Source organism: Adiantum capillus-veneris, chromosome 2 (genome assembly GCF_014529385.1).
Source record: "Adiantum capillus-veneris isolate H3 chromosome 2, ASM1452938v2, whole genome shotgun sequence".
Lineage (NCBI taxonomy): Eukaryota > Viridiplantae > Streptophyta > Polypodiopsida > Polypodiales > Pteridaceae > Adiantum > Adiantum capillus-veneris.
In genome coordinates, this window is record NC_140932.1 from 36,121,800 (window position 1) to 36,265,978 (window position 144,179).

The 144,179-nt window shown below is 42.8% G+C and overlaps 2 protein-coding genes across 2 annotated transcripts; one reads left to right on the forward strand and one right to left on the reverse strand.

Annotated features, from left to right (window-relative positions):
• Nucleotides 1-25,426: 25,426 nt before the first annotated feature.
• LOC147462628 (NADP-dependent glyceraldehyde-3-phosphate dehydrogenase-like) lies at nucleotides 25,427-86,970 on the reverse strand. The gene is made up of 11 exons (XM_086526862.1): nucleotides 86,915-86,970; nucleotides 80,113-80,287; nucleotides 27,708-27,901; nucleotides 27,367-27,495; nucleotides 27,171-27,290; nucleotides 26,956-27,092; nucleotides 26,686-26,841; nucleotides 26,269-26,479; nucleotides 26,029-26,196; nucleotides 25,833-25,949; nucleotides 25,427-25,704 (listed from the first exon to the last, which is right to left on the reverse strand). Exons 2-11 carry the CDS (start codon nucleotides 80,255-80,257, stop codon nucleotides 25,591-25,593), a joined length of 1,491 nt encoding a protein of 496 aa, XP_086382988.1. The 5' UTR covers nucleotides 80,258-80,287; nucleotides 86,915-86,970; the 3' UTR covers nucleotides 25,427-25,590.
• On the forward strand, nucleotides 51,996-53,896 carry LOC147462629 (uncharacterized). Its single transcript, XM_086526852.1, has one exon. The coding sequence runs from the start codon at nucleotides 51,996-51,998 to the stop codon at nucleotides 53,772-53,774; it is 1,779 nt and encodes a 592-aa protein (XP_086382978.1). The 3' UTR covers nucleotides 53,775-53,896.
• Nucleotides 86,971-144,179: the final 57,209 nt, after the last annotated feature.

Sequence of the window (144,179 nt, forward strand, 5' to 3'; positions counted from 1 at the left end):
TCCAGATTCTTAGACCAATCAATGAAATGGCCTATCAACTCAAGTTTCCCAGTCATTGGCTTATACACAATGCTTTCCATGTGAGCCTACTAAAGCCTTACAAAGGCGAGCCACCTCAAGAATCAACTATTGAAGATCCATCGGAGATTGAGGACCAAGAAGAGGTGCTGCAGCATGAGTCCATTCTCCAACATGAAGACAAGGTGTTAAGAGGTAGTAAGACTATCTGATGGTATCTTATTAAGTTTAAGAATTATCCTTTTGAAGATGCTAGATGGATGCAAGGCATATAATTGAAGGAGAACCTAAACCTTGTCAATGCTTACAATGCTTTCCTAAAGTAAGCAAATGTACAAATGTTTAAAATGAACAAAGCTTTTGTTTTATAAGACTCTCTTTTTCTTTATTGTGAAAAAATGTTAAGTAGTATGCATGCTTAGAATCAAGTTTGTGGGGACGACGTCTTCCAAAGACCAAGTAGACCTTGACACTCTACTATTGAAGATTGATAGGACTAATGCGCAGACATGCTTGCGGCAGCCTTAGGTTCTCAAGCGCCAAATGGATTAGTCATCCATTCTAGAACGATGTTGTAGCGTGAAATATGGATCCTCTACCCGCTAGAAAAAGGACTAATGAATAGGCTTTATCTTCTCTACCCTATAGTCGAGGACGACTATGATTTCAAGATAGAGGTAATGTCATAATAACTAATATCTAATTCTCCTTAATGATTTTCTCATGTTAAACTGATAATCTAATATGGGGAAGTACCACGGCAAAAAAAACTAGAATATCGGTTAAGTTGGCAGGCTGGCCACAGTAGGGATCCAAAGGGGGGCCATCTACAAAAGAGCAATGTGCAACAATGGGCTTCAAAGACCCTAAGTTTTATCCCATTAAAACTTCCAAAATGCTAAGGTTCTAATTTTCAATGTAAAGTCCAATGGTCAAACTTTAGGGATATTGGATGCTTTGTAAGTGTACAAAAAAGCCTCTCTAGATCCCTATATAGGAGAAGACGAGTCCTTTTAGTAGGGGATGAGAGAGAAACACACACACACACACTCATGCAAGCCCCTTTACACAAAGGACATAGTGGACACTGTAAAGAAAGAGGATGCAAGAGAGCTACACAAGACAAGCACAAAGCACACAGAGATGGAAAGCTTCTTCTTCTTCGTACAGAAAAGAGAGTACAAAATGACTAAGTGCTAAAGCTGAAAAGTAGCACATATGTACATGCGGTCACTAAGTGTGAACACGCTAGAAGCGTACTAGGCTGTCACTATAAGTGTAGTCTAGCTGTAGAATCACTGGTAGAGATCCTTCGTGTCGGTCACCTACCGCGCCAGTGAGTAAATGTCGTAAGCGGCCAAGACCCGTAGTGGATGCCAGCTCAAGATGTAGAGCTCGACATCTCAACACTCCCTCTCAAGCTCTGCATGTCGCAGAGTCCAAGCATAGTCCGGAAACGTCGAAGCTTCTCAGCTCCGAGGGCCTTGGTAAAGATATCCGCTATCTACTCCTCTGTGCTGACGTAGACCAAGTCGATGTCGCCCGCCAACACTCGCTCTCAAACGTAGTGGTAATGGACCTCTATGTGCTTGGTCCTGGCATGGAACACTGGGTTCCTAGCCAACTGCATGCTGCTGAGGTTGTCACAATGGATGACAATCTGTTGGTCCACCTGCACTCCCAAGTCCTCAAGTAATGTGCGTAGCCAAGCTACCTCGCACGTTGCAACTGCTGCACCTCTGTACTCGGCCTCTGTGCTCGATAAAGAAATCGTAGGCTGCTTTTTGCTGCTCCAAGTAACAGCAGCACCCCCAAAAGAGAACATGAAGCCACTCGTAGATCTCCTATCAACAATGCTACCTGCCCAATCTGCATCTGTATACCCATACAATGCTAATGGCGCATCTGCTGCATAGAACAATGCGTAGTCAAGAGTCCCTTGCACATACCGAAGTGTGCGTCGTACTCCATCCAAATGTGGCTTCCTCGGAATCTGCATGAACTGACTCTCCAAGCCTACTGTGTAGCTCAAGTCTGGCCTCGTGATAGTCAAGAAGATTAGACTACCCACAATCTTCCTGTACATTTTGACATCCTCAACAACATCACCCTTCTCTGCACTCAACTTTGCATTCACATCCAAGGGAATAGAAATTGGCTTACAATCAGCCATACCATACTTTGACAACATGTCCAAAGCATACTGTCTTTGTGACAGCCATACACCCTCTGGAGTCGTGATCACCTCAATGCCAAGAAAGTAGCGCAACTCGCCCAAATCTTTCATTTCAAACTCCTGTTTGAGAATACCCTTCACATGGTCAATCTCTATAGCATTGTCACCCACAATAATAAGGTCACCCACAATAATAAGGTCATCTACATATATGGTAATGACCACAATCCCCACATCACTCTCACGTACATAGAGTGAATGATCAGCATGAGCTTTCCTAAAACCAATACTGACAAGATACTTGGCAATCCTGTCATACCATGCTCTAGAGCCCTGCTTCAAACCATACAAAGCTTTGAGAAGCCTACATACATAATCTGGGTAACTTGGATCGACATAACCTGGTGGCTGATCCATATACACTTCCTCTTGCAACTCACCATTCAAGAAGGCATTCTTTACATCCATTTGATGCATAATCCATCCTCTAGATGCAGCCACTGCTATGACAGCTCTCACAGTCGTCATCTTTGCCACTGGATCAAAGGTCTCCTCATAGTCTATGCCATACGTCTATGCATAACCCTTTGCGACCAGCCTTGCCTTGTGACGCTCAATGCTACCATCAGCCTTATACTTAGTTTTATACGCCCATTTATAGCCAATAGCTTTCTTGCCACTTGGCAATGGTACCAACTCCCATGTCTCGTTTGCTTCCAATGGAGCCATCTCTTCATTCATTGCATCATCCCAATGCACATTTCCAACTGAATCCTCAAAACATGTGGGCTCCACATCCTGTATCACCTTAGCCATGTAGGCTTGGTGATGCGGTAGATACCCATCATAAGTCAATTTCTGAACTGGATTTCTGACTCTGTTAGATCTGCGCGGTCCTGGGTCACTCCTTTGCCCTCTGTTGGAATTAGGGTTGCAGAGAAACACACACAGCTTGGAGAAGACGAAGGAAGCTCAAGGCACACAATAGAGAGTGTGTTACTTAGTGTGCAATGGAAAGATAGATAGCCCTAGAGTGATGGGCGTATATACAATGCACGAGGGAAAAAACCTCCTAAAGAGGGAAAAAATGCCCCGGCAGTCCTAGTGTGTTCACACACATCACTACCACATGTATATGGTAACAAATCCCTCCTGGAGTGATGCGGTGAACGAGAGCTGGCACATGAGTAAAGGGAAGTGCCATGCCCTGAGGACAGGATCGGTCCACAAAGGGGAGTAAGCCCAAAGCTTTGCGGAAAACTTCAAGCTTCTCACGAGACAATGCCTTTGTGAAAAGATCTGCAAGGTTGTCCTGTGTTGGCACATAAGCCAAGTTGATCTCTCCTGCTGAGAGCCTCTCCCTGACATAGTGGTAATGCACCTCAATGTGCTTTGTGCGAGCATGAAAAACTGGGTTCCTCGCAACTGCCAATGCGCTCTGACTGTCAGTGTAGATAGTGTTGGCAGTGTCCTGTCCAACACCCAAGTCAGCCATAAGGCGTCTGAGCCATACACACTCAACCGTAGCTGTGAAGACTGCCCTGTACTCAGCCTCACAACTCGAAGTGGCCACAGTAGGTTGCTTCTTGCTCAACCTTGATATACATGAACTGCCAAGCATGAAACAAAAACCACTTGTGGACACTCGCGTGTCAAAACAACCAGCCCAATCTGAGTCCGAAAAAGCATGTAAGTCTGGCGGCAATGATCCCCCCTTGGGATAAAACAAGCCAAGATGTAAAGTGCCACTAAGGTAGCGGAAAATCCTCTTGACAGCCTGCCAATGCTTAGACCCTGTGCTATGCATAAATCTGCTGACCTGCGAGACTGCAAACTGAATATCTTGCCTCGTGTTGCATACATAAATGAGGCAGCCAACAGCAGTTTGGTAAAGAGTGACATCAGCAGGATCGCCAGCATCATGTAGACTCAACTTCAAACCTGTTTCCATGGGAGTGGCAATAGGTTTGCAATCCTCAAGTCCAAACTTACATAGCAATGTCTCTATGTAACTTTTCTGACACAAGGCAATACCACCATCACACTGCTTAAACTGTATACCCAAGTAATGATGCAACAGCCCCAAATCTTTCATCTTGAAAGTGGCATTCAAATCAGCCTTAAATTCAGCAATATGTCTCTCATTTGGTCCAGTGATCAGCAAATCATCAACATAAAGAACCACAATGAGAAATACATCATCCTCACGCTTTACATACAATGTGCTTTCTGTACTGTTACGAAAGCCTCGTTTAACCAAATGAGTGTCAGCTTTCTCATACCAAGCACGAGGAGATTGCTTCAACCCATACAAAGCCTTCTTACATTTGCACACTTTGTCCTCTTGTCCTTTTATGACAAAACCGCGAGGCTGCGTTACATAAACTTCCTCAAATATGTCACCATTCAAGAAAGCAGTAACAATGTCTGATTGATGTACATCCCAACCAAAATGAGCTGCCAATGCACATAGAAAACGCACAGTAGTCATATGACAAGTGGGAGCAAAAGTCTCTTCATAATCTATGCCTTTTTGTTGTGCATAACCCTTTGCAACAAGTCGAGCCTTATGGCGATCGATCTCACCATCCGGCTTGCGTTTCAACTAGTAAACCCACTTCGTACCAATGGCCTTTTTGCCAGGAGGCAAATCACATAAAGTCCATGTGTCATTCTCTATAAGTGCATCATATTCTGATTTCATGGCAGCAATCCATCTTTCTGAATTCTGTGCTTCATCAAAAGACAGAGGCTCCTCAACATCATGTAAACTAGACACAGCCAAAGCATAACAATCTGATGCATAAGATGCATGGCGAGAGCCTGAACGAGTACGACTAGATAAAGGTGCATCCAATTTACTGTCACGCAAAGTGTGCACCAGCCATTTTGGCATACCTCTAGCCTGCTCATTTTCAGCCCTTTCCTCATCAAGTACATCATGTACATCTGCATCAGTAATAGGCTGTTCTAAAACATTTTCAGAAACCCCCATAGGCTGTACATTTGCCTCATTGGAACTTACATTCGTATTTCCACCACTGAAAAGAGGCAACAAAGTGTCATAAATGTCCTGTGAGCTTACAATACTGTCTCTAGTACATGATTGCAAGGGCTGAACAGAATCTTCCACAAACACTACGTCCCGTGAAACCAGAATACGTTTTGTTTGCGGATGATACAACTTGTAACCTTTGCTTTCAGCACTATAACCAACAAAAATACATTTGACAGCCTTATCATCCAATTTTCTGCGCTGCACTTGTGGCACCAAAGCATATGCCAAACAGCCAAAAACACGCATGTGCTCAATAGAAGGTTTTCTATCATGCCATGCTTCATATGGAGTAATAGACTGCAAAGCTTTCGTAGGACACCTGTTAAGTACATAAGTGGCACACATGATGGCCTCAAGCCAAAAAGAATGCGGCAAAGCTTGACTTTTGACCATACATCGTGCCATTTCCGTTAGTGACCTGTTTTTCCTCTCAGCAACACCATTTTGCTGAGGTGTATAAGGCACTGTACATTGGTGTTTTATCCCACGACTAGCCAGAAATGCATTAAATTCATGAGACATATACTCCCCCCCTCGATCGGAACGGAGGGTGCCCATAGTACATTTTGAGACATTTTCAGCCATAGCCAAAAATTGTTTGAAGCACATAAAAACTTCGGACTTCGCTTTAAGCGGAAATACCCACGCATGCCTGGAGTAATCATCAATGAAAGTCACGAAGTACAGGTAATTGCCCAAGGACGGAGTTTGCATGGGCCCACAAACATCACTATGCACAAGCTGCAACCTGGATGTGGCCCTAACTGAACCATCGTTTGGAAACTTAGAACGCTGCATTTTACCCAGAATACAGCCTTCACAAACATGTTTGATAGGTGCTTCAAGAGGCGGCAAAGAAGCAACCATATCAGATTTCTGCAAACGCAGCAAACTGGCAAAATTCAGATGACCAAAACATGCATGCCAAAGTTTTGCATCTGAAATAGCCCTTGAATCTGCAACAGCATTTGCAAAATTTTGTCCACACTTGTCATACAAAGTGAGCTTATACAGCCCACGGCACAAAAGCCCAGATGCAACAATTTCATCACCAAAACTGAGATCATGAACTGTACATCTGTCATCCACAAATTTGACTACAAGTCCAAGTCTAGCAAGTGCGGATACAGACAAGAGATTCTTCTTGATCCCAGGTACATAAAGTGCATCAACAAGTGTGAAGGAACTGCCATTAGCAGCAGTGAGCACAATCTTTCCAACTCCCTGAACTGGATAAGAGGCGTTGTTGGCACAAGTGACTGAATTCCCATGAGGGACAGACTCGAGAGAGGTAAACAACTCACGATGTGAGGTAATGTGCTTTGTAGCACCACTGTCGAAATACCACACATGTGAATCTGCAGCAACTGACAAGCATGCATCATGGACAGCAGGATTGTAAGTGCACTCTGCGCTGAAAGCCCATTCTGCATCAACATCAGCATCACAATCTCCTTTCACAGAAGACTCAACAATGGCTGCATTTGTAGTGGAACTAGCATTTGCAGTGGAACCACCCTCTTTCTTCTTAGCCTCTTTGGCCTTCAACTTAGGACACGATTTGATCAAGTGATCATTGGCTTTACAATAATGGCAACGCATCTTCTCTTTGCCCTTATCACCAGAATTGCCAGACGAAGTGCTGCCAGCAGAAGCATTAGGAACATAATTTTTGCCGCTCGCAGGAGAACCATAAGAAGTGGCTGCATTACTGTTACCACCCTTTTTTTGAGAAGCAATAAAAGCCTGTTCAACTGCACGCTGCCTAGTCCTGTTTTTTCTAGAAAGTGACTCTTGCAACAGCAATGTGCATAATGCATCAAACTTGACAACTTCAGGATTTCCTTGGGTCATGAGTCTCCAAGTACTAGCAAAAGTCTGGTAGGAATCTGGTAAGGCATCAAGAACAGTCTGCACAAGGGAACTGTCCGAAATGACTTCACCTGCAAAAATGATTTGCTCATTGATATCCTTGACACTAGCAAGGAAAGTGTCCATATCATCTTCCTCATGCATAATCTTCGACTCTAGCTCTTTACGCAGCAAAGCAATTTTAACCTCATTGCGGCTTGCATAAAGACCTGCTAGAATATCCCAAGCCTGTTTTGCAGATTTTGCTGAACGGATGTGAGGAATAATGGTGCGCTTCACAGACAACGCAATCAATGCATGAGCCTGCGCATCCTTAACATCCCAACGAGCTTGTTCTGCCGTAGGCAAAACAACTCTAACAGCTGCAATCCTTGCAGCAAGACCTGCAACATCCTCAACATCGCCTACATCTTCAGAACCAGGACATACATCAATGCCCTGCACAATGTTCCAGACACCTTTTGACACAAGAACATGTTGCATCATATAAGCCCACATAGGGTAGTTGTCCCCATCCAACCTGTCCTCAGCAGCAAACATCTTGAACACATCTGTGTTGTTGTTGTCAGCCATGGTAAATGCTGCACCTGATGTGAAAACTGCTCGAAAATAGGAGAAATGGAGCGGGAACAACTTGTGCTATATAGCACAAACCGTAGAAGACTATAAGGCACCTGTTATGCAAAAAATGGCACTGATAGAAAATCTGCACAAAATGACGAAATAGCCTGTGCAGTACTGCCCGTAGTGGAAACGGAGGCCGAAATGAGCCCAAATCAAAATTCTGAGCAGACCAAGCTCTTCGAGCTTACCCAAAATATTTGTCAACCTGCGAACGCTCGCCAAAGCTCACTGAAATCGGAGAAAGTGAGCAGGCGTGTGCTGGAGCAGCTGGCGACTAAGCCCGGGAGGACGTGACCTGCTCTGATACCAATTGTTGGAATTAGGGTTGCAGAGAAACACACACAGCTTGGAGAAGACGAGGGAAGCTCAAGGCACACAATAGAGAGTGTGTTACTTAATGTGCAATGGAAAGATAGATAGCCCTAGAGTGATGGGCGTATATACAATGCACGGGGGAAAAAACCTCCTAAAGAGGGAAAAAATTCCCCGGCGGTCCTAGTGTGTTCACACACATCACTACCACATGTATATGGTAACACCCTCTAGCATCTTCTTGTACTTTCCTTACACCAGGTGTCCTGACAGCCAGAATTCCAAATTCCTCATCAAGACTTTGTTCAGAACCATCTTAATCCATGTCTATATGTGAAAAGCTTGATGATGCATCAGCCATAGGTTCATCAACCTTTTCCTTTCCTTTTTGTTATACATTCCCTGTACCTGCTGGTGGAGTAACCTGTGTACATAGTCTACCATTCCATGGCTTCTCAACATAGCCACAAGAAGACGACTCTTGTGGTCCACTCAAAACCTGTGACTGTGGCCTCACATTTTGTACAACCACATCATCTTTTACATCATCCCCAATAGTGCCATGTGCATTACTATACCAGCTGCTCATCTCATCAAAGACTACATCTCTGCTCACTCGTAATTCTCATGTAGTAGGATTGTAGCATCTGTACCCCTTTTGTTCAATGGAATATCCCACAAGAATACATTTCTCTGCTTTAGGATCCAATTTCCTACTCAACTCATCTGGTACATGCACGTAAGCTATGTAGCCAAACACTTTCAAGTGTGCGAAATCAGGCTTTGTACCTATAAACTTTTCATCAGGCGTTACATCACGTACCATAGCTGTAGGTGTCCTGTTCATAATGTAGACAGTTGTATTTACAGCTTTAGCCTAGAAATGATGAGGCATGTTCTTCTCATTCATAAATGCACGTGCAACCTCTGCAATGTGCCTGTTTTTCCTTTCTGCGACCCCATTCTGCTGTGGAGTATATCTGCATGTAAACTGCGTGCGTATACCATGTATTCGCAGAAAATCTAAAAAATCGTTGGAAAGTACTCTCCCCCTCCATCTGACCTCAATGTCTTGATTTGCATATCTATCTCCTTCTCAATCATGACTTTGAAGTCCTGAAAGTGACCAAACACTTCACTTTTGTTACGCATGAAGTAGACCCATACTTTCCTTGTATGGTCATCAATGAAAGAGACATAATACCTACAACCATGTATACTTGCAGTATCGGTTGGACCCCAAACATCTGTGTGCACCACCTCAAGTGGCTTTTTACATACATTGTGCTCATGTGGAAATGAGCCCTTTGACTGTTTTCCAAACTGGCATGCTGCACACACTTTATGCATACCATCCACCTTGAATTTGGGCAAACCTTTTACAATCTGTTTTGATTGCATGATGCGCAATCTCTGCTCATTGACATGGCCAATGCGTTTGTGCAAAATGTCAACATCAGCCACAACACCTGTGCCCTATGCAAATAATGCAGCTTTTACATCAGGCATGTCTACATTTAGCGTAAACATTCTGCCCACACATTTGCCCTCTATGATCAGCTTATAGCCATTCTGGAAATCTTCTACATGACAACCATTTGGATTGAAACGAACCTGCAAACCCTGCTCAATCATTTGTCCAACAGAAACAAGATTCTTTGTAATGTTTGGGACATGAAGTACATCTGCTAAGTACTTTGATTTCCCACTCTTCGTATTTAGAGGTATATCCCCTACATGAGCAATGGGGTGAGCTGTGTCATCTCCTGTCTGCACATAGCCTGACACATCTGGTTTGCGCATATCTCTAAACCACTCTCCACAAGACGTCATGTGATTAGAGGCACCTAAATCCACATACCAAACATCATCTTGGGTGGAATTCTCTGCAGTCATTGTATTCATTACATGCTGCATAACAAACATGCGCTCGTTTTTGCTGTCATCTGCATCTCTGCTAGTAGATGCATAGTTGTCCTGTTCTCTCTTTCTACTTGCTTTTCCCTTTGGACAGTCACGTGACATGTGACCTCTTTCACCACAAGTCCAACATTCTCTACTATCTGGAGTATGTTGCTGCCTGCTTGATCCTGCACCACGACCTCTTTGACTCCCCCTGCCTTGAGACTGGTTTCCCCTGCCACGTGTATTGTTTTGATTTGATTGACCTTCTTGAAATTGGCCCCTGCAACCCCTTGGGCCTCGACCACGACCTCTACCTCTACCTCTGTTGGAGTTAGAATAGAAGGCCTGTTCAGAATTATTTCTGCCATGAGAAGAAGATGTGTCAAGGTTCTTCTCCTCAAGAATAAGCATAGAAATCAAATCTTGGAACACGGGGATGACGTCTCTAGTATTCATGGAAGACCTGAAATGTACATACTCATCTCCTAGACCATCCAAGCATGCATGGACAATGTCATCGTCTTCCACTGAGACTTTAATAGATCCAAGAGCCTCAATGATACTCTTGATCTTCAAGACATAATCATTGATTGAGAGGTTGTTCCTCTTAACTTGATTTAGCTCCGACTTTAGTTGAAGCTTCCTGGCCTTGGTGTTCACCTCGAACACTCTTCCTAAGTTTTTCCATGGAATGGCGGGGGTTTTAGCATCCTGTAGATAGCCCATCATGCCATATGTGATGCTCATAGAAAGCCACTACATCACTTTGCTCTGGCCTTGTTGCCAGTCCCTCAAGGATTTTCTTTGTTCTGCTGTAGCATTTGCCTCGGGAATCTCTGGTTCCTTTTCATTGTCTCCTTCTACATAGTCCCAATAACCTTTTCCTTTTAGGAAATTAGTTATTCTGAACTTCCATGCAGGGTAGTTATTTTTCTCAAGCTTCTCAGTAACAATCTGACTGAAACCGTCAGACATCTTGAAGCACTAAGACAAAATAGCTGCAATCTGCAAAAACCTGCAAATCTGTTGAACCTGCTATCGTGGTACCTGTAACGCTTTCTACACTCAACGAGTGTCCACAATCAAGCGTACATACAACCATTGTACTTGTACAGTAAATCTCTGTGTACTGCACTTTGGAGACCTGTTCAGAAACTTGTACGAAAAACCCCTAAAATTATTTTCGCTGCGCGGGGCGCCTTTGGCATCTGGTCGTGGATTGCGAACGAAGGGATTGTGATGCTCTTGCTCTCTTAGCCTCTCTTGCCTGCACTAGGCTCTGATACCATGTAAAGAAAGAGGATGCAAGAGAGCTACACAAGACAAGCACAAAGCACACAGAGATGGAAAGCTTCTTCTTCTTCGTACAGAAAAGAGAGTACAAAATGACTAAGTGCTAAAGCTGAAAAGTAGCACATATGTACATGCGGTCACTAAGTGTGAACACACTAGAAGCGTACTAGGCTGGCACTATAAGTGTAGTCCAGCTGTAGAATCATTGGCAGAGATCCTCCGTGTCGGTCCCCTAACGTGCCAATGAGTAAATGCCGTAAGCGGCCAAGACCCGTAGTGGATGCCAGCTCAAGATGTAGAGCTCGACATCTCAACAGACACATGTCAGCTCCCTAGCCCAGTTTCCCCCAAGGTGTACTCAAATCCTATTGGACGGCCATAGAGGTGGACCAATGAGAATTAGGCTAGAGTAAATCTAGTTTAACTCATTTAAAAACACAAAGAATCAATAAGAATTAAGCTCTCTAGAAGACTATTGGACAATCTCCCAAGGGGTCCAATGTCATGAGCATTCAGCAGCCCAATGGCTTGCCTGCTTCCTATTGGCCAGAAGACAAAGGGGTCCAATGAGAGTTTAGTTGCATTATTTAATTACCCAAAGCTCTCACAAAAGGGGAAAGGGGGACACATGTCAGAAGGCTATCACTTATGCTTCTCAATTTTCAATGGCTAAGCTTTGTAGGGTCCAATGGGGTGTCAGCATGAGTATTTTGCAAGAGGGGTCGACCAAGAGAGAGAGGGGGCTGAATTTGGCAAGGCATTATCACACACACACTCACAAAATCTCATGTGTGAAGCAAGAAGACTCTCTCTCTCTCTCTCTCTCTCTCTCTCTCTCCCCTTCTCAAGCTTTAATGGAAAGCTCATCAGCTACTCCAAGCCTGTGAGAAGGGAGGGCTACACCAACAACTCTTGGCTTTGTGATGCAAATCCAACCAAGAGCTAAGCTTCAATGCATGCTCATCTCCTCTACCATGCTAATTACTAAGCTATGCTAAGTTATTATGAGTGATTAGGTGAGGAGATAAATTTCTTTCTCGTAAGATTACTCCTTCTTCCTCTCGATCTACTCTCATACCCTGCTAGCTCTCACCATCTTTGAAGGTGTGTGAGGTCTTGAGTCTGAGACCGTGAGGGAATTAATGTTGTGTTTTAAAGTGTTTGCTAGTTCTTGAAGCTTCCATCTTCATTCCACTAGCTAGTTATTGAAGGAACATCAATAATTGTATTGTAAAATGGCTCCTTTGATGGGGGAAACCTATAATACAAAGCCTTTTGAAGGGGGGACCGGCTCCATATAAATCCGGTCCTCAACTGTTGTCAATAGCTTAATTCTCTCTCTTTTGAAGTATTGTTCATGCCTATCTAAGTAGGTGTTATGCTTTTTGTTGCTCTCTCCATCCAAGCACTCTTGCTATGCTCATTAGGAATCTATTCTAATGAAATGCTCACTATGTCTATGCTATTTTCCGCTACACACAATTTACTAGGCCATTAAATGTTACACTATACCCAAAACATTACAATGGAAGAGTCATAATTGATGCTTAATTCACATTGATAGTGCTACATTTGTGGCGATTGAACTTTGATATGGCAAATTGGGGCTCAATGATTATAAGTTACTAAATTACCAACCCCCTACCAAGTTGTAATCACATTTAGTTAGGGTCCTCAAGCTCTTTATGTCCATTATAGAGCACAACGACAAGGTCTACAAGATATACCATGATGTATATGATGCTATTGAGGCAATCCGAGGCAAGCAACATGGCAAGTGGGATAGAGAAGAAGGGAAGAGCGAGAAGAAAAGGATGCCATTTTGCAGTCTTAGATTTTGACAAAAACCAACAAGTGTCTTTCGTTACACAATGACAAAGAGGTATGGAGAGAGGTATCCCATTTCTTTCTCTAGCATGCACATCTCAAAGCTCAAAACCTATCAAACACAATGACTCTAGTCTCTCAACATGAAATTAAAAAAAAACACAATGATTGGAGCCCCTCAACATGAAAAAAAAATACACACAAAAACTAAGAATCAAAGCTTCGCAAACACCAACCAACCAAGGAAAAACAAAGAAAATTTGAGAACTTACTCTTGTGCATGCTCCATGATGTGAAATCTTGAAAAATATGAGAAGAAGAAAAAAAATCAAGAATTTGGAACCCAGCCACTTCTTTGAGTCCACACCCACAAAAATGAGCATACAATTGTTGGCAAGGTCACTCATTTTTTTCTCTTCAAATTCTTATCTTTGGAATTCAAACACACCAAGGAAACAATTATTAGTGCTTTATGGAAGGCATAAGGCACTTTGCATTTGTCTCCAGCAAACTTTGGAAATGGAAATTTACTTCACTAGCATGTTTTAGTGCATGGACTTTTTATAAGCATATCGCTTCTTGTTTCTTGCACATGCTTTTTTCTTTAAGCACATTAGGAAGTGAATGAAGTGAGGGAGGGCCACTTACATTTGCATGGCTAAATCAAGGGTTTCAGCAAATAGGTGTATACAAACCCACCATTGTCAGAACTTAAAAAGATATATGTAAAGATGTCTCACCATTAAAATGGAAAAAAAAATTCATGTGGAATTGAAGAGGGGTAATGTGCACTCACTAAAAGGAAAAGGAATGGTTATTGACTTTAAAATAAGCCATTAGGTCTCCCCAATATCAGCAAAATAAAAATCTTTCAAAACATATTAAGTGCATAAGGGTGAGTTTAGGAAATTAAATTTACAAATGAAAGTTGAAAGTCAAAAGACAAATGAAAATGAAAAGTCAAAAAAAAAATTGTGTCCATATAAATAGGTGTTTTTTTTCTCTTTCATTTTCTTTTAATGTTTTCTTCTAAGTTCTCTTTAGCGCGTTTTCCTCTCTCTCTTTCTCTCTCTCAATGTTGTATTCATCCTTCTTATGTAATATTGTTGCAAATCTGTGCTTCGTCATTGCATGTTATTACATGCTATATATTAATGCATTGTTTTTCTTGTTTTTGAGGGGAATCTTTGAATTAGGAGGCCTTTTTAATTTTTTTAAAGCCATTAAGTATATCTTTTAATTTTTTTGAAGCCATTGGATGATGGGGAAAAGATTCAAATTGGATGGTAGGGATATAACTTAGTCCATATTCAAATGGGGCATCTTCAACCCTTCCATCGAGGTCCACATTGAAGGCTCCAAATGCAAAGTGCCACCCTCCTTTCCCTTTTCAAAATGATCCATTAGATTAATCCCAAATTAAGGGCCTTATTTTATCTTTGATCATATACACAGTAAATAACATAAACATAAGTAGATAAAAAGAAATAAGCATAAGAGAAACACATTCTGTTAATTATTTACTTGCGATGCCTCTCAAACCATAAATAATAATGCGAACTCGCTTTATTTGTACCATGCATGGAGAGTTAAGGTAAAGCACAAAAAGGGGGAATTGGCATGAAGAAGCTTGATTGCGTATCTGGGTCATTGTCAAATTACCTATGCTAAATAAGCTTATTAAGACTACATATATATTTTCACATTTAGTATAGCATGCCCTTGGAAGCATAGCAGCATTACTAATGAAAAGTAACTCTTTGAAGTATCTCTTTAAGTACAACTTTAAGTTAGATTATATCAGATACATTCATGACTTTGTGCAACCAAAAAAGTTTGGCATTTGTTGAAAAACAAATTCAAGCATAGAGTACTTGTCAAAGCCAATAATCATGTCGCAAAATCATGTTAAAACTAGATGAAAAACACAACCCCCTACCACTTTGTATTCACATTTAGCTAGGCACCATCAAGCTCTATATACAACCTATAGAGCAGAATAACAAGGTCACAAGATATCCCATGATATACAAGAAGCTATATATAATAGCATGTCCTTAGAAGTGTAGCAAAAACACTAATGAGAAGTAATTCTTTCAAATCATATCAACGTAAAATCATGTTAACGTGTCACACTTTTTCATGTCCCTGACAATATTAATTAGCACAATTTTGACATATGTTAACTAGTACAATAACATGAGCTACATCTCCAAGATCTATGAAGTATGGTATATCGGTAGAAAGCTCTTGAAACAAAGAATCTAAATGCACAACCTCTGATAAATTTTGATATTATTTGTAAAAATTTCACCATACGTCCAACTTTTTAAAGATGTGCTAAATTGAAAATGCTAATTAGCAGAAAAAACGTGAAACGTTGACATGCTTTTACCCATCAAACACATTCACGACTTTATGCAACTAGTTGGAATTTTTTGCGCAAAAGAATAAAGCACAAAAAACTAGTCAAAGCTAATAACCATGCAATAAAAAAAGCATGTTGAAAATTTTTAGGGCACTTTCCACATGAGAAATTGATATAAAATTCTGGTCACAATCAATTAACATTTTATAAAAAAGATCCTACTACAATCTAGCAAGAGTATATAAAAGTTTGTTACTACAAGGTTGGTGATACTTCATTACTTTACTGAGACGTATTCTACACAAAAAGTAAGCACAAACACTGGTCACAGCTAGGAACCATCTTACAGAAAATCATTTTCCAAAGTGGGAATTTTGTGTGTTTCATTGTTGGTGCATGGATGGTTACAACAGAGGAAGGTTCCAAAGTGGGAAGTTTGTGTATCTCTTTGTTGTACATGGATAATTACAATAGAGAAAGGTTACAATGCTTCACTTAGAACTAGGGCCAACAAAATGGGGGAAGGTTGTGTAGTGCTCTTTTAGTACATGGATGGTTACAATAGAGGAAGTGCACAATGCTTCATTTAGAGATAGGGCCAAAAAAATAGTCATCTCACCACCTCTTTTCCATTTTTGACCTGTTTTTTCCTTGCATCCTCTTCTTTCGATATACATTTGCCATTGCAAGTCTTCACGGGTTAGAGATTTGCCTCTGTTTTTTCCTTGCATCCTCTTCTTTCGATATACATTTGCCATTGCAAGTCTTCACGGGTTAGAGATTTGCCTCTATGTTGAAGCTTGTGCACAACATAAGGTCCACCGATGGAGCATGTAGTGCTACAAAAACATCTTGAGATGTGAGATACTATTAGTGACTAGATATTCACCACTCCCATGAGAAGTTTCTCGCCCACATGATGAGGAGCTACCATAGGGAATTTTGTCTCATTGTTTGGAACATCAGCAAGATGGTGTAGGTCCCAAGTGCACTAAGCAAGCACTTGTGAGGGATGCCATCAAGCAAGATGGTTGTTTTTGTGAACTCATTCAAATGAGGATACTTCTACCAAGAAGTCTTCAAATATAAAAGAAAGACAATCTATCAAACTAAAAGAGAGATGATCTATCAAAATAAACGTCAACCACCAAACAACCATCCTATTCTAGAATCCAGAATTGCATTGAGAAACTAACAAAAAACATGCTTTAAAACATGGTTTTTCATTTTTGCAAAGCTATAATTATAGACATGGAAGTACTTGCCTACCTAATCAATGAATTGATCTATATCAAAATTCTTATAGTGGCAATTGACATCACTTTACTTCACTTCCTCCATATGATCTATCCATTATGGAAACTCCTTGTAGCTATTTGTATGCAAGATTTACATGAGAACTCCATTCAAACCTAGAATCAATGCCCTAGGTTCATCCTTCTTTGATAGCGGGATACACAAAAAATAAGGGCCTGGTAGGAGGATACTGGTGTCCACCTGTCCATGTCCACTTTGGACCAAGACATGTCCACTAGGGATCATAGCATCAATTCTATGATGAGCTTCCAAGTAAAGGTGTTCCATGTATAAGAACAATAGTCTGCAATATTCCTTGATTTTCATAATGCAATTTAAGTACAACTGAGTGCATTGTCCTTGTATGTAGGGAGATAGAAGCATTATGTGGCATTTGGCTACATTTCCTAAAGCAAAGATACTTTTCAAAAACAATAGAAGAAAACAAAGGACACAAAAGAACACAACATGTTTGAAACTCCACGAATTTCATATTAGTATAGGTTTTCTCCATCAGAGAGGATGAAAACTTAAGGCTGTAGGTTTTTCACCTTGAGTTGAGCCATGGTGGAGAAGAAAATGTAGGGCCTGTCAAGCTTTGGCAAGAATGGTTTCTTGGGGGAAGGAGTGAATGGATGGCGGACTCTATGGATTTGCAACCTTTTATGCTCCGTGGGTGCGCACTGCCATGGGGAGAAAAAGTCGCTTCATCTCCGTCTTCCCTCACCCTTGGTTTGAGCACCACAACAGAGTCTCCTCCCTTGTCCTATTGCAGCTTGACCCGCCATCGCTTGGGGGCATTGGGTTTCGGTGCCCAAGGGGGAGCCACCCTTTTAAAAAAAACCTCCAAGGGAGTGCCCACCTTGGACACACCTTCCCCATAGCCTGTCGAGCAAGAGGAGTTCTGTGGGGAGTTTGTGGGCAAGGCAAGCCGGTTTTTGACATCAACAGTGACAATAACTTTTCCCATTAATTTTTTGATCTCGTCTCTCTCTCTCTCTTTTTCAATGAATATTGGTGATTAATCCAAGTCATCCATACATAGTCAGAAAGATCTTCTTGCCACTTTTGAATCGAAGACTTTTTCTTCACCAGAGTTGACACGGTCAATTTTGACGTCTTTCAAAGACTTTTAAAAATCTTTTTGGCTAGATGGGGGATTCCAGTGTTCAAGATCGACATTAGAACTTTACTACAAATTGACGGTTTTTATTTAGCAAGGCTAGATGATTTCTTTTGTGGTTTCTCATCGCGATTACTTTTTGGTTTTGCGAGATGTTTTTCACCACAAGGTACTCTATTTCTCTTGCTAGCACATCACATTACGCCATGGAATTGGATGCTGACATGCAATATACTTTTGATTTAGATAATCTTGCCCTAATTTCACCTACTGCTACCCGGTGTTTGGCCACTCTCATGGAGGGTTCCCACACGACAATTGGGTTGGATGATAGCATCAAATTGCTTGACATCCAAGAGTTTAAGGGCACTGGAAACACGTACGATTAGTTTAGAGTAATATTGCACAATTGAATTTGGATGTCATTAGGATGTTTGATATGGTTGTGTAATTTATGCAACAGTCGGCCAACAACCAAGCTAATGAGTAGACTAAGGTTTTTGCGACCTTCGTGCCTAGCAGGAGCACCCCCGGTCTCCGCAGGAGAAAGGCTTCAATCTAGAGGGGTTGCACCTTCTCTTTCAAAAAGGGGTGGATGGCTTGTTTAGAGTAATATTGCACAATTGAATTTGGATGTCACTAGGATGTTTGATATGGTGTAATTTATGCAACAGTCAGCCAGCAACCAAGCTAATGAGTAGACTAAGATTTTGGCGACCTTCGTACCTAGCAGGAGCACCCCTGGTCTCCGCAGGAGGAAGGCTTCAATCTAGAGAATTTGCACCTTCTCTTTCAAAAAGGGTGGATGACTTGTTAAATAATACCAAGCTATTAGTTTTTTGAGGAGCGAAAAAGGATCACAACAAAGATAATGTGAATATATTCATGAGAAAATGGGATCGTATTCACAATCTTAGACGCACTCTAGATGCAATCAAGGCACTGCAAACAAGTCTAACACTAAAGGGTAAGGCCTATAAATGATGGATGTCATTCAAGGAGAAGGGCATCATACGAGGATTTTGTTCAGAAAGGAATTTCTTCCCACAAATGAAGTGAATTTTGTTTGGTTTGCATGGGACATGTGCTCTATGCGTCAATATAAAATGTTAAGTATTTATCTCGCACTATCGTGATGTGATTCTCAAGTTGAGAGTCTAGAAAAATTTTAGCAAGTGCGTGGGTTAGAGATTAAGAAGCGTGTTCAAACCTAGGACCCTAAGGCTCGTGAGGAAGTTATAGTGCAGGCGCATATATATCAAAATCCTGAGAAAAAAGCATTGCATAACACAAACGTGCCTGACATTGTATATGCAAATGCACTAACACCTCATGGACATAATAAGAGAAAATTGATAGTAGTTGCATCTGATATGTCCAAGAAGCTCAGTGAAGACTTTGAGAAAGCAAAGAAGGAAAATCTTGTTTTAACTTTCTAGGGAGTGGACACAGAAAAAAGGATTGTCCCAAGGGGAAATTTGCTACCCAAGGTATAAAAAGGGTGAACAGGGTGCAATTGCTGCATCTTAAGTCCTCCTCTCACTTTTCCTATGTGGAAGTAGCACACACCAAAGCAGTGCATGAGTGTTGTAATACGGCCTCAATGTGGCAGCCGACCTTTGTTCCACACGAGCTGGTGTGCATACATGGGTTTGTCCAAGGTTGCAAGGTGAGAATCTTGGTAGGCGACAGTGCTTCAGACAATTTCATTAACTATAAGTTAGTGAAACGGCTCAATTTTTTCTAGACTCTTAGTTTCCACCACTACAAGATGGTAATGATTTTCGGCCATTGATGTCGAGGTATGGGATACACAAGTAAAGGATGACCGCTAGAGATTCAAGGGTATCACACATTCTTGAATTTCCAAGTCATGAATACGGATTGGACAGATATGGTGCTTAGTTAGGAGTGGTTATATGATTTAGGGTCATCACTAAAATGTAGCTATGAGCACAATAATTTGATATTTGAATTCAATGGCATGCACTTTTTGATGTTGGGGGCAGAAGAATATTCCTTTCTCACCGCTTATTTATATAGACAAGCTTATGAAGCTCTCTTCTGAAGATGAAATAGAAGAACTCTTTTTGTGTTACTCATTGTGTTGTTTTTTGTTAAATGTTGATGATGTTTTGAATGATAATTCCTCAATGCCACATTCTTCTCTCTCTTGTCTTCCATCTATGGATGCTAGCACATTAACAAAATTATTAATGGAATACAAGGATGCGTTTCTAGATGATTTGCCACCAGGGTTACCTCTGACACGTGTTATGCAATAAGACATAAACATGGTTGTAGGTAGTAAGCCTGTGAGTAAACCACCCTATAAAATGAGTCATTCTGAGGCTATTGAGGTGGAATGTCAACTTGTTGACTACCTTAGTAGAGGGTTTATACAACCTACTTCTTCATCATGGTCCTCTCCCATTTTTTTGGTGAAGAAAAAGGAGGAAAATATGTGCATGTGCTTAGATTACCGTGGCTTGAACGAGGCCACTATTCAGAACAAGTATCCGGTAACTAGAGTGGATGAGTTATTTGATAAGCTTTCCCATGCTCATATAAGAGTGTCATCAAGTACGTATAAGACTTGCCAATAAAGCCCAAACTAATTTTCGAACAAGGTTTGGACACTATGAGTTTTTGGTTATATTCTTTGGGTTGATCAATACGCCAGCTACTTTCGTGATGCTTATGAAAAGTGTCTCGAAACCATATCTAGGCAAGTTTAGTATACTTTTTCTCAATGACATTCTAGTGTATAGTGCGTCTGAGGAAGAGTATTTACAACATGTGAACCAGGTGTTTGACTTGCTATGGCAAAACAAGTTATATGCCAAGGAATCCAAGTGTGGTTTTCTCAAGGAAGAAATCTACTATTTAGGACATGTCATTTTCACCGCCGGAGTACATATGGATAAATCCAAAGTGGATGCCAGTAGAAGATGGCCCTCTCCCAAAAATCTAAAAGAGCATCGTATTTTATCGGGATTTGTTGGTTTTTACCATTGATTTGTTAAAAACTATGCTTGTATTGTTGTTCCTATGACATGCCAAGTGAAAGCAAAAGGGAGAAGCTCGATAGCAAAGTTTTGACGCTCTCAAGGTTGCATTAGCTATAAGTCCTAGTCATGCTAATTTGTTAAGAACATAAATTGGTCAACAAACAAGAATGTAAATGAGATTATAGATTCCCCTTTTGAGTTTTCGTTGAGCAATTGTCTAGACTTATTGATATCAACCAAAAAAAAAAGGATTTGTCCATTTTGATAACTAATGACTCTCACGTGGAAAATGAATATTTTTTAGTGCACAAATTTTTGCAATGTATGAAAATCTCCTACTTATATTGTACATATACATCGATAAATGTTATCCTAGGTATTACTAATGTAGCATATATATCTATATAATTTGATGCAACTTGATATTCCATAGATAACATGTTTGACCTCATGCATGTAGATGCATGAAACTTATCGATTGGACCCACATACTTAGTTCATAAGTTCATACAATTTTAAAGCAATTCTCTACCTATATAGCCTAGTGTCAAATAATGCTTGCTACTTGAATTATAACCAGGCAATACCCTACAATAATTGCGTCAAAGATTCAGTGACATTGCTTATGTAGCATCCATCCAATGATGATCAAAGTTCACCCTAATGTCTGTAATCTATTGCAATAGCACTTAAGTGACACTCTCAACATATAGATTATTATTTATTACTCTAAACCCGCATGGTATGAAATCAATCAAAGGGAATATTTTCTTGATATTATTTAAAGAGACTGATACTTTAAAACAATAATACATTTAATGAAAAAATAATATTGATATAATAGTTTAATATGAGATACATTCTAAACAATTATCTACCCAACCTTGGTACTTCCAAGCACAAGTTCATGATGGATTGAATGCATTGCCACATGAATACAACCAAATTGTCACTGTCCTCAAAGAGAAAGTGCCATGTACATGCTGACACTCAACTCACAACATGAGGAGGAAAGGAATATTAACAAGAAGATTGGGCAGTCCAAAAGTAATGATGCTTATGTTTACAAAGTCTACGACCAAAGAAAAAAGCAATCATTGTGGTACGAGCAACCATCTTAGAAAGATTGTGTCCAAGGGATGACTTGCCCTTATTGTGACAAGACCAATCATTCATCATACACATATTTCTACAAACGCAAAGCCAAAGAAGTACCAAAAGCTAAGGATAAATTTAAAGCTATTATCAACCATGTTGAAACAGGACTATCTTCTTTTCTCATGGGATATTTGGAGGATTTTTTTTCTTTGGATCATGTTGTTGATGTTAGATAATAAAGAACTGAAGGATTCATGGCCCGTAGCAAACTCATTTATAGAGATTGGCAAAAAATAGTATATGAGCAAGAGAGATTTATTAAAACAAAGCCTTTTGATTATCTACAAGATTATTTTACATGTAACTACCATTCTATGTAGACTCCAACTATGTTATTAATCAAAACTTATGCTTAATGATCATATTGTGGTAATGATGTGTGTGAAAACACTAAGGATCCTTCTTCCTTGGATTTTACATATTTTAATCATTCTAGAAAAAGCCTTCTCCTTGTATTAGTACACTTAGTATACTAATTTTTGTGTTAAATGCCCTTGAGCTTCTCCTTCATCTTCTCCATCTTTGTCTACATTGTTGCATCCGTATTTCCAACAAAATATATCAAAGAAAGGTTTGGCATCTCAAGGAAGCATCATAAGTACCCTCTTGACTCACTTTGTCCAATTGAGGTAATGTTTTTCAAGCAGCAACAAGGTGATGCATGCTTTGGCAAAGCTCCTTGATCTCGATATTATCAAAATTTAAATTCATGCTCCTTTCAATCTTCCTTACACCACTAGCAATATTGTCTAGGACATTAGGAAAAATATGAACCCCAAAGGGCCTTGTAAGAGCAACCAATCAGACCTCAATCAACAATAGGACATGAAAAAGGGGGAGGAGGGGGAAGGGGGTGGGGGCATGGATAGCCCATATCTATGTACCTCTAAACTATATCATATAAGATATCTATGAAAAGAGCTCGACAATGCGATCCAAAAGCACTATTGTCCGCCAAATTTGAAGTTAAAATGCTTAAGTCATGGCCATTCAATTTGTTTTTGAAAAAACTAGTGAGACCATGGCCAGATGCCCATTCCCATTGGTGTAGAGAGTATATTTCAATAGAATCTTTGACCCTAAAAGGCCCTTTTGGGATTCATATTTTCCATGATGCATTTTTATACTTTTGAGTAGGTTTTTTGATAGTCCCAATTTCTTTAAAATAGGCACTTTGTAGCCTGGTATGGGTGGCACTATATAGCATTTTTGTTTTGCCAAGTTTTTCTTGTACACAAGAAACTTTTGCATCAAGTGTAGTCACTACCCATGGCTGATAACAATGATGTTTTCTACGTGTTGTCGAGTGAGTACAATTTGAATTGGGACAACTACGCAGTTTGGGCACAGATGGTGCAACATGTCCTTGTTGCAAAGAGTGTTTTTCATGTGCAAGATTAGAATATAAGACCAAGTTTTGTTGCACGTTTTAGTCTTGTATGGGTTGTGCTATATAGCATTTTGGTTTTGTTTTTTCTTGTACACAAGAAACTTTTGCATCAAGTGCAGTCACCAGCCATGGATGATAACAATGATGTTTTCTACGTGTTTTCGAGTGAGTACAATTTGAATTGGGACTACGCAGTTTGAGCATACTTGGTGCAACATGTCCTTGTTGCAAAGAGAGTTTTTCATGTGCAGGATGAGAATATAAGACCAAGGTTTTCTGCACGTTGTAGTCTTGTATGGGTTGTGCTATATAGCACTTTTGTTTTGTCGAGTTTTTTCTGTACATATGAACTTTTGCATCAAGTGCAATCACCAGCCATGGCTGATAATAATGATGTTTTCTATATGTTGTCCAGTGAGTACAATTTGATATGGGACAACTATGCAGTTTGGGCATACATGTTGCAGCATGTTCTTGTCGCAAGGAGCGTTTTGCATGTGCAGGATTAGAATGTAAGACCAAGTTATATGGGTACAAGTTATGTGGATAATAAAGCGGGTTCTAGCATTCTAGTGCTAGAGTCATTTTGCCTACTGCCAAGCATGCATCTTGGGAGGCTAAAGATGTCCAGCTCATGTATTGATTGTCTTCATGAGCTTTTTCTCTAGTAAGATCATGCAGAAGAAGTTTTTGTATTGACATCCTCAATTGGATTGTCTTGTAATGCTAACACCATTCTTAGGATTCTACGGTACAGTAGTTTTGGCTACAAATTGTAAGACCAATTATAGCTTGTGTATTGGTTTGGAAATGTTTCTATGAAGGCAATGTGGTTTCTATTAGAGTATGTAAAGTGACGATAAAGAGTCTCATGGCATAGATGTTGCAAATATAGGTGTGTTTGATAGCATGTAATCAAAAGATGCATGAAAGCATGTGTGAGCATACATAGTGCAACTATTATCATATGTTTTTATTTTTTCTTTCTTGTTGAGTATCCTACAATCCTGTGTACAACTGTTATCATCTCTATGTTTTCTTGTAAAGCACCTCAAAAGCAAAGACAATTCCTTTGATTTTAGGGGAAAATACATGACAATATCAAGTGTATGTTTTTCTAATGAGGTGAGATATATGCAACCAAGACAATTATGAGCCTCATACCGTAGGCTTGTAGTCATGTTCTAGTACATGTAGAAGCCGTTGAAACCCTTTCTATACAGGTAGTGAACTTGCTCTACTTTGGACTAGAAACAAGGGCATGATGTTGTGAAGCAACTCTCGCTTCTATTGCTTTTTCTGGGTGCACTTGCTGCTTCTCGTTTTCTCTCTTTAAGAGACTGCTTTCTTGCTTTATGTAAAGGTAGGATTTTCCTAGAGCTAGTTTTGTTTTTTAGGAAGCTTTTAGGCCACTGACTTTTAGCCTTAAGAGGCTATGGGGTTACTACATCACATCAATCTTGGGGCGTCCATGAAAAAATGTGTCCCAAGGAGGGCTTAGCACTAGCACTCTCATTTGTGTGACAATATTAACAAAATACATTCATAGCATAAAAGTGGTATTTTAAGACCAAGAATTTTGCATATGGAGCACTCGCGCTCCGAATGGCATTCTCCTATGATTCAAGCTGTTTGATGAAAAGTTGGCAATTGCTTGTCAACTTTGAGTTCATAGGTTCCATGGTGTGACAAATCCTAAGTTTGCAATGACAGACACAATCTCTTAACTATATATAGTAACTCATTAGAAGGAATCTCTGTTGGGTTGGAATTGAAAACATACGCGCATGTGGACATGAGTTCATGGATTTGTGCGTGCATGTGCATGTGCCTATGCATGAGAGAGAGAAAGAGAGAGAGAGAGAGAGGTTGAATTTTGCTCATTTTAATGATGAATGTAGCTGCAATAGTTGAGAACAATGCTTGATGAATCATTCATTAAGACTCAAGAAGAACATTTTCTTTCTCTTTGTGAAACTTCATATATTACTTTTAGTGGTCAAGAGTTGCTTTTTGTAACACATTTTCTTGCTATCCTTGGATTCACGATTTAGGGTGGTTGATCTTGTGTGTTTCACTATATTACGATTGCACAAGACTTAGTGTCTTTCATGGTAAAGCACAACAATATCTCATCCTCATCAAATTTTTGCACCACTTTATCCCATGGTATAAGAAGACACAGGAAGGTTAATGACAGTGCTCTTCACCTTGGTCATCATGTGAATGCTGTTGGTGATCCCTTGAGAACCTATACCACTATCTCTTAGGCCCTGCATGTCTCAAGAACCAGAGCATGAAACCCAAACATGGCAACAATCAACTCACAAGAGGGACCTCTAGAGTGCCCTAAGAAAGAAGCGACTAAGCACACCTTGATAAAGAAAAACTACCGTTTTACCTGAAAAGGGAAGTGATCCGGACCGCGAGCTGGAGCAGAGTTGATTTGTACTGTTCCCGTCTCCATGGCATCACTCACAATGAGAGCTCTATGGATGTTGTTCGTAAACACACATCCCTGAAATGATATATAGCCAGTTATTATCAACATATCTACCCTCAATCAATGAATGGAAATGCCTTTCAAGCTTACAAACCTGTAGCCCATATCTGCTGGAGTTGCAATGTTGTACACCTTCCTCTATGGTTCGGATGCGAATGACAGGTATGATTGGACCGAATGGCTCCTCCCATGTGATGCGCATGTCCGGCCTTACATTATCGATCAGAATAGGCCAGATCAAGTTTCCTTCCCTCCTATATTCCTGCATAGGAACAGCAATCCATCTTAGAAACTACCCTCATCCAGTCCACTTGAAAGACTCCTGAAACCACACCTGCCAGAGCTTTGCACCCTTTTGTCTGGCGTCCATCACCAGGCCCTCAATGAAGTCTGCTGAAGATTCGCTCACAACTGGAGTAATATCTGAATCTACCTCTGGAGGCCCGACGGAGAGCCTGGCCACCTTCACATTGACCTTTTCTACCAATTTATTAGCAATGGTATCCATAGCGAGCACAATTTTCACAGCTGTACACCTTTGACCACTGCAAACAATTTCTTTCTATTTCTGAGAGATGGAAGGTGATGCCTCTTGGACACTCCAGAGTATCAAGAGAAGTGCAACAAGTAGCCTGAAGAACAACATTCTAAGTTCCAAGCTGCAATTTCCCATCATTTTCCAAATTTGGGTGCAGAGCACTCTCGACTCACTCTAATAACAATGTGTATAAAAGAGTGGCCCGTTGAGAACCTGAATGAAAAGCCTCCTTTGATGATGTTTGCGGCTGCCAGGTCAAGGTCTGCATCATCCAAAACAATGCAAGCATCTTTTCCACCCAGCTCCATTTGCAATGGAACCATGCCAGCCCTTTTTGCGATGGCGATACCCGAGTCGCCACCAGTAAAGCTGATTTGCCAAACAGATCAAAAGCATGTAAGCTATATATAATAGATGCAGTTTGATGAATATCTTGTTCTTTGTTTGTGGTTCTTGGTGCATTGATGATCATGATCTTGACACCTGATACAGTTGATGGCTGGATGAGTAGTCAAAGCATCCCCAAGGTCTGCCACCTTAATAGTAATAGCACTAATAAGGCCTTTGGGAAACCCAGCAAGGTGAAAGCATTGAATCATGTGCAGAGCAGCAACGGACCCCTGAAATAACCAACAAAGAGACGAGATCAGAATCTCAAAAATCCTTCCTGGGAAAGGAAAATATTAAACAGACTTCACCTGCATTGGAGGCTTCACTACAACTGCATTCCCTGCAATCAATGCCGGCGCTATTTTTGAAACCGAGAGGTTTACAGGATAGTTAAAAGGTGGAATTGCAAGTACCACTCCCAATGGTATCTGACTTACAAGCAACAAAGGGATTGGTCTTGATAGTGACAAGAAATGACAGCATGGTGGTGAACCATAAACATACCCTGGATGAAAGGCACAACTTGTTCCGCTCATTTCCTGGAAAACTATCCGGAACAAGGCATTTTCCTTCCGATAGAATCCGGATGCCCTCTTCAGCTGTATAGTCTATGAAATCTGCAGACCTAACCACCTTTTCAAGGCAATAAAAGACACTCAAAAAGAGTATTGGATTGATAAACTCAAAATACAGAAAATGGCTGTTGATTATCTTGAAATCACTTCAGTCAAGATTACTTGAACAGCACCCGCATCACGTTGATATGCGCAGTCTACAACCAATCACCCATTTATGTAGTGGACAACCTTATTGAAAAGGAAGGAAGCATCAGCAAGGTGCTCTACCTCTGTCACTGAGTCCTTAGCTGGTTTGGCAACTTCTTTAACTAGACACTCTGCAATGACATCTTTGTTTTGCTTTAATAATGCAGCCGCTTTATGCAGTGCCTCGGCTCGCCTCCATAGAGGAACTCTAGCCCAAGCCCTTTGTGCTTCCCTAGCTGCATCAAACATGTGATCCATCTCTTCTTTCGTACAGACTGCGCACACACCAAACGCACAACAATTTCTCCGAAAATCAGAATGATTCAAATGCAAAACCCTTCCAAGACCTTTTGCAAAGTATGAAGTCTTTGCATATTTGAAGCCCCAATGGAGCATACAAAACTAGGTTCTAACTTGTGAACTTTAAACCTTAAAAAAAATCATCGGCAGGAAGAGAGCCTTGCACTGGTGGCATTGTAAACAAAGGAAACAAAGGTCCCACAAAGGGTGCAGCCAGCTAATATCTCATTTGCACATGTACTTCAAGCAAAGCACTTGGGGAGAAGAACCTCCAATAGGTTCCAGTATGCAGCAATAACTGACTGGCAGCTGAGTAAGATATGAAACACTCACAGCAGCAAGAATTAATATACCTAATATACCTAGATGAATCCAAGATAAGCCAAGATTCACGACGACATCCCCACTAACGTTGTCAGTGCCCAATAGTGAGAGTAGAACTAGGTACCAATTGTTAGAATTATGGCATCTCTCTGGATTCATCTAGTCCGGTATCTCCCAAGGAGAGGTGATAGGGAGTGAGGGCTGTTTTGTGGCTGTGCCTAGCTATTGTGAGGTTGATTTCTCATGTCAGGATTCTCCTAGCCTAGTTTAGTCCTTGGGTTTGTAGCACGGGTACAATGTCACTTGCACTTGACAGGCAGTTACAGTTGGTCTTGGGTTCACACTGGGTGGACTCTCGTCCGGGCAGTAACACGTGGCAGACACAAGGAGTGGTGGTGTAGTAGACATCGTGGCCAGTTCACCGCCACCACAGTTCGGAGATAAGACGTAGCTAGAATGTCAAGGATATTTTGTTAGCCGTTGGATGCTCTTTATGGTTGTATATATGCTTGGTTGGTTCTAGTCTTGAGTCGTGTTCCACTTGCACACTTGCACTCTCCTTGCATAGGCAGAGCCTCAACACCCCCATTGTACGCAAAAGTCCTGGGCTTGGAGCTGAGTGTGCTGCTAGGTTGCATCTGTGTTCATGAGTTAGTCCAGTACTTGTGTTTGAAGTCTACTATTAAGTCATTTGAGTTTGCTATGTTGTTCCATTGCTATATAGTGTTTATTCTGCTGGAATGAGATTTCTTGCACATTGCAATGAGGGGCACCCACAATAGAGAGCATAACATACTTTTTCTGCCACAAAAGCTCTCATTTTTTGCACGCTCGGTGGGATCTCAACTAAAGTCTCACTCCGCTAAGCATACATGGTCGAGAAGCTAGCTAGACTTGTCTAGTCTAGCCTGGTCTGGTCCACCTTCGCCTTCGTCCAACTTGATCTAGCTGGTCTTCGCCTCATCCACCTTGGTCTAGCTGGTCTAGTCTCTAGGCCCGGTCTAGTTGGAATGATCTAGTCGAGTCTAGCTTGATCTAGTCGTTGTTAGGTGCAGCGGAATGAATGTTGTTCTTTCTCAACATGAGTGATCCATATTTGCTCAAGGTTCCTTTTAGTTCTTATGGAAGGGAGAGCCTTCCGTTCTTAATGGAGAGTGCTATGATCACGAACAAAGTGAGTGGACATTGTGCGTGCAAGTGTATGAGACTGAGAGATAGAGAGAAGAGAGATACGACACCAGAGACCTTGTAAAACCCTCCTCCGAAGGCCCCACTCTCGTCGGCGAGAGTGGTCTACTATTCATTGCACAAAGTGGTACAATGTTGATGCATGTGGCTGATGCAAATCTAGGCTATGTCGATGACGACAACCGGGACGGCGATGACGACAATAGGGCTGAAATGGGGATGGATCTAACTGCTGTCCAAAAACGCTATCTGCTGAAAATCTTCTGTGGATGATTGCTGAATTTTGCTTGACGAAAACGCTGGCCTGCTGCTGCGTTTTAATGCTGAAAACGCTACTGTATCTGCTGCAAATTGATGCTGAAGACGCTGCTGTATCTGCTGCGAATTGATGCTGAAAACGCCAAATAACAGAGCCTGCTATCGCTGATGCAAAACGCTAAGTGCAAGGTTGGGGTTCGGCCATGTAACTGCTGAAAACGCCAAGGCCAAGGGGGACTGCTGGCGATGCTGCAAACGCTACGTCTTGGGTGAGGAAAAACGCCAAGAGGTTCTTGGGGGAGTCTTGCTGAGAGAGGGGGGAACCTGTCGCCAATGGCCTGCTGTTCTCCTTGCTCATCTGCCATTTAGTGCTAACCTTGGTTTGCTTATATATTTTCTTACCCAAATTGCCCTACCTACTTTTGTTGGAAAGTCACTTGAATTAACAAGTGAAAAATGTCAAAAATAGGTAAAATAGGCTAAAATCACTAGAAAATTCCCTCGATGGAATCTGATGGATTCTAATGGGAATACTGATGATCATGCTGTGTGCAACCAAAGGATATGCATCTACACTAAGTGATTGGGCATGCACGGTCTACGAATAGACTCACAAAAGTGCTAGATCACTTCTAATCTAGACTGACTGGACTAACTGAACCCTGATCATGCTGAGCTTGTCCACGGACACATAGGGTTGGATGTGTCACGTGACATCCCCTCATTTTCAAAGTGAGGTACTAGTACCGAACTGTATGGCGTCGAGGGAGATCGCCAATAGCATACGGAATCTTGGAAGGGACTCTTCGCCGGCCCAATCTGATGTGTGGGTCGTGCGGTACTTGAACTTGATAAAGTTCTGCAACGCTTGCTTCTTTGGGCCGCGCCGAAAGCAACACAAAGTCTTCTGTGGCTCCTTCAATGCTTCAACTTCATCTAGAGTCATGCTTCTTCCTTCTTCAAGAATCTCCATGATTGAAAATTCCTGAATCCATTTCCAACACAAAACCATGAACATACCCATTCCATGTAAAGTGAGTGGAAAAAATCTTGTCTTCCTCAAAGACTGTGCATGTAATGTAGATGAACAAAGAGACGGAGTGCCAAACCGTTCACCACACACACGCAAACAATGAGATCGAATCTTTCTCTTTTGATCTAGAGCAATCAACTCTGGCAATTCACAACGGAAATGCTCATGCTTAGTGCTCATACTTTTATGTGCTCTTTCAGGTATTGTGTCATGCCAAGGAAGAGACATGAAATGTGACTTCCTTGAATGCATACTTTTCAGCTTTTCATGAACAATCCGCATACATTCGTGCTCATTCATGAGTGAAACGTGCTCAACGTACAATATGTCATGCCTAGTAAAAGGGATCACATAAGGACGTTGACTAAAATACAAGAAACGATCACGAATGAAACACTCAAACAATGCGTGCTATCAATCATGCGAACACATAATACTTCTTGTGAGGGTTCTTTGGACCTAGGCTCGAGAGTCAAGATCGATCCTTCGTGATTGATCGAATCTGTAATGAGGTTAGCTTCGCTAGAAAAAGCATCAACTAACACATCATCCTCCTGAACAATCACATCTTCATGCAACTCATCATGCATGTGAGGAATCACATCTTGATCATGCTTGTCTTTATCATCCAAATCATCATGCTGATCATTGTCAATCAAATCATCATGCTGCTCACAATCATGCAAATCCTGTGTGTTATGCTTTGGAGAAAAAGAGACTGAGAGAGTCTCCTTTGCATGAATCCGTTCAATCTTGTCCTGCATATTAGCAATGAGAGATGGAGAATGAACAATGTCCTCTCCATGAATGACAATGGGAGAATAACTTTTGGCATTGAGAGTGAAAGTGTTAGCCTCCCAGTCAATGAGAGAGTTAGCATCACGAAACCATCGAATGCCCAAAATCATATCACATCCTGAGAGAGGAGACACAACAAATCTTCTAGTGAAGGCAACTTGTTGAATTGCAAACAACATGTCAAGGCACTCCTCCATGATGAGAGCGTCCATACCGGGAACAAAGCCAGAGACCTCAATAGGAGATCTCTGGCTAGCTTCTAGCCGGGCTCTCTCAACAAGAGAGGGACTGATCACATCATGCATACTATCTGGGTCAAACAATATGACAAACGCTGCCCCGTCATATGACCATAACATTTAATGAGAGAATCCTCAATGGGAGGGTCATGAGAAACTTGGGGCACACTCATGTTATCAGTAATTGCATGGACAGAGGAAGTGGGTTCTATGGATTCTTTAGACCCATTCGATTCCAGCTTAGGACATGTTCTTTTTATGTGACCCTTAATGTGACAATGAAAACAACGACCTTCCTTAGAATAAGTGCTCTGCTCTTCCGACATGATGTATCCTCCTACAATTCCTTGTGCTACCTTTTCATCTGGAGTAAGCTTAGGTTTAGCAATTGTGTTAGCCTTACCCTTAGATTCATTGGAAGAATTCTTTTCTGAGAGACTGTTGGAAGATTGGTTAGAAGAGTTACCATTCTTACCGTTCTGAGGGTTCTGAGAAGTCTGCGAGGTACTTGTGGACGTCTTGTTCTCCTTAGGCTTTCCCTTGTTGTGCTTCATCTCCTGTGCGAGAGCAATCGCTACCGCCTTGTTGAGATCGATTGGATCGAGCACCTCGACATCGTACTTGATATACTCGTCCAATCCATAAAGGAATGCCTCTTTGCGTTCATCATCCGACTTGCGTAATTGGGTACCTAGCTGCAAAACACGATTAAAAAAAGATATAACCGGCATACCATTTTGCTTGAGAGCGCGCCAATCGTCCTTCAATCATGCGAGGTACTGAGATGGCATAAACCGCGCCTTGAGCTTGTCTTGGAAATCAGCCCAATTGAAGGAAAGGGGCGTGAGTTCGTCGGCTTCCTCTAGGTGCGCGGCTAGCTATGCCTCTTGCTATGCGTGGTACCAATTGATGGCATCACCGGCAAGGTACATAGCTGCCGTCAAAACTTTGTTATTCCCTGTCTTCTTAGTTGTCGCAAAATAAGCATTAAATTGATGCAACCAAGAATGAATAACCATAGCATCCATCTTACCATCATACTTACTGAAAGTCAACTTCTCTGTGACTAGGTTGTTGGAATCTGCATCGTGGCTTGCGCCACTTGAGGAACTCCCACGATCTTTGGCTGGTTCGGATTTCGAGGCAAGTACTTGTCGAATCAATTCTTGAGTGCGTAGTTCTCGTTGAGCCTCACGCTCGATCTCCAAAGCCGTGCTTCGTGCTGCCCCTTCTCCTTTCTTTGTTCTTTTCGTGCGTCACGCTTGCGTTCTAAAGCAATGCGATTTGCTTCTTGTTGTGCGGCAATTCTTTCGTTTCTTTTGTCGCGCTCGCGGTCCTTAGCAATGCGATTTGCTTCTTGTTGTGCGGCAATTCTTTCGTGTCTTTCGTCGCGCTCGCGGTCCGTAGCTTCTTGTTGTTCTGCTTTGCTTGCTAGTTGTGCCAACGCAACTCGATTCGTTTCTTGCTGTTGTGCCATCATGTCCAACATCGACTTGACCATCGCCTCCATAGAAGTTGGTACAACTCGTGGCGTAGATGGCGAAGGGGGAGGGTCGGAAGCATCTCTTGGTGGGGAGAACTCTTCGTCGCCTCTCTCATGCTCATCACCTGTATGCAAAGTATCCATTCCGCTTCGGGTGACGAGCATGCACTATGATCTTTGGTTCTTAAGTTCACGAGGAACTTGGGTTCTTGAGGGTCTCGGGTTCTTGGGTTCTTGAGGTTCTTGAGATTCTTGAGGTTTTCTTTTTCTTGCAAACCGCGTTTGAGAAGGACCTTCTCTTCACCCGAGTTCTACTCCTTTCCGTGGGCGCACCCCTTGGCCGCCTTGCGCTCACACCAAGGTTACTTTTTTCCACCTCACGTCGATTGGCCAGCCGCTAAGTGCACGGTCCGCTCTCAATGAGTGAAAAGAGACACAAGGGGAGGCTTGACAAGCCCTTCTTTCCTGGGATTCCTGTCACTCTTCAAAAACACGATTAGGAATCGACATGCCCAAGCGAACTTGGGTTCGTGCGACCGCAACAAGCAAAAAAAAATTCTTGTGATTCTTATGGTTCTTTCCTAGAGTGATACAGAACACTGCCAAAGCTCTGATACCAATGTTAGGTGCGGCGGAATGAATGTTGTTCTTTCTCAAGATGAGTGATCCATATTTGCTCAAGGTTCCTTTTAGTTCTTATGGAAGGGAGAGCCTTCCGTTCTTAATGGAGAGTGCTATGATCACGAACAAAGTGAGTGGACATTGTGCGTGCAAGTGTATGAGACTGAGAGATAGAGAGAAGAGAGATACGACACCAGAGACGTAAAACCCTCCTCCGAAGGCCCCACTCTCGTTGGCGAGAGTGGTCTACTATTGATTGTACAAAGTGGTACAATGTTGATGCATGTGGCTGATGCAAATCTAGGCTATGTCGATGACGACAACCGGGACGGCGATGACGACAATAGGGCTGAAATGGGGATGGATCTAAGTGCTGTCCAAAAACACTATCTGCTGAAAATCTTCTGTGGATGATTGCTGAATTTTTCCTGACGGAAACGCTGGCCTGCTGCTGCGTTTTAATGCTGAAAACGCTGCTGTATCTGCTGCAAATTTGATGCTGAAAACGCTGTTGTAAAATTGATGCTGAAAACGCTGTTGTATCTGCTGCGAATCGATGCTGAAAACACCAGATAACAGAGCCTGCTATTGCTGATGCAAAACGCTAAGTGTAAGGTTGGGGTTCGGCCATGTAACTACTGAAAACGCCAAGGCCAAGGGGGTCTGCTGGCGATGCTGCAAACGCTACGTCTTGGGTGAGGAAAAACGCCAAGAGGTTCTTGGGGGAGTCTTGCTGAGAGAGGGGGGAACCTGTCGCCAATGGCCTGCTGTTCTCCTTGCTCATCTGCCATTTAGTGCTAACTTTGGTTTGCTTATATATTTTCTTATCCAAATTGCCCTACCTACTTTTGTTGGAAAGTCACTTAAATTAACAAGTGAAAAATGTCAAAAATAGGTAAAATACGCTAAAAATCACTGGAAAATTCCCTTGATGGAATCTGATGGATTCTGATGGGAATACTGATGATCATGTTGTGTGCAACCAAAGGATATGCATCTACACTAAGTGACTAGGCATGCACGGTCTACAAATAGACTCACAAAAGTGCCAGATCACTTCTAATCTAGACTGACTGGACTGACTGAACCTTGATCATGCTGTAGCTTGTCCAAGGACACATAGGGTTGGATGTCTCACGTGACAATCGCGTTTGTTCTAGTGGGTCTAGACCATCCAGCAAGTCCTGCCAGAGCTTGGGTGGGTTTGTTGCTAGTGCATGACACGTAAAAGGCAATCTAAAGATCGACAAAGCCCACTACACGGTCCTCTGCAATACTACCACAGGAAGTGTCACCCTTTCTTACTGAGTAGAAGTCCTCCATCCCCGCTTCCATTACCCTCTTCCTCAACCAGATCCTCACCACCCATGTCCCCTCCCTCAATATACTTTCCACCAATTGTGTTACAACAGGCTCCTGAGCAGGCAACAATGGAAGAGCCGCCAAGCATACTGGCCAAGGTGAAAATAAAGTTTCCGAATTTCAAGGGACTCTCCACAGAGGATACACACGACTACTCTACGAAATTTGTATCTCTCTATGGAGTTCGTGGCCTCAACAGAGACGATGCCTACCTAGTGCTCTTTCCGTCAACTTTGGATGGCTTGGCAGACAAAATGGTACAATTAGTTTGTAGAGAATCACTTTACAACTTGGGTAACACTAAGGAGACATTTCAGTGAAGCTTTCAGACATAGTCACAAGGGACGCAGGGACGAGGAACGGGGGACGAGGGACAAGGCTCAAATGAATTTTTAATGTAAAAATGAGGGCGGGACGGCAAGTGGGGACGGGAAGCCCGTAAAAGGGCGTCCCCTGTGACTATGCTTTCAGACCACGTGACTCTCAAGAGAAGTTAGTTTTTGGATGAGTTGGCAAACTTAGTACTCTAACCAGATGATACTTTTGCAAAACTCATGACAAGAACAAAAGTCTTTGGTTGCTAAGCTTCCCCAGAAACAGGAGAATGCATGGTCAAGAAGTGGATGGAGAAAGCTCTCCCCAAGACATCTCAACACAAGCTACGAGAGACTCTCCGACTTGAAGCATCTCTAAAGGACTTTGTCGTCGACGCTACCAGGATAGAAGGAGCAAGGAGGCTATTCAAAGACCCCCCTCAAGTAGAGACCGCCTCAGTTCTCATTGAAAGTGCCTATTACCCCTTGATTTCTATACGCAGGGAACTGAAATCACAATGAGCTCCTTAATGGGAGAGGTCCTTCTCTCTTTGAGAGGAGAAGTCCCCACATCAAGAAGCTTTAGACCAAATCAAGAGAGAGCTGAAGAGCTCCAGACTCAGCAGGAGTTTAAGCCTATGGTCTAGTGTAGCTCATGTCGCTCTCTAGGGCATCCTCCATAAAAATTAGCACCATCCCTCAGCCGTCACCTTCTGCCCATGCGATAGTTGCTCAAGACAAGTTGCAATCGGTGGAGGAGCCCGCTGGTGTCCTCACTCGAGCCCTCAGCCTCAATCTTCTAGCAGGTCCCATCCCCAATGAACACCTCTCTTAGTAGTTGCTCTCTGATATTGATGGGGCTGTCTTAGAAGAAGTTGCTAACCTACAACATAGAGAAGGCACTGATCCAAAGAGAAAGCCTACAACGGAAACTATCCTAAAGAATACCTTGCGGCAAGTGTTGCTCTATGACATGTTTCGGCTAGATGCGGGTTTTCGAGGTGACACCCTTACAGTTATTTAGTCGCTTTACCCCGGAGTAGGTCCTAGTGGCGGGCACCTCCCAGTGTAGTCATCGGAGTCCTATATGATCTCCTACCCCGCAGCTCCCCTCATTGATTACAAAAGCCCTCGTCTCATTGTGCCCATCCTGGGACAACAATTATCAGGTGTGAGAGTGGATGGTGGATTTGGCATCAACTTGATGCATGAGTTCACTATGTTGACATTAGGTCTGCAACCTACCCGACCCGCCCCCTTCACAATTACTTTGGTCGACCAAAGGACAATCTACCATTTGGGCATAGTGGACAAGGTGCCTCTGCAGGTACAAGAATTCACATATAGCTTGGATTTTGCCCATTCGATTTGAAGGGGAGATGGATCCTGTGGTGCATCATAGTTCCTTGTCCATGGAGTCCAACCCCGAACTAGAATAGTCTACCCCACCTAACGGGCCAGAGGAAGACTTGCTTGAGTGGCTGGAAGCTACCACGTCTATGCCTTGTTATGTGGTTTCTATTCAATCCTTGCATGAGGATACACCATCTTCCAATGTTCCTACAGTAGCTGACCCCAATGTGCCACCTAGCCCAATGGCAGGTGTTGAGGTCGTAGAGGCTGATAACTCAACTGCTCCTTCAATGGAAGCCTTTGGACTTGGTGAGGAGTTCACCCAACCCTCAACCTCCTCTGTGTTTGACTCTCCGACCAAGGCAAAGCTCTCTTTTGTATCTGATGAACTACCCTTCGACGAGTTTCCACAAGGATAATTAGGAGAAGGATATGTTGATTTCAATATTGATCAAAAACTAGCTCATGATGTCTCGAAGGTCCAAGAAGCGGTGATGTCTTCATCTTCTGAGAAAACCTCACCAGTGCCCCCTCTTGACCCTGTGAAGGAAGTCAACCTCGGTGACCTTGACAACCCTCAGTCCATTCTTTTAGCCGCTTGATTGTGAGATCACCCTGCGCTGCTTGACTGGGTAGTTTCTTTTATGCACTCTTTCAAGGACCTATTTTCCTAGTCTTACTAAGATTTGAAAGGGATTCCACTAGAGCTAAGAGTCCACACTATCCTTGCAGTCGAGGGGTTTAAGCGAGTCAGAGGCTGTGCTTACAAGCTCAAGTCCGAGTATGCAAAAGCTGTCAAATTAGAGCTATCATTGTGTGAAACCGGCCCGTACGGCGGTAGACTTTAGCTTTCACCCGAATCTTCTCTTGAAAAACTTCACTTGAACTTTACGACACAGAGACACTTCGCAAATAAACCTATGACTGGAATTAACACTTCAAACAAACCATGGCTTGGCAGCTAGAGTGCTACCAAGTAGACATTGACACCCTGTAGGCCCAAAGACTGGTGCCCCTTTCGGTATTTCTTTATTCTTATAAAACTTGAGATAAAACCTCCAAATTCCTACGAGCTGTCCCGCTTTTACTGGGCTGAAAATGTCCTACTCTAGCCCGATTCCGACAACATAACCGCAGTAGGAGGCTTCACAAATAAAATCCCCATGCAAAAGGTGACTTTCCTGGCGCATACGAGCACTTTCCCAAACCTAGCAAGAATCTGCAGCACGCTGAATTCTCTGTTTTCTGCCCCGAAAATGCACCAGATCACCTATACAATGATCCCCTAGCTTCCTCAAAGCTCTTGGGGGTATTAGGGATCAATTAGGGTCGAAACCCTGAACTTGAAAAAATATACAGCAGGTTGTATTTTACTGTTTGGGCTTCGTTTCGCGGGCCGGTCGCATCCGTAGCAAGCACTCATATTACTGCACCTGTAGGGCTATTTGCCCTTTAAATTGGAAGAGATTTCTCGCGTGAAATCTCTCCGAGTTCACCTATACCTGCGGGGGATTAGCAGTTAGCTAATCCAGTACCTAGACAAGAGACTCTTTCCTCGGCATACACGCATGAACCCACACAACTGTACATACAGACGGAAAGCCCTTGAGCAGAGCATTACAATTCTGTATTCAAAGGGGGAGAGAGGTGCACGAGAGCGGAATCATCGCGCTACATAAGACAAGGGAGAAGGCAAGCTTTCCATTCAAGTTGTGATCACCTGCCCCCACTACTCACACACGCTTAACCTCCACTCTCAAATCGGGCACCCCCTCTTCATGCACACTTGGAAAATCAACCTAGAGCCGCCAAGTGTCCACTTTGCCTCTTTTGAGTTACTTTCCTAGTACCCACCGACTTATAAAGTATAGAGAGGGGCCTAAATGACTTTGAACTGAGCCTAGACACTCTTTTACTGCTCGGATTTCGCTATCAACTCGCTCGACCATCTCGTGGCGACCTGCCCTTCCCGACTGCGGGTGGAACTCTCGGTTGTCGGCGTTTCACATTGGCCACACAATGTTCAGCCATTTGTGACTTCAAAAAGAGGGTCCCAAAAATTACATAAAAATCAAGGGAAAGAAACCAACAACTAAGGTTAGTGGTTGCCACAGCCTCATGACATTGTACCCATGGAGCACTCCAAGTGGCTGTCACCCATGGTCATAGCTCCCAAGAGGCAATCCAATAAAATCTCTGTCTGCGTTGACTACCGCGCTATGAACAAGGTGACAGACAATCCTTGATAGCTTTCCAATCCCTTTCACCGAATGAGGTCTAGGAGATGTGGTTGGGCACATACTCTACAATTTCATGGATGGCTTCAGTGTCTACAATCAAGTGGGCATTCATCATGCTAACCAGCTCAAGACTACTTTTGTGACTCCATGGGGTATTTTCATTTACACAAGAATGTTATTTGGGCTGAAAAACGCTCCACCTTCTTTCAATCATATAGTCTAAATCATCTTTTGTCCTCTGCTCACTGATCATTTTCGAATCTTCATGGATGATTTTAAAAAATTCTCTGACGCTCAATGTTCCACCCCAGTGGAGAATTTGAAGGAGCATCTAGCTCGGCTCTCTGTAGTCTTCCTCAAGTGCACGGAGGTGCACCTTAAGCTCAGTACTCACAAATTCCACTTTTTTGTCACCAAAGGTATGCTTTTGAGTCATGTGGTGTTTGCTAAAGGTTTAGCTCCTGACCTTGACAAGATAGTGGCCATTCTGAGGCTGCCTTCCCCAATCAATCCCCAAGGGGTTCAAAGCTTTGTAGGCCACGAGGGTTAGTATTGCACGTTCATTCGTATGTATGCCGATGTTGCCCAACCCGTGACACACCTGACCAATGCTACTAATCCCTTTCAGTGGTCCCAGGTTGAGGCCAAAGCTTTTGCTTACCTAAAAAGCGTCCGACTAAGGCACCTATTTTAGTTGCCCCAGATTGGTCTCTTTGTATATATTGATGCTAGTCAGACTCTTGTGGGTGTTGTTCTAACTCAACCTAGCAAAACATTCAACCTTGCATCACCCCAATCACTATACAAGTCGCTTGCTCACCAAAGCAGAGCACAACTACAACACAACAAGGAGGGAAGGTTTGGCTATTGTTTATGCACTGCAAAAATTCCATCACTATTTATTGGGTGTACAATTCACAATTATTACTGATCATCATGCTCTGTGTTATCTATTGAATAAGCCACAAGTTGCAGGCCAAGTTTGGCAGTGGCTAATTCTTTTTAAAAGTTTGATTTCGAGGTAGTTCTTCGCCCCGGGAAGCATCACGTCATGGCCAACCACCTCTCTTGAGTACAAACAGGTGAAGAAGCTACAAGTATTGAAGATGACTTCCCAAATAGGACTCTCTTCAAAGTGGACACGACCCCCAAATGGTATGGCAATGTGTTGCATTTGCTATCCACTAGCTTATACCCAGAGAACGCCTCTCCCTTGTAGAAAAGAAGCTATTGCTCTGATTCAAGGTCAGCTCTACCAGTCTGGACCAAATGGTGTGTTGCGTAGATCTCTCTCCTTGTAAAGTAGAGCATAGTTTAGAAGATGCCACCGTCCTTTACAGGTTTCAATGGCATGGTTGCCCTTTGAACAATGGGGTTTAGACTTCTTTCTCCAGCGATCGAAAGTATTTTCTAGTCGCTACAGATTATGCCACAAAGTTGGCGGAGTAGCTGACCACCATCAACTGCACAAGTAACACTATGGCAAAGTTCTTGTATGAGAATATATTTTGTAGGTTTGGGTGCCCCCTTGAGATCACCAGATTGAGGCAGTCACTTTGTCAACGAGCTAATCTCGACACTGCTAACGAGGTAGTCAAAACATCAAGCGATGAAATGCGAGCGGCAAGAAAAGGCGAGCAAAAAATGAGAATAGTGCTAATCTTTGCCCCTTCTGCACTTTCATGATCTCAAGGTGCAAGTAACTATGTCTCAAGTATGTGTTTTTTGATAATGAAAATCACAAAGTCTAGGCATACATTGGTTCTAGGTTGACCAAACTCATGGCAAAGAGGGGGATCATGGGGTGGGGGAGGGAGGGCAAGGAATGTACATGTGCACAAAAGTTTTTCTTCACAATGAAGCCTATAAGGTTCATGCACAAATGGAAACCTTGGAACATGAGATAGAGGGCGGGGGGGGACACATTACCTTAAGGAATTTCATAAATTTAAGCCACGTGAAAAGGATAATAAGTACTTTGACAATAGAAATGTTAAACAGATTAATTGTTTTTGTCAAGTATCCCTCTTTCTATAGAGTAGTGTTATGCTTAGCAAAGTTGTTTATGTTGAAACGCTCATCTTTAATGATCAAAACTAGTGTTAAATAGACTCAATTATGAGATACAAGATAAGGAAATTCCACCAATTAAAAAATTTTCTAAATTGAAAATGGTTATGAATTTAGTGTCCAAAGGTGTAGGCGTACCCCTCAACAAACAAAATCATGAAAGGCTTCTGATTTCACTTCATAGAATGTATTGAAAGATTCAAACAAATTATTATTTTCAAGTGAAATCCGTGAAGGTCCTTCAAACTTAGAAGCAGCAATAAGATTACTTAAATAGTTTCAATTTTTTACTCTTTAAGTCAAGGGTGAGACTTGATTCTCAATGGTAAAGGTTTCAAAAAGGTGCGTGTTGACATGCGGCATTTAGGAATCATGTTTCAAAAAGAGTGTGTTGACATGTACCTCTTTGGTGTGGGGGCATTTAGGAATGAGTTTCATTTCATTTAACTAAAGGAGTTCAAAACTTCAAGGGTTATGTTAGTCTCTCTTGAATGTCCCTTAGAGTTAATGATTGTTATCTTATATGCTTAGGAGTTTTATTCTTATTGTACGAATTTTAAAGATCTCAAAATTTTGGTTTAGAGGAATTTGATGGTTTGTAAAAGAAATACGCAAGAGCGAGTTCACAAATAAAATTGGAAAATTGTGTTTGTTATGGTTATGTGTATGTGTGTTCCTTTAAGGATGGAGGTGTTGGTTTAAAATGGGCAAGGAATACTTCTAGTTGGAGGAAAGAAACAAAGCTTTAGAAATTCACTAATGTGCATGTGTGTGCGTGCGCGTGCATGCACACACACAAATGCATGCATATGGGGAGGGAGGGAGGGAGGGGGCAAAAGAGGGATGACCAAGCAACGTCCCACTTTTTGACTTTATGAGACTCTCTATATTTCCCAATAAGAGAGTCGTACTTCTCTTCGGTTCATTTTTACTAGTGGGATATGTTTTCTTTTGTTCTAAACTGGGTCTTCATTTTTATGCATGTGACCTTCTATTTTAAGTTATAGCAATGGAGTGCACTCAATGTTGGTGCAATAATAGACAATATTTAGTTGTGGCTTAATGTGTAGTTGAACAATGTACTTTTTGAAGTGCCTTTTTCCATACTTGCTCTCTTTATAGCTCATTATTTTTCTTTGCTCGCTTTTTCTTGCTTGGAATTTGGTAGCCCTCACTACTGACCAACTACAAGATCTTCCATCGCAAGGCTTGCTCATACTACCCCATAACAAATGGGCAAGCGGAGAGCACTAACAAGGTTCTAATTGCACTCCTCGGAAAAGCATTTCATTTGCATCTAACTTCATGGGTTCAAGCGATCCTCGGCACCCTTTGGGCGTATCCCACTTCTTTCACAGCAACGACCAACCACATACCCTTTGAACTAGCTTTTGACTTAGTAACCACTAGTAAAACGGCGACTCCTTCGGCGGCGGCATGGCCCCTCTTACCTTCAAACCCCTTGCTCTTACTTAGCATCTCTGTCACGTGCACATGGCTCTGAGTGCCACGTGGACATACTTCATCGAATTCCAGAGCCAATTTTCCCCTTCTTCCTAGATAGGGATGTCTAGAATCCTAGGAGGATTAGTACCGGCAATTTTGTGAGCCTGTTCGCAGGACCTGTATGTCCGAACAAATCCATTAGATTAGGTATTCCAATTTGGAAGCCTCTTGCATAAATGGTTTGCATGCTCGTCATGCCAGATGCCCACCGTAGTGTAATAACATCTGTCAAAACGCGTTTTCAAACCATTTATGCAAGAGGGTTCCAAACTGGAAAACCTACTCTAATGGATTTGTCCGGACATGCAGATCCTGCGAACAGGCTCACAAAATTGCCGGTACTAATCCTCCTAGGATTCTAGACATCCCTATCTAGGAAGAAGGGGAAAACTGGCTCTAGAAATCGATGAAGTATGTCCACGTGGCACACAGAGCCATGTGCACGACATCCCCTCCTGCTTAAGGTGAGGTACGGTTATCGATCTGCATGGCCTCCTTGTATGAGGCTAGCAAATCCGGGTAATCGATGAAGAATTCCTCGTCCACCGACGCCGCTTCATGGGTCGCTCGATCCTTGAATTTGAGGAAATATTGCTTCGCATCTTTCTTATTGCCAAACTGAAATTGAAACATTCGAAAACACTTCGACTTGGTGACTTTGACTGGAACAATGATCTCCGGTGGTTCTGCTTTTGGATTGCTCCTTGGAAGTCCAACCTTGTGGCGGCAACTCGATAGGTCCACTTTGGAAACTCGTTGTGCCTCTTGTGGACGTTCCAAAGGAACGGCCACGTGAGGTCTCGTCTTCTGGAATTTGACCATCCTTGATTTGAGTGTCCTGAAATCCACACAAAATTGAAATGAGTTTGATTTCTTACGAACAAAGAGAAATGGTAAACCAAAAGAGCGTACCTTGGGAAGGCGAAGCCTCCTAAATGAGAAATCACCTGGTTTTGGCTTCTCTTTATCCAATGGAGAAAAATTGTTACCTACATGTTCCTCGTCATGCAATTTGTCGGAGACAATGTCCATAGGTCGATGGGGAGGGTGTGTAGGGGAATGATGATCCTGGGAAAACACCGGATTGACCTTAACAAAACCCAAGTTCCTTGATGTGGGGTAGACATAGATGACCGTTGCTTGGGCTCCTCGACGTAGTTCTCTCTTTGCATGGATATGAGAGATGAGAGGGAGAGAGGGAATACCGCTCTCGCCTCGAATGAGGACGGGCTGCGACACATTGTCTTTGATGAAAAACGTGAGCTTCTCCCAATCGATAATGGGTTTGAACATGCGAAACCACTTAATACCCAAAATGATATCACATCCTGCAAGTTTAGAGACTACAAAACGACTAGTGAATTTGGTTTGTTGAATGATCAACTTGACATCATCACATTCTTGAAAAATCGAAGCGTCCATGCCTTCAGAGAACCCCTGTACCGAGAGGGTGGGGATGGGAGAAGTCTGAAAACGTGCACATTTCACAAGAGATTCACTTATGACATCTTGAGAACTTCCAAAATCAAACAACACAACGACCTTTTGACCATTAACATGTCCATAACATTTTATGAGTTCATCATCGTCAAACATCTCCTCCTGCTTAGCTTCTTGCTCTACCACACTCATAGCATTCACTTGAGCGGTAGCACATGGCTCTGTGTGCCACGTGGACATACTTCATCGACTTCCAGAGCCAGTTTTCCCCTTCTTCCTAGATAGGGATGTCTAGAATCCTAGGAGGATTAGTACCGGCAATTTTGTGAGCCTGTTCGTAGGACCTGCATGTCCGGACAAATCTATTAATTTAGGTTTTCCAGTTTGGAACCCTCTTGCATAAATGGTTTGTATACGCGTTTTGACAGATGTTATTACACTACGGTGGGCATCTGGCATGACGAGCATGTAGTTTTAGGTTAGAGGAATCCGACGTGCTAGACTACGCGTCGATCGGATTCCTAGGTGGGCAGATGCGCGACAATCTCACCAAGTTTGGACCAATTTTTTTTAAATCATTTTATGATTTATTTGTTGGGAAAACTGGCGGACACTTGCCCTACCTAAGGCCTAATAATTACTTAAGGACTATTCTTTCCCTATAAAGGCACCCAAGGAGCTAGCGCTATTCTCATTCTCTCAAGGATTGCAATTCAGCCAGCGTTTTTGAAGAGGAGCAACCAATGTTTTCAGAATTCAGCCCTTGGTGTTTTCAGCCCTGCACAACAGCCAACGTTTTCAGTTTTCAGCACATCGCCGTCGCGGTGCGGGTGAGATCTAACCTTCACGGTTGCGGTCCGGTACTTCGGCAGCCCATCGAGCCTCCTCTCGGCCATTCCCTCGCCGGCATCGAGTGCTCACATTGCTGCCCATCATCGCCGTCATCGAAATCTGCGTTTTCAGCCCTGCTCTACGCCAAAGATCTGCTGCGTTTTTTGTCGCAGATCTACGTTTTTGCAGGCATCATTCGCCCCTTTATTCCTCTCACATCGGGAGCGCAAATCAGCCCCAAATCTACCCTTGGTGGCCATCCACAATCCCACATCGAGAAGGATCCAAAGGTGCATCAAATCAGCCCCGGAGGTGCCTCTTCCCGAGGAGTTACCGCGGTGATTTGTCGTCATCAAGTCATTAGAGTCTGCATTGAGGTATTACATTGTGTATACATTCCATTTACGCAATCTAAAGCAAATACCACATCGGTAACGGTGTGGGGGCCCTTGAGAGGGTTGGTTGGGACCCCATCAGGTGTCTCTCTCTTCTTCTCTCTCTTTCTCTCTCCCTCTACACATCTCTATTGTATTCTCTCAACCCCTCTCTTCAAGGGAACATAAAAGGAACATTCATTGAAGTACAAAACATTCACTAACACAAGGAAAGAAGGAAAGGATTTTGTGGAAGTGTAAAACTAGATCTTCACCATTTTAATTCCGCTGCACCTGGCAATCTCTCTCTTTCTCTCTCTCTCTCTCTCTCTCTCTCTCTCTCTCTCTCTCTCTCTCTCTCTCTCTCTCTACATTGTTCCTCAGTCAGCCCCTCAGTTGCACGAAGCCTACGGCTTTGCTTCGTTGCCAAAGGCTGCTCACTAGTATTCGGGGAAAATGTGTCTTACAATTGCGTCGCTTTGAAATTTGAAAATGCTTTCTGAGAGGAAGAGGAAAAGGAAAAATCCTGCTTAGATTTTGAGAAAAGTAGTGTTAAAAAAGTAAAATTTCGCTCTATTTTTCAATACTTCCTCTTGGAAAATCCATAAAAAGGAGTCATGAATGGTTGTAAAAATGCTTTTGAGAAAAAAGTATAAAGATGATAAAATTTTGTTCTATTTTCCAATACTTCCTCTTGGAAAATCCATAAAAAGGACTCGTGTTTGGTTGTGAAAATGATTTGCCCCGAACACTGCTTCTCACTCGTCAACACCTTGTCTTTTGCCTCCTCCCTTCATATCCCCTTTCTATGCTACCCGGTGATCAGTCCTACACATGTCCATGCTTCTGCCTCCTCTTCTTTCTACGTTGCTCAATGCCCAGCCCTACGCATGTCTGTGCATCTGCCTCCTCTTCTTTCTATGTTGCCCAATGCCCAACCTTGTGCCTGTTTGTATTACTCCATGATCGAGGCTTTGAACCCCTCTACGTTTTGCTGCATGATTAAACCCTTGTGTATCCACGTACTTGTCGTACTTATTCCCACCCCCCTCCCTCTCTCTCTCTCTCTCTCTCTCTCTCTCTCTCTCTCTCTCTCACACACACACACACACACACACACATGTTGAGCCCTTGGCGGGAGGGCCCTCTAACTCCTCTTTCTCTTTCTTTTCTCCATCCCTCCTGTACTCTCTCTCTCTCTCTCTCTCTCTCTCTCTCTCTCTCTCTCTCTCTCTCTCTCTCTCTCTCTCTCTCTCTCTCTCTCTCTCTCTCTCTCTTTTCTTGTTCTTTGTATCATCCTCTTCACTTATGTGCAGTGTTCGAGAAAAGTGTGCCTCAGCGTAGCCTTGAGCCGGTTGGAAAATCAAATCAGCGGCGGATTGTGGAGAGGGTGATAAGGAAAAAATCCGATTGGAAAATTTAACAAAATAGAGTTAAATTTGTAAAAAATGCCAATTATTTTGGAGAATTTTCTCTTTGAATCTTAGAGGGAATTTTCTATGTTTCTGAAATAGATTTTTTTCGAGCACTCCTTCTGTGTGAGCGTCGGCTCCCTCCTAATGAGCACTACCCACAGTTGCCCCGAGCAGCCGGGGCAGTGTTCGGGAAAAATGTGCCTCAGCTTAATATCGTGCTGTTTTCAATTTTAAAACCGTTAGTTGAGTGCAAGGGGAAAAGGAGAAAGTCCGCCCCAAAATAGAGAAAAATAGTGTAAAACCCCAAAAAATTAACCTAATTTTCTACAATGGTGAGGCTTCCGGCAGTGCTCACACATGCCAACACTATCTACATAAGCCCTATATTTAGAGAGAGAGAGAGAGAGAGAGAGAGAGAGAGAGAGAGAGAGAGAGAGAGAGAGCTCATTTGCTATCGTCCATATCCCACAATGAGTGTATTCCAAAAGACAAATTTTGCATAGCAAGCTCCTCGAGCACTTTTTGTGCTTTATGAAGTGCACCACATTTAGCATATATGTCGACTGAGGCAATGCCAAGCATGACATTTTCCTTCAACAATGCAGGACTACCAGCATCATCTTTTGCCCATATCAAAAGGTGCTAGTGTACATCATTTCATTTGGAGAGATGCCCTCACTTTGCATTTGCTTAAAATAGCCCAAAGCTTCCTGACCCTGCGGTTGGACATATCTTGCCATCAATGCACTCTTGCGAGGCCTCATCGCAACAAAAAACAGCCCAGAGATTCCTGTCTCTCTCTCTCTCCCCCCCCCCCCCCCCCCGACATCTCGGACAGGATGCTCCTCAAGCACTTTTTGTGCTTAATGAAGTGCACCACATCTGGCATACATGTCCAGCAAGGCAGAGCCAAGCACAACGTTTTCTTTCACAACCCCTTGACTAACCATATCATCACGATTTGCAATTGGAGAGATGCTCTCTCTTTGCAAATGCTAAAAACAGCCCAGAGCTTCCTGATCATGCATGTCGACCAAGGCAATGCCAAGCACACCGTTTTCTTTCAATCACCCTGGCGAACCATATCATTGTGAATTCCTTTGCCCATATCCATATCTTGCGTAATTCCAAATGCCTTCAAGGTGCAAGTGTACGTGATTGCTCAGGGTCGCTGAGGGGAGAAATAAGAGAGAGAGCAAGGAGACATTAAGGAAGCAATCACATTGAAAGGGGCTCCCATTTCCTATTATGGTGGCCATGGTGCTCAGCTCCCCTTATAATTTTAGGCTCCTACACTACAATATTTGGACTGTGCCTCTTGTTGGTTATCATGCATCGAGGTGATCTTGCTCGTCTCCTGCATGTTGGTCGATAGACAATGCATTTATTTCCCTTTCCATGTTCGACAGATTGAGACCAATAAGATAAGAAGACCCACATGGGCTTATATACTGCATTCTGCCATGGAGTGTGCACCCAATAAATCTGATCCATCAGTATCAAAAAGCATCGAAGAATGCCCATGTACACCACCTTCACCAGAGTGGTATTCAGATGTGCAATCCAGGAGACGACGTACCAGATAGAAAGCCTATCGAGGAGAAGTGCTTTTCAAAAGGACAGGTCACAGCACACTATGTGGAAATTCCCAAAATATCCCTCAAATTTCAAAAAATCCCAAAATATCCTTTTATCTAATTTGGTCGGATTGTTCAAGATTTTCTAATATTTATTCCTTTTTGACAACTGAGATCCGTCTTTGAGTGCTTAGCAGGGAAATTCCCTCGCAAAAAAAGACAATTATGTCTAAAAATATGGAGTGATTCATCTCCAAAGCCTACATAACCAACTCAAATTCTAGTTTTAGCATCTTGTGTTGATAGACAACCACTCTTCTTATGAAAAGCTACAAATTTTTTTATCTTTAGAGAAATTTAATCTCAAGACCAGGGGTATTTTGGGAATCTTGGAAAATCTGAAGGGCAGTTTGGATATTTATGACAAATATTGGGGGTATTTTGGGAATTTTTGAAATTTGAGGGATATTTTGGGAATTTCCATATACTAGAGGGGTATTTTGGTAGTTTCCCCAAAAAAGAACGAAAGGGTTGCCCTCTCTCTCTCTCTCTCTCTCTCTCTCTCTCTCTCTCTCTCCACCCTGCCTGCCCGCACAGCATCTCCCGCCAGCCATCGCCCAACCTGCCTCCTCAGCAGCGCACCACTCGCCTCCAGCCCACCCCTCGCCTTCAGTCCACCTCTCGCCCCTGCACACCTCTCGCCTTGTGCTGCATTGTGCTGCAGCTCCACCATCACAGCAACCCAGAGATGGGCAGCCCAGGCCACGCTCATATCCATTAGTATCTCAACATTCAAGGGGATGGGCTGTAAACACTAGGCTTCCCGTACGCTCAGCCTCGCCTCCTCGAGCTCGACCATGGCACCTCTTGACAGGAAAGAAGTGGAGGACATGATAGTCAGAGCTATCACACAGGCCAAGAAAGATGCGGACAAGGCACTGAACGCCGAAGTAAGGAGGATGACGGAAAAGATGAAGCAGATGGAGGATAACATCAGAGGCCTCACAGAAGAAAAGGAGGCCTGGAAGAAAGCATTCGAAGAACTCTGTGACACCTCCAACACGGAGATACACCGTATACAAGAAAGCATCAACCACCTCCGGATCTCCAGGAAAGAGGGGGAAATCTCGAGCTTCGAAGACATAGAAGTAGAGATCAAAAATAAATGGAAAGCAGACATCAAAGAAGAGATCCAGACAGAAATGGAGGCCAAACAATTGGGATGGGTGGAAGTAGTTAAAAAGAATATCAAGAAGGAGGTATGCGAGGAGGTTCACATGGGAGAGCACTTGAGGGTTCAGCTTACTCTCGAGGAGGAGCGATTGCACCAGATGAGGAAACACAATGTTAGGATCACTGGCCTTAAAGAGGGACCTTCAGCAGAGGAGGATGCACGAGAGCTTTGTAGCCAACTAGGCTACAAAGAGACTATGCCTTTTACAAAGGCATGGCGAGCCGGCCGTGACACCACTCGAGCTCGCCCGTTGATCATGCAGTTACGAGGAGATGAGGACCGCACCACCTTTTTTCGCAAAAGGGTGCTCTTACGAGGCCTCCAGGGCGACCATATCTTTATGGACGAGGACCTCACTCGGATGCAGATCGAGCACAGGAAATCATGCATGCCCAGGGTCCTTCAGGCACGGAAAGAAGGTAAAAAGTCCTTTCGAGATGGTAGAATCTTCATCGACGGCCGCCCAATCTCATAGGGATTCGGGACCTATGAGACACATACACTAGCACAGGAGACACCACTCAGAGGGGCAGTCTGGAACTGCAATGGTTCTATATGGACACATCCGGAGCGCCTAGAGGAGATCATCAGTGAGCATGACTTTGTATGTTTTACGGAGACACATGAGAGCCCAGAGAGAGGACTACCTGTAGTCACAGGATTCCAGTGGGAGTTGACTTACAGGACCATCACCAGACAGAGTACAGCTCGGGGGTCAGGAGGGGTGGCCATACTATTCAAACAGAGCTTACACAACCGGATACAGGTGATGAGTAGAGACGAGGAGGCATGCTATATGTGGGTACGGCTAGAGCTCACCCACGAGAGAGGGCTATACATTGCCATATGCTACTTTTCACCACATGGATCACGATATGCTATCTAGGACCCCTACTCTCGACTGTCGGAGGACATTTCTCACTACACATCACTCGGGGAAGTCCTCTTCATGGGGGACTTCAACGGGAGGACACAGAGCCGACAGTGTGAGATCTATGATATGGAGCAGCCGGAGATCATGAGGGCACTTGATGCAGAGGACATGGGGGTGAGTAGAGTGTCTGCAGATGGGGGACAGGACAACACTGGATATGGCAGACACCTTCTTGAGCTTGGCAGCAGGCACCATCTCGTTATTTATAACGGGATGGCGAGGTGACCAGATTCTGGGGGATTCACTTACTTCCCACACAGTGGCGGAGAGAGCACAGTAGACTATTTGTTGGGCTCTACCCAGACAGCAGAGCTTATACACTCCTTCAGCGTTGCACGCACACCGATAGGGGCGGATCATACTTATCTCACATTCTCCCTTTTTGCTACACAGCTTGCTGACCCCCCCGCCTCCCCCCCTCACACTTACACTACCATTTCTTTCACTCATGAGCTCACTCCTGTTTATATACATCACCTGCATGAGCACCTTATACAGTTAGACCCCACAGCACCTCTGGACACACTCACCACACACATTACATCCATCTTACACGAGTCAGCCACTCAAAGTTTCCCACATCGCATACACACACACCCTCCACGCACTGGCACTATGCCACAAAACAGGTGGTACGACGACGAATGTCGAGATCTACACAGACACCTACATATACTGGAGATCAGAGGGGAGATTACACATCGCCAGGCTCAGCGCAAGATGCAAACACTTACCCGTCGTAAAAGACGGGAGTGGAGGAGCACCAGTATTGGGACATCTATCATTTACTCATGAGCAAGAATAGTGCTGAGGCATGGCGTCGGATCAGACCTCCCAGGCCATCCACTCCTATTCAGGACCCAGCGACATGGCACAGATATGCCGAGAGCTTATACGAGATCCCAGGACAGCCACCCATACCTACGCCATCGGCTACCCGACCCACATCATCTACTTTCTTCACCACCCACATGGTGAAGAAAGCTATATCCCACCTACAGCATGGGAGGGCTAGAGATCAGGCAGGCCTACAGGCAGAGCATCTTATATATGGCTGTGATGCATTGGCACCACTCATTGCCCACCTCTTCAACCGCGCGCTTTCAGAGGGATTCCCAGAGTCGTGGACAGCGCACACCATCGTGCCTATCCACAAATCTGGGGATGCCATGGATCCTAGCACATATCGCACTATCATGATTGGTCCTATACTGGCCAAACTATATGGCGCGGTTTTAGAGGAGGAGCTCAGTTCTCTAGCAGAGGGAGAGGGCATGAGGACACCAGGACAGGCAGGCTTCCGCCGAGCTTTCTCTACTATTGGTCATATCTTCACCCTTCGTTGTCTGATCAACCAGACACGGGTGAGGAAGAGGAGATTATATTGTTGCTTCGTTGACTTCCGCAAAGCATTTGACACAGTACCTAGAGAGAGACTTTTCCGATGTCTGGCTGCGCTTGGGATTGGAGAGGAGATGGCATGGGGGATCTATGCATTGTATGAGCATGTATCTGGCAGAGTGAGATGCCCGGGTGGATTATCTGACACCCTTATGAGCACCATTGGTGTGAAACAAGGTTGCCCCCTATCACCTACACTCTTTGGTCTATACATTGACGAGATTGTAGACTTCATCTTGCACAGGGGTGGAGAGGGTGTGGATATTGCAGGGACTACTGTACACATACTCTTATATGCAGATGATATTGTCCTGATGTCAGAGACGGCAGAGGGACTACAGCTACATTTGCAGGCCCTGGATGATTTCTGCTCACAGAGAGGACTCACGGTGAACCTTGGCAAGACCAAGGTTCTCATATTTCATACATCGGCTCAGATTCGCCGACAGAGTAGATTTACAGTAGCTGGAGGGGATATAGAGGTGATAGGCTCATATGTATATCTCGGGGTTACATTCACCGCAACATCAGGGACCTTCTCCATGACACAGGCAGCCAGAGATAGACTTACCAGAGGATACGCATCACTAGCTCTGATGGAGAGACAGTGCCACCAGGCCCACTTCCAGGAGCCCCGGACGAAGGGGTGGCTCTTTGACACACTGGTCACACCTGCACTCATGTATGCCTCGGCCATTTGGGGACCGGGACTGGCAGACTCATTATGGACACAGATAGAGAGGCCACAGATTATTATGATCTCCAGGATGATTCGCAGCAAGCCATCAGTTCCACACGACATTATTAGAGCTGAGCTGGCTGCACCACCGATGTTGGTAGAGGCACTCTTTCAGACTGTTTGCCTTCTTCGCAGATTCAAAGATATGGATCCAGATAGGATCTCTCATAGAGCCTTCATTGCATCTAGAGAGATGGCACAGGCAGGGGACACTAGCTCATGGTATGCCCAGACAAGAGATTGGCTAGCTCAACACGGTTTTGATATTGATAGACTACCACCACTCCAGTATGACACCCAGGCCCCGACCTATACCCTCTCACGCTCTGAGCGGAATAGGGTCATCAGACAGGAGATATGGCATACATATATTCAGAGGACATGGCGCAGGCCCACAGACACCCTACCTCCTAAAATGCTATATTACTATGAGCATTTTCTGAGGTTCTCAGAGCAGGGATTCATTGAGATTCCATTATACATGCAAGAGTACATGCCACACCGACTTCGGGTCAACATTGGCCAGCTACGAGTGTCATCACATCAGCTAGAGATTGAGAGTGGCAGAGCTAGAGGCATACCACGAGAGGAGCGTACATGCCGGATTTGCCAGACGGAGGTGGAAAGTGAGGAGCATTTTGTCATGAGATGCCCAGCATATACAGAGCTGAGAGAGAGATATGGCATTGGAGACTCATTACAGCAGCATATGATAGGACGAGAGCAGAGGAGGTTTGGCCAGTTCCTGGTTGCGGCTTTAGAGGTTCGAGAGCAGTTGTTACAGCCACGCCAGAGTCAGGATAGCAGGACACAGACTACCATCACACAGTTTTTCCGACGAGCAGGGCCAGACCCCCCCACACTACCTACACAGAGTAGAGGGCTTACCCTTCTGCAGGCAGAGTCTCAGAGGGCACGTCGGAGACCGAGGCTCCCAGGATACAGGACACATGGGTGTCATCAGAGGGAGATCTCGAGGATACTAACCTTACACCATCAGTATCTAGAGCAGAGTCATGTACCAGCACCAGGAGATCCAGCATTCCAGAGATACCTGAGCAGGCCACCACCGATGTACCACATTCTCTACCCTACATATGTTGCTTGTTTTTAGATACCCTCCCTATCATCTCATGGTGGTATCACCTTGCAGCCCCTAGTTGAGCCTGATGATGCGTGAGCACACCTCGACACGAGGACCCACACTATACATTGTACACCACATGCACCACCCTACCACACCCTTTTGCATAGTATAGGCTCATTTCAGTTTGTACCCTTTTTTTTTTTTCCGATGCCTAGAGCATCAACACATGTATATGATATTGTCTCAAAGGTCGAGTTCGGCCTTTCGAAGACGTTAATAAAGCTTTCTTTCTTTCTTTTCTTTCTTTCTCTCTCTCTCTCTCTCTCTCTCTCTCTCTCTCTCTCTCTCTCTCTCTCTCTCTCTCTCTCTCTCTCTCTCTCTCTCTCTCTCTCTCTCTCTCTCTCTCTCTCTGTGCATGCCTATCAGGTACCTTTCCTGAGATGGTTGTGCGAACAACAGGTAGCGGGCCAATCCCACAGAGGGAGTTGCGGACAGCAGGGGATCGTTGCTCAACAGAGAGTAGTGCAGGCTGCGAGCTCCTCCCACAGAGGGGGCCACATGCAGGATTGAGTCAGCGCCCTGAGGGGGCTTACATGAGCAGCGAGCTGACCCTACTTGGGGCCGCATACATTCTCTGCCATTACAGGTGCAGTTTGGGAGCAGGCACCGCTAGGACTGCGTCTTTTGCTTTCGACAGTGGTAAATGCTGTGCCCAATCAGAGCAAAGAATTTCAGAAATTCAAAAAATTCAAAATTCAGAGTAGAAAATTCAGAAATTCACAAAAACTGCACGGGGGGAATTTGTATGCAAAATGTATGCTTGATGCGGGAGAAAATGTATGCATAAGTGTGGAAAGTTCTGGAAACAGCTGTGTGTTTAGTGTGGAAGTCTTGTGATGGAGGTCATGAGCGCAAACCCATCACTTCCCGAGAGCTCTAGTCCCTCCCTCTTGAGTGGTTTGCATGCAATGGCATCACCAGCAATGAAGAAATCAACTTTTATGGCTACCAGCAAGAGGTTAGCAAACATGGAAAAGGAGATGAAGGCGTACAAGACAGAGATGGAAGAGTGGAAGATGGAGAAGGTGGTCTTTCTTCAGTGAAAAATCAGCGAGGCCGAGCTTCGAACTGTGGAGAAAATGGAGCATCGGGCCGAAATTGAAGACCTCAAGAATCAGATTTCAGCCCTCAAGAGAGACCTAGCCGAGGCAAGAGCCAATGGTGGACTAGAGGAGGGAGAAATCCAACCCTTAGTGATAGAAGAACTTAAGGTAATCAAAGAGCAAATGCAAGCCATTAAGGAAGAGGAGAAGCAATAGGAAGCATGTCACAAAGTGATGACGTGGCAGACAGCAGAAACCCTAATTTCTGCCAGAAACCCTAAAATTCCTGCAAAACCTAATTCTTGGAAATCGCGGAGGCTTCTTTTTTTAATTATTTATTTTTTAATGATGAGCGACGTGAATTTTGCTTTTTCTCCATGCCATGAGAAAGAGAGAGAACTTGCTTTTTTTTTTAAAAAAAGAAACTCTCTAAGAGAGAGAGAGAGAACTGATGCTTTTTTATTTTTAAAAGCTTTTGGGGCTCCGCTTTTGGGCATCCCTTGTACCTTTATATACGTGGTGAGGGCTTCACTTCTCAGAGCATCTGGACGCAGAGTCTGAGAGTGAAACCCTAGCCACTCTCTTGTACTTTGATCTGATTAATATAAAAAGAAATACCGAAAGGGGCGCCAGTCTTTGGGGCCAATATCTCTAGGCATGGAACTCCGCCGGGCCAGTGCAAATCTATTGTGATCTGTGAATTGTTTTGAAGTGGTTATTTGGTGTTGTCGCGGTTGATTCTTGACTTGGAGTGTCCAAGTCTGTTACAGTGGTATCAGAGCACGGCCGATTTCTCTTCTACAGGAAATCCGATCCCCGAAATTTTTTTCCGCGGCACCTATGGCTTCAGGCAATGATCAGCCGACTCCCTCTGCATCTGGAGATGCGGGCAGGGATCACAACGAAGATTCCGGCACGGAGTATGGCCCGGCTAGGCCTACTCCAGCGGAGCAGCAAGAGATGGAGCGTCGTCAATTGATTGGCGATGCAACAAAGATGATGCTCAGTTTTGCCCAGGGACCCGAAGATGGCAAAATATATGAACCAGACCTCTTTGGAAGAGGTACAGACGGAGTGGCAGAGAACCACAACACCACTCCCGAAACCCGCTCTCAAGAAACCTTTCGCCTCCAAGAAATATATGGAGAAGGAACAGGAGAACGTGGTTGATGCACGGATTGCTCAGCTTTTCGGCGTGCAAAAGAAGGACAATAAGCACGGCAAAAAGCAGAAGAAAGGCACTGACTTCCCGGGATATTTGGGTCGTCGGTCGACATTCGACAAGGCAAAGAAACTGAAGAAGCGTGTCAAGTTTGAAGGCTTACCCAGTTCTTCTTCTTCTTCTTCTGACAGTTCTTCTAGCTCTTCAGACTCAAGCGAAGAAGACAGAAAAAGCAAAAAGTGAAGCAAGAAACAACGCTTCGGAAAGGGCAAGAAAAAGGCAAGGAAGTCTAAGTCTCGCCCAGTGAGTGACACTTCTACAGAGGACTCGTCTACGGACAGTTCAGACTCTGAAAACGAAAACTTTTATGCAAACAAGAAGAATTTTTACAAAGCCAACCAGTATGACTTTCTCGAAGATAAAAGCAAGAAAGTCTGAGAGTTTAAGGAAGGTGGCCAAGCACTTAAGTTTGATACTTTTCCGAGATACTCCGACGCTTCGAAGGCTTTGTCTTTTATACAGCAGTTTGATATCGCTTTCGCGGGAGGACGCTATTCAGAGCACTCCAAGATTCGGAGAGCTGCCTCTTATTTTAAGGGGAATGCTTGCACTTGGTGGTCCACGCTTCTATTAAGCAAGACTGTGCCAGTTACATGGCTGAAATTCAAGAGGCTTTTTATTTCTTCTTGGTTGACTCAAGAGTTTGAGCGAGATATACGAGCTGCTTGGAACCATCTCCGGATGACCAAGAGCGATACAGTGAATTCTTACTGTGAAAGATTCTAGAACTCTTTTCTACCCGCCTCTTCATTCAAGAAGATCTCGTTCAGAGAACAGATTGAGCGGTTCACCTTGGGTCTACCTACAGAGATCCGAGACCACTGCTTGGAACAGAAGTCAGCTTCTATTCAGGAGTTGATGAGTCATGCAAAGCGGGGCTTTGCAATTCACTCTGGCAGTCTGACCTACCCCACAGATGAGGTCACGACACAACGAACCGGAAAGACTTCTAGGAATGAAAGGAGAAAAAGAAAGAGCAACCCAGAGAAAAAGGATGCACGACCTAGGCTTACTCCTCAGGAGTGGACTCGCTTCATCAGGGAGGGGAAGTGCTTTGGATGCGGGGAAACTAGACATATCTCCGCGAAGTGCCCTAAAAAGGCACAGAAAGAACAGAATGACAAAGACGACGACAGGCCTGAAAGTTCGAGAGCAGCTGAGGAATGTGGCAGAAAAGGCAGATAGAAAAGCAAAACTGGTACCACATGGCGTGGGACCTGCACCGAATCTAATGAATGAAAGTACAAACTTTGCCGCTTTTGGGGCAAAGTGAAGGATCAGGAAGCTCTTTTGAAGGAGCCAAGGCCAACTTCTTTTCACTTGGAATTGGCGGCTCGATTTGGAAATTACGCCCGACAGACTGACGCCACAGGCGAAGGTAGTTCGACTGGCACCCAGATGGGATGTTGCCATTACACCAAGCATTGGCAAACTTCGTTTGTAATGATAGGGGTGTTCAGGGCACGCGAGTGATGTTCTACTCAGGATCCCTTGGTACCACAAGAACTACGCCGTGGTTTGACTACCGAGCCGAGAAAGCGACTTTGATAAATGAAGGGCTTAGAGATTGTACTTGATGAACTTCAGTTTCTTACTCATTCTTTTGGGAGAGAATTGAAAGATGGATAAAGGTTGAATATGTTTTGACTTGATCAAAAGAACGCCAAGATTTCTCCACACTCATGCTGATTGCTTTTCAGAGGGCCTAAAGATCAAACCATTGATCTGATACCTGGAAGCACGCCACCGAATCGGCCACCTTACCGTGTGAGCCGAGTACAGAATGAAAAGATTATGAACTCAGTGAAAGACCTCTTGGAAAAGGGTCTTGTCCAACCTAGTACTTCACCGTATTGCTCTCCAGTGTTGTTGGTTTTGAAGAAAGACGGATCTTGGAGAATGTGCATCGATTATAGCGCTCTCAACAAAATCACCATCAAGAACAGATTTCCGATTCCTAGGATCGATGATATACTCGACAGGTTACGGGGATCCTCGTGATTTAGCAGGATTGACTTGAAGAGTGGATAACATCAGATCAGGATAGCGCCAGGAGATGTCTACAAGACAGCTTTTCGGACGACCTTTGGGTTATTTGAGTTTTTGGTGATGCCTTTTGGCTTAACCAATGCTCCTGCAACATTTAACCGGATGATGGACAGGATTTTTCGAGAGTACAGGCTATTTGTTGGCACTTTCTTTGACGACATCATTGTTTTCTCCAAGAATGAGGCACAACACAAAGATCATCTGCTTCAGGTCTTTCAGGCATTACGAGATCACAAGTTAGTGATTAATGCAAGGAAAAGTGAATTTTTCCTACCAGAGATACACTTTTTGGGACACATTGTGTCAGCAGCAGGAGTGCAAATGGATCCGACCAAGATAGAGACTATCCGTGATTGGCCCGTCTTGAGGAATGTTCATGAAGTTAGAAGCTTCTTGGGACTGTGTTCGTACTACAGGCGGTTCATACGAAAGTTTGCAGAGGTTGCTTCCCCTTTGCATATCTTGACACAGAAAGGAGTACCTTTCTCGTGGGGACCCACAGAGGTGACTGCCTTTCAGACTTTGAAAGAGAAATTGACTACGGGGCCTATTTTGACTTTGCCGGACTTGCAGAAGTCATTCGAAGTATATTGTGATGCTTGTGGTCGTAGTCTGGGTGCGGTCTTGATGCAAAAAGGCCATGTCATAGCTTATGAGAGCCGATTGTTCTCTAGGCCGGAGATGACAGCACAGATATATGAGAAAGAGATTTTGGCGGTTATCCATGCTCTTACTCAGTGGCGGCATTACCTACTCGGAGCAGATTTTACTGTCTTTACAGACCATCAGAGTTTACGCTACTTCTTGTCACAGAAGCAGCTTTCGGAAAAGTAGATGCGGTGGGCGAACATCTTGTCACTGTTCCACTTCCAGATTGTCCATGTGTAGGGACAGAAGAATGTGGTGGTAGATGCTTTGTCTCGGAAACCGTTGGTTCTGGCTATTTCCATGATACATCATAGGAGCTTCGAGGATATGGTCGATCAGTATGCCACAGATACAGATTTTGCAGATATTTTCACACGGATATGGGATGGGGAGACAGTAGCTGGATACTCCCTTCGGGAAGGCTACTTGATGAAAAAGACTATGTTGTGCGTTACACAGCCGTTGAGGGAAAAGGTTATGACTGAATGCCATTGTCCACCTTTTACGGGTCACCGCGGCATTGCTCCCACCATGAAAGGGGTAGAGAGATACTTCTTTTGGCCGTGACTCAAAAAGGATGTGGAAGAGTTGTGCGCAGTATGCCAGAAGGTCAAGTTTGACAGGCATAAGGCACAGGGATTGTTACACCCTTTTACCCATACCCACTTGCCCCTGGGAAAGTATTGAAATGGATTTCATTTTTGATCTCCCGATTACACAGAATGATCATGATGATTTTCCGATTACATGGCACGTCTGAGACGATTGTCTCCGACAGAGGCCCCAGATTTATGAGTTTGTTTTGGAAGGCAATTTGGGAGAACATTGGCACGCGGTTGCAGTTCTCATCATCGTTCCACTTGCAGACTGACGGGAAATTTGAGATTGCCAATCAGTGATTTTAGATTTATTGAAGTCTTGTATCTCGGATCAGAAGACTCAATGGGAAAAGAACTTACCTTTGGTGGAATTTGCCTACAATAACACGATACACTCTTCGACGGGAAAGACGCCATGTGAGATTGTTGAAAGTGCTGCGAAGGTTCGATCCTTCCTGAGCACGAAAGATTAGATATTTGAAGCGGATGAGTATTCGCGAGATTTGGATACTGCTTTTGCCAAGGTTCGCGAGACTTTGCAGGAGTCTCAAGAACGACAGAAAAAGGCAGCGGATCGCTATCGTCGCGACATGAAATTGAAGGAGGATGATTGGGTGCTCTTACGTTTTGAGAAGGCACGCCTACGAAAGAAAAAGGGAAAGGAGATACTTTTTCCAAAGCTTAGTATGCAATACTACGGACCTTTCTAGATCACTGACAAGATAAATGATGTCTCCTTCCGATTGAAACTGCCAGATACTTGGAGGATTCACAATGCATTGCATGTGAGTCTCTTGAAACCTGTTAAGGGTAATGTGCCTGATGATGGGGAGCCTGATGAGCAACCCGAACTGGAAGAAAACGAGGAGATCCTTGTTCCTGAACAGATTTTGGCACATAACGATACGAAGAAAGGTAAAGTCCGAAGGCGATTCTTGGTTAAGTTCAAGAACTTTCCTGCATTTGATGCGAAGTGGATGGAGGAGGAGGACCTAGCAGATACTCCTCGGATTGTGAAACTTTACCTTGATGTTTTGGTTTAGCATAGTCTACTCCAAACGGAACCCAGAAATTCAGCTTGGCCGAAGATCTGGTGCAGTGGGATGCACAAGAGGGGAGTTACTCCGCTCCTTTGTCAACAGATGCCTTGATTTTGATACTTAAGTCACTAATGTCTCTTTGAGCTTCAGGGATACTGAGAGCTGACAGTATTCTGCTGGATGACTTTATGAAATGGAATTCCTGATTATGATACTGATTTGTTCTTGACTTCTTGTGAGTGCAGGAACTGATAGACGAAATGATTGCAGCATTTTGGTCTACTTGATCTCAAATAGAGATGGTTGCAATAGGGGTTAGTCAATCGGACATCGATGAGGTCACGATTGGACCTAGATGTGATTGCTAGCTACATTGCCAATAAATCATGGTCTAAGATCCGAATGAATGTTGAATGTCATGTGATGTCCTGTGATGTGACTGTCGATTTTGTACATGTGCTAGATGTGTGTTCCTAGTACGTAGGTACTAACAGTCAGTGTCTGCTAAGACGGTTTATGGCTTTTGTCGATTTTGCAGGCGTAATCGCAGTCGATCACAATGCTTTCAAGAGGGGGGTATGTCACAAAGTGATGACATGGTGGACAACAAAAACCCTAATTTCTGCCAGAAACCCTAATTTCCAGAAATCACGGAGGCTATATATATATATAAATTAATGATGAGCGACGCGAATCTTGCTTTTTCTCCATGCCATGAGAAAGAGAGGAACTTGCTTTTTTTTTTTTAAAAAGAGACTCTCTAAGAGACAAAGAGAGAGAACTGATGCTTTTTATTTTTAAAAGCTTTTGCGGCTCTGATTTTTGGGCATCCCTTGTACCTTTAAATACGTGGTGAGGGCTTCACTTCTCAGAGCATCTGGACGCAGAGTCTGAGAGTGAAACCCTAGCCACTCTCTTGTACTTTGATCTGATTAATATAAAAAGAAATACCGAAAGGGGCGCCAATCTTTGGGGCCAATATCTCTAGGCACGGAACTCCGTCGGGCCAGTGCAAATCTATTGTGATCTGTGAATTGTTTTGAAGTGGTTATTTGGTGCTGTCGCGGTTGATTCTTGACTTGGAGTGTCCAAGTCTGTTACAAAGCAAAAACGTCTTCATGGACAGATATGATTACCAAAATCCATAAGAAAGTGGAGGAAGCGGAGAAGTGGATTACGGTCGCAAAGAAGGGCAAAGGCAAGGAGGTATCAATCCCCACTCCCACCATCATCAACATGACACTTGAGGAGGAACAGCGAAGACGTATGAGGGCTTTGCATGTGAGGGTTACCGGCCTCAACGATCGGGACAAAATTGATGAGGAAGTACAAGAGCTCATGGTACTAATGGCGATGCAAAAAGCGACACACACAAGAGCATGGAGAGTTGGTAAGAAAGAGGCCCACTCTCAAAAAGACTGGTATCTTCCTTGGTGACGATCTCACCCTCTCACAGCTTGGTGCCAGAGATTAGGGCTGCAAGAGAAAAAGGGAAGACAGCTTTTTACAGAGAAGGAAGAGTGGTCATTATGGAGAGACGCCCTACATGACGGTGCGAGACCTATGGGACCACACTGAAGATGGCTACTTGGAATTGTAATGGGTCTATGAGGTTGGATGTTGGGGCCTTTGAGGACAGTTTCAAAGACAGGGACATTGTATTCTTCTCGGAGACTCACAAGGCGCCTGGACAGGTGATGCCACATGTGGGGGGATATAGATGGGAGACAACCATAGGACAGTCATGAGATCTGAGCATGGGAGTAGAGGTTCAGGAGGAGTAGCAGTGCTATTTAGAGAGGAGCTACAGCCACTACTACATATTTTACGGAGAGATGAGCATGCTAGATACATGTGGGTGAGGTTGAGAGCTGACACAGGTCGATTTCTATACATTGCCATATGTTACTTCCCTCCCAGTACGTCAGTATATGCTGCATCCAAAGGGCAGTCGCCTTTCTCTAAACTGGACGATGATTTATGGGAGTTTTCTAGGGATCACAGACATGGGGCCAATACAGTGGACTATGTTATGACACAGCCGAGCTTTATCCCTTGCATTCAAGATTTCACAGTGGGAGCAAGGCCAGTGGATGTAGCAGTAGATCATGCTCTCTTGACACTATCTGTTTCATTCCAATATAGTACAGCACAGACATCAGGAGGCAGGTCACACACTCGTTATACATTTACACCAGAGTCTGATTCTGTTTATAGAGAGGAGATCTGGGACCGTCTATGGAAAGGCACAGCTAGCACAGCTGGTACAGGCCTCTCAGTGGAGGAGTGCACCACTTTACTGATTGAGACTGCATGGTGCTGCATCAATGGCATACCCACACACCCAGCTGGGCAGGAGACCACATTCTGGGAGCATGCCCCGAAATAGTTGGTACGATGAGGAGTGCAGAGAGACGAGAGCCCAGCTTCAGAGGGATTTTCTTTTAGGAGTCATCACTTACAGACAGTCTCGGATTGCTTCCCGGCGCCTTGTGCGACGGAAGAAGCGAGCTTACCTGGCTCAAATGGAACGAGAATTATATCAGATGTTCTTGAGTAGGGATTCAGGAGAGGCATGGCGACTCTTTCATGAGCACTCCCCTCCCCTAGTGATTACTTCACCTGATGTGTGGGGCTAGTATGCGACATCGTTATATACGGTTCCTGGACAGGAACCCTTTCCAGACCCTACAGAGCCATGCCCAACTACGAGCACCTTCTTTACCACTGGGATGGTACAGAGGGCCATTGACAGGATGAGGACCGGGAAAGCATATGATCATGACGGTCTAGTAGCGGAGCACTTTATACATGCTAGGGATATGCTGATGGAGGTTCTTGCAGTGTTGTTCAATCGTGCCATGTGTGAGGGGTTACCTGAGACTTGGAGGTTGTCTACTATTGTGCCTATCTTCAAGGCAGGGGATCCTTCAGAGCCTGGGAACTACTGCACTATTATGGTTGGACACACATTGGCACGGTTGTATGTATCCATTCTTGAGCAGCGCTTGAGTATTTGGGCAGAGGATGAGGGGGTACGGGCAAAGGGTCAGGCCGGTTTCAGGAGGGGTTTCTCCACCCTTGATCATATTTTGACACTCAGAGCCATCATTGAGGAGGGCAGGTCACATGGGAGACGGATTTATTGTAGCTTTGTGGATTTCCGCAAAGCATTTGACAAGGTACCGAGAGCTCGATTGATGCGCAGACTACAGGAGATGGGGGTGCCCATAGAGTTGATCTGGGGGATTTAGGCGTTGTACAGATCAATGATGGGACATGTACGCACTCCGGAAGGGGTATCTAACCTAGTTCACTCTACTATTGCGGTGAAACGGGGCTGCCCATTGTTTCCTACTCTATCTGGTATGTATGTTGATGAGGTGTCTAATTACATTGACAGAGAGCATGACAGAGGTGCCCAGCTAGCAAGGACGTGGATCCCATTGTTGCTATATGCTGATGATATTGTGTTGATATCTGACTCAGCAGAGGGTATGCAGCGACATTTGGATGCACTACACAGTTTTTCAGAGGATAGTGGATTGTGTGTAAACCTTGGTAAAACCAAGGTTATGGTGTTTAACACCACACCACAGTGGATCAGGAAATCAGCACCTACTTTCACATATGATCAGGAGATTGTGGAGTATACAGATACGTATACTTACCTGGGGGCAGTCTTCACTGGGCCGAGATTTTCTTTGAGAAGAGCAGCAGAGACTAGATTGACTAGAGCTTATGCGGCTTTGGGAGGACTAGAGAGGATGTGTTCGCAGGTTCAGTTTCAGGAACCTAGGACAAAGCTATGGCTCTTTGATACTTTGGTTGCATCTACTATGCTATATGGGGCGCAGGTTTGGGGACCTTCTGTAGGCCAAGATGGTTGGAGACGTATGGAGAGGCCCTTCGTATTTATGATCTCTCGACTGATTAGAGCCAAGGCGTCCGTACCACATGATATCATTCGAGCGGAGTTAGCTGCCCCCCCTATGGAGATTGAGGCGCTTACCAGATCAGTCTCCTTTGTACATAGCCTATGGGATACTACCAGAGAGAGATGCCAGGCTGGCCCTAGAGTCCAGACAGCTAGCTCTACAGGGGGATACATCATGCTGGTATGCACAGATGACATCATGGTTTCAGACACATGGCTTCACCATGGACAGGCTGCCTCCTTTTCAGTACTCTCTACGGGCACACTTGATGTCTCTGACACGGGTGGAGATTACTAGAGTCATTCGTCAGGATCTGAACCAGCTGGACACGAGGAGGACATGGATAGAGCCAGTACAGGAGTTGGGCACGAAGATGGCTTTCTATAGAGAGCATCTTCTCCACCTCAGGGGATGGGTTTGTGATTCGACCTAGCTATATGGACACACATCTTTCTCATGGCTTGCGTTGTGCCATTAGCCAGATACGCACATCCTCACATCAGCTCGAGATTGAGACTGGCAGATTCAGAGGGATACCAGCAGATAGGATATGCCGCTTATGTCATCTAGAGCCAGAGACAGAGTTACATTACATATGTCATTGCACAGTGTACTACGAGATACGAGGCCGTTTTCATTGTCTATCCAGAGAGGGTTTTGGGCCTCTATCTAGGTTCATGAGCTATGAGGATCAAAGATGTCTTGGATTGTATCTACTTGAGTTACACAAGCACAGAGACACTTTACTGAGGAGAGCTCGAGAGAGACGGTCCCAGAGACAGATTACAAATTTCTTTACACTTGATATTAGGCCCCTAGAAGAGCAGCCAGAGGAGCAGACACCATTGCAGAGCTCTGCCCACACTCATACTACCGCTAGTGGCATTCTCATAGACGGAGCATTGGAGCTAGGGAGACCTAGACGCCCGTGATTGAGGAGAGGAGCTACACAACATCGACGGAGACTACAGCAGAGGATTCGAGCCATACTCTCTCGACGTCCAGAGTGCAGATGAGGATGGATCTCCACCATATCTTCCCCCCTTCTTTCATTGTACTACACATTGTATTTTGTTTCAGTTCTTTTTGATTCTGGACATGGTATCAGATTCACTATGTTGTAACGGCTTGGTCTCATAGGTCACTTTGCCTTTTGAAAACGTTAATATCATTTCATTCTCTCTCTCTCTCTCTCTCTCTCTCTCTCTCTCTCTCTCTCTCTCTCTCTCTCTCTCTCTCTCTCTCTCTCTCTCTACGTGAGCGCAGAGCTATAGAGAACACTCGGCTGGCCCTCGTTGTTTCCTGTGCATGCCGCAGGGTGCGCCCGAGGAAGCAAATGCCGCCACGTGTCAAGGGGGGGTAATATAGATTGCTCCATTTGATTTCCACTCTGGATCATCTAGGGTGGACAGTCTTTGTGTTGAAGCTAATATTGAGAATGCCTATCTCTCATTCGAGAGCAAAATGTTGGCTTTAAGCGCTATCCAAGGGGAGCAACTATCACAAAGTGAACGAGGCATGCCCAACTGGAAAGAAATGACCGAGAAGACAAGAGAAACTAAACATGAAGAACAAAGAAAGTCTGAAACTCGAAAGAATGGCCGAGGGGCCTGAACTTGAAGAAAACAAAGGATTTTTAAATCCTAGTTCTCACCTAATGTATGGAGCACCGACCGAGGCGCCTGAAATCCTAAAACACAAAGGTGTGAGGGCTGAGTGGCGATTTTCGTAAAATGCGTTGGATGATGGCGTGGCAAAATTGTACGGATGCTGACGTGGCATGACTGTATGGAAGTTCCACGTTTTGTGCTGGCAGTTTTTACGCCAACTTTTGAGAGCGAAAGCTTTTGGTGTTTAGTGCTTTTGGGGCTCTAGTTTTAGGCAACCTTTGTACTATTTATAAGGACCCTTGGCCTCTAACTCTGCAGAGCATCTGAACGCAGAGTCTGAGAGCAGAAGACTCTAGAGAGTTGTACTGTTGCAACTCAAGAATAAAGAATTACCAAAAGGGGCCAGTGCGTTTGGGCGCGGAACTCCACTGTCTCGTCAAGTTCAATGATTTTGTAGTTTTTGTGCATGTGTTGCTATTGATTTCTCGCTTGGAGTGTCCAAACCTGTAACAGTGGTATCACAACTCAGAAAGATTCTTCCTCTACGGAGGATCCAATCCTTTCTGCAACACACATGGGTTCTCGTAGAAAATCTGACAAAGACCACACTCCTCTGCGGGGAGAGCAAGAAAAGTTGAATCCTGGCGTGGGAACTGAAGTAACCAGCGAAGATTTGGGCAAATTTCCAACCGGGCAGTTTGCAAAACCTGAGTATGAACATCAATTGCAGGTTGACACGTGTGTAAAAAGATTGATGAAGGTCCCCAAAGGGTTGGTCTAACGGTAAGGCTTTGGCCTCTCAACCTACGCGTTGTGGGTTCAAATCCCCCGTTGGGTCACACTCTAGAGGGACACCTTGTGCTCACCTGGTGTTCACGTTGCTAGGGATCTTGCCCTTAAACACTCGAGTGCATCCTCCTCCTGGGGTGGGTCACCTAAGGAGGAGGTTTCTAGCTGGTTGCGACGAGTTCTCTCCGTCGTTCCCAGCATGTGGTGCATCAATTAGGTGGCCATGGTGATGCCTACGCGTAGCTTTTGCCCGATGGTACGTGGCCCTTGCCGGACCATGTAGCATGGCTAATATTTGGAAGGGATAAGCACCTCCCATTGTGGGCCCTCTGGTGTGTTGGAAAAAAAACAATTGATGTACTCCCAGAACCTGAAATATGTGAAGTATCTGATGAATTACCCAATTGATGTGATTCACTCGAGATGGTGAGCGGCCATTGATTCTCCTCTCAAGTCGAGAAGGAAGCCGAAAGAAAAGCCGAGTACAAAAAAGTGAAAATTGTACTCACAGGAAGAGCTAGATAGAGCTCTTGAAAAGAAGATGAGCCAATTAGCGAAAGGCTTGAGGCACTCTCAGAAGAAGAAGAATTGGCTAATTTCCCCGGTTATTTGGGCCAGAAGTCGACTTTCGAGGTGGCAAGCATATTCAAGAAGCGTATTCGTTTCGAGGATGACCCAGATTTTTCTTCGTCTTAAGAGAGTTCCGACAGTTCGTCGTCCTCTTGTTCTAGTGAGGATGAGAAAAGGCGGAAAAAGCGGAGAAAAAGCAAGAAAAGCAGATTTGTAGAAAAGTCTACAATGCATGGCAGGCCATCTAGCAGTTCAGAGGAGCAGAGCTCGTCCTCTTTTAACAATGAATAGATGAGCAAGAAGACCAAGGAGTTCAAGGAAAGGGTTCAGGCCGTCAGGTTTGACTTGACACGTTTTCAAGCTATCACGATGCCCATCGAGCCCTTGAGTTTATACAGCAGTTTGACGCAACCTTCTCGGGAGGTCGCTTCTCGGAATGCTCCAAGGTGCAAAGAGCGGCATCTTACTTGAAAGGATTGTTACGCAAAGAATCACCTACGACGTGGGTGAAATGCACAGAGATTTTCACGTCAACTTGGATATTGAAAGAATATGAAGATGTCATCATGGCCTGGCATCATCTAAGAATGACTAAGAAAGACACATTGGATGACTACTGCCAGAGGTTTTGGGATACCTTTTTGCCAGTGTTCTCGTTTTCAAGGATCCCTTTGAGGGACCGAATTGAGCGGTTTTGTTGTGGTTTGCCAAAAGAGATTTGACAATATTGTCTACAATAGCAGTCTGAGTATATTAAGACTCAAGAGACTTATGGGACATGCTAAGCAAGGTTTTGGCATGCATGCCGGCTCATTGACTTATCCTACGGACAGGCTAGTGTCCACCTCTACAGGGCAAGAGTCTTCTAGTGAGGAGAATGAATCAGGGAGACCGGATGAAAGTTCATCAAAGGATTCCAAAGAAGAAATGGAATCAGATGATAGTACATTCGAGGGTTCCGACGAACCTAGGGAACCAAATGCAAGTTCATCAGAGGATTCCGGAGAAGCAAGGGCATCAAATGATAGCGCATCTGAGGTTCTAACGAAGTAGGGGAATCAATGGATGGTTTCGGACGATTGAGATTAAGTGCCACCGGACAGGGGAGGCAAGCGAGGCGACCAACAGCTCCCATGGTACAAGAAAAGAACATAAAGGTAATCAGCTGGTAGATCAGAGAGTTCCAAAGATCAAGATTGAGGTGCAGGGGACAAGAGAGGTCAGCAAGGCTACCAATAGATCACAATGCACAAGAAAAGACACAAAAAGGTAAGCTAGGTCCACTCCATAATTTGATCAAGGGTACTTTCTGGCCCTCGATGCAAAGCGGATGGAGGAGGAGAACATCACAAATTCTCTTCAGAGAGAGCTGTAGCTTGAAGCTTTTGGGTCATTAACAATGTCTATGCCAAAAGTTACTGATGAATCAACAGCTTGAATCAAGTGCGGTGCTGACTGCACAAGGGGGGAGCCACTCCACTCCTTTGTCACAGATTGCCTAGATTAAATAAAGTCACTAATTTCTCTTTGAGATTTTAGGGATACTGATGGACCGACAGTATTTTGTGATATTTCTTTAAGAACAAATGTGCACTGAATTGAAAATTTCCTTAATTGAATTGAAAACATGTGCTCTTTCATGTGCATATTGTTAAGAGGCATGTAGAGGAGATGAAATGTCTGCAGCATTTTGTCTGATGAATGATTTGAACTAAGTGCATCTAGACATCTATTAGAGATCAGTGAGATCTGAATGTGATGGCTAAGTGAATGAGAATTGAATGTGAACTTGAACGAGATTCTAGTGCATCAAGATGTCTATCTCGATGAGACGACTAGATATTATTGTAAGTGCATCAAGAGTTTTTGAAGGATGAGATGGTTGTGCAGTGATCTAGGTGCAGCAAGAGTTCTGGATGGAACAAGATGGCTAGATTCAATGAGTGAAATATAGTGTCACAATGTGAACTAAGTCTGTGATTTTTTGAACTGCATGCTATGTAACTGTAGTGTTTTATGGGGAAGGTCATGGGCATGGTTTGCTTGATTGAAACGTGAAAATAGAAGATATGAATCTGATAGTAACAAGATTTAGTAGATCAAGACATCCGTGGAAAGATCAACACGGTCTTGCTAAATGGGTTACAATCATCATGATTTGTATCTAAGACCTCGACAGAAATGTGATTGATGAGTGATTCATGTCTTTGTACATGTGCTGGACTGGTAGAGTTTGTTGGATGGTACATAGAGTCAATGTCTAGTGAAGAAAGTTTCTCTCCTATGGTTGTTTTGCAAGCGTAATCGAGGGAAATTACAATTCTTTCAAGAAGGGGGGATGTCACCAAGTGATGACGTGGCGTGCCCTGCTGGAAAGAAATGGCCAAGAGGACAAACTGAACCCAAAGAACAAAGAAAGTCTGAACCTTGAAAGAATGGTCGAGGGGCCTAAAATTGAAGAGAATAATGGATTTTTAAATCCTAGTTACCACCCAACTTATGGAGCACCGGCTGAGGGGCCTTCAACCCTAGAACTTAAAGGTGTGAAGGTTGACTGTGATTTTTGTAAAACACGTGGATGATAATGTGGGATGTTGACGTGCCAGGACTATACAGAAGTTTCGCGTTTTGCGTTGGCTGTGCCACGTGGCAGGCTGTACATATTTCCGCAATATGCACTGGCTGTTTTGGGTGCCAGCTTTTAAGAGTAGAAGCTTTTTGGGTCTAGTGCTTTTGGGACTTTGCTTTTAGGCAACCCCTTTATTGTTTATAAGGGTCCTTGGGCCTCTTAACTCTGCAGAGAATCTGGACACAGAGTCTGAGAGCAGAGGAGCCTTGGGAGTTGTACTATTGAAAACTCAAGAAGAAGAAATATATGAAGGGGGCACCAGTCTTTGGGGCCAGTGCATCTAGGCGCAGAACTCTGACATGCCGTGTCGACTCTCTTTCTCTCTCTCTTGCTCGTCAAGTTCAATGATTTTGCAGTTTCTATTTGTGTGTTGCTATTGATTTTTCGCTTGGAGTGTCCAAGCCCGTAACAGCAACTTAGTCGCAACGCTTAGCATGATTGTCAACATCGTAGGCCAATAATGATGCAAGGCTTCTTGACACTGCTCTATTAATCTCGTTACCAGAAAAAATCAAAGAACCTAGTCCCCGCCTGGCGAGGGCCATACAGAGTGCAGGAGATGTTACCCCAAGGAACGATGCAATTAACCACCCTGGATGGTGTTCCTCTACCGCTTGTAAATGAATCCAGAGTAAAGTGTTATTATCACACAACTTGAAAAATATGCCAGGCTATTACCTTCCATACAAAACTTTAAAACTACAGCATCCACCAAAGTCTACCCATTTCACTCTATTCTTCCGCCAACTAATCCATGTGTCTCTCTTCCTCTATGGTCCCCAAGTCTTCTCCTATCAATCTATAACCACTATGTTATCATTTCTAAGTTCTTGTATTCCCATGATCTTGTTGATACTATGAATTCATTTTCTACAGTTAATGTTCTTATTTCCATTGCTCTAGCGTTAATGTACATTGGTTTTTTTGAGCTCTTTTTAGTAGTTCACCTTCAGCTTTTCATGTGCAATCTTTCTCGAACCTCGAGATTCATTCTCTAACTTCTGCAAATTGCACAAACTTACACCTTTCATGTTGTCTCATCCTAGCCTTTTATTCTCCCTACATACAACCATCCTCACCTTTCATGATTAAAATTCCATTTTTCTTGCTCAAGTATGATATCTCAAGTGACTAAAATTCCATTTTCTTGCTTAAGTTTGCACACCACAGTATAGTCTACCCTTCCCCTCACCCCTATCTACCTAATTTCCCTCACCCTAACCACCCTCCCCTCTCCACTTTCTATCCTACTCCTCACCCCTGCCCACCCTAAACCCCTCGCCCATATCCACCTTACTCCTCACCACTATCTACCCCCCCCTACCCTATCTACCCTTACCTGTTTCGTTCGTCCCTATCTAACCCCTCGCTCCGACCCGCCACTCTGCTACTTGGCCTTCTCTTCGCACCTATCCTACCTGCGTTGCGACCAATCGTCGTGAAAGAATTTGAAAATTGTAGCTTTTACATTGGAGCGTAGAGCAAACTTTGCACCCATTTGATGCTTTTCGTAAAACATTCCGTTTTGATTGTCACTAGGTATTAACGCAGTGATTCTCGATGATACATGCATGCTTGTGTGGTACTATCAGCATCTGAGTGATTGATCAGGATAAGAGCAATAATTCTACGCATGTATGCTTTTGTGGTACTGTCAACATCTGAGTAATTGATCAGGACAAGAGCGCTAATATCTCTTGCACAGTGAATCTCCATGGCTAGAGGCAAGAAGCAATCGCGTAGGGAGGCCTTGCGGAAGAGACCTTCACTTGCTGAAAAGAAATTAGTCCTGGAGATGAAGAGGAGTCTGATAAGAGCAGCCATGGAGTTACAGAGATGACCTCTAGTGCCCCAAGTGACGAAAGTTACAGGGCATCTCCACACGAGGTTTAAGATTCAAATTCGGATTCGAATTCGGGATAGGTAGCTCCAGTGTCAACGAAGAAGCTTCCAAAGGCAAAAAGAAGGGGAATCCTCAGTAAATGTCCCATGAGATTATCAAGCCTACAAAAACCAAAAAGCCACACGAAGTTCTCACTAAATTTTCACTTGCATCTCCCTAGTCTATGTCTTCGCGATGTCCTCTCATAAGATCAGCTACAAAAACCGGGCTTAGAGGCGTTCGTTGATGCTGCCTTACTAAATGATGTACCTGTAGATATGGTACATGAGCTTTTGAATGTTTTTCCAAAGGTAAGAGGCCACACAATTACTGCTACACAAATTGGTCATGCGATAGGGATGACAAGCTTTCCATCGCTGAATCCGACTACACGAACATGCTATAGGGATGACAAGCTTTCCATCTTTGAATTTGGCTACACAAACATACTCTCACCTCTCCAAGGAAGCTATAATCCAGGCATGCCAGGACTTGTTTCAACCATAGAAAAAGGGGACCCGGGGACGTGGCCCTTTTTGGCAGGGGCGGAACGGGGGACGCGACACAGAGGGGACACGTCCCAAGACATGCAGGGGGATGCGAGCAAGGGACCGCACACCTTTTTTCTAGGGCTTTCAGAGTCTTGAGCTGTATGTCAATGTTGCCCACTAGACTCTACTAATCCACTCTTCACTTGTACATCATTAATTTCTTCCCTCTAAGTATGATGATTGATCATCACGTCAACATGTGCGGCGCATGCTCGCCGCGTTCTTACCGCGTGTCATCTTTTGGTATTTATGAGTGCAAAACCCACTTTTTCTTTGCAATCTTGTGCTCTTAGTGTTGTCAAGTATAGAACAAGTTTTTTTAACACGCGTCCCGTGGCCCATCTGTCGTCCCCTGCTTGCCACATCCTCGTCCCCGGGACCCTTCACGTCCCCGAGACCCGTTGGTTTCAGCCCGATCATCCCCACTACTAGAGGAACAAAGCGCTTTTGGCAGATTTTCAAATATTATTTTCTAGTTACTATACACGACACTGCAGCTAAGGGCAAAGAGATTTAGAGCACAAGCAGTCCACTAAAGTAAGCTTCCAATGCTTTGCAACCCCAATGTTGGTCAGGGTCATCAATATCCATGTTAGCCCTGCGAAGGTGGATGAGGGATCCCAATGGCCCACTTCAAAGACACAAAGAAAGTTTCTTGAAAGTGGAAGTGTTGCACATCAGCCAAAGAAAAAGAAAAGGGCCAAAGTAGTGAAGGACATGGCGGAGTCTCTTCACCCTTGTCGTACTTAGAGAGCCAGATGAGAGTGACATTCCATGACGCCCTCATTCTACATCCACCCCCAGTTCTATTGTGCCGGTGATCAATTTTTCCATTACCGGTTTGCTCCCCCCACGTATTGTGTCTATGGGAGACTACTCTTCCGGTTACCTCTGCGGCCTCTCCCTCACACGCACCTCTACCCCTACAGTCTCGTCATCACTCCTACCATAGTTACAACTTCCCACACGCCACTTGCAGGTGCCTCGTCACCTCTCCCCGCCTCATGTTCACCCACTGAGAATGTTCGTTGCTCACCTGCAATGCACCTTCAGAGCCGTGGACCACCTGGTATCGGGGGATTTGTGTTTGAGAGGTGATCCAGGAAGGCACGAGGCCTCTAGCTGTGAGAGATGGAAGAGAGAGAGAAAACAACAGACATACATAGATGAATGCCAATAGGAATCCAACAGGAGTACTATATCATTAAAACTGGAATAAACTGTAGAAGATGTGGTCTAATCGACCTCTAACAATCACCATTATGGTAATAACACTTTGAGTAAAGCTTAATCAATAGCTCCAGCTTTGCCCGCGTTTTTCAGCCAGTAGTGGATGGAGGAGTGATGTTTTTCAGCAACAAATCAGACAAGATTGCAGCTAAATACACATGCATCAGCATACATCAATACTAATGAGTTTCTATCAAGGTTCTAGAGATGTAAGACAAACTCGGTCATAATGATGCCTCACACTAAAAGAAGCATTATACAGGGAGCAAGAGCACTGAAAAGCTACTTGCTCGGGCACATCAGTGAAGGGGGAAAGATTAATTTTCAGTCACTTGAAACTTGCGCAGCATTTTCATTCACTGCTTCGGGATGAAGTCAAAAAACCCAGCCAATATTATTATAAGATCAGAAATCAATTGGCCAGACATTGGTTGTGGGCCTCAAAAACCCACAGAAATGTTTTAATTCCCCAAAAAACGGAGTTTTAAGAACTATGCTGAAGACCAAAAAGTTATAACGAACAAAATAAGCAAACATTAGAAATCTTTCTTCTTCAAGTTTTTTCTTTACACATCTATACTGTTGGGGTATAAAGCCCAATGTGGTCGCCCAGGTAAGTGGGCGGGCCGCCAGGTATGTACACATATTCTTTTGTAAAAACCTAATAAGAACTCACTATGCTCTACACATTACAGTAGAGCGAGTTCACCATATCGCCGTGCTCTTCTTCTCGCACTCTCCCTCGCGTCGCACTTCCGCTCGTACTCCTTCAACTGGTATCAGAGCTCAGATCGAGGCTCGGGGCAGCACTGCAGGAGGCTAGAGTCACCAGCTCAAATTGGAGTGAAATTCGACAGGCAAAGATACGGCCCCAAATCTTGTGGGTAAGCCCGTAGGACACGGTGTGCTCAGAATTTCATTCTGAGGTCATCTCGGTCACCGTTCGGCTTCGACAAAGTTCTGCGCAGGCCATTTTCGACTACGTGGTCTCAGCGGGTGCAGATCCGACTCTGCAACTTTGGGGTTTTCGGCCTACGACTGCAGGTGCTGAGGATATCGACACTCCTAGAGTGTTGATTTGTGGCTATCTACACATCGAAGGACGGCTCACAGTTCTTGGAGGCGTGTCACATACGACACGGGCACATCTACACACAGACTGTAGGCGACATCCACTAGTTCATCAGGTAGCTTGTGTTTGCTGCTTGATATTCCACATTTCATCCTGACATTGCAGGTACTTCCACATGGGATGTATTGTCAGAGATGATGTATGTCTGTTGAGGGTTTGCTGGCTGTGAGTCACGCAGCAAACAACCGCCGCAGCGGTTACAGCATATAGTGGGAAATTTGTGGATGTATGACTTTGTGGGAAGTCTATGTACTGTCAGATTTACTGCAGCCTTTGTTGAGGGTCGAGTGAGGTTTTATTGAGCTGGGGGATTCTCAAATGTTGAGATCCTTTCGGTGATACAGGTCTTGGAGCGATCCCTCGAGCACCCTTAGATAGGCAGCTAGGATGTATTGACTGTGAGTTAGACAGTTGGGATTGCATCTTTGCTTTACTGCCGTTGAGGCATTGTCGCAGTCTATGCTTACAGGACAGTGACAGGATAGTCAGAGACAGTACAGGTGCAGGACAGGTTTACCCACAGCTTACAGTGTTAGAGAGACAATGGTTTTTTTTGAGCTGTTTTTTGGTCTGTTTTTAGTACACCAAAGCCATTTTACAAAGGAGACTGCCAAAATTTCTGCAGAATCTGAAGCTTTCTTGGTTCATTTGACAGGTTGATATTGGTTCAGAGGTCAGTTTACAGGGGAAACTCTGCCGAATTTTTCCCAGGAAAGTAAACTACTGTGAAGAGTAGCTATGGCTGGATCATAGGACACTGCTCTTTACAATATCAAGAAGCTGGATGGAACCAATTTCCCATTGTGGAAGAAGCAGATTTGGCACGTGTTGGTACAAAAGAAGCAGATAAAACCTATAAAGCTCAAAGGGATAAAACCAGAAGATATGGACAAAGATGAACGGAGCGAAATGGATGAATTGGCACTTTCTACCATTATGCTGACTTTGGCAAAAAGCGTTTACTTCAATGTAGCAGACGAGATGTCGGCTTATCAAGCATAGTTAAAGCTGAGTAATCTTTATGAGAAGCAGAGTGCAGCTTCACAGGTATACCGGCTTAAGAAGCTTGTTGACTTGAAGATGAAAGAAGGGACACCTATGTCCAATCATCTGAATGAATTCAACACAATCTATAGTCAGTTGTCAGCTCAAGGTGTCAAGTTTGATGAACCTTTTAGAGCTATGTTCCTGTTGATCACATTGCCGGAAAGTTGGGACACTTTTCGCACAGCTTTGAGTAATTCTGCACCTCCAGATGGTTTGAACATAGCAGGTGTAGAAGGAAGTCTGCTTACTGAAGAAACCAATAGAAAGACAATGGACAAAGGCAAAGGAACAGCCTTAGTTGTCAGGGGAAGGACCAAAGAAAAGTACAAAGGTGGAAAGAGGAATCAGTCTCGTAGCAAGTCCCGCAGTGCTAAAGGCAAGAGTGACATAGAATGCTACCATTGTGGCAAGAAGGGTCACATGAAAAGAGACTGCAGAGAATGGAAAGCAGAAAAAGACAAAGAGAAAGCTGAAGACCATGGTGAGAAGAACAAGTCCTTAGTGAAGATTCAAGAAATAAATGTGACAAACACTGTTGCAGAGGATGACAGTCAGTGTCAGGAGACATCTACTTCTTGAAGAATACAATGGACTCAGCTCTTCTTACAGCATCTGATGGAAATGCACTGAGTGACTGGATTATAGACTCAGGGGCATCACTTCATGTGTCTCCAAACAAGGAGTGGTTTACCTCTTATGTGACCACTAAAGATCATGTTCGGCTAGGCAATGGGCAGACATGTGAGATCTTAGGTGTTAGAGATGTTCAATTGAAGTTTCAGAATGGCTCTTCTTTCACGCTGAAGAATGTGAGACATGTTCCCGCAATTACAAAGAGCTTGATCAGCACAGGTTTACTTGATGATGCTGGCTACGCCACCACTTTTGGACAGAACATGTCGAAGATATCCAAGGGTTCTATGACAGTAGCACATGGAGTAAAGTCTGGAGGACTTTACATGATTTATGTATCAAATGTCTCTAAAAATGTAATCAATGTAACCGAGCAGCCGAACGTTTCTTTGTGGCATAGCCGGTTAGGACATATGTCCAAGAAGGGAATGGAAATCTTGTCTTGTTCTGGTTATTTGCCTGGCTTTTCATTTAATGATTTTGAATTCTGTGAACATTGTCTGTATGGTAAGCAAACACAGTAGCCACATAAGCATAGAAGCAGTAGAAGAGATACACAGTTGACACTTGTTCATAGTGATTTGTGTGGACCTATGCCTAACCTATCTCTAGGGGGAGCTTCTTACTTTATGACATTTATAGATGATTACTCGAGGAAAGTATGGGTTTACTTTCTCAAGCACAAGGATGAAGCGTTTAGTGTTTTCAAAACGTTTGTGACACTTGTGGAGAATCAGAGTGGCAAGAAGCTTAAATGCTTACGCACTGACATTGGTGGAGAGTATGTTTCAAAGGCCTTTCAAGACTTTTGTGAGTCAAAAGGTATAAAACGTGAACTTACTGCTCCTTACAATCCTCCTCAAAATGGTGTTGCTGAGAGGATGAATAGGACCATACAAGAGAAGGTCAGAAGTATGTTGTCTAATGCACAGCTGCCAAATGGGTTTTGGGCTGAAGCTGTATCAACAGCTGTTCATCTTGTAAATAGATCTCCTAGCAAGGTTTTGCAGAAGGATTCAGTGCCAGAGATGGTATGGTCAGGCAAAATGCCCTCATACAAGCATCTCAGAGTCTTTGGCTGTGAGGCATATACTCACGTTCCAAAGGAATTTAGGAACAAACTTGAGCCAAAGAGTAGAAAGTGCATCTTTCTAGGCTATGGTAATTCTGGTGAGATGGGGTACAGACTTTGGGATCCCGAATCCAGAAAGGTTGTCCGCAGCAATGATGTTCACTTTAATGAATCCAAATATCATTCTAAACCAGAGAGGGTTGAGGAGATTAGAAGAGTTGTCTTCCAAGAAGATGGACCTGCACGTGCAAGACAAAATGTCAGGGCTCAAGAGGATCAAGGACAGGATAGAGTGGAACCACAGGTTGTGGCTGAGCCTGAGCCACCTATTGTGCGTAGATCTGGACGTGTCACGCGACCTCCTGATAGGTTTGTTCCATCTATGAACTGTCATGTTGACTGATGGCAATGAGCCTTCATGTTACAAGGAAGCAGTGCAAATGAAGGACTCCGGGAATTGGCAATTGGCCATGCAGTCAGAGATGACAGCTCTGCATAAAAACAAGACATGGAAGCTAGTTAAATTTCCATAGGGCAAAAAGGCTCTACCTTGTAAATGGGTTTACAGGTATAAGATCACCGCTCATGATAGTCAGCCAAAGTACAAAGCAAGGCTTGTTGCCAAGGGCTTTAAGCAACAACAAGGCATTGACTTTGATGAAGTCTTCTCTCCGGTGGTCAAGATGACTACATTGAGATGCTTTCTTGCATTGGTTGCCATATTAGATTTGGTGTTGCACCAAATGGATGTCAAGACAGCGTTCTTGCATGGTGATTTAGATGTGGAAATTTACATGCAGCAGCCAGAAGGGTTTGTTGAGAAAGGCAAGGAAGATTGGGTATGCCAGTTGTTAAAGAGTTTTTATGACTTAAAACAATCACCGAGGGCATGGTACCATAAATTCCACAAGTTTATGCTTTCTCAAGGCTACAAACGTAGTGAGTTCGATCACTGTCTATATACAAAGAAGGCTAAGGATGGTAGTTGGCTGATCCTTCTTTTGTATGTGGATGACATGTTGATTGCTGACAAGCACTTGGAAGAAATTTCAGCTTTGAAGTCAAAGATGGCAAAATCGTTTGACATGAAAGACATGGGTGAGGCAAGTCATATACTTGGTATGCGCATTGAGAGAGACAGATCAAAGAAGTTGATTTGGTTATCTCAAACAGAGCATATTGACAAGGTTTTGCAACGTTTCAATATGGAGAAGGGAAAGGCACTGAGTGTTCCATTGCCACCATATGTGAAACTTAGCAAACAAGATTGTCCTATGTCTGAGGAAGAACAGGCTGAAATAGATAAGATTCCATATGCGTCTGCAGTGGGTAGTTTGATGTATGCAATGATTGCTACTCGCCCAAACATTGCATTTGCAGTGGGAGTAGTAAGTCGATACATGTCAAACCCAGGCAAGAAACATTGGGAGGCAGTGAAAGGAATATTGAGATACCTGAAAGCTACAAAGAGTATGTGTTTATGCTATGGGAGTGAGGAGCTAAGTGTAAAGGGTTTTACAGACTCAGATTATGCAGGTGACTTAGACAACCGAAGGTCTACGTCAAGGTATGTCTTTACTTTGGCTGGTGGAGCAGTATCATGGCGTTCTAGATTATAAGATTGTGTTACTCAGTCTACTACAGAGGCTGAATATGTTGCAGCATCAGAGGCATGCAAAGAATCAATTTGGCTTAATCGACTAGTAACAGATTTGGGAATCAAAGAAGAGATGCCTGTGTTATATTGTGATAGTCAAAGTGCTATACAATTGGCTCGCAATCCAGTTTATCACTCAAAGACAAAGCATGTGGATGTGAAGTATCATTTCATCAGGGAAATGCTCGAGGATAAGCAACTTCAGCTTGTCAAAGTTCACACCACAGAAAATCCTACTGATCTACTTACAAAAGGACTTCCCTCAGAGAGCTTTGCGCATTTTCGCAAGCAGATAGGTGTAGGGTAGTACATCACTTCTCTACATCTCTTGTATATTAGCTTGTATAGTAGCTTCTCTCACACTTAAAGTACCACATTGGACTTTAAGTGGGAGGTTGTTGGGGTATAAAGCCCAATGTGGTCGCCCAGGTAAGTGGGCGGGCCGCCAGGTATGTACACATATTCTTTTGTAAAAACCTAATAAGAACTCACTATGCTCTACACATTACAGTAGAGCGAGTTCACCATATCGCCGTGCTCTTCTTCTCGCACTCTCTCTCGCGTCGCACTTCCGCTCGTACTCCTTCATATACAGGTTAAGTCAGCTAGCTCTATCATTGCGCAAAGGCTCACAAACTGAAACTAACACCCTCTATGATAGACTTCAGGTCACACATAGTCTGCTTTAATGTATAGAGAAGCTCCGATGCATTGAACTACTTGGCACCAATCTATGCAACAATTCACTATATCAGAAAAATATGCTAGTTATTTTATATCGGCAAGTGAATTATGTGCATTTATAAAGCTTCTGTCAAGTTTTTACAAAGAAAACTTTATGTTCAAGAATGATATGTTTTACGTTTCTATGCTTTAGCTGCTTCTGCAACTTTTAGTCTAATTTCTTCAATTGGGATCAATAAACACTGGAGAATCCTTCAAAAAGATGTACAGTAGTGAGGACCTGAGAGTTTGTAGTAAGTACTGCGGCTGGTAGGGTTGATGACTGTCATGGAATTGCCAGATGTGGATCTCTTCCACTGTCCATCGGCATAATATTTGAATGTGTCTCCGTCCAAAAGCTCTGCAAAAACTCCTGAGCCTGCCATTACTACACCACGACCCTCAATTTGCTATGCCTGCAAAACAGATAAAACAGGCCCATTCAGCAATTTTTGTTAAGAAAGTGGCCTAGACAGCATGCATACGCCGACATTGACCACTAAAGAACAGCAATATACCCTATATGGACAAGTACATTATTGATAAAAGATTCCTTTCATTGATAAGCATCATGTCCAAAAGTAAAGATTATGTTCAGGGCTGAACACTAAGAGCCATTTGAAACTAACTCAAAGAGCCTGAGTTTTAGACGAACCAGGAGGAAAAACCATAATCTTATTTGAACTGTAACATAATCACTAATGGAGCTAGCTACCTACTTAGCACATCAATGGGACAAAGACGTGTGAGAGTGAGCAGCGGAAAGAGTGTGAGCCACACGCGCCGAAAACGCTGGAGAGAGAGAGAGAGAGAGAGAGAGAGAGCGCAAGTGCTTTGCAAATGATGCTCTCAATACACAATCTGAATGACTACAAGACCCTAAGCATTCTATTTATAGAATCTTAGGTTGAGGTAGGGCAAAATGTGTAATTGGCGCAAAAAACATAAAAGCCCAAAAATGGCTAAAAATGTGTGTACCCAGCTAGGCTCAGAAAATGACCGGCCGGACACATGCTAAAAGTGTTCGCCCATGCAATCTACATGATGTGCGATGGGTGGCCAACCCGGGACGATCACTAGCCGTACAAAATGGCGAAGCAACGGTGGTGTAACTCTTAGCACCCCCTCTCAGCACTGGATGCTGAGACAACCCAGAGGAGTCGAAGGTGAGAAGCCAAAGTCCGCTGAGGTACAGCCTTCGTGAAGATGTTTGCTGCATTGTCCGTTGTAGGAACATACTCCAAATGAAGATCTCCAGCCAAAACCCGCTCCCGAACATAGTGGTACTGCACCTCAATGTGCTTTGTCCGAGGGTTCTTGGCAATAGCAATGCAACTCTGATTGTTGCACAATAGATGAGTTGTAGTAGTTTAGGGAAAACACAACTCCTAGTAATCTCCGTAGCCATATGGCCTCACAAACAGCATAGAAAGCTGCTCTGTACGCCGCCTCTGTAAAAAATAGCACAATGGTGGGTTGCCGCTTACTGCTCCATGAAATGGGTCCAGAGCCGAGTGTGAAAACTACTCCTATAGTAGAGCGCCGAGTATCTAGATTTCGTGCCCAATCTGAATCGCACCAACCAAGTAAGGTGCAACCCTTGGAGTGACCATAGAACACACCATGGTCCAAGGTGCCGCTGATTGCAAAGTACGTTGGGCACATTGCCAATGTCGCTAACGAGGTTGGGTGTTGAAGGAAATGAGGACAGAAACTATGTAACAGATGTCTGGTCGGGAATAAGTAAGCCATATGAGGCAGCCAACAGAATTCTTGTCCTGCTCCAAGTCAATCCGTGGGGAAGGATCGTGAAGCGATACATTCTCTCCGGGCTCAAGAGGAGTGCCAATCGGTCTGCAACCTGCCATCTGGAATCTCCCCAAGATAGCCTTTTGCATACTTCCGTTGAGAAAAGAAGATGCAGTCTGGTGTCTAAAAAATCTCGAATCCATGAAAATAGTGAAGAAGCCCAAGATCGGTCATCTCGAAACGCATCTCGATAGCTTTCATAATCGACTTGATCCTGCTGGTCCATGAGCATGTGAAAATGAGATCATCCACATAGACAATCACTATCGCAACCAAAGAGCCATCAAAGACAACATAACACTTGGAATCTGATGAGGTACGTCGTAACCCCAACTTCACGAGAAACTGATCAAGTGTGAGGTACCACTGTTGTCCAGCCTGCTTCAGTCCATAGTACATACAATGCTTTCCACAACTGATAGACCCAATCCTCCTTGCCTGGTATACGAAACCCAGGAGGTTGCTCCACATGAACTTCTTTATCCAAATCTCCATTCAGAAACGCACTTTTGACATCCATCTGAAAGATAGGCCAACCAAAGTTGGCTGCGAGAACAAACACTGTGCGTATGGTAGTCATGCGAGTGGTGGGAGCAAAGGTCTTGTCAAAGTCCACGCCTGGTCGCAGTGTGAAACCCCGAGCAACAAGTCTCGCCTTGTGTTTGTCGAGGGAACCATTGGCCTTGTACATTGTCTTGATAATCCATTTCGTAGAAACCACCTTCCGCTTGTTGGGCATGGGAACCAAAGTCCAGGTTTTATTCCGCTCGATAGCATCCATATTTGTCTCTATGGCACGCTTCCAGCAATCGTGCGGAGTGCTTCCTCCACGGAGGAAGGCTCAACTGGTGAAGCCTAAATCTGAGACATGAGTGCAAAGTTCAGGAACTCTGCGCCATCGTAAACTTGCCTGTCCTTGAGGCGTGCAGAACGTCGAGGCTGTCCAGGGTCCAGCGAGTCTAGTAACTTCGTGACTACAGAGGAAGAAACCGTAGAGTAGAGCCAACCAGAAACTAACTTCTCCTTGCAAGGTGGGACCGCCTCCACCGAAGGAGAACCATCATTCATATTAGAATCGGAATCTGACATGGCATGATCGGGTGAAGTAACTGGCTGCGGTGTAGAGGGAACAGGAACAAGAACAGGGGTAGGATCAGGTGTAGGAGGTGGATGAGGAGAAGGTAGGGAAGGTATAGGCTTGGATGTTGCCCCCTCTGCAGGTGTGTTGAAGAGCTCCATGAAAGTCACATCACGGCTAACTGTGGTGGTCTTGGCGTCAGGATCGTAAAGCCGGTATCCGTCAGACTCATGAATAGCCCAGGAAGATGAGCTTCTTCGCCTTGAAGTCTAACTTCTGTCGTTTCTCCTTTGGCACATGGACAAAGGCCTGACACCCAAAAACTCGAAAGTGTGAGACCGAGGGCTTGCGCCCGTAGTAAGCCTGATAAGGAGTCATGTCTTGCAAAGCAAGGGTAGGAGAACGGTTCTGGATGTAAACCACCGTGTTGCACGCCTCTGCCCAATAACCCCGGCGCAAAGAAGCATGCGCAAGCATCACATGAGACATCTCCATGATAGTCCAATTCTTCCGCTCAACAACTCGGTTCTGGGAAGGAGTGTAAGGAGTAGTCAGCTGGCACTGGATGCCCTCTGACTTGCACCACTGTGCAAAGTCCTTCGAGGTGAACTCACCCCCTCTGTCTGAGCGAATACATTTGACGTGCAAGTCCTTCTCCTTTTCAACCATCGTCTTCCAATTTTGAACGAAACTGAAAGCCTTCGACTTGAGCTTTAAGAACGAAGCCCAATTATACCTCCTGAAATCATCCACAAGCACCAAGCAAAAACTGTGAGCCAAAAAATGGAGTGCTCATCGGGCCACATAGATCAATGTGAACCAGTGCAAGTGGTGCCGAAGCTCTGTTGGATTCCTGCTTCAGAAAGGCAACCCTGTATTGCTTGCCCATCTGGCAAGCCTCGCATACGCCTGATGAGGAGCGTATCACTGGTAAACCCTCCACCATAGAGATCCTAGCAGCCTGATGAAGCTGCTAATAACATAAATGTCCAAATCGTGCATGCCATAGAGAAGAAGACTCACTAGTCCTAGACAGAAGAGCAGTGAGGCGGTAAAGAGAACCATCGCGCTCACCGCATGCAAGGATAGTACCTATCGTAGAATCAGAAATGGTGACTGTGCCACTCCCAAAGTGTATGTCAGCTCCCTGAGAGTCCAAACTCGACACAGAGAGGAGGTTGAAGGCCATGTCCGGAACTAAAGCGCCTCCACTGAACTGAACTTCGGGTCCGAGGTAGAACGAAAGAGGGTAATCTGGACTGTGCCAGACACTGGAATCTCATGGTTGTCACCCATAGTGATGGTCTGCCCATGAGTCTCCCTGAGAGAGCTAAACCATGACTGTTGGGGATTCATGTGAGTGGTGGCTCCATTTTCAACAACCCAAGTACCAAACTGCGATGTAGCAAGGAAACCGGCAGAACTGCTAGCGCTAGCCTCAGGAGGGATCGTTGCAGATTCCCCGTATCTTGGCAATTGATACCATGTGAGAGTGAGCACCGGAAAGAGTATGAGCCACGCGCGCCGAAAACGCTAGCGAGAGAGACAGAAGAAGAAGAAGAAGAAGAGAGTTTTAACATCGTAGAAAACTATCCCGAGAGAGAGAGAGAGAGAGAGAGAGAGAGAGAGAGAGAGAGAGAGAGAGAGAGAGAGAGAGAGAGAGAGAGCGCAAGTGCTCTGCAAAATGATGCTCTCAATACACAATCTAAATGACTACAAGACCCTGAGCATCCTATTTATAAAATCTTAGGTTGAGGTAGGCCAAAATGTGTAACTAGTGCAAAAAACATAAAAGCCCAAAAATGGCTAAAAATGTGTGCACCCAGACAGGCTCAGAAAATGACCGGCCGGACACGTGCTAAAAGTGTCCGTCCATGCAATCTACATGATGTGCGATGGGTGGCCAACCCGGGACAATCACTAGCCGTACAAAATGGCGAAGCAATGGTGGTGTAACTCTAATAAGACGGACGCCTCCTTCATCACTGGGGTCGCGAGCTTCAATGTATAGAATGCATTGTGGGGTCGCTGTGGGGGACAAAAGCAAGGAAGGGGCCCAACAATCAACTAATCAATTTGCAACGGCTTGTTAGCCATTTGGCACTGTTTTGGGGGTTTTGGGTTGTGGTGTGTGTGAGTGTGTGTGGGTGGGTCGGTGGGTGGGGGGCGGAGGAGTGTTACATGTTTCAATCACGTGGTGATGTTGAGAATGCCAAACAGGTGTATCAACAGCTCCAACTCTTAGCTGACACACGCTTGTTGTCTGAAAGTGAATCGACAGCTCTTTGTCAGGTCTGGGTGTGTCTGCAACATAATGATAAACAAAAATTGGACAAATGACAGACTCGTGCTCGCCATCGAGCGCTTGTGAATAAGGGATGTGCCTCAAAACAATTTTTTAAGCACTTGCATCATTCAAGGGCTTCTCAAATCATTAAGAGGGTTATGCTCCACTCAGGCGCTTGGACGACCTTAAACTGTGAGCTTGAACATGCCCTGGTTTCCCATTTTTGCCGCTCCTCTTCCGATATCAGCTGAAGTTCTTCATCCACGCCAACTTTTGTTATTTACGGTGCGTTTGATTCTCTGGCCTCAAGATGCTTTAGCCATGGAGGCGGATTTTACAAAAAATGAATTGTAGTCAGTATTGCTTGCTCTCGGATGATGGCGCTCGCCTGGTTGAGATGGACTCATTGTGGAATTTTTTTATCTCCTTTTGGGAGCCTCTAAAAGATCCTTTACTCTACATGATAAATGCTGCGTGGACTAAACAGAACCTGTCGATATCTTGGAAAGAGGGGTCTGCTAAAGTTGTTGCCTAAACAAGCGCTTTGTGAGCAATTCTCACATTAGCAGCCGATTACTCTTATGTCAGTTATATATAAAATCTCGGTCAGAATGATTGTAAATCGTATCAAGGAACCTCTTATGGCGGGTACCCATTCGGCACAGTATGGCTTCATCCTTCGTCGCTAAATTTTGAACAATCTGGCTATTGTATTGATTGGTATGGAATATTCCAAATATACCCAAAAGAATGTACTTTTAATGCAGGTAGACATTGAAAAGGCCTTTGATACGGTACAATGGGATTTCATTGCCACTACAATGCGGGCCCTTCGATTTGGTCCAAAGCTAGCTAGTGTTGTTTACTTCTTGTATGCTCACAGTACGACTTTGGGCCTTCAAGATGGTGAGCTGACTGAACCTTAGCCTCTTGGATGCTCTGTCAGACAAGGTTGCCCACTCAGCGCCTTGTTGTATGACATTGCCACTCACCCTTTGTTATTGCATTTGGATCACTTGACTTCGCTTGGTCGTCTTCACAAGTTGAAATTACCCTATGGGAATGACTTTATTGGGGAGGCCTATGCTGATGATGACTCGTTGTTCATGCCCCGCAATAACCAGGATGATGTGGGAGAGATTATGAAGGCATTGGATATATTTGGTATGGCAGAGCAGGCCTTAGGGTCAATTTCGGAAATCCAAACTCTTGCCTCTTGGTGTTTGTGACTCGCATCATCTTTTGTGGCCTATCGAAATTCTTTATCCGCATGTGGTGGCCAGACACTTGGGATATCCTATTGGCTGGCAAGAACTATTAGAGCAGTTCTTATTATGTGGGATGGGCACGTGAGCGCCTAAAGAGTCAGGTCCTTTGTAGACCCAAGTGATCGATCATCGCATGGGAAAATCATTGATGTGGGATGGGCATGTGAGCGTGCATGGTGTTTTTGGTGTTTTGAAGAAGTTAACTGACTCATGAATTTGATCATATGTAGAGCCAAACCTTTTAACAGAACATCATGGGTGGAATGGGAAAACCAGCAATTGAATCCATTGCATTGCTATACAATCAGTTAATTAATGAACATTGGAGTGTATTTTTTCTAATTGGACCCAAGTGATCGATCATCCCACGGACAATCGTTGAGAAGGAATTGCTTGTTGTACAGTCATGGAAGCTTTTACATTGCAGAGAAATGATACTACTTGATTCTCTATAGGGCAAAAGTATGTAATAAGAAAAGTTAAAACTCTGGTAGCAGAGGCTTTGCCCAGCAAACCATCTCTCTCTCTCTCTCTCTCTCTCTCTCTACGTGGGCGCGCAGTGCCCACGTAGAGAGAGAGAGAGAGAGAGAGAGAGAGGAACCTGGTGCTCGCGAGTCGCGACGACAATGAGAGGAACCTTGGTGCTCGTGAGTCGCGACGTAGAGAGAGAGAGAGAGGAACCTGGTGCTCGCGAGTCGCGACGACAATGAGAGGAACCTTGGTGCTCGTGAGTCGCGACAACAATGACACTGTCAATCGTTGCACAACTTCCACGTGGGTATGGTAGAGGACAATTTCCTCTTTTCAAGAGCACCTCTTCGGAACCTGCAAAAATACCCTCACCATTTTCATCAATCTATATACCCTAGGTATTGTTACACCTGGGGTAAAGGGGCCAAGTTAAGGCCACCTAAGCCCCGTCACAGATTGCAGAGCGCCATTAGCATTAGCACTGTTTTAAGCGTGGAGGAGTAAGGTGAAGGTGAGATCTGAGCGCAATCGGGATTGCAGAGACCACGCACAACACTCCCAAAGATTTCCAGTGTAACAAAATTGGGGGCTTGAAGCGAGACATCCCGACTGGAGTAATGCGCCATTTTTCCACCAAGGCTTGATCTCAAGATCCCACGATGGAGTTTAAAAAAATTTCCACTCTAACCACTCTACCAACGGGGTCTTCATGTCCTTCAATTGGTGCAAAGTGATTTTAAAATTAGGGGTAGCAGGGTCCCTCAACAGGGACCCGGCTTTTTATTGGCCCCTTTACCCTAGTCTTAGTGGTACCAAATCGGAGGCACATATTTGCACACTATTGGCCGAAATTTTTGTAGATTCCTCCTCTCTACCTCCTCACACCAGTGCGTTGATGAAGTAAAGGAGTCGCACAACACTGGGGATCAAACTCTCGTCAGTCCAAACTCAAATGGAGACGTTTCTGGCAGCCATCTCAGCAATGTCGCATGGTTGTTCTGCAGGCAGAGGCCTTTAATATAAAAACCTCTCCTGGCCTTGTCTTTCCCTGCTCGACCAACCGCATATCATCCCTGCGCGTTCTTGGTGTTCTGGCATGCCTGTCACTACCCTCGTGACTAATTGACACCCCCTCTGTCAGGTGGGATCTATGTCCCTATTGATTGGGGGCGGCGGAATCGATTTTGCACCGTTCGATGACAGTTTAATCCCCAAGTGATCAACACATGATCACGATTAAAGTGAAGCCCAAGTAAATTTGATGTGAACATCAAGTGACCGCCAAGTGATCCCCGTGTGAAATCAACATGTGAACGCCTTGTGACCCCACCCATTACCAAGTGATTACAATGTGACCCCGACTATCCCAAAGTGATTGCAGTGTGACCCCGTCCATCCCAAAGTGATCTCCAAGTGAACACCATTGATCCTGACCCTGTCATTTTTGCTATATGATTCTATGTTCACACCTCCATTTCAAGTGGCACGCGATAGCTTAATGGGAGAGTCAAGGCCTCCTACGGTGTAGGTGGTGGGTTCGAGTCACAGGGGCTCAATCGGCCGGAATCTTTTTGTTCTTGAGAATAAATGGATCGTCCACATCATTCAAAGATGGTGGACCATAGATCCCACCTGACAAGGGGGGTGTCAAATAGTCACGAGGCATCACTACCCCCTCTCTTTTGAGACCCTTTTGCCTTCCGTTAGTTTCCCCTTTCCTCTAACATCTAAAAGAAGCTTGTAATCGTGCAAATATACACTGGGTGTTCTTTTAAAAAACATTACTTGGTAAATTCCCCTTCGATTCCCCCTAGCCCCAAGAGTGCCTTCAACCTCCCTCGCTCCTCCTCTCCCGCAGCATTGCATTAACAGCTCCCGCGCAACATCCAATTGGCTCCCCACCTGTAGCTCCCCTGTCAATCTGCTTGTTTCCTTCTTCTTGTTGGAATTAGGGTTGCAGAGAAACGCACACAGCTTGGAGAAGGCAAAGGAAGCTCAAGGCACACAATAGAGAGTGTGTTACTTAGTGTGCAATGGAGAGATAGATAGCCCTAGAGTGATGGGCGTATATACAATGCTCGAGGAAAAAAACACCCTAAAGAGGGAAAAAATGCCCCGGCGGTCCTAGTGTGTTCACACACATCACTACCACATGTATATGGTAACAAATCCCCCCTCACGTGATGCGGTGAACAAGAGCTAGCACATGAGTAAAGGGAAGTGCCATGCCTTGAGGACATGATCAGTCCACAAAGGGGAGTAAGCCCAAAGCTTTGCGAAAAGCTTCAAGCTTCTCATGAGACAATGCCTTTGTGAAAAGATCTGCAAGGTTGTCATGTGTTGGCACATAAGCCAAGCTGATCTCTCCTGCTGAGAGCCTCTCCCTGACATAGTGGTAATGCACCTCAATGTGCTTTGTGCGAGCACGAAAAACTGGGTTCCTCGCAACTGCCAATGCGCTCTGACTGTCAGTGTAGATAGTGTTGGCAGTGTCCTGTCCAACACCCAAATCAGCCATAAGGCGTCTGAGCCATACACACTCAACCGTAGTTGTGAAGACTGCCCTGTACTCAGCCTCACAACTCGAAGTGGCCACCTTAGGTTGCTTCTTGCTCAACCATTGAAATTAATGCATTCCAAGAGGTACCATTTCACATAGAAATATCATCAAGAACCAAGGAACATGCTGCATCATGTCCTATATGTCATCTCTTGCAAACTAGTGTGTTGTTTGCAAGATATGATGTAGGCCTATCAAGAACTTTTTTGTGCTTAATGAAGACACTGTATATGGCATATAGATAGAATAAAGAACCACAAGAACAATAACTTTCTCCTTGAAACCCTCAGAATCAATTTCAAGTGATGACATTTCAAGAAAGAAGCCCATGAATAGCTTCTTTTGCTTTCATAAGGCTATCACATTTGAACCTTAAACTCAACAATGTGTTCCCTAACCATGCATCTTTTTTAAGTAGCCCACACTTGTAAAGCTTACTCTGGTCAAGAAAAGAAAAATCTTTGCTTTTGACTAGAGATCAAAGTTCAAGCTATGCTTATAAGCCTAGAGTGTTTTACACGTTGATAATTATTTCACTTCATCATCACATCACTAATTTATATCCTCTTTTGAATTACTTCCTTGATAAGAAAGCGTCTTTAAAAGATCTGGTAGAAGTGGAAGGATTTGAGAATCTTCATATGAAATTTCCTCGCACAAAACATGTCTAAAGCAAACCAGAATAGACCATCCATAGGTACTCTTGGAAATATATTTTTGTGCAAGACCAAGACATATAACCATATATTCAAAGTAATAATGTGTTCAAATAACATTAACCATAACCTCAAATCATAGTGAGCACACAACTAAGTAAAGTGAAGCCCATCCGAGAGCAACAATAATTGAGTGCACATTTGAGTTGCATCAAAATGCACACACAAAGCCCAAAAGACCTGCATGCATAGTTCCTCATCAAACAACAATCACACAGTCGATATATTGAAACAAAGTATTTGATGATATACCACATAGAAGAAATATAAGTAGCCACCATCTTCACCTGCCTCTACCCTGTGAGAAAGTTTTTATGGGGACAAATATGAATTGCCTAGTTTGAACCTGCAAATGACACACAAAAAGCTACTCTCTTGAGTTATCTTTGCTGACCATCTCAATGTGGACACAAAAGTGGGGATGGTTATAGGAAATCTTCTCTTCTTTCCCTCATCTGATCAGCTTCCTATTGATGGTAGCTCTAAATTGTTGGCTCCCTACTTATGATAGCTCTAGCCCGTTGCATGGCTCCCTATCGACAATTCTCATCTTGTCCTCATTTTCTAATCTTCTTGAGATCCCCTCAACTCCCAGCTATTGATGGTTCTCAACTCTAATAGCATGTTGATCGTCCACGCACGTGTGAACAATTGTCATGCTCTTTAGTGATGGTTTTGACAGTGATGCACCATGCAAGGGTGTTGTTAAATAAATAAAGATCAAGGCTGCTCTTTAGTGATGTATTTGTCAGTGAGGCATCACACAAGGATATTGCTAGACCAAAAAAGCTCCTTGATCATCCATGCGCACATGAACGGTCATGTTGCTTCACCACACAAAGCTTCTTTTGCAACTTTGTTTGCAAGAGCAAGCAAATATTTTTATTTGATTAATTTATGAAATTCCTCCACTCTTTGGCAATGAGCCATAGTGATGCAAAGGCTTTTGAATGCCTTTCAGTTGAACCTAGTTGGGGATTTTCCTCATGCAATATGAGCTACTCCAACCACTTGGACTTTGTTGGATGTTGAGAAAGTTTTGCTCTCACCTCGTCCACTTGGATTGATCTATCAAGGAGCACATGGACATGCTCTGGGTTATCTATGTGCTTGCCTTCATTCCATGCTACTGCCAAGCCTTGCACATCACTCCATGCAGGTCAGAGTTGCATCTCACGAGAGATTCCTCATAATAATGATTTGCAAAATCATGTGCACATGCTAGATTGTACAAAAATATACGATACCAAAAGTATTTATGGCTAAAATGCTCGATTTTTTTCCATGAAAATCAAAGTCTTATAAATCAAAGATTTTTCATTATCAATTTAAAAATTTACAAATCGATTATGGAAATCCCAAATTATGAAAAAAAGGAAAGGTGGGAGCCTCCCAATCATCCAAGCATACGTGGATGATTGACGAGCTCCTATTCCCCTTTTTTTCATATTTTGGGAGGAGCCCCTTGATCATTTGCGTGCACGCAGATGGTCGGGAAGCTCTTTGTCCCTTTATTTTCCATATAATAGTAGGAGCCCCTTGATCATCCACACGCAGTTGCAGATGATCGGGGAGCCCCCCTTCCCCCCTTTGGTCCATAATCTGGAATATTTTGATGACATTTGTTTTTACTTTGACTATTAGATGAAGGTAAAAGACGTGAGAGATGGATTCCTCTATAGATTTACATATTACACCTCTCAACAATTTCATAATCACCAATAAAAAGTTTCTTAATCTTGGAGTCATTTCTTATCTATGGGAAGTTATAATCATCCCTTATCTCTTGATGGATCTTCTAGTCCTTTTCACAAGTATTCCAAGAGTCCCACATTCTACAAATAAGCACTGAATCAACAAGATTGATCCTGGTGGGAGAAAGGATGATCTCCTTGAGAGAATGATCTTTTGAAGATTTATATTCCTACACACAAAAATATGAATGCTTCATTATATTAGAAGAGCTCAATATTTTATAGAGGTCAAGGATGAAAGGATTCATTCTAAGGCCATTTTATTGGCCATCTTTCCAATGTTGACAATTCCCCAACCCCCATTGATTTTAGGGAGACAACAAATATCCCAAGCAACTTTTAGCCACTTGAATTGATTAGAATCTCCTTCCCAAAGAAACCTTATGGCCAAGATAATGCGTGAATTTTGATTTGATAACTGGCTCGTTTCTAAAAGGAACCTTCAAAAAAAAGAGAAGTAACAAAAAGGTAACTATTGAGCACAAAAACGTTGGAAGATAAAGTGGGTTGGTAATTTCTCTAGCAAAAATATTTTCTTCTAAATTTCTCAACGACGCACTCTCGTCTTTTTGCAAAGGTAACCTTGAAGCCCATGGGGATCCCTAAAATCATGCATCATGTGCTACCATTGGAGTGAAATGTTGTAGCCAGTCTTGTGGTTGTTGATTTTTGATTCACTCACCCTAAGAGAAAAAGAGGTAGTAATTGTAAAGGGTACTAAACATGGTATGCAAAAAGTATTTTTCCAATTATGATCCATCCATGATTTTAAGGTTTCAATTTTAAGAGGCCAATGAAAACTCTATCATGCAATTGTTTATGCCCATTTCTTGCATTCTTGGACATCAATAATTACAAGTCCATCTTCTCCTTCTTTAGTGTGCACTTGGTCTGGTTCATATACAATATCTGGGGTTTGAGATATGTGCTCAGGTGCTCATTAGCAAGGGGATCAACAGATAAGAATTTTGAATAGGGAGTGGCTTGTTTGGCCTCAAGAACCTAAGTATCCTTGTCTAATTTGGAACTCCCAATCTCCTATTTTAACTTTGCTTTACGTTGTGCCAAATTTTGGAAGCTACAAAGTTAAAGGGAACATTGTTATGTGAGACATTGGGAAATGTTTTCACATTTGATTGAGCTAAAGGGTTTTGGAGAGGAGGTTGATTAACCACCATAGAAAATTAAGGAGGGGGATTAGGGTTTTTTTGTTTTGATGATCATGTTGAGGAAAATATGTGTTAAACCTTAAACCATTGTGGCATGTATCCACTTGACAAACCTTAAACCATTGTGGCATGTATCCACTTGACAAACCTTAAACCATTGTAGCATGTGTCCACTTGACAACCCTCCACTTGTCCACTTGCAAATCCTCCATGGGATCCTTTTGCCTGTGGGTGAATAATCTTACATGACTCTTTTTTGGCAATAACTTCTTTAATCGGAATTACCTTGAGTGCACATGATAATTTTTTTTGGAAATTACTTCTTTAATTAGAACTACCTTGAGTGCACATGATAAAGAAGATCTACATAGAGTGAACCCCTCGAGGGTTGTGGTTAGTTTTGGCTATGTGGATGAGTAATTTGGCTTGCTTTGGACAATGCCTTAAAAATTTACATCATGAGTTATTGCATAGGATGTATGGTGGGTTTCTATTTAGAGTATTAAGAATTTTTTTAGAAATGTGGAAGCCCATGCCAGGGTGTCTAGTTTATGGATTGAAAAACATATAAACATATCATTGGACAAAGAAAATTCTAGAGAAATAAATTGAGTTGGTCGTTGTGCTTGTTGAGGAGTTTTTGTAAAGAGATTGATAGTGTTATTGTTAAAAGCAGGGCAAAGAGGTCTTATGTGTTATTGTTAAAGGCAAGGCAAAAAGGTCTTATGTGTTCTATTGGTAAGACTAGTCGATGAATGTCTATCCTTAGTGTTTGAGTAAATTTGTGTTTGCATTACATTCTTAATTGACTTTTTTACATGAGTAGGTGGCTACCGGCTACATTTATCAAGCATTACAACTATGTTTTGGGTGTGTTTGCAGGGTTTGGTGGTCTGGCTAGGCTCATGTGGAGGATATGAGACATTGCATGCGTCTAGAGCTAGACAACGTACTCTATGAAAGATGTATATCCAAAATGGCATGTGGACTAGTGACCTGTTGATGCATGGAAGCCTACTTGCTTTAGGAGACTCTCTCTCTAGAGATTTCTTTTTTATGTTTTGATTTGCGTGTTTATGTACATGGTGTTTTGTTTGGTACTCTTTCCATTATGATATTCAATTAAAAGTAATTAGAAATGATGCTTTTTTTGAAGGTACATTTCAAGCTAATAAGAGATGTACATGAACATACATTCCCACAAGAAAATGCATGCATGCATGTTACATGGATTGTTTGGTGATTGAAGGAATGCACAATCTAATCTAGACTTTTTGCAAGTCATGCTAATAGTGTAAGATATCATTAGTGTAATACAAGCATTAAAAAGATAAAAAATAATGGTTCAATTGTAAAAGCTCAAAAATATAAAATTTTCGCTCATGATCATCTGTTGTTGGCACCGCTCCTCCATTTCATGGAGCTCACGCCTAAGGAGCTTGATGTCTCTCTGTAAGTCTTTGGAGCTAATTGTGTCACCAGCCCCTATTGCCTTTGTGGATGTACATATCTACATTTGAAACTCCTCCATGGAATCATGTGTTTGCATAGTGGAGCCGATCAATGCATATCTCAGCTCCTCTTGTGATATTGTACCCATCCCACTACGGATATCCACTATGCGCTTATTGGGGCCCTATTGCTGAAGTACACTGGCTCATTTTGATCATATTATACGTATAACATCTTTGCAAACCACATGAGACAATCCGTGTGGTTTAGTGTACTCCATGTGTATGCACAATATGTCCTCAACGTGCATGTAACTTTTTTGCATAATGCATTTGTCCAACTTCAATCTCCCTTTGTGGATGGAGAATTCAGGCACGGTCTTCCATGCTTCCATGACCATTTTTGTGGTGGCATCTCTGTTGATGTATTCATATTTCTTACCATTGGCCAGTGCCCACTCACTTGTCCACGCAGCAACTCTTGCTTGGTCAATTGGGCTAGTTGCATCTGCAAGTAAGTGTAAGTGGTCATATGCTTTTTTGAATTGCTTGCATTTTTCCATGCCTGGTAGAAACACATTTACAATGTCTTTTATGATTGACAAAAATTTAAGTTTCAACAACAAAAACTTTTGTGCATCACATGCAACACCATTGTGTGGTGATCAAGCATCACAAGAAAAAAAGGACATTTTTAAAAAAATCATACCAAATAGACTTTATCACTATACAAAAAATTTCATTGTAAATTCGGTGTTTAGAAATTGATTTAAATTTTTACAACACACCACATAATGTACCGAATCACTTTGCACCATGGTCCATCACTATACCAAAAAAATCCATTTGCAAATTCGATGTCTAGAAATCAATTTAAATTTTCACAACACACCACATACTATATTGAATCACTTTGTACCATGGTCCATCACTATACAAAAATTTCCATTTGCAAATTTGGTGTCTAGAAATCAATTTAAATTTTGACAACACACCACATACTGTATTGAATTACTTTGCACCATGGTCCATAAGTAATGAGAGAGTATACAAGTGAGAGAGATAGAATTTGAATCCATGCGCGCGCGCCACTACAACACTAAATGAAGATATCGACGCGCCTATATCGACGACCATGCCTTTCCACGCGTATATCGACGACAGTAGCGGGCGTCGCAATGTGTGTCGATATACGCGTGGAAAGGCTTTATTTGCCACGCGTATATCGACGCCAAAAAAATTGGGGGAAAAAAGTGAAACCCGCGCGCAGGGGCCATTTTCGCATGCTCGGGTCTTGGCCGAAACCTGCTGCGCAGGTATTATGTCCATCTCCACCCTCCCCAACCCCTCTCTCTTGCTCTCTCTCTCTCTCTACCTCTACATCGTGTGTGTGTGTGTGTGTGTGTGTGTAGGAAAGAGAGAGAGAGAGAGAGAGAGAGAGAGAGAGAGAGAGAGAGAAATGTGTGTGTGTGTGTGTAGGAAAGAGAGAGAGAGAGAGAGAGAGAGAGAGAGAGAGAGAGAGAGAGAGAGAGAGAAATGTGTGTGTGTGTGTGTAGGTAATCAAAGAGAGAGAGAGAGAGAGAGAGAGAGAGAGAGAGAGAGAGAGAGAGAGAGAGAGAGAGAGATTTTTTGATTTTTTGATTTATTATCGTCCTCGGAGGTCAAATATGACCTAGGGGACCAAAGTTACATGTGATGTAGTATGTGTATGGCTGATGAGTGACTCTCGATGCTCCAAAATTGTAGTGATGAGAGTCGCAATGGAGAGCCCACACTTTGGTTGGGAGAGGAAAGTGTGTAGGTCTAAGTTATGGTTGAAAATGTGAGAGAAGCAATTTTGGATGTGATCAAAAGCTGAGCACTCTAGTAGTGTGTGGTACTCAGACTCTCGAACTTGCAGTGAGCATAATGTGCACAATCGATTTGACTCTTCTCCATTGCCCCAACGCCCTATCTCGCATCGAAGGAAATGGGAGCTAAGCCGAATTGCTGCGATAGTGCGTATCACGGACAAGGGAATAGGCTCAAGCATGTAAGTGTGAGTACGGTTTCCTCTCTCAGCGAAGAACATGGTTTTGTAGTTGGGGGAAATATAGGTGGTGTAATGTATGAAGCGTGACCCACCGGATTTCTTCCAAGCCGTAATACATTGGCGTTGTAGAAAAGCTTCATTCACTTGAGAGTCAATTGAAGCATCATGTAGCAAGTGTAATGCATCCCATCTCCCAAACCACTTCTTTATGTCTTGCATCCATCCCGTGCTCAAGATCTTGCTTTTATGCGTCTTTTGAACTTTTTTGCTTGCTTCCCATGCAATTGTAGGAAGTCGATGTGAGAGGTTTTGACGCATCTTTATCATGTACTCCACAACCCTTTCCATGCCCATAACCTTAATTGGAAGAGAGCCCGACTCAAGAAGTAGGAGCATATATGGTGTTTGTGTCTTAACTTAGAGAAAGTTTGTAAGAAAACGCTTTTGGACATTCTCAAACTCTTTCCAAGTAGACTTTGAGATGCTCCCGCCCCACACTTCAACTCCATAAAGAAGAACCGGTGTCACCAATGCATCAAAAAGATACTTCTTGAGAACCCAACACTTGATGTTTCCCGCATTACACATGTTCTCAAATGCATAATATGCTCTCTTTCCCGCTTCCAAACGACGCATAGCACATTCATGCCACTTGTGATTGGATGGAACCTCAAGGCCAAGGTACTTAAAGCTCTCAACAACTTCAAGTGTCTCGTTGTTGTACACAATGCATGGCTTCTCCTTATGGTTGGTTTTCACAAGCATAACCTTTGTTTTGGATTCATTTACAATCAGCCCACTATGCAAGCAAAAGTTCTCAAGGACAACCATAAGCTTTTGTGCATCTTCTAAAGTGTGTGCTAGAAGCACTACATCATCCGCACAACAAAAGCATGATTACCGCATTGCAAATAGTGACCTCTTCAATGCCTTCTTCTTGCATAAAGTCAAGTACCATTTGTTCCAATTGATCGATGCATAGACCAAAGAGAGTTGGTGACAATGGACATCCTTGTTTAACCCCAATAGTGCTTACAAAAATTTCTGAAATTTCTCTTCTCATGCGCAATTGACAAATCACCTTCTCATAGATTCGAGAAACCGCAAGCATAAACTCACTTGGCACTTGGAGTTCTTCCATCCTTCTCCACAAATTGTTACATGGAATCATATCAAAGGCTTTCTTAAAGTCCACAAAACAACAATACAATCGCTTGCCTTTCAACCGACTTTCCTCCATGAGAACACGAAGAGTGACAAGATGATCAATGGTGCTATGGCATCGACGAAAACCCGCTTGTCCCTTTGCACGCTTGTCATTCTCTTCAGCCCAATCACTCAATTTCATCTCCATTATGCACCCAAACAACTTTGCCATAAGAGACCCAATCATTATAGTCCGGTAGTTGCTTACATTCTTTACATCCCCTCCTTTATACAAAGGCTTAACCCAATTAGTACTCCAATCATAAGGCATACCATGTTGAAGTGCAAGGTTGAACATATCACAAATCCACTCATGGGTAAAATCTCCCGTCCATTTGATCATCTCCGGCTTGATACCTTGAAGATCTCTCGCTTTGCGAGTGGTCAACTTTTCAAGCCCACCGCATACATCCTCAATAGTAAAAAAAAGATGGCATACATGGGAGTGAACCATAAAATGGCATTTTTTCAGTATTTTCTTGCTCATATAATTGCCTACAATGTGTGTACATATCCACTAGACTCAAGTTACCAAAATTCTCAACCCGCTTGCCGCTCAAGTTTCTCCAAAATCTTCCACATGCATGTGCCTTTTCTTGGACTTGAAATTCTTGTTGCTTTACTTCCCATCTTCTTCTCTTCTTTTGAATCAATGCCTTGTATGTATGCAAATGACTTCGATAGTTGTCTTTGTCCATAGTTGCATCAAGCTTTATCAAGGACTTTCGAGCATCTTGACATTCTTTATCAAACCACCTTTTGCGTGATCTATCTTTGTTGATACCATGGAGATGCTTTATGGCAAAGCATTCTTCCGCACAAGAACAAATAGCTTTCTTGAAAGCTTCCCATTTAGTTTCCAATGGTGCATCACATTGAAGCTTTGTCATCCATAATTTTTGCTCAACCATTTCAATGTACATTGGTGCCCGTTTGAAATCCATACATAGTGATAACTTCTCTTTCCTTTGGCTGCGATTATCATGCTTAGTTGCTTCTCCACATGAAAGGTCAATACATAATGTGCGATGGTCGGATTCCGGGGTCCATTGACCAAACATAAAACTCTTTATGCGATACATGATGGCTTCAGAGAGTAGCATATAGTCAATCACACTATCCCCATTATGTCTCCTACATGTAAATCCATTGGTTCCACTCCACAAAGATACACCATTGGCAATGAGCATACCCGTGCTATTACACATGTGTAAAAGTAACTTTCCATAGTGATCCGGCTCTTTCTCATCCATTGAAGTACGATCATACAAGTGAACTTCCTCCAACTCCCTTGAAATGTATGGCATATCAAATTGTTGAGTATCATGTTGCAATGTTTTTGTGCAAGCATTCATATCCCCAAATACAATAACATCACCTTCACCTTTGAAATAAGAAATGTCCTCTTCCAAATCAGAAAATGGTTGATCTCTATCCATGCAAGCATAAAAGGGAGAATCATGACGAGGAATGTAGCAACCGGCTACAAAAATGGGTGCTCTTTTTGGTATCATAATTTTCAGCCATACATAACGTTTGTACTTGTCATCTTTCACAATTGATACAAAATCTTCCAATCCTTTCTTAACCATACATGCTAACCCTCCTTGTCCTCTTTGTTGCTTGAGATTCTTTGACCACATCAATGAATGTACATTGTAATCCTCCAAGCCGTTAATCCTTTGTGTATCATGCTCCTAAGTTTCAACAAGAAGTACAACATCGGCTTTGCTTGTTAGTTCATCAATGCCAACCCCCGCATTCCATGGGTATCCATTACAATTCCAAAAGCATATTTTCAGTTGTAACTCGGTCTCATAGGTCACGCATCCCTATTTTCTTGAGAGACTTGCCTCCTCCTTGGGCACATTTTCTTCATGAGAGATCTCCTTTTTTTATTATTCTTTTCCTCATATGCCTTGCGACGCATATTTTGTTGCTTAGTGGTGCAATCTTCACATACAAAACATTTTGTATCCCTTAAATAGATCCAACTATTATCAAGGATAATCTTTCTCTTGGTCTCATCCGGCATGGTGCATACAATTGGCCGTTCTCCCGAGCGAGGAGCTCCTTGCTTCCCCACTCTATGTGCTCCATAGACCATAACTCCGGACATGCCAAAGTGGGTTTTGAAGAAATCTTCAATAACAATGGCAAGAGAAGGAGGTGTCTCTAACTTCTCTTCGGGAATTCCACGAATAACAATGTTCTTGGAACGTCGCTCCCGTTCCTTCAACTCCTCCACATCCACATTCTCAACATTCTTTGTTTGAACCATAGCTTGCATGAGTGAGGAATTAGAAACCACATTGCTACCACATACATCAGCCCAAGACTTGTTTGTGCATACATTTTTCATGTCGCATACATCCCGGCTCATAGTGTCAAATTTCTCCTCTTTCAATACATGGTCATGCTCTACTTTGCTTATCCGCTCCTTCAAAGCATTCAAGTCCACAAGAAAGCGTTTACATTCCTTGACTTCCTCTTCAAGTTGCATCAAACGTGTTGTTTGCATCTCAAGTGTCCTCTTGAGATTCTCATTCTCAACCACAAGTACCCTTAGTGTGCCATTCTCCATTGCAAGTGCTCGTAAGTCTTCGCCTTGTTTGTTTACGGTCTCTTGCAATGATACCAAGTACACCATGATCATGGTTTCCGATGTCGTTGGTTGGGTGGTTGTGTTGCTATCTCCACACTTAGGAGATTTTGGATCATTTTCCACAATGGTTGTGGACCTTGTTGAAGAAGAAGAACCCTTGCGAGTGCCGGAAGACATTGTATGTAAAATAGGAGATGAGAATCAATTTTGTTGAACCTGTTCACTTCAGAAATGCTCCAGGAGTTATGGCAGAGAAATAGGAAAATAGAGAAATAGAGAGAGATAGGAAAATAGAGAAAGAGAGATAGCGAGAGCGAGATCGAGAGAGAGAGAGAGAGGAAGAGAGATAGCGAGAGCGAGAGCGAGAGAGAAAGAATGAGAGATGGGGTACGTAGACAGAGAAGAAACTATGAAACTAAAAGAGGCAAAGGGGTTTTGCCTGCTACATGCATTGCCATGTACACCAGGGAGTGCACGTATGTGTCTACCCATATAGGATTTGACCAATAAAGAAGAGATTTTGACTCGGTGGTCCTGATCTCCGTACACCTCTGGACCGAGGTGTACGGAGATTGGGCAAGACTAGACAATGCGAGGTAGTTTACATTGTGATGAGTATATATATATATATATATTAAAACAACATTCATAATCATTGTAGATGGCAACGTCATCAACTAACATGGAGGAAAAGATTGCATGCTCGTGCACGCTCTGCAAGTATCAAATCCTGCGCAAGCGTAGGATATGTAATGAGCATGTGCACAAGTACGGAGAGTTTGCTAGAGAAACCATACAGAATCTGCGATACGACTCCTACGGAACGGGTATTGATTTTCGCGACATAGCACCTACATCTGAGAGAGAGAGAAAAAAGATTATGCGTGAAGGTCCGACCAATATAGAGCCACGGATGGAAGCAGAAAAGGGCTTACAGACAGAAGACGACGACATGGAGGAGATGCTGGATGCCTTCTTCCAGACAAGCGAGGAGAACGTGAACGAAGCAGAACCAGAAGCCGTGTGCCTACCTCCTAAAGACATGTTGATAAAGTTGGCACGTCAACCAATCTATGAAGGTGCCAAAATATCTGTGCTTCGTACTTGTCTGGCGTTTTTGAATCTTCAGTCAGTGTACGGGTGGTCAGATGCAAGCATCACTGCTTTGTTTAGGTACGTAATTTACAAAAGAGATTTTCCGATTGCAACGGTGATGTGCTTAGAGAGCTTTAATTTTAATTTAATGTGGCTTAAACAGGTTATTGCGGGAGCAACTTCTCCCGGCTAGCAATGAAATGCCCCCCTCCAGGCCAGACGCAAAGCAACTTCTGACCTCAGTTGGCTTGGACTACAACAAGATTCATGCATGTCCAAATGATTGCATTATTTTTTGCAATGAATTCGCAGATTGTCTGTCATGTCCTAAGTGCGGAGCAATGCGCTACAAACAAGATGCAGTTGTTGAGACAGTGCCAGCTAAAGTGTTGCGGCATTTCCCTATTATTCCTAGGATAAAAAGCATGTTTCGTTGTGGTTCCATTGCAAAGTTGATGCGGTGGCATTCTACGAATAGATCCACTGACGCAACATTTAGGGTGCCCGCTGATTCGAAGGCTTGGAGGCACACTGAAGATACCTAGCCACATTTTAAGAGTGAACCACGCAATTTGCGTTTGGGCATGGCAATGGATAGAGTCAATCCATTTGGCTTGAGAAGCTCGTCATGGAGCACTTGGCCTGTGTGCCTTATCAATTACAATCTCCCGCCGTGGCTTGCTATTAAGAAGGGTCATTTGATTTTAAGCTTGATTGTACCTGGTAAGTTCAAAGCAAAAAACATGGATGTTTATCTAGCTCCATTAGTGGACGAGCTCCAGGAGTTATGGCATGGGATCGACATAGCAGATGCGGTTGAACTAGTAGGACAACAACATGCAAGGATCCATGGACTTATTATGTGGACTATGCATGATTGTCCAGGATACGGTGAAGCTTCTGGTAATGGTTATTGATTTACAAAATTCTTGCTATTCGCAAGTCCTTTGCCTTGGCCTGATTCATGCTTTGATATATGCAGGACTAAAAACTTCGGGATACAATGCATGTCCAATTTGCGGGCAGTCTTTGGATGTGCGCTATTCTACCTCTCTTCGAAAGACAATTTATCAAGGCCACCACCGTTATCTTCCAGATGGCCATCACTTGCGCAAAGGCCAGCTTGGTCGCGTCGAATGTCGTCCTATGCATGTACAAGAGTGGCATCGCCCATGGAAGCAACATGAGGGGCAACCTGTTCTAGGAATGAAACGTTTGTCCATTCTCCATACGTTGCCGTACTGGGGTGATCTACTAATTAACCATTTGCTCGATCCAATGCATATATTCAAGAATGTGGGAGAGCTCCTCTGGAAGACAATCATGGGAATGGAAGACAATCGAGCTTCACGAGATGATTTGCAGTCGGTTGGAAAGATGCCAGAGCTGTGGCCTTTCACCAATGCAGCTGTTCAAACAAAACTTCTAAGAGCGCCATGGGTATTGCTAAAAAACAAAGAGCAACAAGTGAAAAGGGTGATTTCAGAGTTCAGGACGCCAACAGGATATATGCGATGTCTCAAGACAGCATTCACCCATGACGATCAACTGTCAGGGTTGAAATCGCACGACTGGCATAAGTTCTTGCAATTCATTCTTCCAATGGTGATCAAGGGGTGTTTAACGGAGGAAGTGCGGACCTGCATATACAAGATTTCAGAGCTAGTGCGGTGGATCTCTTCCAAGGAGATACGGGAGGAATCTATTGCAGTCGCAAGGGCTAACTCCATTGAGGAAGTTTGCATGATTGAGAAGTATCTACCCACAAGCTGCCTAACTATCCAAATGCACTTGCTCGTCCATGTAGTAGATGCGGTTGCAGTGGCAGGTACAGTCCACAACCGTTGGATGTTCTTTCTAGAGCGGTTCATGAAAACACTTAAGGGTTTTGTTCGCCAAAAAGCGCGTCCAGAGGGGAGCATGGCAGAAGGATGGCTGGTGCAAGAGTCTCTTGTATTGACGACCGAATTTCTATCCGTTTCTGACCCAGAAATGCCTCGACTGTGGAGTGATGAGGAGGATGCAAGACTGGTGGGAGAAGGGCGGCAAGGGCAAGGGGTGCCGAAGAAAATGAACCTGGCCATGCGAGAAAAGATCATGAAGTTCTGTATACTAAATTCAGCGCCGATGCAAAAATGGCTCGAAAGGTACGAAGAAGAGAAAGAGAGACGCAATCTAGAGCGGCAGGATTTCAGGCGAAGTCGAACGACTAGAGGCTTACCCTTGCCAGATTATCTCCCTCCTCTACCTGAATTCCCTACAATGGCATGGTTGGACAAGACAGTGAGAGCAGCTCGACAGATCGGAGAACCCATATCTCTAGAAGAGGAAGAGCTGGCTGTTGGATGTGACTGGAAGTATCATACATACATGGCACTGTGGTCGCATGGAAAGCATTTCAGAACACAACAAATTGACAGTAGAAGAAACACGTTTGACAATGGGGTAATGGTTAGTTTCATGCAAAAGAGCAGGGCCAGTGCTAGAGACACGAATGAGAGCACTAGCAACCTGAATTACTGTGGTCTGGTGTCAGATATCCTGAAAGTAAGCTTCAGGCGGTTTGAGATGTTTTTGTTGGATGTGAAGTGGTTCAAGGTGATTACTTCTGGTCGCAATGCAACGGTACGCAGAGATGGAAACAAACTTGTGCAAATAGATTCTACAAAGACTTGGACAGATGTGAGCGACACATTTGCTCTCCCCGAACATTGCGAGCAAGTGGTCTTTGTACTGGGACCTCGAGAGCGACAATGGTGGTTTGTGGTTCAGGTTGCTCCAAGAAATAAACAAGTATTTGAAGGGCAAGATCTCCTGGAGGAAAGTCAGTCAGACGACGTCCATACTATTGTGACATTAGATGAGATGGACGAAGGTATGGCAGAGGAAGCTGACAGATATACGAGGGATGACGCAGACGAGCCAGAATTGACACTTGTAGATGAAGATGCAATGGATGAAGACAATCTGCCAGAATGAGTTGGGGCAGAGTTATGTTTGCAATTAGAGATAGATGATGATACGGTGCAAGATCTTATCGATGATGCCTCACTCGTCGAGGCCTAGGCCTGTAAGTGTTTGTGTGAAAACTTTGATTTAAAATTAAGCTTAAAGTTAATTTAAACAACTGTGTTCTGACGCTATATTTTACTTTCTTTGTGCAGGACTTTAGTATGGCAGATGAGATTCCAGATCCCGCTTCCATGAGTGCAGATGCATTCATGGGCTTCGTTACACGGATGACGCCTGCTCAGATGGCAGAGGCTTCTCAGTACTGGGTAGCCAGAGGCACGGGTACTACGCCTCCGGGCTTCACACCCGAGGGTCCGATGCCTAGGAGGGGGACGCCTACGGGGTTCAGGACGCCTATGGGTACAACGCTTTCTTCTCCCATCACGGCCGCCTAGGGGTGGGGCAGAGGCGGGTACGTCCTCATCTCCGCAGCACAGGTGCACTCGCTGATCTCGACAATCGTCAGGTGGAGGTGGTGGTTTCTGTGGAGGAGGGTCCACAGATGCTTCGACCCCTCCTCGCTCACGACCCCCGTCTTACCCAGGAACACCTCTCGACACACCTCTTGGCACACCTCGGACACCTTGGGGGGCACATGATCCTAGTTCCTCCAAGCTCTATACTGTACGGGGAGATGGTTCTCTTGACATGGATAGAGTCGGGACTGAGATGCGACAACGGATTCGCCAGCTCGTGGAGCTGCAGTTTTTGACCAGCATTCTGACGTCTTGGGATCAGCAAGAAAAGGAAAAAGTCACTTACATAGTGGAGACCATCCTGAGAGAGTACCAGCCTGCTCTGGGTTCTTTCGTTGTTTCGGTGCGGTGGATCAAGGGTGTTGCACGGGACACCATCAAACATCGATGAGATGCAGCTCGGAAGGCTTTCAGGACCGGCTCGCCGAAGCCTTCGGGCATCCCACACGAGACGTGGCTGTAGATCAGATAGGATGAGCGGACATCGGCTACGAGGTTCAGAGAGCAGCATGAGGCCGCGCAGGTACGACAGATGACTAGGGGGACATCTCATCTTGGCAACGGAGGCTTCGACACCTTTCGCTATGAGTTTGTGAGTTTCTAATCCAATCTTAACTATGGCATTTTTTAAAACGCGATGAATCATGTATTCTTATTACTTTGATTTTTGTATAAACGCAGAATCTTGCGATGCATCGAGCTCCATCACGCGAGGAGGAGTCAGATGGATATCGCAGAGGTATCTATGAAGTATTGAATGATCTTGAAGCTTCAGGAGAGCCTGTAGACTGGGAGTCCTTACAATCTCGCTGATCTCTTGAGGCGAGACGTTAATATGTGTGAGTTGATTTAATTAAGTCAGTATATGTGAAGTAATATCAATACTAAATTTGTGAGTTTTCCTATGTGTAGGTTGCGACGCCTAGTCATTAGTGGACCAGATTTCATCTATATGCTTTGTGAGACACAAACACGCTTCTGTGTCTCTTTTTTGTACAAACAGTTAGTGTTCAGATAGTTATTGTTTCCCTTATGGTTATGATTATTGTCATTGTCATTGAATAGACAGTTATTGTTTCTCTTTCTGGTTATGCTTATGGTTATTGTTAATTTTGTTTATGGTTATGGTTATCTGCATTATGGTTTTGATCAAAGTGGTTATAGCCGGTTATGGTTTTAAGTTATGGTTATAGTTCGTTATGGTTATGCTTTTAAGTTATGGTTATAATTCGTTATGGTTATGCTTTTAAGTTATGGCTATGCTTTTCAGTTGGTACGGTAGTCTTTCATTGGCCTTAAATCTCATGTGAGATCCTACATGGATAGCATGTAGGAGGCATATACATGATATGGTTTTTTTTGAAATGTTTATGTAAAAACAAAGGGAACTCTGCCGAAATTTTTGCGCGCGGGAGCATGGTTGATATTTTGGTGCTGCTCACTTTCTTGGGCAGAGGGCAGGAAGTCTGGTTGTGGCTGTGTCCATCTTTTAACTGGGCACAGGCCAGGCTACCTGCCCTCTGCCCAAGAAAATGTTTTTTTGCTATGGTCGTCGCTATGCGCGTCGCTAATAGCGAATGGTTTCACAGCGACGCAGATAGCGACGGGCAGCAATGATATCTGCGTCGATAACACGTTTTTTGTTGTAGTACTAAAGCCATTGAGTGGCTGCTTTCCTATGGACGTAGCCCACATTGGGTGAACCACGTATATCGTGTGTACTCTCTCTGTCTCTCTCTACTCTATAATCTCTTGTGTGTGAAATCTATCTCTCTCCATTAAGTAATCTACTCAAATATCTATTTAGCTACGTCATATTTCCTAACATTTACACCACTCACAAAGTTGATCAATTTAAAAAGCAATTGCATAGGTGTCAATGGCTTTAGTATACGTGCAAGAAAATTTTGGGTTACAAAGCTCGAGGGCCCTCCATGGGCATAGGCCATGCTTCATCAAGTCTACAATGTTGGTTTCTTGCTTCTCAATGCCCACCCGCAATGCTAACCCCCAATCAACGACATTGACACAAGGCACATGGCCTCCTTTCTTAAATCAGTCACATGATGTTCCATGGGTGCAAGTCACAGTGTATAATTCCTTTGCTATGTGCATGTGCCATGGTCTTCACTAGGGCATCCAAAAAGAAGATGCCCACTCAAGAATATGCTTGCACATCTCCAACTCTTGCTCTATGGAGGGCATCTAGGAGCTTCCTTTTTGAGACACCAATATGTTGTAAAATCTATTAGGTGGTGGAACGCACTCTACTATGTCTTCTAGATCCATTCCATTAAAGTGAGGAAAGATGAGGGACCATGTGTCTTCATGTGTTTGTGATATGCACCTTACGATGCCCTTGTGAAATAACTGCACACTTGCTTCTAGAGTGAAAGATTGGTACCTCTTTGCTTCATCTCTTTTGAAGTCGTTCACCACATTTTGCACTCTAGGTGGCAACCAAGTGAATCCTTCAATAGTGCACTCTGACACAACTCCATAGCTTCCTTTGTCAAGATTTCTACCATACTTGATAGCCTCAACTATGAGGTAAAACACCGATGGCACACTAGGACATAAATAAAGCACGTGCACATTAAATGCTTGTGGTGGCATTAGACCTTGACACTACTGCATCTTGAGAGGAGGCTACAGGAAAAGAGATGGTTCTAGCTTTGCGACTACGGACATCTTGCACATCAATATTGCATGTTCTTTTAGATTTTGATCTCTATGCATGCCAGACATTAGTTCAGTGCTATAGCTTTACTGGATTTACATCTATTGGTGCATTTGTGCCCAAGTCTCTTAAGCATTGTGTCATATTGCCCATAACACTATCCAAAGGTCTACGAATAGCCTTCGGATTGTAAACTGAGAAGTGTGACCAAACTACTTCAATTATGTTCTTAAAGAAATGCTCTCTACATGTCTCACTCTCCAATGTGGAGGTGATCTCCTCTGTGGCTAGGGCACAAATATATGTGACCGGTACCATGAGAGTTCTGATCTTTGTTTTAACTCCTTTTTTTCCATAGGATCCATCTATGCTACAATGATAACATGTTTTGTGATTTTTAAAGACAACATAACCTAAAATTTTGTAACAGATATGCATTTCATTCAATGAAAATAACGCCAAATTTCACAACCATCAAAATAGCTTGAAGAGTAGGGCATCATTCAATGGGACTAACAACAACTTTAGCCCAGTAGTATAGTTGATAATGAGAGCAATAGTGATCTATCCTAAAAACAGGGCATCATTCAATGGAACTAATGACAAGTCCAAGCCAATAGTAGAGTCGATGTCAAGAGAAACAATGAACTAGCCTAAACAGAAAGGTATCATTCAGTGCGGCTAATGACAACCATATCCCAATAGTTGAGTTGATGCTGAGAGCAACATTAAACTACTCTAAAAAGCAGGGCATCATTCAATGAGAGTAATGATGACTGCATGCCAATTGTAGAGCTAATATTGAAAGAAACACTGAACTAACTTAAAAAATAGGGCATCATTTAATGAAACTAATGACAACTCCAACCCAAAAGTAGTGTTCAGGCCAAAAGCAAAACTGAACTAGCCTAAAAGCATGTATTTATAGATCACACACAAGACATAGAAAGAACCTATTAGCTTGTATAACAACACTCCCAGTCCACTAATAGAACTAATGTTGGTGACAAGACTAATAGAACTACCCATAAGTCAAATGTAACCAACCATGTTTAAAAACGACACTTTTGATCATAAAAAGAACCATTATTGAAGTGAAATAGTGACCATGTTGTAAACAAAGTAGTTTTATCAATTTACCTGATGACACTCTCGGGGTCCAAAATAGAACCGATGTCGAAAACAAATTTATTAACTACTTTTAATTCATGAGTGACTGCTAGTCTAGCATTTCACAATGACACTTCCAATCCAACAATAGGACCGATGCCCACATGAAAGAAAAGATCAACATACTTTAAAAGTTAGAAAAATAATAATAAAAACATTAGAACAAAAATTTATACCAGATTAATCACACCTGAAAATACATGAAATTAAAGGAAAGGATTATACCTTTAATTTTATCTCACTTGTGAGGGCTTGGGAAATCTTGGAAGAGCTTAGGTTAGCTTGAAAGCTCTCAAGGATGGAAAGCTTGGGAATTGTGAGGAGAAAGGGCCCCCCTTTCATAGTACCCAAAGGGCCCTTCGAGGGCGCTACCGCGGGGCTGTGCAAGTATCCTGGCGGGCCCGACAATCTAACCCCCTTTACTGACGCGATCAAATCCAACCGGCCTGCCAGGTTCTGTTTAGGTCAGATAGTCATTTTTTTTAATATAAAGAGTTATGCATTGAAAATTTTGTTAACTACTAATAGTGTGATCGCACAAAAAAACACCCATGATTACATGTATATGAAATCCCTGTCTATTTGAAGCTTCAAAAATTTCTTATTTTTGGAGCTTGGCTTGAACTCTTGTTATGACATTTATTAGTATCAAAGTCTACTTACACTTTGGATTCCATGAATGCTTAGTAGCGTGTTGATAAACATTGCATCTCTCTCAAGTAGGTTAAAGATGATAAGACTCCAATGCTTGAATGAACCGAAATAGATTTTGCAAAACCAAATAAAAACACCTTCTAAATGGAAGCCGTACCTTCTTTCAATATGGGAATAAGGATTAGGTTGCGGTGTAGTATTTCAAATCCATTGAAAAGAAATCTTTCTAGTCTCCCTTGCTTCTTGAAAAGGCATTGTGTTACCAATGGATCAAGTGCAAACAATTGCTTCTAATTATCCTCAATGAGGTCCCTCACCAAATTTTTGAGAAAGATGATGGTGGTATTGGCTTGTGTCAAACAAGCTACATAGAGACATTACTATGTAACTTTAGACTTGAGGACTGCAAATCTATTGCTACGCCCAAGGGAACATGTTTAAAATTGAGTCTTCATGATGTTGGTGATCCTACCGATGTTAGTCTTTACAAGGCTAGATATTCAGTTTTTAGTCTAACAATTAGCCGTTTTAGGCATAACCCATGGTCTAAGCATTGGTAGGCTGTCAAAAGTATTTTTCACTACTTGAGTGGCACTTTATATCGTGGCTTATTTTATCCCAAGGGGGGATCCTTGCCGCCATACTTACATGCTATTTTGGCAGACTTAGATTGGGCTGGTTGTTATGATACATGAGCGCTCACAAGTGATTTTTGTTTCATGCTCGACAACTCATGCATATAATGTTTGTATAAGAAGCAACCAATGGTGGCAACTTCTAGTTGTGAGGCTGAGTACACGGTAGTTTTCACAGCTACAATTGAGTGTGTATGGCTCAGACGCCTTATGGATGATTTGGGTGTTGGACAGGACAATGCCAACATCCTACACTGATAGTAGCCAGAGTGCATTGGAAGTTGCAAGGAACCCATTTTTTCATTCTTGCACAAAGCACATTGAGGTGCATTATTACAATGTTAGAGAGAGACTCTCAGCGCGAGAGATCAGCTTGGCTTATGTGTTGACATAGGACAACCTTGCAGATTTATTCACAAAGGCATTGCCTTGTGAGAAGTTTGAAGCTTTCTGCAAAGCTTTAGGCTTATTTCCCCTTGTGGATTGATCATGTCCTTAGGGCATGGCACTTTAATAAAACCATAAAATTACCTTTTTATTAATTAGATCGGGTGTAAGACCTTTGCATAAACTTTGAGGCTTATGAAGCTGACCCGGAGCTATCATCTACCTGGTAATTTAGGACCTTCTAAATTTGGATAAACTTTGGTAAAAAAAAAACTCACCCTTTGGGCTTTAAACCTTTTAACTTCTATGCAAAACCTTAGCACAATGCTTTGTAGGTGCTGCCAAACTTCCCCTAAAACCTGCTAACTTTAGACTTGCTAAATTTACATAATTTATGGCAAGTTAAAAGTTTACCCTAAGGATTTCCAAACTTCGTACTTCGATTCTAAAGAGTTATTATAATGACTTGAGCTAAGTGTTTTGGTTGAAATAAGCAGTGTATAAATCTTTTTTTGGGAACATTGCTTGCAGAAGTGTGATTGGCAAAGTTACATAGTTAGTGTGCAGACAACAAGGAAAATGAGTGCCTCTATAGCCTTACACGAGTCACACCATTGGAAGGAAGAACTATTGCACTACCAAAACCACCTGTGAGATAAGCACCTCTAAAGATTTATGAAGAACCCTTCAAGCATGAAATACACATGGAATTAGGAGGAACCAAGGACATCATGATGTAGCTCATCTTGTGGAGATGTCCATAGCCAAAAAAACGGATGAAAAATGAGAAAATTATGGCCGCTCGAATCCGGGGGTGTACTCTCTCTTGCTAAAAAATGAGCTCTCTGGAAAGTTTGCAGGTGTTATAGCTATTCAAATGGGGGCCTTTCTTATCTTTTATCCCCAAAGATTTTCTCTCTCTTCTCAGCCGACAAGGCTCTCCTTGTAGACATCTTTCAATTGGTCCATCTTTGGCCTTTTTTGGGTAGGAAATGAGGTGTCGGTGACCTTTGACCCAAGGGAGGGGGGTGTGGCAAGTGTCCAGGGGACCAAAAATAACTCTAGGTGCCTAGGTAGGTAGTGGGAAACGAAAATTTTCCATATTCCCCCCCATGAAGCCCACGAACCCCCATAGCCAAAGCCTTGATAGAGCTCCTCTCACCTTTGATACACCCTTAATGGGCACCCCATCTTCCCCTTATACCTCTCACTTTCCCCTTTCCCCTTCTCATGTGGGATAATCCCATTGCCACATGGCACGTTCCTCCCACTCTTCCCCAAGTCCCTTCTCTCCCCACACAAAATTTACAGCTTGACCCCTTCTCAGGACCAACTTCCTCGGAACAGAGTGCACCGTTCCGGGCATCAAATGCAACGTTGTAAAGCACGGCTCGAAGCCCATTAATTTAAATTCTCTAGTGCAACGATCTATGCTTGCACCTTAAAGGTTGAGCTCGATAGTGTTTTGGCCGACATTCAAGTCAAATGTGGTACTCGCACAAAAGCACACAAAGTTCATGAGGAGCTTCTCATTAGGGATATTGATTCTTGAAGCGCATTGGTTGTGGTATATGTCTAACACAACTGCAATAGGAAAAGTCTGTCTACGATACGTTCACCTAAGCTTGCACCATGAAGGTCATTGCTTTGACCATGGGAATGGCCACCCAAGCCAAAAAGAAAGCAAAGCTATTTTTATAGAATTTTTAATGAGCAGCTAAAAAAACGGAGAAGGGGTGACAATTAACGCGGGTGAGGCTGGCAAGAAAAAGGGGGGGTCAAAGAAGTCTTCAGGAGAGCACAACATAGGGGGATAACGCACGGATGAAAGAAGGCTTGCCTAATTACATAAGCTACGTGCAACTATGAAAGAGGAGAGAGATTTGGTTAGCAAGGACGACAGAGTTGAGATAGAGAATAGCAATGGCGACACCTTCAGCTGGTAAGAAGGTGCTGACCAAAAAGTCAACACAGATAATTCCACACGGTGTGAACTCAGCACCTCAGTGATAAGCAAGCAGCACCAAGAATTAAAAGGGCAAGTAAAAAAGAGAACATAAAGCTCAAACTAAAGCAAATTAAATAAAGGGGTAGATCAAGGATCGGGAGACAAGAAGTGTGTCTTCTCTCGTGCTCCCCTTTGTCAAAGCTTTGGAGTTCATACTTTTGCTCTCAATTGCAACGGATTCAAGAGCACATGGCACCTATTGTGATTATGTTTGCTTGTAATTAGAATTTTGAGTTCTTTAAATATAGTAGTTTAAAGTTTCAAGGTATCATTTGCTCCAAATTCTCTTGTGTTGTACATCTTTTTCTCACCAGATTCCCTCAGTGAGTAGTCTGGTGCTTACCCGGCTCACCTGTAACGAAATTGGACTTGTAACATTGAGAGTAGCGAAAGTTAGAGAGTTGTAATTTATTTCAAAGAATTCATTATGAACATAAGAAGAGCACTTGATTAGATATAGCAACATAACCATTCATTCCTAGTTACCTTGGCATGAACAATACTTGTAAAAGAGAGTGAGAGTTAGAGAAATTGACAACAATAGAGGACCGGATTTACTTGGAGCCGATCCCCCCTCCAAAAGGCTTTTGTATTATAGATTCTCCCATAAAGAGAGACTTGGTACAATACAAGCTTTATGTTCCTTTAGACCTAGGTGATGCAATGAAGATGGTAAGCTTCATGCATCACAATTACACCCATAAACTTTGTGAAAGCATTAACTATCCCCGGCCTCAGTCCCAAGACCTCAAACACCTTCAAAGGTGGAGAGCGCTAGCAGGGAATGAGGGTAGGGAAGAAGAAGAAAAAGTATTCTAAGGAGAAAGAAATAGTTCCTTACTTATCATCGCTCTTGCAGCTTAGCATAGCATAGTAATGATGAAGAAGAATATGGCAAGCTTAATCATTGAAGCATGGCTCTTGGTTGGATTTGCATTACATAGCCAAGAGTGTTGGTGTAGGCTCTCAAAATTCTCAACAAGCTTGGAGAAGGAGATGAAGTTTCTGCACTTAGCAGATCACACAATGAGTGTGTGTGTGTGTGTGCGTGTGTGTGTGTGGGGGGGGGGGGGGTTGTATATCTTGTAAGCAAGCCCCCTTCTTGCTTGGGTCGACCCCCTCTTGTAGCTCATGAAGGAAGCTCATTGGCCCTCTCAAGCCTAGCCAATCACAAGCCTTGGTTATAACTAGCAATAGAGGTAGCCTTTGGACAAGTGTCCTCCTTTCCCCTTTGAGAGAGAGATGGCTTGAATAAAACTTAAACAATTAATTATTTAAGTTAAATTCTCATTGGACCCCTCTCAAGGCCATCCAATAGGCTTAAGCACACTATGGGGGTAACCTAGCTAGGGGCTTGACACGTGTCCCTTTTTCCTCTTTGAGCAAGGGGTGCCCTTTCGATGAGGGAGTAGTTACCCAACCCCACCCCCTACTTTCATGGATCGCCCCCTCCTTTGTAGGCATTGGTTTGACTTTCAAGCCCTCAAACCTTCAAGCACCTTGGCCCCCAACATGCTTAAGCACCTCAAGAACCTTAGTCACAAGCATGGGATTAGAAAGAGTATGGGCTCTCTCTCTCTCTCTCTCTCTCTCTCTCTCTCTCTCTCTCTCATCACCCTAGCCTCAAGTGCTCTCCCTCTACTTGTAGGGATTGGATTTGACCTATCAAGCACCTCAAGCACCTTAGTCACAAGCACGGGATTAGAAAGAGTATGGGATCTCTCTCTCTCTCTCTCTCTCTCTCTCTCTCTCTCTCTCTCTCTCTCTCTCTCTCTCATCCCCCTAGCCTCAAGGGCTCTCCCCCTACTTGTAGGGACTAGATTTGACCTCTCAAGCACCTCAAGCACCTTAGTCACAAGCATGGGATTAGAAAGAGTATGTGATCCCTCTCTCTCTCTCTCTCACACACACACACACACACACACACACACACACACATCCCCCTACTTATAGGGATTGGATTTGACCTATCAACAAGCACATGCCTAGCTTAAGCATGCACCTTAGCTAGCAAGAATCTCATGCACTTTAATCATCAAGCACCTCAAGCATAGGCTTAGCTTAACCTAAGGTCTAAGGACTTTTAACACTAACCTTTGGAGGTCTTTAATGAATCTAGCCCTAAGGTCTTCCAAGCTCCATTATGCAAACATTGTTCTTCAATAGACCATTTCCTTGTGAGCCCTTGTTGAGATGGAACCATCTCCTTTTGGCCTCGTGTTCAGCCTGGCCTAAAGACACATATCTATATTCTAGCTCTTGTTTCCCTTTTATTTTCCCATATTAATTATCAGTTTAACATGAGAAAATCATGTGGGTAAAGAGCTAGATATTAGATTTTATGGCATTACCTCTATCTTGAAACCATATTCGTCCTCGACTATGAGATAGAGAAGATAAAGTCTTGGTTACTTTTCGTAGCGGGTAGAGGATCCCTTTTACCCTACAACATCATTCCAGAATGGATGTCCATTTGGTGCTTGGGAGACATAGCTGCTGCAAGCATGTCTACTTTTTAGTCCATATCATAAGTAGAGTGACAATTTCTACTTGGTGTTTGAGAGACGTCGTCAACACAAACATGATTCTAAGCATGCATACTACTTAAATTTGTGCACAATAAAAAAAGAATTAGTCTTGTAAGACAAAAATGTTGTTAATTTGAAATCATTTTACATTTGCTTACCCTAATGTAGCATTGTAAGCATTGACAAGGTTCATACTATCCTTAAACTGTGTTCCTTACATCCATCGAGCATCTTCAAAAGGATAATTTTTGAACTTAATAAGATAACATCAAATAATATTACCATGCCATAGCACCTTTTCCTCATGCCAAAGGATAGCTTCGAGTAGAACCTCTTCTTGATCTTTGATCTCTGGAGGATCTTCAATAATTGGTTCTCTTGGTGACTCTCCTTTGCAGGGCTTAAGTAGGCTCACATGAAAAGCATTGTGTATGAGCCAATGGTTGGGTAACTTGAGTTGATAAGCCATGTATCTTTTTACTAGTTTAGCATAGTACTTTTGATGGCCCATAGGTTTTTTGCCCGTGGTTTGCCTCAATCTATCCTTGGGAAACTTGAGTAAGACCCAATCATTTTCTTTGAATGTTAAGGCCCTTCTGTGCTTATCAACAGCAGCTTTTTGCCTTTGTTTGACAGATGAACATATCCTCCTTAATCTTTTGGAAAGATTCATGTAGGTCATGGCTATACGTATCGGCAACGAAGATCTTCCCATGTACTTTAAGTAGCAAGGGACCTTTTGGTCTTCCCTCTATGATCTCAAAAGGTGCCTTTCCCTAGTAGTATGGAAATTTTTTATTGTATGCATACTCGAGAATTAAAGTGAGCATTTTTGTGAGACTACTTTGAGAATATTGAGGGTGAACTTAATTAGTGGTAGCAACATAACCATACATTTAATTAACTTGGCATGAAAAATACTTCTTCAAGAGAGAGAGTTGGAGAACTTGAAAACAGTTGAGGACTTGATTTTTGTGGAGCCGGTCCCCCTCCAACGGTCCCCCTCCAATAGGATTTTGTATTATAGATTCTCCCATCAAGAGAGACTTGGTACAATACAATCTTTGTGTTCCTTGTGACCTAGGTGATGCAATGAAGATGGAAAGCTTCATGCATCACGAGCATAACATAATCTTTGTAAAAGCATTAACCATCCCCGGCCTTAGCCCAAGGCCTCAAACAACTTCAAAGGTGGAGAGAGCTAGTGGGGAATGAGGGTAGAGAAGAGAAAGACGAAACATTCATAGGAGAAATAAATATCTCCTCACTTATCATCACTCTTCTTGCTTAGCATACCTAATAGCATAGCATTGGAGCATGGAAAAGATGGCAAGATTAAGCATTGGAGCATGGCTCTTGGTTGAATTTGCATTCCATAGCCAAGAGTGTTGGTGTAGGCTCTCAACTTCTCAACAAGCTTGGAGAAGGAGATGGAGCTCTTGCACTTTTCACTTCACACAATGAGTGTGTGTGTGTGTGTGGGAGAGTATACCCCCCAAGCTAGCACCTAGCTTCCTTGGTCAACCCCCCTTGTAGCTCATGCTAGAAGATGATTGGACCCCTACAACCCTAGCCAATCACATGCAGGATGCATATCAAGGAACCATGCTAGAATTGGGACAAGTGTCCCCCTTTCCCCTTTGAGAGAGACGACTTGATAAATGCATAATCAATCAAATAAATTAGCTGAATTATCATTGGACCCCTTGAGAGGCTAACCAATAGGTTTTAGGCACATCATGAGGGAACCATGGAGAGGAACTTGATAAGTGTCCTTGTTGCTTCTTTAGACCAAGCTTGCCTTGTGTGAGGGTGTGTGTGTTCTCTCTCATGCTCCTACAATGAGGGCTCGCCCCCCCTTGAGTAGGGATCATGTTGACTTTTGGGAACACCTTGAACCCCTTAAGCACCTTCGTCATGGAGCACCTTAGCACCTAGTCATTAAAGACCTCAAGCACCTTAGTGTTGGGGTATAAAGCCCATGTGGTTGCCCAGGTAAGTGGGCGGGCCGCCAGGTATGTACACATATTCTTTTGTAAAAACCTAATAAGAACTCACTATGCTCTACACATTACAGTAGAGAGAGTTCACCATATCGTCGTGCTCTTCTTCTCGCACTCTCTCTCGCGTCGCACTTCCGCTCGTACTCCTTCAACTAGTATCAGAGCTCAGATCGAGGCTCGGGGCAGCACTGCAGGAGGCTAGAGTCACCAGCTCAGATTGGAGTGAAATTCGACAGGCGAAGACACCGTTCGGCTTCGACAAAGGTCTGCACAGGCCATTTTCGACTACGTGGTCTCGGCGGGTGCAGATCCGACTCTGCAAATTTGGGGTTTTCAGGCTAAGACTGCAGGTGCTGAGGATATCGACACTCCCAGAGTGTTGATTTGTGGATGTCTACACATCGAAGGACGGCTAACAGTTCTTGGAGGCGTGTCACATACGACACGGGCGCATCTACACACAGACTCTAGGCGACATCCACTAGTTCATCAGGTAGCTTGTGTTTGCTGCTTGATATTCCAAATTTCATCCTGACATTGCAGGTACTTCCACATGGGATGTATTGTCAGAGATGATGTATGTTTGTTGAGGGTTTGCTGGCTGTGAGTCACGCAGCAAACAACCGCCGCAGCGGTTAAAGCATATAGTGGGAAATTTGTGGATGTATGACTTTGTGGGAAGTCTATGTACTATTAGATTTACTGCAGCCTTTGTTGAGGTTCGAGTGAGGTTTTATTGAGCTGGGGGATTCTCGAATTTTGAGATCCTTTCGGTGATACAGGTCTTGGAGCGATCCCTCGAGCACCCTTAGATAGGCAGCTAGGGATGTATTGACTGTGAGTTAGACAGCTGGGATTGCATCTTTCCTTTACTGCCGTTGAGGCATTGTCGCAGTCTATGCTTACAGGATAGTGATAGGACAGTCAGAGACAGTACAGGTGCAGGACAGGTTTAGCCACAGCTTACAGTGTTAGAGAGACAGTGGTTTTTTGAGCTGTTTTTTGGTCTGTTTTTAGTACACCAGAGCCATTTTACAAAGGAGACTCTGCCAAAATTTCTGCAGAATCTGAAGCTTTCTTGGTTCATTTGACAGGTTGATATTGGTTCAGAGGTCAGTTTACAGGGGAAACTCTGCCGAATTTTTCCCAGGAAAGTAAACTACTGTGAAGCGTAGCTACGGCTGGATCACAGGACACTGCTCTTTACAATATCAAGAAGTTGGATGGAACCAATTTCCCATTGTGGAAGCAGCAGATTTGGCACGTGTTGGTACAAAAGAAGCAGATAAAACCTATAAAGCTCAAGGGGATAAAACCAGAAGATATGGACGAAGATGAATGGAGCGAAATGGATGAATTGGCACTTTCTACCATTATGCTGACTTTGGCAGAAAGCGTTTACTTCAATGTAGCAGACGAGATGTCGGCTTATCAAGCATGGTTAAAGCTGAGTGATCTTTATGAGAAGCAGAGTGCAGCTTCACAGGTATACCGGCTTAAGAAGCTTGTTGACTTGAAGATGAAAGAAGGGACACCTATGTCCAATCATCTGAATGAATTCAACACAATCTATAGTCAGTTTTCAGCTCAAGGTGTCAAGTTTGATGAACCTGTTAGAGCTATGTTCCTGTTGATCACATTGCCGGAAAGTTGGGACACTTTTCGCACAGCTTTGAGTAATTCTGCACCTCCAGATGGTTTGAACATAGCAGGTGTAGAAGGAAGTCTGCTTACTGAAGAAACCAATAGAAAGACAATGGACAAAGGCAAAGGAACAGCCTTAGTTGTCAGGGGAAGGACCAAAGAAAAGTACAAAGGTGGAAAGAGGAATCAGTCTCGTAGCAAGTCCCGCAATGCTAAAGGCAAGAGTGACATAGAATGCTACCATTGTGGCAAGAAGGGTCACATGAAAAGAGACTGCAGAGAATGGAAAGCAGAAAAAGGCAAAGAGAAAGCTGAAGACCATGGTGAGAAGAACAAGTCCTCAGTGAAGATTCAAGAAATAAATGTGACAAACACTGTTGCAGAGGATGACAGTCTAATGTCAGGAGACATCTACTTCTTGAAGAATACAATGGACTCAGCTCTTCTTAAAACATCTGATGGAAATGCACTCAGTGACTGGATTATAGACTCAGGGGCATCACTTCATGTGTCTCCAAACAATGAGTGGTTTACCTCTTATGTGACCACTAAAGATCATGTTCGGCTAGGCAATGGGCAGACATGTGAGATCTTAGGTGTTGGAGATGTTCAATTGAAGTTTCAGAATGGCTCTTCTTTCACGCTGAGGAATGTGAGACATGTTCCCGCAATTACAAAGAGCTTGATCAGCACAGGTTTACTTGATGATGCTGGCTACGTCACCACTTTTGGACAGAACATGTGGAAGATATCCAAGGGTTCTATGACAGTAGCACATGGAGTAAAGTCTGGAGGACTTTACATGATTTATGTATCAAATGTCTCTAAAAATGTAATCAATGTACCGAGCAGCCGAACGTTTCTTTGTGGCATAGCCGGTTAGGACATATGTCCAAGAAGGGAATGGAAATCTTGTCTCGTTCCGGTTATTTGCCTGGCTTTTCATTTAATGATTTTGAATTCTGTGAACATTGTCTGTATGGTAAGCAAACACAGTAGCCACATAAGCATAGAAGCAGTAGAAGAGATACACAGTTGGCACTTGTTCATAGTGATTTGTGTGGACCTATGCCTAACCTATCTCTAGGGGGAGCTTCTTACTTTATGACATTTATAGATGATTACTAGAGGAAAGTATGGGTTTACTTTCTCAAGCACAAGGATGAAGTGTTTAGTGTTTTCAAAACGTTTGTGACACTTGTGGAGAATCAGAGTGGCAAGAAGCTTAAATGTTTACGCACTGACAATGGTGGAGAGTATGTTTCAAAGGCCTTTCAGGACTTTTGTGAGTCAAAAGGTATAAAACGTGAACTTATTGCTCCTTACAATCCTCCTCAAAATGGTGTTGCTGAGAGGATGAATAGGACCATACAAGAGAAGGTCAGAAGTCTGTTGTCTAATGCACAACTGCCAAATGGGTTTTGGGCTGAAGCTGTATCAACAACTATTCATCTTGTAAATAGATCTCCTAGCAAGGTTTTGCAGAAGGATTCAGTGCCAGAGATGGTATGGTCAGGCAAAATGCCCTCATACAAGCATCTCAGAGTCTTTGGATGTGAGGCATATACTCACGTTCCAAAGGAATTTAGGAACAAACTTGAGCCAAAGAGTAGAAAGTGCATCTTTCTAGGCTATGGTAATTCTGGTGAGATGGGGTACAGACTTTGGGATCCCGAATCCAGAAAGGTTGTCCGCAGCAATGATGTTCACTTTAATGAATCCAAATATCATTCTAAACCAGAGAGGGTTGAGGAGATTAGAAGAGTTGTCTCTAAGAAGATGGACCTGCACGTGCAAGACAAAATGTCAGGGCTCAAGAGGAGCAAGGATAGGATAGAGTGGAACCACAGGTTGTGGCTGAGCTTTAGCCACCTATTGTGCGTAGATCTCGACGTGTCATGCGACCTCTTGATAGGTTTGTTCCATATATGAACTATGTCATGTTGACTGATTGCAATGAGCCTTCATGTTACAAGGAAGCAGTGCAAATGAAGGACTCCGGGAATTGGCAATTGGCGATGCAGTCAGAGATGACAGCTCTGCATAAAAACAAGACCTAGAAGCTAGTTAAATTTCCACAAGGCAAAAAGGCTCTACCTTGTAAATGGGTTTACAGGTATAAGATCACCGCTCATGATAGTCAGCCAAAGTACAAAGCAAGGCTTGTTGCCAAGGGCTTTAAGCAAGAACAAGGCATTGACTTTGATGAATTCTTCTCTCCGGTGGTCAAGATGACTACATTGAGATGCTTTCTTGCATTGGTTGCCATATTAGATTTGGTGTTGCACCAAATGGATGTCAAGACAGCGTTCTTAGATGGTGATTTAGATGTGGAAATTTACATGCAGCAGCCAGAAGGGTTTGTTGAGAAAGGAAAGGAAGATTGGGTATGCCAGTTGTTAAAGAGTCTTTATGGCTTAAAACAATCACCGAGGGCATGGTACCATAAATTCCACAAGTTTATGCTTTCTCAAGGCTACAAACGTAGTGAGTTCGATCACTGTCTATATACAAAGAAGGCTAAGGATGGTAGTTGGCTGATCCTTATTTTGTATGTGGATGACATGTTGATTGCTGGCAAGCACTTGGAAGAAATTTCAGCTTTGAAGTCAAAGATGGCAAAATCGTTTGACATGAAAGACATGGGTGAGGCAAGTCATATACTTGGTATGCGCATTGAGAGAGACAGATCAAAGAAGTTGATTTGGTTATCTCAAATAGAGTATATTGACAAGGTTTTGCAACGTTTCAATATGGAGAAGGGAAAGGCACTGAGTGTTCCATTGCCACCATATGTGAAACTTAGCAAACAAGATTGTCCTGTGTCTGAGGAAGAACAGGCTGAAATGGATAAGATTCCATATGCGTCTGCAGTGGGTAGTTTGATGTATGCAATGATTGCTACTCACCAAGACATTGCATTTGCAGTGGGAGTAGTAAGTCGATACATGTCAAACCCAGGCAAGAAACATTGGGAGGCAGTGAAAGGAATATTGAGATACCTGAAATCTACCAAGAGTATGCGTATATGCTATGGGAGTCAGGAGCTAAGTGCAAAGGGTTTTACAGACTCAGATTATGCAGGTGACTCAGACAACCGAAGGTCTACGTCAGGGTATGTCTTCACATTGGCTGGTGGAGCAGTATCATGGCGTTCTAGATTACAAGATTGTGTTACTCAGTCTACTACAGAGGCTGAATATGTTGCAGCATCAGAGGCATGCAAAGAATCAATTTGGCTTAATCGACTAGTAACAGATTTGGGAATCAAAGAAGAGATGCCTGTGTTATATTGTGATAGTCAACGTGCTATACAATTGGATCGCAATCCAGTTTATCACTCAAAGACAAAGCATGTGGATGTGAAGTACCATTTCATCAGGGAAATGCTCGAGGATAAGCAACTTCAGCTTGTCAAAGTTCACACCACAGAAAATCCTGCTGATCTACTTACAAAAGGACTTCCCTCAGAGAGCTTTGTGCATTTTCGCAAGTAGATAGGTGTAGGGTAGTACATCACTTCTCTACATCTCTTGTATATTAGCTTGTATAGTAGCTTCTCTCACACTTAAAGTACCACATTGGACTTTAAGTGGGAGGTTGTTGGGGTATAAAGCCCAATGTGGTTGCCTAGGTAAGTGGGCGGGCCGCCAGGTATGTACACATATTCTTTTGTAAAAACCTAATAAGAACTCACTATGCTCTACACATTACAGTAGAGCGAGTTCACCATATCATCGTGCTCTTCTTCTCGCACTCTCTCTCGCGTTGCACTTCCGCTCGTACTCCTTCACTTAGTGAGCAAGCACGACAAGCACCTCAATCACCTTAGTCTCAACAAGCACGACAAGCACCTCAAGCTTGGGCCGAGCTCCCACCTCAAGCACAACCGTAACTTTCCTATGGTCAAAGTACTTTTAACACAAACCTTTGGAGGTATTTAATGAAGCTAAACCTAAGGTCTTGAAACTCCATTATCTAGTCTTGCATTTTGATAGACCATCTCTTATTTGGACCCCTTTAACCTTGGCTCCGTGTTGAGATAGATCCATAAGCACATGTATATATTCTAACCCTTGTTCCTGTTTATTCTCCCACATTAAATGATCAGTTTAATATAAAAAATCAGTTGGGTCGGTTAGATATTAGATTTTATGATAGCGTTGATCTACTTCTATAATATAAGTGTTAGTAGATCAAGAATCGTATGATTGGTTATCTCACTTTGGCCATCCGTTTGTGGGCCAAAGAGAAATTCAATCTTGTACCTAAATTTTCAAGGAGACCCTTCCAAACATTATTCATCATTCTAGGATCTGTATCTGGCACGATGGATGTGGGCAATCCATGGTGTTTGAAACTGTGAGATATGAAGAGGGTTGCCATTTGGTGTGCCTTAATAGTCTTTTTGACAAGAATAAAGTTTGCTTGCTTGCTAAACATGTTGACTGTTGGGGGTCCCATGGTTGCATAGCTCCAATTAGCAACATAATTATCAATCCGAAGGGATGAGCTACCCAGCTAGGGCATGGAAACACTCACACGGTTAGTGAGATAATCATGGAAACACAAATGGTTAACTCTATGAGGTGAATTTCTTGGCCTATGGAGGAGCTAAGCCGCAATGAAGGGAAATATCCACTTTCCTTCACCTCTAATGAGCCCAATCACACACACTACGATTGCAAGATGCACACAACACTAATCCTATCATGCAACACACTAATCGCAAGCACACACACATAGATCTATCGAGCACCACACTCCAATCAAACCTACATGCACACACAAGAAAAAGAGGGAAATCACACAAGATTAGAGAGGGATTAACCACTAATTAGTTAAGATCTAGCTAATCTAAGCATCATAGGCAATCATAAGAACATGAGAGAGACATAGTGAAAGACAACGAATCATTGATTAGTGTTAATCAAGTCTCATGAGCAAGCAAAAGCTCAAGGACTCCATAGCCACACACCTCAATAGCTCTCACCAAAGAGTGCTCTTAAGAAATGAGCTTGAGAACCCTAATTTCTTTTACACACTGCCTTATATACCTAGGGTAAAAATATGCAATGTCCGGGCGCCCAAGGCCTTTGGGGCTCCACCATTTACTGAATCTGCTACTTAGGCACACTAATTGACGTGTTCTTTACAACTTGGAACTCCCATTGAGCCCGTAACATATTAAAATATAACAATGCCTTCAAATAAATCGAGAATTTACAATGCATGACCATTTTGGGAAAATGTGAAAAATGTGTAACTCCAATCTTTACTGTTTCTTTGTATTCATCCTTGATGTGCATCGGTCTTTAACAGCTTCTGTTAACTGACGTTGACTTAGCTAACATTCCCCCCTTCCGATTTTAATGCTCGTCCTTGGGCACTGTTGAAAAGTGTCCGTGGAGGCTATGGAAGGTTTTTGATTGGTTGTTGATGGGCTGTCGTCTTCATTTTGTTGATGATGAGGTTCAATTTGTTGCAACATCTTGATTGGTCTGAATATGTCTGATGTGAGAGATGATGTTGCATTTGTGCGTTGTAATAGCATAATGATGAGGCTACTGTTTATTTATGAAAATTATGTACAAGGAAAGTAGAATGATGAGGTTCTAATTTAGGTTTTAATACGTGGATGACCAAAGGGAAAAAACCCAGTGGAAAAAAAGTGCCTTTGGGATACACACATTAGTGGGGTACTTATTAGCATGGGAAATATTAATAAAGTACTCAAGGGATTATTCACTGATAGATATGGAATTAAAAAATGTGATATCCATGGAAGTGTACTAGGCCGACTCCAATTTGCCAAGGTCAGCAACAAGCGATAGGGAGCATTGAGCATTCACCAAGTCTCCTATTTGCTCGATTGTCGAGATTGATACCTTGTGGGCCCTCTTTCTTGGGAAGGACTTGACGTTACTTCATATGCTCTAACCTGCGGTTTTGGTACCCATATCTGTCTGTTACCTCTATAGTACTCCTGTTCCTTTAAGCTCCAATGTGATGCTATCCATCCCATGTGTTTGTCTTTCTGTGTTGATTTCCTGTCCTTAATCCAAACTGGATCATTGACTTTGACTAAACTGCTCTGAACAAACACTTGCTTGACTTTCCTTTGTTTTCTTGAGTACTTCGGCTGATATATCTTTGCTTTTCTAGGTGTCTCCTTAGAAGTTTCCCTTGGGTCAGCAATTGACTTTAAGTTTTGAAAGCCTGACTTGCTAGAAGAAGTTGATCCATGAGGGCTCTTTGATGTAGAGGCATATGATGTCACACCTTCTTTGATAATCGGTGGAAGTTCCACTTTAGCTTTACCTTTGTCTGCAAGATTTGTCTTCGATCCTTGTGAGTTTTGCAACTCTGAATCTGGCATTTTTGGTTCTATTAAAGATCTTTGTCCATCTTTTGCCATGGTCTCATCTTGATCTAATGTGTCTCTATGGAGGGTATCTTGAGATTTTTTTTTGCAATCTGACTTTCATTGGTTGATTCAGCTGGCAATATCTGGATTTGTGGACTTCCTATAGATTCTTGGTTGTTTGCAACCCCGATCTTCTTAACTTCTGGCTTTGCTGGCATTCTCTGCTCAATAGATTCCGTGGTTGCTCTTTGCTCTATTTGATTTGCACTGGCTATTGCCTGATTTGCTTTAAGCTCTTTTGAAGTTCTGATTGATGGAGATGACTCATCTTCAATAAGATCTTCCATTTGAATTGTGCTTGAGGACTTTGTACTGTCGTCCGCGGTGACCAGTCTTGGTCTTCCTGTTTTGTTGTCTATGATGACTCTGTCATGTTTGCATTGTGTATTTCTAACATCTTTTGGGCCATTGGCATTCCCATTATGATTTTGTCTGGCATATCTTTTGCTGCGATCACATGGAATTGGGCAGTAATGTCCTATAAACTTACTTCAATGGTGGTGGAGATGATTCCCCAGCATTCTGCTTGTTTGTCTCCAGATATGCTCACAAATTCAGGAGCATCTTCCAGCTGTGGTTGGCCACATCTTTTTTAAGTGCGAAAGGACATGAGGTTCTTGTCTAACTTGAAGCCTAGCTTTACTTCACTTGATAGATTTTCTTCGTTTTCACCAACAATGTTGCACTTGATCGTCTTAGGATTTGTGTGTGAATCGGCTTCTTTTTCTATGGCAACATCCTTTGGTCGAACTTTATCTGCATTTTCTTTGTTTTGACCACCTGCTTCAATCGATGTTGACTCCATTGGCTGTAATATTGCACTTTTTGCTTGAAATTGTTGAGCATTATCTGCCTTCTTCTAGGTAACCCTTGATCTTAATAGATCCAATGTACTTTCGGGAAGAATCTATCTCTATGGAGGAGATTTTGGTGGTGACCTTTGTGTAGCTTTCTGGACTTTTGCTCCTATTGACCTTGACTTTTTTGTCGGCTGTTTTGGTAGCTTGAGGCTTTGCAACATCTTTAGATAGTCTTTGACTTTAGTCTTACCATCCATAGGAGTTTGGACAAGATCATGATCTTGATGATATTCGTTACCAGGTGCATCTTGATATGCATATGTGAGCTTGGTCACATGTAACTGTTTGAACACTATTGGATTTGTCGGCTTTTGACTTTGATTTGTGGAGATCAGTTGAAACTTTTGTCCCTGATGATCTTCATAGAGGCATTTGTTTGCAGATTCTGAGAGAACCTGGGTCAATTGGAAACTTCCAACAACCATATGATCTTTCAATGGTTTCTGCCTTGAAGGGGTCTGTTGGTTAAAGGCTCTAGGGCTTCTAACTGGTGTAGCATTCCCTCGTACATAAGCTGATTTTGATGGATTTACAACTCCCCCCTTCCTAGGGTTATCACTATAGCATGCTTCATTGTAAGAGTTCAAAATTGTTGGGCTCTGGTTTAGTCTCACCTTCTGGAATTGTGAAGGTACACTTTGGGTAGCACTGTTGATGTTTGGCATCTGTAAACCTTCTACAAAGTTTCCTATGTATCTTCGTGAAACATGAAACATTATTCCCCAAGTTAAATTGTAGATAGCATTATCTTTGCCCTGATATTGTCTATCCCATGGGTCTCCTATGATATGAGCTTTTGTGGTTTCAGGACCCAAGGCATCATAGATGCTCGACTGTAGTCTATATCTACGACTGATTTTGTCAAAGTATATGTTCATTTGGTCACAACAACGAAGCTTGATTTTCGATGGAGGAGAGTTTGGCTTTGAACAGATTTTGGGGTTCACTTGGGTAATATCCTTTAGCTCTAGAGAGGATGGGCTATAATAGATTCTTTACTTTGAAATGAACCATCCTTTCTGATCTATCACTGGACGTACTTCTATGATCTGGTATGTGGGCCGTTCAAACACTGGTTGATCCTTTTTGTATAGTTTTCCTTTTTGGTCTACATAGTGTGCATATGAATTATGTGTACCATACAAAGCTAACATCATTCTGTTTAATGTGTCCCTTAGACTCGTGAATGATTGCACACTTGTGGCAGTGGATGCAGAATCATTTGCAAACCTAACATTCTTTTCAATTTTCGATGACATCTCGACACCTTGACCAAATTCATGCAGGAATTTGTTGTTCAAAGAATCAATTTTAAGCTTTTCAGGTGCCTGTACTGCATCTTTATGTTGATTTTGAACTTGCACTGTTTTTACTGGTGCTTCTAATGGTAATGCAAAATCATCTGATTGCATTAAAAGTGACAAGTTAAATGCACCTACATCGAGATTCACATTTCCAATTTGCTCTGTACTTTGCTTGGCGGTTGATATGTCCCTGTTGTCTGGATTTCTTGGAGAATCTTCAGAAAAATATCCACCTTTTCGTCCACAATCTGAGCAATATGCCATGATTGGTGGTATTTCATTTGGTTATGTCATGTCAAGATCTTGCAGAGAAGTTTCTGCTTCTATGCTTGCCAAGTTGTCGGCATCTTCTTTCAAAACACTGAGCATCAAGCTGTAGACTGCTTCATCTTGACCTTTGTATCGTCTTTGGCTGGATTCTCCAATTACATTGGCTTCTATTGGTTGATCTATTGCATCTTTTATTTCTGGTTCTCGACTATAGATCTGACCACTGTAATCCATGTACAATGACTCTGATTGCATATGCATCAAATGTATGTTTTGCTGGCTTGTGCAGATTTCTAGATAAATACTTCGTTCAATTTTGTGCACTTCTATCTACACTTCATCTTTGAGCTTGCAATACCTGGCTCCATTGAAGTCTGTGAACGTCTGGGAGTTCTCTGAATCTGGCTTTACCCTGATCTCAATAGGATCTTGGCTCCTGTGCATGATTAGCTTGTTCTGCTATACTTGAACTCTCAGCTCGAGATGAGTCCATGTTGACTAGTTCTGTAAAAACTGTCGATTAGCAGAATTTATGTTGCTCGGTTTTGATTAAACCTCTTTAGCCAAAGCACTTTTGCAGTTGACTGCTCTTCAAACTCACAAGAGTTGATTAACTCTAGCTCGACAGTGTCAAAATTGATTTAGGCCCTAGATAGCGTAATCTGCAATCCACCGTGATTTGTGCCCTTGTTCGTGGAAGCTCAATTTGCAATGCAATTATTGCACTAGCCAATTTCTAGCGTGCCAAATTGTGAAGTTTGTCTCCCGCTGTACTGCTTCGAGTTGGTCTTTTTGCTCGCATTTTTTAGCCGTTTTTTTGCTAATCTGAGTCCCTTTGCGCGGTGTAATTTTCTCGGCTTCGTTTTTTTTTTACTTGTTCGCTTTTGTGCTGTTTGCTCAGTGTGCGGCTCTTCCGGCTTTGCTTTTTTTTTCTTTTCTACCTCTTTCTAGCTTTCTCGACGACTTTCTTTTTATTTATATTAATTTTTTTTGTGAAATTTTGAATTTTTTCTAAATTTTTTGGTATTTTTATGATTTTTAACGATTTTTTTCACGAGTTTTGATTTTTTAATGAATTTTTTGGATAATTTTCTATTTTTTGTGAATTTACTAATTTTTATGAAATTTTTGAAGGTTTTATGAAATTTTATGGTTTATTGGTTTTTTCCAATCAGTTTCTCATTTTTTTTTCAAATTTTTGTGATTTATTTATGAAATTTTTTTAAAATGAATTTTCTTAGAGTAAAATGAAATTGAAAAGAAACAAAATGAAATGAATAAAATACAAAAGTCAATGACACAAAAAAGGAAAAAGACAAAAGGCTCCAGCGGCCGTTCAAAAAAGAGAGAAAGAAAACAACATGGAAAGAGAGGTCCTCTTTTTTTTTCTTTTGTGTGTCTTCTGGTAGGTTAATGAAGTATGTGTGTGTAGGGGTACGTTCATGCATGTGTGTATGTGTGGGAGACAGCAGAAGAGAGAGAGTTAAGAGAGACTCCATGTGGGTTGCATCTGTCAGCATTGATTGCGGATGTACAAGGAGAAGGCGGCCCGGTTATGCGCGTAGAGCAGAGAGAGATATGCGACGGCTTGGCAGTGCAGAGGAGAGAGAGCATTAGGGGATGTGTGTGTGTTTGTGTTCGCGCATGCTGACAGCGGGACAGGCGGCGAGGTTTGGCATGTAGCTAGGAGAGAGAGTGAGTTGGAGAGTGGGAAGAGAGAAGGAGTTAGTGAGAGAGTCTAAATAATCGTGAATTGTGGGAGAGGGGGCGATGGAGTTAGAGAGAGAGAGCAAATAATCATGCTTTTGCGGGGTAAGAGAGAGAGTAGAAAGAGAGAGTGGGTGGGTTCACACGGAAAGGAAAGAAGAAGAAGAAGAAGAGGAGAGAGAGAGAGAGAGAGAGAGAGAGAGAGAGAGAGAGAGAGAGAGAGAGAGAGAGAGTGGGTGGGTTCACACGGAAAGGAAAGAAGAAGAGAATTTTAACGTCGGCGAAAATTATCCCAGCAGACTGTAAAGATCCATCCGACGCGGAGAATTTTATGCGTCGAAAGGCCCGGGTGTCGCAACTCGAACCGATTGTTTTATTATTTCCAAACGTCTAAAAATGCAAAAAAATGGCCAATATCGCTAAAATTCACCCGAAAATCCACAAAAGTCTAAAAAATTCTAGAAATCTTAGAAAATCATCGACAATCACAATCGAACAATTTTGACACGCACAAGATAGCAGTTTTTATCAAAATTGCCAAATTCGACAAAATCGTCAACCCGACCTCCGGAAATAGCGAACGCTCAAAATTTGGCAAATGAAAGTCCAAATGCGCTCGAAATCAAGCCATAAATACACATTCAAAACAGCTCATAAGGATCGCAAAATATCAAATTTTTATGGAATTAAGCGAATATTAATGCAAAAATTAGCAAAACATTTACCAAAAAATTGCAAAAATTATCCGAAAAATACCCAAAACGTTTCTAAAAATTCTCCACACATTGAAGATTAGTGCAACCAAATAAAATCACACAAATTACATCAATTGAATAGCCAAACAATTTCATCAATAAAATCAAGACTAAGCAATTAAACTGGCAAAATTAACACAAAATAGGTGAAAAATTGACGCAATGAAATGTGTAAATCCCTGTTTTGAGCACAAAAACGCAACAATTGACCATTACACACATCAATCATGTAATCAAAAATTGAATCAATCAAGCAAATTAAACACTTTTTAGGCGAGCACGCACACACACACACACACACACACACACACACACACACACACACACACACACACACACACACTAAAGAATTGGTAGTTTTTAACAATTTTTAAGTGCGCACACAAAAGGGTTAAACTTGTCGAATTTGCAACGTGACTTCACAAATCATTAGTTGGGCACAACACAAATCAATCATCACAATTGAAAAATCATAACACACACATTGATTTTTAGGTGCACAAACATGGGTAAAATAGTGCACACACACCTAAAATTAGGCATTCACACACTCAATTAGAATGCACACACACTTGATTCTAGTGCACACACACTTGAAATTGATCATCCAAGCATGCAATTAACTCAATTCGGCACCCAATTAGCAATCCACAATCACCATTAGAAATTGAAACTTGTCAAATTCATACGCCACCAAATCTTAAAAATTTCGGCATTATGACGGCATGAAAATGAATAATCGCAAAATTTTCAATCCATAACATCAATATTGCATTGTATCAACATAGCGTAGCATTACATTGTATCAACATAACATCATCATTACATTGCATTATGGTGGGATCTCTACACAATTCTACACATCCTTAGATTCTAGGGAGGTTGAGAATACCACCTTAATTACCTTCCATTGAAGATCAATTGAATGAACGAATGCTCCAATCCTTCATAGCAAATTAGTAAGTTAGCAAAAACTAGTCAAATTAGCAAGGGGTTATGTGAAATTAGAGTGTGTAAACACACAATTGGCAAGATACAGTGACACATTAGGGAATTATGAACACATTGCTTCATGCACACACATCCAAAATCCACAAAAACATACACACAAGTGAAATTAGTGAGGGAACGCATTTGATTATGCTACAATTACACTAGCGTAGGCCATCGTCCCCGACAGTGATGCCAAATGTTGGGCGTCCCATCGTTGCATAGCTCCAATGACCAACAAAATTATCAATCCGGAGGGATGAGCTACCCGGCTAGGGCATGGAAACACTCACACGGTTAGTGAGCTAATCATGGCAACACAAATGGTTAACTCTATGAGGTGAGCTTCTCGGCCTATGGAGGAGCTAAGCCGCAATGAAGGGCAATCTCCATATCCACTTCCCTTCACCTCTACTCAACCCAATCGAACACACTACGATTGCAAGACACACACAACACTAATCCTATCATGAAACACACTAATTGCAAGCACACACACAGAGATCTATCGAGCACCACACTCCAATCAAACCTACATGCACACACAAGCAAAAGAGGGCAATCACACAAGATTAGAGAGGGATTAACCACTAATTAGTTAAGATCTAGCTAATCTAAGCATCATTACATGCAATCATAAGAAGCATGAGAGAGGCATAATGAAAGAGAATGAATCATTGATTAATGTTAATCAAGTCTCATGAGCAAGGAGAAGCTCAAGGACTCCATAGCCACACACCTCAAGAGCTCTTACCAAAGAGTCCTCTCAACAAATGAGCTTGAGAACCCTAATTTCTTTTACACATTGCCTTACATACCTAGGGTAAAAATATGCAATGTCCGCACGCCTAAGGCCTTTAGGGCTCCACCATTTACTGAATCTGCTACCTAGACACACTAATTGACCTGTTCATTACAACTTGGAACTCCCATTGAGCCCGTAACACATTAAAATATCACAATGGCTTAAAATAAATCCAAAATTTACAATACGTCACCATTTTGAAAAAACATAAAAAATGTGTAACTCCAATCTTTACTGATTCTTCATATTCATCCTCGATGTGCATCGGTCTTTAGCGGCTTCTGTTAATTGATGTTGACTAAGTTAACATCGACTATTGTCCATATTCCCAACTTCCCATGGATAGACTTGTGTAACCCATGGATATACTTTCCCATGTCGAATTAGCAATGGGCAATGACTGGACTAATCCAGGTTGCTTTCCTCTATCATACTTGGTCTTTTGGCATACCACATATTTTGAAACATACTCTTGTATGTCCACTTTCATGGTAGGCCAATACAAGTACGTTCTACTCCTTGAAGAGTAGGTTGAATCCCTCGGGAGGAGCATGGAATTCATACATGAATTTCTCACAAAGAGAGTGAGTAACACATAGGCTATTGCCATGGAGTAGATAACCATCCTGGAAGGTGAATGGTTCTTCTTTCTTCCCTAAGGCAAGGGCTAACATCATGTCTCTAAAATCAGGGTCAATAGCATACTCATTTATCATAGAAGATAGATCATTATGAGTTTCTATAGACACCACATTGACTCTTGGTTGTCTTGATAGTGCATTGGCCACTTGATTATGCTTACCAGCAATGTGAGCAATATGAAAATTAAATTGTGAAAGAAAATTTTCCCACCTCATTTGCTTGTCGAAAATCTTTGTTTGTGTCATGAAGTACTTGAGACTTTGGTGGTCCGTTTGCAAAATAAATAAAGTCCCCAATAGATAGTGCTTCCATGTGTCTAGGGCATGTAGAACAGCTAAAAGCTTTTTTTCATGTATACCCAAGACCCTTTCATTGGCGCCTTCGACTCTCATATGCTATGGCATGCCCTTCTTGAAGCAAGACTACTCCAAGGCAATCACCACAAGCATCACATTGCACCTTGGGTTTGAGAGATCCGGAAGCATAAGCACTGGTTGGGAGGTAAGCTTCTCTTTCAGCTTGTCAAAAGAATTTTGCTCTTTAGCAGCCCATGAGTACTTAACGTTATTCTTTGTTAAGTCATGTAATGGTCTTGCTATTTGAGAGAATTTTGTCAAGTCATGTAATGGTACTGCTATTTGAGAGAATTTGAGTACTTAACGTTATTCTTTGTTAAGTCATGTAATGGTCGTGCTATTTGAGAGAATTTTGCTATCAAGCATCTATAGTATGCACACATACCAATAAAGCTTTGTAGCTCAAGTAGATTACTTGGATTAGGCCTTGCTTTTATTACCTCCAACTTTGATGGATCCATACGAATACCATCTTGAGAGATAATATGACCCAAGTATTGAATCTCTTGAAGGAAAAAAATTGCTCTTCTTTTGATTGATAAAAAGCTTGTTCTCTCTCAAAGCTTGAAAAATTACCTGGAGATGTTTCCTGTGCTCCTCCAAGAATTTGGAGTAGATGATGATATCATCAAAGAGCACTCCAATAAACTTCCGGTGGGGTATAAAAATTTTCTCCATTAAATGATTGAATGTGGCCAGCGCATTAGTCAAGCCAAACGGCATGATTAGATATCCATAAAGACCAAACATTGTACAAAACCCGGTCTTTATGGTATGTTCATTCACTATCCTTATTTGATGATAGCCACTTTTAAGGTCAATCCTATTGAAGTAGGTAGAGCCTTGTGTTAAAGGGGTATTTCTTAGTAGTGCTCAATCAAAATATTGCTTAGTCGGAGTTTGGTAGGTTCTAATGTGCTTAATCGGATATTTGCTGACTCGAATTATTTATGCCAAGAACATTTTGTGGGTTGGATAGTTATAAACACTAGTTGGTATTTGTAGGAAATTGAGTTTTGAGAAAGATGTAGAGAAGTTTTTCTAAGTTGTTTTTCTATGTGTATGAGTTTTGTCAGAGCATTTTCTTGCTGATTTTGATTATGTTTACCTACCTTTTTTGATAAATTATGAGTATGGAGCTTTGTCTATTCTTAGTTAGAAGCTTGTATAAAGAAGAATAAATATAGTGACAAGAAGAGAATGGATAAGATGGATAACAAGGAGGATTTGATTAGTCAATTGAAGAAAATTGGATGTTATGTGATAGCTGTGGAAGGGAAGGACATAGCACAACTCAGTGTTGGTACAATCCTAATAACAATAGAAGTAGACCAACTTCAAATGCAGGAAGAGGAAGAAATGATGTTGAAACCAATCAAGTAGATCCATTTAGAGGGAGACCACCATTTCAGAGACCTCCATGACCACACCTTGGAGAAATCAAGACAATAATCAGAGAAGATCACCAGGTATAATTCCATGTGTTTGTTGTAGTGCACCAGATCATTGGGTTGGTCTGAATTGTGCTTTGTGGGTCAAGCATAGAGAGGAAAGAGGAATTCTAATTGTACCATACAATTAGGATAACCAGCAAGCTAACCCATAGTTACAACAACAAAATCAGCCCCAGGCTCACGTAAATGTCATCATAATTGACATCACTAAGCAACAAGCACCAGAGGAGTTATTTGAAGAAAATTTGGAGCAGCAAACTAAAGAGCATTGTGATGAATGTGCATGTGATTGTAACCAATGTTGGGAAAGTCAGGAGATAGATGTCATGGATGTTACTAGGTCTAAAGCTAAGGGACCTATTGATTGGAAGGAGCAAAGAGGAATAAGAGACCAGGTTTGGAAACAAGTTCAAATGGAGCAAAAGAATCAAAATGTGGATGACATTACTTCAAACACTCAAGAGGATCAATTGCAGCAACATTCTGAGAGACCCTTAAGAAAAAACAAGGACAAGGATTGGGTTGAGGTATTAATTAACTCTCCATTGCAGTTGTCCTTAGATCAATTATTATGTATGGCTCCAGCCTTCAAAGACAGATTGTTGAATAGATTGTTATCAAAGGAGTATCAATTTAGACAAATCAGATAGTGGAACCAGTGGTGAACAATGTTGATTTAATAGATGTGAACTTTGTAGTTCTAGTTATAAAGGTGGTGTTTAATGATACTTTTTTTGAGGAAGTGTTGTTGGATGGAGGATCTGGAGTCAACATATTGGTTGAGTCTGTATATCATAAGATGAAGCTAGGAAAATTAGAGCCAGCACCATTTCAAGTGAAGATGGCAGATCAGAGGAGAGTTCAACCTTTAGGTACGCTGAGGCAGTAGTCTATTCAAATTGCAGGTATTAAATTCTAGGTGTATTTTGTTATTCTAAAGATGGAGAAGGGTAAATCCTCCTATGATATGTTATTGGGAAGGCCTTGGTTTGGATTTTCTAAAGTCAAGCAGGATTGGGGTGAGAATGAAGTTGTTTTTAAAGAAAGGGAAGCAAGCAATTGTAATTCCTATGATGGGAAGAAAGGACATTCCTTGTTGTAAGGAAAGACCATTGTATGCTCAAACAATTAATTTGGTAGAAGAAGTGGAAGATGATGAGGAAGAAGAATTTTTAAGAGCTAATCCAACCATTGTACCAGTATTTGAAGTTGATGTTGAAGGCATCTTACAAAAGGAAGAAAAAGGAGAAGAGGAAAATTTAGACGCTACCTGGACAGGAAATTCAAGGATCGGAGTTGGTACAGATGGTGGATTAGAACATGCTTCCAAATCCAAAGGAAGCTTTAGAACATGAGGAGAAGGAAGCAAGGGAATTGGCTGAGAAGATCTATAGTAAAAGGTTTGGAGGATCAACTAGGCTCAAGCAAGATGAGCTCAAGGACCTCAATTTAAGTACTATAAAGGATCCCAAGATATTTGTTACCATATACATGTGGTAGTGATGTGTGTAAACACACTAGGACTGCCGGGGAATTTTTTCCCTCTTTAGGAGGTTTTTCCCCCCGAGCATTGTATATACGCCCATCACTCTAGGGCTATCTATCTTTCCATTGCACACTAAGTAACACACTCTCTATTGTGTGCCTTGAGCTTCCTTCATCTTCTCCAACCTGTGTGCATTTCTCTGCAACCCTAATTCCAACAATTGGTATCAGAGCAGGCTGCATCCTCCTGGGCTCAGTCGCCAGCAGCTCCAGCACACACGCCTGCTCACTTTCTCCGATTTCTATGAGCTTCGACGAGCCTGCGCGACAGAACAATCTCGTTGGGATGTGAAGGATGCACAGGCTCATGCATTGATTTTGTTGTCTGTGAAGTGCACCATTGTTCCTCACATTCGTTCAGTAAAATCTGCAAAACAGGCTTGGGATATTTTGGCTGGTCTTTATGCAAGTCGCAATGAGGCTAAAATTGCTTTGCTGCATAAAGAGCTGGATTCGAAGATTATGCATGAGGAAGATGATATGGACACTTTCATTGCTGGTGTCAAGGATATCAATGAGCAACTTATTTCTGCAGATGAAGTCATTTCAGATGGTTCCCTTGTGCAGATTGTTCTTGATTCCTTACCAAATTCTTACCAGACTTTTGCTAGTACTTGGAGACTTATGACCCAAGGAAATCTTGAAGTTGTCAAGTTTGATGCATTATGCACATTGCTGTTGCAAGAGTCACTTTCCAAAAAAAACAGGACTAGACAGCGTGCAGTTGAACAGGATTTTATTGCTTCTGTAATAAAGGGTGGTAACAGCAATGCAGCCACTTCTTATGGTTCTACTGCAAGTGGCAAAACTTTTGTTCCTAATGATTCTCTGGCAGCAATTCGTCTGGAAATTCTGGTGATAAGAGAAAAAAGAAGATGCGTTGCCATTATTGTAGAGCTAATGATCATTTGATCAAGCAGTGTCCTAAGTTGAGGGCCAAAGAGGCTAAGAAGAAAGAGGTTGGTTCCACTGCAATGCTGGTTCCACTACAAATGCAGCCACTGCTGAGTCTTTTGTAAAAGGAGACTGTGATGCTAATGTTGATGCAGAATGGCCTTTTAGTGCAGAGTGCACTTACAGTTCTGTTGTCCATGATGCATGCTTGTCAATTGCTGCAGATTCACATGTGTGGTATTTTGACAGCGGTGCTACAAAGCACATTACCTCACCTCGTGAATTGTTCACCTCTCTTGAGTCTGTCCCTCATGGGAATTCAGTCACTTGTGCCAACAATGCCTCTTATTCGGTTCATGGAGTTGGAAAGATAGTGCTTACTGCTGCAAATGGCAGTATTTTCACACTTGTTGATGCACTTTATGTACCTGGGATCAAGAAGAATCTTTTGTGTGTATCTGCACTTGCTAGACTTGGACTTGTAGTCAAATTTGTGGATGACAAATGTACAGTTCATGATCTCAGTTTTGGCAATGAAATTGTTGCATCTGGCCTTTTGTGTCGTGGGTTGTATAAGCTCACTTTGTAAGACAAGTGTGGACAAAATTTTGCAAACGCAGTTGCAGATTCAAGGGCTATTTCAGATGCAAAACTTTGGCATGCACGTTTTGGGCATCTAAATTTTTCCAGTTTGCTATGTTTGCAGAAATCTGATATGGTTGCTTCTTTGACGCCTCTTGAAGCACCTATCAAACATGTTTGTGAAGGCTGTATTTTGGGTAAAATGCAGCATTCTAAGTTCCCAAAGGAATGGTTCAATTAGGGCCACATGCAGGTTTCACCTTGTGCATAGTGATGTTTGTGGGCCCATGCAAACTCCATCCTTGGGAAATTACCTGTACTTCGTGACTTTCATTGATGATTACTCTAGGCATGCATGGGTATTTTCGCTTAAAACGAAGTCCGAAGTTTTTATGTGCTTCAATTTTTTTTTGGCTATGGCTAAAAATGTATCGAAATGTACTATGGGCACCCTTTGTTCCGATCAAGGGGGGGAATATATGTCTCATGAGTTTAATGCATTTCTGACTAGTCGTGGGATAAAACACCAATGTACAGTGCCGTATAGGCCTTAGTAAAATGGTGTTGTTGAGAGAAAAAACAGGTCTCTTACAAAAATGGCAAGATGTATGGTCAAGAGTCAAGCTTTACCACATTCGTTTTGGCTCGAGGCTGTCATGTGTGCCACTTATGTACTCAATAGGTGTCCTACGAAAGCGTTGCAGTCTATGACTCCATATGAAGCATGGCATGATAGAAAGCCATCTATTGAGCACATGCGCGTTTTTGGTTGTTTGGTTTATGGTTTAGTGCCACAAGTGCAACGCAAAAAATTGGATGATAAGGCTATCAAATGTATTTTTGTTGGTTATAGTGATGAAAGCAAAGGTTATAGGTTGTATCATCCGCAAACAAAGCGTATTTTGGTTTCACGAGATGTAGTGTTTGTGGGGAAAATTATGTTCAGCCCTTGCTGTTATGTACTAGAGACAGTAATGTAAGCTCACAAGAAATTTATGACACTTTGTTGCCTCTTTTTAGTGGTGGAAGTTCGAATGTAAATTCCAATGAGGCAAATGTACAACCTATGGGGGTTTCTGAAAATGTTATGCAGATGTACATGATGTACTTGATGAGGAAAGGGCTGAAAATGAGCAAGCTAGAGGTATGCCAAAATGGCTAGTGCACACTTTGCGTGACAGTAAATTGGATGCACCTTTGTCTAGTCGTACTCGTTCAGGCTCTCACCATGCATCTTATGCATCATATTGTTATGCTTTGGCTGTGTCTAGCTTACATGATGTTGAGGAACCTTTGTCTTTTGATGAACCACAAAATTCAAAAAATTGGATGGCTGCCATCATGCAATCAGGATATGATGCACTTATAGAAAATGACACATGGAATTTATGTGATTTGCCTCCTGGCAAAAATGCCATTGGTACAAAGTGGGTTTACAAGTTGAAACACAAGCCGGATGGTGAGATCAATCGTCATAAGGCTCGACTTGTTGCAAAGGGTTATGCATAGCAAAAAGGCATAGATTATGAAGATACTTTTGCTCCCACTTGTCGTATGACTACTGTGCATTTTCTATGTGCATTGGCAGCTCATTTTGGTTGGGATGTACATCAATCAGACATTGTTACTGCTTTCTTGAATGGTGACATATTTGAGGAAGTTTATGTAATGTAGCCTCGCGGTTTTGTCAAGAAAGGACAAGAGGACAAAGTGTGCAAATGTAACAAGGCTTTGTATGGGTTGAAGCAATGTCCTCGTGCTTGGTATGAGAAAGCTGACACTCATTTGGTCAAATAAGGTTCCTAACAGTCCAACAGAAAGCACATTGTATGTAAAGCGTGAGGGTGATGTACTTCTCATTATGGTTCTTTATGTAGATGATTTGCTGATCACTGGACCAAATGAGAGACATATTTCTGAATTTAAGGCTGATTTGAATGCTACCTTCAAGATGAAAGATTTCGGGCTGTTGCATCATTACTTGGGCATACAGTTTAAGCAGTGTGATGGTGGTATTGCCTTGTGTCAGAAAAGTTACATAGAGACATTGCTATGTAAGTTTGGACTTGAGGATTGCAAACCTATTGCCACTCCCATGGAAACAGGTTTGAAATTGAGTCTACATGATGTTGGTGATCCTACAGATGTCACTCTTTACCAAACTATTGTTGGATGCCTCATTTATGTATGCAACACGGGGCCAGATATTTAGTTTGCAGTCTCACAGGTCGACAGATTTATGCATAGCCCAGGGTCTAAGCATTGGCAGGTTGTCAAGAGGATTTTTTGCTACCTTAGTGGCACTTTACATCTTGGCTTGTTTTATCCCAAGGGGGATCATTGCCTCCAGAATTACATGCTTTCTCAGACTCAAATTGGGCTGGTTGTTTTGACATGCGAGTGTCCACAAGTGGTTTTTGTTTCATGCTTGGCAGTTCATGTATATCATGGTTGAGCAAGAAGCAACATACTGTGGCCACTTTGATTTGTGAGGCTAAGTACAGGACAGTCTTCATAGCTACGGTTGAGTGTGTATGGCTCAGACGCCTTATGGTTGAGTTGGGTGTTGGACAGGACATTGCCAGCACTATCTACACTGACAGTCAGAGCGCATTGGTAGTTGCAAGGAATCCAGTTTTTCATGCTCGCACAAAGCACATTGAGGTGCATTACCACTATGTCAGGGAGAGGCTCTCAGCAGGAGAGATCATCTTGGCTTATGTGCGAAGACAGGAAAACCTTGCATATCTTTTCACAAAGGCATTGTCTTGTGAGAAGCTTGAAGATTTCCACAGAGCTTTGGGATTACTCCCCTTTGTGGACTGATCATGTCCTTAGGGCATGGCACTTCCCTTTACTCATGTGCCAGCTCTCGTTCACCGCATCACTCTAGGGGGGATTTGTTACCATATACATGTGGTAGTGATGTGTGTGAACACACTAGGACCACCGAGGCATTTTTTCCCTCTTTAGGAGGTTTTTCCCCGCGAGCATTGTATATACGCCCATCGCTCTAGGGTTATCTATCTTTCCATTGCACACTAAGTAACACACTCTCTATTGTGTGCCTTGAGCTTCCTTCGTCTTTTCCAACTTGTGTGCATTTCTCTGCAACCCTAATTCCAACAATAGTCAAGGTCAGTATTTATGTGGATGGACAGTTTTTGCATGATCCATTTCAATTGTTAAAGGAGTATAAAGATGTGTTTTCATGGGACTAGTCTGAGCTTAAGGGTATAGATCCTAATTTTCATCAGCATCATATTAATATGAAAGAGGATGCAATTTCGATTGTGCAACAGATGTATAGAATGAATCCAAAATTTACAGCATAGGTTAAGCAAGATATTGATAAGTTGTAAGCTGTTGGGTTTAGCAAACCAATTCATGAAGTTGCATGGTTGTCACCAATCATTGTGGTACCCAAGAAAAATGGAAATTTCAGAGTATGTGTTGATTACAAAAGATTGAATGCAGCCACTGTCACTGATCCATTTCCAATGCCATTTTGTGATGGAATATTAGATGCAATAGCTGGGGACGAAATGTATAGCTTTCTAGATGGTTTTTTAGGCTATAATCAGATTATGGTTGCTGAGGAGGATCAATATCAAACAGCTTTTATCACAGAATGGGGAGCTTTTGTATCTATAGTGATGAATTTTTGGATTAAAAAATGGACCATCATTATTCAATTTTACAACATATAAAACATTTGAACCATACATGCAAGCTCTTATGAGGGTTTTTGTGGATGACTTTTCAGTATTTGGAAAGAAGGACTTGCACTTACATAATTTGAAGTTGTGTAGACAATTTAGAATGTGTGATCCTTTCAAGAGTGTGATTGTTGTTAGAAGTGGAGTTCTTCTTGGTCATCTGGTTTCTCAAGAAGGAACGTCCATTGATGAGAAGAAGATTGAAGCTATGAAAGCAGTCAAAGCTCCAGAGAATGTAAAGGAAGTAAGCAAGTTTGTTGGTCAGGTCAAATGGCATGCTAGGTATGTTAGATATTTGGCAAATGTTTGTATGCCTCTTACTCATTTGGCAAAGAAAAATGTGCCCTTTTTTTGGGATGAATCTCAGGAAAATTCATTTCAGATGTTGAGAAAATGTTGTTAGTGGAATTATATTGTTGCCTCCAGATCGGACATTACCTTTCCATGTTTTTGTTGATGCATTAGATGTAGCTATAGGAGTTGTTAAATAATGCAAGAAAGAGTTAGAGGACTCTTAAAACCTGTGTATTATGGTAGTAGAACGTTGACACCAACCAAAAGGAATTATGTTCTGATTGAAAGAGAAGCTCTTGGAATGGTATATGCTTCAAACAAGTACAAACATTACTTTTTGGGCAACAGAGTGGTTTTTCATGTTGACCATTAAGCATTTCTATATTTGATCAAGAAACCATTGCTAACAAGGAGATTAGCTCGATGGATGTTGTTATTATAGGAGTTCGATTTTGTGATTGTACATACACCGGGTAAGGAGCATGCTATAGCAGATTATCTAAGCAGATTGGAAATTGGAACAGGTGTAAATGATGATCTCCCTATTGTTGAATTGTTCAAAGCTTAGAATACAAATGTGATTCATGGTATGATCACATGTTAATATTTTTAGAGATGGTACTATGCCATTAGGTTTTACATGTGATCAAAGAAAAAAAATTGCTTTGAAAAGTAGACCTTTTTTGGTTATAGCAAGAGCTTTGTATAGGAAAGGGATTGATCAAGTGATCATGAGATGTGTGCCTAACTTTGAACAAAAAGATGTGTTGCAAGAAGCTCATTCAAGAGCAGCAGGTGGACACTTGTGTACATCTGTTGCCCGTGTCAATGCAAGGGACTTTCCGTACACTATGTGCAAGCCACAAATGGCTGCAAGCACACAACCAGACTAATCTAGCAAGCTCAAGAGAGCAAGGGTGTGTCACTCACCACCCTACGCTCGCCTTCATGGAGGATTCCTTGCTGCGAAGAAGAAGGAGCTACCGCCGTGCCGTGCTCAACCGCCTCGCCGCCACCATGCCGTTGTCACAATGCTCAATCACTCTCTCTCTCTCTCTCATGCATACACACACACACAAGGAGATGAAGAAGAAGATGGAGATGGAGCAAGAGAAATCTTCAATTGTATAAATGAGAGAATGAGTGATTTTTAGGTTTAGGTGCTTTTATATGAGCTCGCCCATTCACACTTGGGCACCCATGCTTAGCCAACTAACCCTTGAATGTTCCAGTTAGAGTGCGCTTCTCATCGATGATCACCCTTACCCTTTTCCTATTGGACCGACAAGCCCGGTCCATGACTACTAGAAGTGGACGCCGGTGGTTAACATGCCCCCCTTCTTGATGTAGATTCGGCCCTCGGAATATAACAGTGCAGCATCGGGATCCACGATAGGAGTACCTGTGCCAAAAGAAAAAAAAATTTGTGAAAGCTCAAAGGTAGCATGTGTAGGCGTGCAATAAGTGTTATGCATATATGATATTTTAGGAAATGCAAAATAAAATAAAATTCATGAATTGTAACATTGCCAACTAGAACAAGCGTAGTACCTAAATGAAATGCAATTGAGTTAAGGTCTATTAGGTTGACCCTAAGAGAAGTACACAAGATCTAGGGCTAAAGTAAGTACTAGATTAACCAACGTTAATTAAAAAATGTCGACTAAAGAGTAGCTAACCCTATGAATGCTTGTCAAGGTCTAAAGACTAGTGGTCTTGTCACTTATACTACTTAAGTGTGATCAACATAAAATACAAGGAATTTTGTGCTATTTGCTTTCTCTTTTTTTTTTTCTTTTTTCTTGTTTCCTTTTTTTTGGTTGCTACAAGTAGCTGGGGGACTCGAGTTCTCAAATACCAGCACAAGCTGGGAGTCTCGAGGTCTCAAATACCAGCTTGAGCATAAACTAGTTGGGAGACTCAAGGTATCAAATACCAGTTTAACACATGGACTTCCACAACACAAGTCACACTTAGGTGGAATAAGCTAGAGAGAACTATATACTCATATCCTAAAACATTACTAAAGTTACTACAATTAATAGACTATTTAGGAATTGAAGTTAGCAATTAAGTGGCATAGTTTAGCCTAAGGTGCTGATACCTACTTAAAGCCAACTAATAGACCAAACTCAAAGAGAAGAACAAGGTACTAGAAGTTTGAAAAAATTATAGCATCTAAATTGGCAATGTCACAACTTCATAAATTTTATGCATTGTTAGAAACTCAAATGACAAGATGCAAACATGTAACTGTGGAAAGCATAGATAAAAGGAAGTAGTACACCTGATATGATGGAGAATATCCGTTGTAACATGTAAACATCCATTGTCGTTTTCCTTCAAAGGCATCCTTATGTAGTCACAAACTACACAATAGTCACCACCAAACATCCACCTTCCAGAGGCACATCAATGAGAAGAGGTACCAACCCTTATTGAACACAATTAAAACCATAAAGAACCCTAACCTAATTATTTGCACTCTCCCTAGAGAGACAAGGGAATAGGATACTGTAGAGATTGGGAGGAAACACTAAGGCTAAACCCCTATCCTTGTCATTGAGAAAAACAAAGTCATCATCCGTGAGACAATATGTGCCATCCGTGTGATCATGTAAATATTCATCATCATTAGAGGCACCAATGTTTACTAAAAAGGTCACTAGATGTCTATAGTCATCTTAGTCAAAAGGGTAGGCTTGTGTAATGGGAGAAACGCTCTCTACTAAGTATGGATCAATCGTGGTCAAGAGACGTATCAACCATTCTAACTCGTTGAAATTTCTCTCACATGCTAGCGTACCTACCAAATCCCATCAGGCAAGCATCGGCAAGACCATATGAAACACTTGTGAAAAGTAACGAGGGTACCTCTCACCCAAGGCAGGAGTGGATGAATCTAGCGTACTAGCCATATCTGTACACATAGATAGATGATGGTTAGGGTGCAAATGCTACAAGGGTTGTGTCAAAAGGTCGTGTTCTTGTACATAATTTCTTTTG

Bases quoted from the DNA above. Each gene is read 5' to 3' on its own strand.
- LOC147462629 (XM_086526852.1), top strand. From the start codon at position 51,996: ATGGCATGGGGGATCTATGCATTGTATGAGCATGTATCTGGCAGAGTG.
- LOC147462628 (XM_086526862.1), bottom strand. From the start codon at position 80,257: ATGGCAGGCTCAGGAGTTTTTGCAGAGCTTTTGGACGGAGACACATTC. The intron at 27,902-80,112 runs GTCCTCACTACT...GTGTGTGCGCAG, and splicing joins TACTTACTACAAACTCTCAG to TCTGTACGAAAGAAGAGATG. The intron at 27,093-27,170 runs GTGAAGTCTGTT...TGGTTATTTCAG, and splicing joins TAGTGAAGCCTCCAATGCAG to GGGTCCGTTGCTGCTCTGCA.